The 144,179-nt window shown below is 43.5% G+C and overlaps 1 protein-coding gene across 2 annotated transcripts; it reads right to left on the minus strand.

Annotated features, from left to right (window-relative positions):
* Positions 1 to 19,602: 19,602 nt before the first annotated feature.
* Positions 19,603 to 116,013, minus strand: FXR1 (FMR1 autosomal homolog 1). Of its 2 annotated transcripts, XM_077487908.1 has the most exons (17): positions 115,861 to 116,013; positions 72,887 to 72,939; positions 72,710 to 72,803; positions 67,241 to 67,312; positions 62,505 to 62,653; positions 47,734 to 47,827; positions 43,881 to 43,997; positions 43,404 to 43,574; positions 41,559 to 41,637; positions 41,259 to 41,368; positions 41,050 to 41,136; positions 40,735 to 40,942; positions 39,128 to 39,331; positions 38,368 to 38,565; positions 30,912 to 30,992; positions 30,364 to 30,455; positions 19,603 to 20,159 (listed from the first exon to the last, which is right to left on the minus strand). In XM_077487908.1, exons 1-17 carry the CDS (start codon positions 115,909 to 115,911, stop codon positions 20,007 to 20,009), a joined length of 2,013 nt encoding a protein of 670 aa, XP_077344034.1. In that variant the 5' UTR covers positions 115,912 to 116,013; the 3' UTR covers positions 19,603 to 20,006. The 2 variants fall into 2 exon arrangements, with proteins under 2 accessions (XP_077344034.1, XP_077344035.1); XM_077487909.1 differs by lacking the exon at positions 30,912 to 30,992 and having other exon boundaries at positions 115,861 to 116,012.
* Positions 116,014 to 144,179: the final 28,166 nt, after the last annotated feature.

Here is a 144,179-nt window from a genome sequence, read left to right on the forward strand (position 1 = left end):
AGACATATGTTGACCTGCCATGCAGCTCGTTGGCAAGCGTACCTCAAAGACCCACACCAAAGAACAAAGCGGACCTCTCCTTGCTCCTCATCAGCTGGCATCTCCAACCCCACTAGACCTTCAGTCCTCTCTGAAACCTGCTCTGAGAGGAATGAAGGTGTAGAATTAGGTGTGTCACAGCCAAGTGCTTCCGGGAACTCTGCTAGCGGTACACCCACGTCCGATTATAGCAGGCAAATGTCCCTGCCCCAGCTGCTGGACCGGCGAAAGAAGTTCACTCCCAGCCATCCACATGCCCAGCTGTTGAATGCTAGCTTGGCTAAATTGCTAGCACTTCAACTGCTGCCTTTTCAGTTGGTAGACTCGGCCCCCTTCCGTGAGTTTGTACAATGTGCGGTTCCTCAGTGGCAGGTCCCCAAACGCCACTTTTTCTCACGGAAGGCGATTCCGGCTCTCTACCGGCATGTGGAAGGCAATGTCCTTGCCTCGCTGGACAGGGCGGTCAGCGGTAAGGTGCATATTACCGCTGACTCATGGTCCAGCAGGCATGGACAGGGACGTTACCTGTCTTTCACGGCCCATTGGGTCACTCTTCTGGCAGCTGGGAAGGATGCAGGACAAGGTGCAGTAGTGTTGGAGGTTGTTCCGCCACCACGCCTCCAAAATGCTACTATTGGTTGTAACACACCTCTCTCCTCCACCCCCTCCTCTTCTTCTTCCTCCATGGCCTCTTCCAGTGCTCTGTCCTCAGAACCAGCGGTGCTTCGTAGGCGTTCCAGGGGCTACGCAAGTACGCAGGCAAAACGATGCCATGCCGTGCTTGCGCTGGTTTGTTTGGGGGACAGGAGCCACACTGGGGCAGATGTTTTGTCAGCTCTGCAGGGGCAGGCCGAGAGGTGGTTGACGCCACGCCAGCTTAAGCCAGGAATGGTGGTTTGTGACAATGGCACCAACCTCCTCTCCACCCTCCGACAGGGACAACTGACCCATGTGCCCTGTGTAGCTCACGTCCTTAACCTGGTGGTGCAGCGGTTCTTGGGCAGGTACCCCGGCTTACAGGATGTCCTGAAGCAGGCCAGGAAAGTCTGTGTGCATTTCCGCCAATCATTTAATGCCTCTGCTCAGCTGGCTGAGCTCCAAAAGGAGTTGAACCTGCCCAAGAACCGCCTTATATGTGACATGCCCACCAGATGGAACTCAACATTGGCCATGCTGCAGCGGCTGCACACGCAGCAGAGGGCCATCAATGAGTACCTGTGCGACTACGGCACCAGGACAGGGTCAGGGGAGCTCAGTTTTTTTTCTCACCACGCCAGTGGGGCATGATCAGGGATGCATGCACTGTCCTGTCACCGTTTGAGGAGGCCACAAGGATGGTGAGCAGTGACAGTGCATGCATCAGTGACACTGTACCTCTTGTCCACCTCTTGGAGCATACGCTGCGTGGAATAATGGACAGGGCACTTGAGGCAGAACAGAGGCAGGAAGAGGAGGACTTCCTTGCCTCTCAAGGCCCCCTTTATCCAGACAGTGTTCCTGCTGTGCCACCCATCACACAGAAAGAGGATGAGGAGGAGGATGATTGTGTCAGCATGGAGGTGGAGGCTGGCACTCAGCAGCAGCAGTCTTGTAGGGATGATTTACAGTTCCAAGAAACACGTGGACTTGTACGTGGCTGGGAGGAGGTAGCTGCGGATCATGTTGTCCTTAGTGACCCAGAGGACTCCCGACCGAATGCCTCAGCTAACCTACGCTGCATGGCCTCCCTGATCCTGCAAAGCCTGCGGAAGGATCCTCGTATTCTTCGGATCAAGTAAAGGGACCATTACTGGCTGGCCACTCTCCTTGATCCACGGTACAAGGGTAAGGTTGCCGACCTTATCTTGCCATTGCAGAGTGAGCAGAGGATGAGACATCTCCGGGAGGCCTTGCAGAAAGGTCTGTGCAACGCCTTCCCAGAGAGTGGGAGGTTACAAACTCCTGGTCCTGGACAACGTGTTGCTGAGGCATCGGTCAGAAGGAGCAGTGGAGAAGGTGGCCGTCTGACTGATGCTTTCAGACAATTTTTTAGTCCGCAGCCCCAAGGTATGATCGGTTCCAGCACCCATCGCCAGCGTCTGATTTACATGGTGCAGGAATACCTAGGGGCAAGGTCAGACTTGGACACCTTTCCCACCGAAAATCCTCTGGCTTACTGGTTCTTGAGGATGGATCACTGGCCAGAGCTTGCACAGTATGCAATTGAGCTACTGGCCTGTCCTGCATCCAGCGTTCTTTCAGAACGCACCTTCAGTGCTGCTGGTGGCTTTGTTACCGATCACAGGGTGCGCCTGTCCACCGAATCAGTTGATCGACTGACCTTCATCAAGATGAATCAGTCTTGGATCACCCACAGCTACCAAGCACCTGAAGCTGATGTAACAGAATAATTTTTTTTGAAATATCACATCCCTTCAAGACTGCCTATGCTGATGCTGTCCTGTTATGTTGATTGTCTATCCTCTTCCTCCACTGCTGATATGTTGGAAGAACATTTCTGGTTCTGGGTGATGCCTAAGGCCCAATTTTTCTGTTTAACAGGAGCGTTTAATTACAATTACAATTTTTAATGCAATGCTTTGCAGCAGGGCTAATTCCTGAAATCAAACTAGAGTATATGGCAGAGGTTGCAGTGTGGTGGCACCAGCAGCAGTGCCTAAGGCCAAATTTTTCTGCCCCTGTTTAACAGGGACATGTAATTACAATTCTTGATATAATATTTCACAGGAGGGCCCCTTCCTGTGCCCACCCAGAGTAACGGTGAGGACTTATAGTGTTGTGGCACCAGCACCACAACCACCAAAGGTCAATTTTTCTACCACTGTTCAACAATGGCATGCAATTACAATTCTTGATATAATCGTTCACAGCAGGGCGCTCCAGGGCCCACCAAGAGTCACTTTGAGGGCTTACAATGTTGTGGCAAAACCAACACCTTGTTCCGCCATTTCTGCAGAGCATATAGGGCAGGCCCCTACTTTCAAACATCCAATTTACAAACATCTCCTACTTGCAAACGGAAGGAGACAACAGCAAGTGAGATGAAAAAAGATGGACGACAAAACAAATTATACAGGGGTGATAACCCTTCCCTATGTTTTCCAAAAAGCTTAAAAATAGTTTTTTTGACTGGAGCTACACTTTAAAAATGTACCAGTTGAAAATTACAAACAGATTCAACTTAACACAACAAACCTACACAGTCCCTGTCTTGTTTGCACCGCCTGTATACTGCTGTTCTGAGTATATAGGGCCTGGGGGCCACACGCATTTTATTTTTTTTAATATGGGTACAGGGTTCCCCTTAATATGCGTACAAGACCCAAATAGGCTGGTAATGGGCAGGGAGGGCTACCCATGCCATTTTTCTCAATGATTTTCAACCATATTGCAGGAACCAGATATAACATTAAAACCGCAAGCAGTTTTAAATGGTGTTATTTCCGTTTAATGTCATTTTGTGCAGGGACTGTTCTAAACACGGGAAACACGTGGCACTTCACAGGCATACTACAGACACCCCCCAGGCACCATATTTAAAGGAATATTTCACTTTAATCGTCATTAAAATCAGTGCTCCCGCCAAAACGGCCATTTTTAAAAACATTTTATGCATTGACCCATGTCCCCTGGGGCAGGAGCCAGGTCCCCAAACCCTTTTTAGGACAGTATCTTGCATATTAGCCGTTAAAATTAGCACTTTTAATTTCGAACGTTCGAGTCCCATAGACTTCAATGGGGTTCTAAAGTTCGTTCGAATTTGGGGTCCGTTCGAAAGTTCTGGTGCGAACCGAACCGGGGGTGTTCGGCTCATCCCTAGCGCTGATGAAGTGGCACTGATAGGCTGCACTGGTGGGCACTAATAGGCACAGTTAAGGCGGCACTTATGTGCAGCAGCACTGTCCAAGCACTGATTGTGGGCACTGAGGATCTGGGCACATCGCAGTGATCGGGACTGATGTCTCGCTCACTGCCGCCAGTGAGACAATTACCGGCTGTGTTGACATCACGTGATCAACTGTCATTAGCTGACAGCTGATCACGTGGTAAGGGGTCGTGAACGACCCCTTACTCCGATCTGTGATTCAGCTAGTCTCATAGACTCGCTGTTCGCAGGCCGCTTGTGCACGGGATGACGTCAATAGATGACGGCCCAGAAATGCAGGTCCGTGCTGTAGTCATCATTCGGCTATAGCACGAATATCTAGAGGTTAAAGGAATATTTCATTTTTATGGTTTCACTTTAAGAATCATTAAAATCACTGCTCCTGAAAAAAAAACGGCCGTTTAAAAACTTTTTTTTGCATTGAGATGTCCCCTGGGGCAGTACCCGGGTCCCCATACACTTTTTATGGCAATAACTTGCATATAAGCCTTTAAAATTAGCACTTTTTGATTTTTCATGTTTGTGTCTATGACTATGATAGAGATTTGACCAGATGGCACCACGCCCGGGTTCCCAGATGTAAACAAAGCGATTGTGGCTGTCAGCATGAGATCGGTGAATTTTTTTTTCACGATCTCATGCTTTCCAGCCTGGAGGAGAGGTGTGGGGTCTTATTGACCCCGTATCTCTCCATAAAGAGGACCTGTCACATAGATTCCTATTACAAAGGATGTTTACATTCCTTGTAATAGGAATAAAATTGATCAAAAAAAAAAAAAAATGTCAAAAAAGAAAGTGTAAAATAAAAAAATAAAAAAGGAACAAAAATAAAATGTTTTTTTTTTTTTTTAAATGCCCCTTTCCCCAGTAGCTCGCTCTCAGAAGCGAACGCATATGTCCCACCCACATATGTAAACGCTGTTCAAACCACACATGAGAGGTATCGCCACGTGCGTTAGAGCGTGTACAACATTTCTAGCACTAGACCTCCTCTGTAACTCCAAACTGGTAACCTGTAAAAAAAATTAGAGTCGCCTATGGAGATTTGATTTCCCAGGGTGTCTGCTAAAATGTATAATGTTTGGGGGTTCCGAGTGATTTTCTAGCAAAAAAAATTATGATTTTTACATGTAGGAGAGAAGTGCCAGAATAGGCCCGATATTGAATAAACAAGCCCAAGCTTTACCAGTTATGGTGAACATACCCTCAGGGGAGTCTTCAGAGTCTGGGAAACCATAGGCATTAGAAATGGGCCATGGCCCTGTATAAAACCCTGCAGCTAAATTACACTTGCAACCAATGTCAAGGTGAGTTCCTAAACAGAATCCAGTGCCCGAAGCAACATTACAGGCCACCCCCGCAATGTGGGGACCAGGTGAAGTTACCAAGGTATTATTGATGTGGTGTGCCCAGCAAATCCAACTTCCAGTGTCCAATCACAAAGTAGTAACAGCCTATAACCTAGGAGTCTATGAATATCCAACCTGTGTTTAATACTGTATGATTAAGATTCTGAACTTCTGGAATACCACTACCTTGCAAATCAAGGGAAGACAGTGTACTTAACTAAGAAACAACAAAAACAGGTTGCAACAAGATCCAGTTATTAAACAAAGGTTTAAGCAATATTTTTTTTATAGAGGATTTATATAGCCCCAACAGTTTGCTCAGCACTTTACAATATAAAGGGAGACAATACAGCAACAATACAAAAGGTTAGGAGGGCCCTGCTCCTGCGAGCTTACAATCTAATAGGGAGGGGTGCTGGTGAAACAAAAAAGGTAACTGAGGGATGAACTGATGGAAGAAATACAAGATTTGGTTTGCAGAAAGGATAGGCTTCCCGGAAGAGATGAGACCTCAGGGATCGCCTAAAAGTAGACAGCGTAGGAGATAGCCAGACAGATTGGGGTAATGAGTTCCCAGCGGATGAGGAGACAAGGGAGCTAGAGAGCAAAAAAGAGGCATTAGCTTACAATTTATCATTAGGACAATGGAGAAAAGGCCATTTTAAAATGGGACTTTGCAGTTACAAGTGAATAAAACTTAAATTTTAAGCATTTATACCCATTAGCATTACTTTATTATGCGTCACATAGTACTTTTTTACCTAGCGGGGCTAAAATTGTTAAATAATTTATATACTACAATCTCCCACCTCATTGATTCCTTTTCAACTTAGACTTAAAAAAAAAATAGACAAATAAGTGTTGGAACCACCAGAGTTAGTTTACATTTTCTGTCTGCTACAGAAATACCTGACCATGTGAAGAAAACATGTCTTGGCAAAGTTTAAAGCTGAAATCCAACTTTCTTTCCACTAGAAATGAATGGAATGATCAAGCCCTGCATAGATCATACCACTCTACCATGTAGCTCTGTTGTCTGCAGATCTCCTGATATTTTGGGTTTAGCTGTTGCTTTTTATACTTTGACACTGTACATCCTTCTGAAAAACTCAGTCCCTTCCACAGCAGCTAGAGTCTATCACACCTCTTTGTAGTCTTTCAGACTCTGCAAATAATGTAACTTCCTTCAGAGCTCTAATGGAGGGTGGGATTGAATGCATCCTAATTGACAATCATTCCCACCCAGTCACACCTACAGGAAGAGTATCCCACCTCACAGATCACAGCATTATTCAAGGAGTAAACCCCTTCAAACACACATACACAGCCTGTTCTGAAAGCTAGCTGTGCTGCTGCTGGGCAAGATTGAATGCATCACATAATTCAATGCTGCCCAGTTAAGTAAGTCAACCAGAATGAACAGGGAAAGTCCCACCCCTCAGATCTCACTCTCTGAACGGATTTGTTTACATATGAAGGAAACACTTTCATAATAACCTCCCATAGCCCTTCCTCTGTAGTCTTGCAGGAAGCCATTATTCGTGGGCATGCTGCAAGACATTAATGACACAGGAGGAGGTGTGACACATTTACACCTTTCACCACCCACATGAAGGCCCGGAAACACCCACAGTAATCCTAAGACCCACTCACATTAACTCCCAGTACTGGTACTAGTGACCCCATGGCTCACCTTGAAGCTAGAGGCTAAAAGGATCACGGGACATGTAGTATCAGGAATGAAAAAAAGGAAGTGGGGGAACTTTATCCTGGAGGAGTGACATCAAAGACACAGAAATCTGCTAAAGGAGGTATCTTGCACACAAACTGACAGTATGGATGTAATTAATTTACATGCACAATGAACCGCCCTGGAGATGTGACCTGGCTCCATAGAGAGCCGGTCACATTCTTCTGCTATGCAAATTGAATAAAAAACCCAAAATCTAGCCCTTCCTAAAACCAAGTGCTTGATGGAAAATGAGAAATAAATGAAAATAAATCCACATAAAAATGCGAAAATCTACAATACACCTCATTCTCACCATTAAGAAACAAGTGCCAGTTTAACCCCTTCCCGCCGAGCGTATGCAGATGTGCGTACTCTGCTTCCGGGGGTTACACCGGGATGATGCCCGCACCTGCAGGCATCATCCCGGTACCGTTTTTTACAGTGGGCGATTGGCTATCCAGCCATAACAACCGATGCGGCTAAAAGCCGCTCAGCTGTTATGCCGGAGGAGTGGTAGCGGGCGTCCCCCCTCCCACCGCTGTTACCGGTGCACCCGCTCAATCGGGAGCACCAATTCACGATCCGCCGCTTCTGGCTGCTGGGCAGGGACTGGAATGAAGCATTAAGTGGCTTCACTCCAGTCTCCTAATAGTAAACAAGGAAGCAACGTCATGACGTCCCTTCCCATTTACTCGGCTGCCAATGGCGCCGGTTTTAAAAAAATATACACTATTCAGAATCGCCATTTTCGGTGATCTGAATACATTGAAGTGTAAAGGAGGGAGCAGGGGGTCTTTCAGACCCCCGATCCCTCCATAAAGAGTACCTGTCACCACCTATTACTGTCACAAGGGATGTTTACATTCCTTGTGACAGCAATAAAAGTGATCAATTTAAAAAATAAAAAAAATGTATTCATTTTAAAATAAATAAAAAACAAAAACATTTTTTTTTAAAGCGCCCGCCGTCCCCGCGAGCTTGAGAAGCAAAGAAAACGCATACGGAAGTCGCGCCCGCATATGTAAACGGTGTTCAAATCACACATGTGAGGTATCGCCGCGATCGTCAGAGCGAGAGCAATAATTCTAGCAATAGACCTCCTCTAACGCTAACCTGGTAACCGTAAAAAAAAAAATGTAAAGCGTCGCCTATTGAGATTTTTAGGTACCGTACTTTGTCGTCATTCCACGAGTGCGTGCAATTATAAAGCGTGACATGTTTGGTATCTATTTACTCGGTGTAACATTCTTTCACATTATGCAAAAAAAATTGGGCTAATTTTACTGTTTCGTTTTTTTTTTAATTCATAAAAGTGTCCCTTTTCCCAAAAAGTTGTGTTTAAAACACCACTGCGCAAATACCGTGTGACATAAAATATTGCAACAATCGGCATTTTATTCTCTAGAGTCTCTGCTAAAAAAAATATATATAATGTTTGGGGGTTCCAAGTAATTTTCTAGCAAAAAATATGGATTTTAACTTGTAAACACCAAATGCCAAAATAGGCTTAGTCATGAAAGGGTTAAGGCAAAAGCTGCTACTGTTCACCTATCAGCTGATAGGTATATCTAAAACATCAATACACAACCAAGGCAGCGCTTTCTATTGTTTTAGCGCTGCCTTGGTTGTGTATTGATGTATGCAAATTGAATGCAGGGAAACCCACATCGAATCTGAGTCAAATACAAATTAGTGCTATGGTTCCAAGTTCACAGGTTTAAGATCTCTAAATTCTTCATTTCATCCCACATTCCAGAGAAGCAGGAATGTACTTAAAAAAAAAAAAAAAAAAAAAAACACTTCTTAACCACTTGACAACTGGGCACTTAAAACCCCCTCGTGACCAGACCAATTTTCAGCTCTCACACTTTGAATGACAATTACTCAGTCATGCAAAACTACCCAAATGAATTTGTTGTCCTTTTTTTCATACAAATAGAGCTTTCTTTTGGTGGTATTTGATCACCTCTGGGTATTTTATTTTTTGCGCTATAAATGAAAAAGACCGAAAATTGAGAAAAAAAAAAAACATTTTTGTTTCTGTGATAAAAAATTTGGCCACAATTTATACTGTTACATATCTTTGGTAAAAAAAAATAACCCAAATTAATGGATATTATTTGGTCTTTGTGAAAGTTATAGAGTCCACAAGCTGTGGTGCAAATCATAAAAAATTGATCACACCTGATGTACTGGTGGCCTTAATTTGTGCGACCCAAACAAGCCAGGAAAGTACAAATACCTCCCAAATGACCCCTTTTTTGGAAAGTAGACATACCAAGGTATTTAGTAAGAGGCATGGTGAGGTTTTTGATGTTGTTATTTTTTTCCACAATTCTTTGCAAAATTAAGATTTTTTTCCCCCCACAAAATTGTCATTGTAATAGGTTATTTCTCTCACATGGCATGTGTATACCACAGATGACACCCCAAAATAAATTCTGCTACTCCTTCTGGTTCTGATACCACGTGTGGGACTTTTTCACAGCCTAGTCACATAGAGAGGTCCAACATGCAGGGAGCGCCATCACGTGTTCTAGGAGCATAAATTACATATCCAACTTGTTGACTACTTATTGCACTTTTGAATGCCCTGGAGCACCAGGACAATGACACATGGCACTGATGATAGATGGCAGTAACATGTATTGTGGGCACTTTATTTTCTTTTTTACTCACTGCCGCTGCAGCTGTTCATCTCTCCCTCCTCACACGCTGTCTGGGTGTGGAGGGAGAGCCGGCGATGAGATCATCTCTCATTGGACACACCGATCGCGCTGTAAACGATTGGCCATTTACAGCGATCTGTGACTGGCTGTGGCCAAGGGACAAGCGCGCATCGCAGAAGTTAACAGGACGACGTCCTCCTAGCAACTGGCATCTGCGCTGCAGGCATCTTTCGGCTATAGCACAGATGCCTAGTGGTTAAACCCCCCCCCATGTAAACACAGAATATATGCCCTGGAATTCATATAGAATATCACCGATCCTTTAGAATTTTGCTGCCTGCAAAAATGTATTGTATCTGTAAATGACAGGTACATGAAATTTGTTGCATGGAAGTAGGTGGGACTGAGGCCAGAGTGCCCTTCCCTAATGGACACGTTCAGGCCTTTGGACTCTCCCAGCCAGCAGCTTAACAAGGCCAGAGATGAGTGATTGGTTGCTAAACTGGCTTTATTGTAACCAGGGAAAATGGTGCAGAAAGCCGTCATTAACTACTTGCCGACCAGCCGTTACCGTTATATGGTGGCAGGTTGGCTGCCCTGCGCGAATCATGGTAGCTGTGCGGCAGCCGCTTTAAGGGCTATAGGGGGCGACCCTAGATCCTACCTCAGAGAGCCAGAATGGGGATCTATGTAAACAGACAGATCCCCATTCTGTCAGGAAAGTAGAGAGCGCTCTGCTGTTCCAAGTGATCAGAAAACAGCAATCTCTCTACTACCAGCCAGTACACAACCCCCCCCAGGTAGAAATACCTCCCTAGGAAACACTTAACCCCTTCCCTACCAGTGACATTTATACAGTAATCAGTGGCTATTTTTTTATCTCTGATCATTGTATAAATGTCAATGGTCTCAAAAAAAAAAAAAAAAAGTAGTGTCAAATGTGTCCGATCTGTCTGCTGCTATGTCGCAGTCCTGCTAAAAAAAAAAAAATAGCTGATCACCGCCATTACTAGTGAAAAAATAAAAAGAATGCCATAAATTTATCCCCTGTATAGCAGACACTAACTTTTGCGCAAACCAAACTTTTTTTTTTTACCAAAAATATGTCGAAGAATACATGTTGGCCTAAACTGATGGAGTTTTTTTTTGCGGGATATTATAGCAAAAATTTCCAAAATTGACGCTTTTTTGTTTATAGCACAAAAAATAATAATTCATAATTGATTAGTTGGCCGATTATATTTTTGATTAATCAATTAATAACCTTAAAAAAAAAGTGTGGTGTATAAAATGTAGTTAATATGTAAAAAAAAAAAAAAAACACAATTTATTCTTAAATATCTCTATGCAGTGGTAAATATAAATAACCAACTATATGGTTAGAGAGCAAAATCTCTAATCCACTCTGAGAATAACAGACAGAAGAGATATACTGTATATACTATTATAGGAGATCTTCCCTCAAAAAAAAATTTAATTTTAAGAACGTTCATTCGATTTTCTAATCATTAGTGGTGTCAAATCAATGTTCATTTTCAACCACAGCGACGGGAAAATTTGGAAATAGAAAACTGCTTGGTGAAAGGAATTTTCAGACAGTGGATGTGGATTTCCATCAGAAATTACATTCCTTTTGCTAAAAACAAGTGAACATTTCAAACAACATTCTTTCATTCAGCGAATGTACAAAGATTTTTCGTCTGAAAATTGATCCGTGTGACCAGCATAAGGCTCGGTACACACCTATGCAGTTTGCTTTCGATCCGTTTTTGCAGCGAGTTTTGATTTTTGCCCACGTGATTTTGCTGCGATTTGAGTTTTTGCATTTTTTTTTGGTCAATTTGTTGTTGGGCAGATTAAAAAACACAAATTGTTGCAAAAATGCATTACATGTTTTTCGGCAGCTTCTCCATTGAAGTATATTGAACCAAAAAGTTCCTGACCGTTACCAAATACACAGCGGCTGAAAAAAAAAAAGCATAGATGTGAACGTGTCCTATAGGAAACTATGTAAATGAACTGTAGTGCCTTTCTACAAGAAGCAACAAAAAAACACCAAAAAATACATAGATGTGAACCAGGTCTAAGAGGTTTAGTTACATAATGGGGTTAAGAAAAACATTAGCCCTTTATAGTACAAAAAAAAAAAAAAAAAAAAAAAAAAGCAGATAATCACTGCTGTAAGGGGTTCATTTTTTTACTGTAGAACTATGAAAGTAATATTTACAGTAGAGATTTGCCCTTTTTGTACTATAAAGGGCTAATTTTTTTTTTTTTTAACCCCATTATATTACTGGCTGATTAACCACTTAAGCCCCAGACCAATTTGCTGGCCAAACACCAGAGCACTTTTTGTGATTCGGCACTGCTTTAACTGACAATTGCGCGGTTATGCGACATGGTTCCCAAACAAAATTTACGTCTCCCCCCCCCCCCCCCCATAGAGCTCTCTTTTGGTGGTATTTGATCACCCCTTCGGTTTTAATTTTTTCCCTCAGTTTAGGCAGATATGTATTCTTCTACATATTTTTGGTAAAAAAAAAAAAAAAACGTTTGATTGGTTTGTGCAAAAGTTATAGTGTTTACAAAATAGGGGATAGTTTTATGGCATTTTTATTAATTTTTTTTTACTAGTAATGGCGATGATCAGCGATTTTTATTGCGGCTGTGACATTATGGTGGCCACATCGGACATTTTTGGGACCATTGTCATTTATACAGCAATCCGTGCTATACAAATGCACTGATTCCTGTGTAAATGACACTGCCAGTGAAGGGGTTTAACACTAGGGAGCAGTGTAGGGGTTAAGTATGTCCTGGGGAGTGATTCTAAAGGGGGGGGGGGGGGGAGACACTGTCACTAGGCAGAATGGGGAGATGCTTCTTTACATTGATTAGTTGTCAATGAATCGCTTAGTTGTTTCAGCCCTAGAGGTGATCAAATCTTACCAAAAGAAAGCTCTATTTGTGTGGGGGGGAAACGTAATTTTTTTGCGCGCACAACGTTGCACGACCACACAATTGTCAGTTAAAGCAATGCAGTGCCATATCGCAAAAAATGGCCTGGTCATCAAGGTGACAAATCTTCTGGTCCCTAAGTGGTTAAAGACCACTTCTCAGCACAAAATGCTCCAACTCTGAGCATTGGTATTGGTCTTATTCTCAGTTTACTTACCTTCAAATTTGCGGTAATTCTTTTTCACTCCAGTACTAACACCAACTGCAACCACTTAACCCAACTGCCTTCTTGAAAAATGCTTTCATAGTACTATCTTAAAAATTACAATACAACACATTGTGCAGGCAACATGCAAACCTCACGGATTTGAATGAGCATACTCTTCCTACTTTAAATCCAAATGTCATATTTGAAACTGCTAAAATAATGGGCCAACATATCTCCCTTGGATGTTGTAAGGATGCCCATAGTGAACAGATTCATTTCCATTGTTTTCTAACGTAGACTTTGAAATTGTACTAAAGGCTATGTACACCAACTTCACTTTTAAAAACAACTCCTGACACCTTTTCCCTACAGGGAGAATTTAAAGTGGTTATTCAGGCTTATATATATACCCAGTAAGGTGACAGGCCTCAAGTGATACACAGAGGAAATAAATTCTCCTACATAAGTTGTGTCTGTTCATTTGCAGTTGTCTTCTCTACATCTGTCCAAAATGTATAAAGCTTGTCGGTAAGAAAAAAAAAAAAAGAAAAGGGGGACAGAGAACAAATTACACACTGCAGAGCTTAGTGATGAGAGCTACAGTGAAGAAAAAAAAAAAATATTCGATCTCCTGCCGATTTTGTACGTTTGCCCACTAACAAAAATGATCAGTCTAGAATTTTAAATTTTATTTTACCAGTGAGACGGAACAAAAATACCCAGAAAAACACATTTAAAAACGTTATATATTGATTTGCATTGAAATGAGTGAAATAAGTATTTGATCCCCTATCAGCAAGATTCCTGGCTCCCAGGTGTCTTCTATACAGGTAATGAGCTGAAATTAGGAGCACGCTATTAAAAGGGAATGCTCCTAATCTCAGCTTGTTACCTGTATAAAAGACACCTATCCACATAAGCAACCAGATTCCAATTTCTCCACCATGGCCAAGACCAAGGATGTCAGGGACAAGAGATTGTAGACCTACAGAAGACTGGAATGGGCTACAAGACCATCACCAAGCAGCTTGGTGAGAGGGTGACAACAGTTGGTGCGATTATTTGCAAATGAAAGAAAAAACACAAAATAACTGTCAGTCTTCCTCGGTCTGGGGCTCCATGCAAGATCTCACCTCATGGAGTTTCAATGATCATGAGAACTGTGAGGAATCAGCCCAGAACATGGGAGAATCTTGTCAGTGATCTCAATTGGTAACACACTACGTCATGAAGGACTTAAATCCTGCAGCGCCCACAAGGTCCCCCTGCTCAAGAAAGGGAAGATGGAAAGTCGGAGGGGCTTTTATACTAGGTGTTGGGGGGGGGGGGGGGGGAACCAGCAAAAGCGATAGCTGACAGGGAGCGGGTGACAGAGGGTAAAAGGAGTCACTAGTAATAAGTGAAAATTACTAACTAAAAACAACTAATCACGGCATAAGCAAGTCTAGCTAACAAAATAGTGGATCTGGAGCTGCTATTACAAGAGGAGGATTTAGACTTTGTGGGAATAACTGAAACTTGGTTTGACAGCTCACGGGATTGGCTGGCCAACATACAGGGGTATTCCTTGTATCAAAAGGATAGGGACTGTAGAAGAGGGGGAGGGGTGTGCCTTTATGTCAAAAGTGATGCAAGGGTGGTAGAGAGGAGCGACATTATCCACTTCCCGACCAGCGCACGACGATGTACGTCGACAGAATGGCACGGGCAGGCATATTGGCGTACAGGTACGTCCAATATTCGATGCCGCCCTGCCATCGGGAGCGCGCCGCCGGCGGCGCGCTCCCGCGCTGGTCGGGACCCCCGTGAGTCCGGTCGTGGGACCCGCGGACTCGATCGCCGCGGGCATTCCCGCGATCGTCTCACGGAGCGACCGAATGGAGGAAATGCTGTGTAAACAACATTTTTCCATTCTGCCTAGCAACTAGTGACGCTGATCTCTGCTCCATGTGATTGGAGCAGAGATCAGTGTACACTAAATGAAAGCCCAACCCCCCCACAGTTAGTAACACACCCCTAGGAACACTTAACCCCTACACTGCCACCCACTGGTTAACCCTTTTACTGCCAGTGTCATTTACACAGGAATCACTGCATTTATATAGCAGTGATTACTGTATAAATGACAATGGTCCCAAAAATGTGTCAAAAATGTCCGATGGGTCCCCCACAATGTCGCAGTCACAATAAAAATTGCAGATCACCGCCATTACTAGTAAAAAAAAAAAAAAGAATAAAAAATTATTAATAAAAATGCTATAAAACTATCCCTATTTTGTAAACGCTATAACTTTTGCGCAAACCAATCAATAATCGCTTATTGCGATTTTTTTTACCAAAAATATGTAGAAGAATACGTATCGGCCTAAACTGAGGGAAAAAAATGTTTTTTTATATATTTTTGGGGGATATTATAACAAAAAGTAAAAAATAATGCATTTTTTTCAAAATTGTCGCTCTATTTTTGTTTATAGCGCAAAAAATAAAAACCGCAGGGGTCCATTTGTGGGGAAAAAAAAGGACGTCAATTTTGTTTGGGAGCCACGTCGCACGACCGCGCAATTGTCAGTTAAAGCGACGCAGTGCCGAATCGTAAAAAGTGGTCTGGTCTTTGACCAGCAAATTGGTCCGGTCTGAAAGTGGTTAAGTATTGGACTAGGGGGAGGTGGAATCAGTATGGGTAGAACTTCAAAGAGGAGGTGCGTGGGAAATTAATAGTGGGGGTATGCTATAGGCCACTCAACTTGGAGGAGGAACTGGAATTACTGTCTCTGTTAGAAATGGCAGGGAAACAGGGTAATGTAATCATAATGGGGAACTTCAATTATCCCAATATCGACGGGGTAGAGGGAACAGCTCACTCACTAAAGGCCCATCACTTCATGATTTACTTCATGTCCCAAATGGTGGCTTCTCCAACTAGAAAAAATGCCCTGTCAGATCTATTAATTACAAACAATCCAAGTCTGATCTCAGATGTGGAGATACACGATAACTTGGGATCTAGCGTTTACCATTAAATCACAGGAAAAAGAGGGATATGGGTAGTATAAAAAAAACATTTCAAACAAGCCACATTTTCCTGAGCTACAGGACATTAATTGGGATCAAATTCTGGAATCATTGAACACAGAAGAAAAAAGGGAATGCTTTAGGTAAATATTAAACAAAGGTATCAATCATCCCAATGCACAATGAATATAGTAAAGTGAAAATTAGACCTGGGTGGTTAAACCGTAATGCGAGTAGTCTCATAAAAGGAAAAAAGTATGGCTTTTAAAAAAAAAATATTTTTATATATATATATATATATATATATACACACATACACATATATATATACATATATATATATATACACACACACACATATATATATATATATATATATATATATATATATATATATATATAGGTAATGGGTCACCACCAGCATTCCTGCACTACAAGAAATGCAATAAGATGTAAAATTGCAATCAGGGTGGCTAAAAATTATTACGAGAGAGACACATAGCAGAAGTAAAAAGAACTAAATTTTTTATTTTTAGATACATGAACAGTAAAAAGACAAAATTGGAGCAAATTGCACACTTAAAAGATGAAGATGGGAGGATGGTTTACAGATGACACAAAAGAAGGCAACTTTTTCTCCACAGTTTTTACTATTAGGAAAAAGAATAGTTTACCTACAGTGACTGTAGTATTCGTTACATACCCTTGTGGCTAACAGAGGCCGGAGTCAAAGAAAGACTCAATAAAAACCTAAGACCAATAAATCACCAGGACCAGATGGCTTAAACTTGACTGAGTTCTGAGGGACTCGCAAGTTATAGCCAGGCCATTGCTCCTAATCTTTGTCGACAGCATAATGACAGGATTGGTACCAGCTGATTGGAGAAAAGCCAACTTGGTACCAATATTCAAAAAAGGGCAGAGACATATTCCTGGGAATTATAGGCCAGTCAGCCTAACATCAATAGTGGGCAAATTATTGGAGGGGATGATATCCAAAGCTTTACTGAGGAGAAGAGTATCAGTAGTGATCATCATGGGTTTATGAGGACATTCTTGCCGGACCAATCTGCTAACATTCTACGAGGAAGTAAGCTGCCATCTAGATAGAGGGAGGCCTGCGGATGTGGTATATCTGGACTGCTAAAGCATATGATACAGTTCCCAAAAACAATAAATTTACAAGCTGAGGTCTGCAGGCTTGGATCATAGGGTTTGTGCTCAAGTAAAAAACTGGCTACAGGGAAAGGTCCAAAGGGTAGTGATAAATAACATGTACTCAGACTGGTCTGGAGTGGTGAGTGGGTAACCCTGAGGTTCTGTCTTGGGACCAATTCTATTCAACATATTCATAAATGATATAGAGTATGAGAGAACTAGTTCAGTCTCAGTCTTGGGACCAATACTCTGGTTATCTTTGCAGATGACACAAAGATAAGCAGAGTAATAAACTCACATCAGGAAATGTTAAAAGTTTAATGTGGAGAAATGCAGTTTTGCACTTGGGGGCAAAAAACATTTGAATGAAAAATATTCACTGGGTGGAGAAGGATCTAGGGGCGCTAATAGATGACAGATTGAGCAACAGCATGCAGTGCCAAGCTGCAGCTACCAAATGCACAAACACACAGCCAAGGCAACAAAGGAGTGGCTCATTAAGGTCCTGGGGTGGCTTAGCCAGTCTCCAGACCTTAATCCCATAGAAAATATGTGGAGGGAGCTGAAGGTTCGAGTTACCAAATGTTACCCTCAAAACCTTAATGACTTGGTGAGGATCTGCAAAGAGAAGCAGGACAAAATCCCTTCTGAGATGTATGCAAACCTGGTGGCCAACTACAAGAAACGTCTGATCTCTGATTGCCAACAAGGGTTTTGCCACCAAATAATAAGTCATGTTTTGCAAAGAGGTCAAATATTTTATTTCACTCATTAAAATGCAAATCCATTTATAACATTTTTGAAAAGGGTTATTCGGGATTTTTTGTTGTTGTTATTCTGTCCATTACAATTATAGACTGATCATTTCTTTGCCAGTGGGCAAACATACAAAATCAGCAGGGGATCAAATATTTTTTTTCCTCATCACTGTAAGAGCTGAATGGAGGGAAGACTGGAAGAATGGAGGGGGACACACCCCCTTCACATAACACACAGGAAAAGGGCTGATGCTGTCAATCAGCTGGAGATCCCTCCCCCGTCACCATTTTTATCGGTGTCGGGAAAACTTGTCAGAAGTGATTCATGCTGATAGCAGAGGAACGAGGCAACAAGAAGAATTGACACTTAGTTCTCTTGAGACAAGTAAACACTATAGAAGGATATGCTTTGTTCATATTTCATGTCTGAAGTGTACAATCACTAAGCTTTTCTGAACCACAAATCACAAAAAAGCAAGAAAAGGAAAAGTCACAAAGCACTGATGAAAGATAAAAAGGCTGTATGCGGAAGTGTGAGAAATGAAAAAGAAGCAGACAAGATATGCTTGAAAAGTATGTGCTGGAAAGATGTTTATTTCTTGGATTTCTGTCCAGTTATGTATTTGGGCCCTCAGTATTTGTGGCCAACATCAGCAGAACCAAAAACCATGGTTAATTATGACACGTGATGTAAAATCAAGGAAATCTGTATAGTACAAAAAAGGAATCATAATTTGTCATTACTTCTTGCAAATTTTATCAAGTACTTAAAATCTCAAAACTGGTCAACTGTGATCACATTTTTTCAATCAGAGGTCATTATGTATACACACATTTTTAACCTTCCCTTTGCTGGATGTCTACGTAACTGAGGGGGTTAAAGCTGAACTCCTGGTAGGCAGCTAAATACACGATTAACATTCTGGAACAGATTTAACTGCCAAAGGAACAGTAATTTTCTGCAGCCTGTTTTGTGAGCCAGGCACCCCTACCAGGCAGCATAGCCAAGCCTTCGGAACAGCACTGCAGAAGATTTTGGCCAAGTACATACAACCAGCCTGCAGATTGTACATTAAAATAGCAGCACATTGAAGAGACCACACTGCGCATTTTTGTTAAAAGGTTCTCTGTCAGCAGAGAGACCAACAAGATCCTACTACTGGCCCTTCCATGCCCAAGCGCTCCTAGGCAGGGGATTAAAAGTGGCTTAAAAGAGGAAAAAAAGGCAAATACTAATTTTCTTTACACCTGTTGCATTCAAAAATACATTGACATTTTACACATAATTTTTTTAATATATATATATGCCTGGAGTTCAGCTTTAAGAATTTATCATATCATCCCCATAGGAAACTAGGCAGATAATCAAAAATGGAAGATCAAAGTTTATTTTTTTTTTTCTTTTACTACCTGCATACAAAAACATATTGCACATCAAACAACCAAAACAAAAATAAAAATACCATACTAAGGACTAACATATGCAGTTTTATACAGGAGAAACATTCTGGAAATTGATCTTTTCATCAGTAGTTAGGATTATACCTTTGTGGACATGACTACGTTCGGTTTAGTGTTTATAGCAATGTTTGATTTTTAAATACTGTACAGTTTAATAAATAAACCAAACAAAGCCCCAATGAAGAACAGTCACTGCCAATAGCTGCAGATGAGTATTTGTCTGTTCCAGTGGTCTGCAGTTTCCTCCATACAGCTTTTTTTTTTTAATAAAAAATAAAGAAAAAAAAAAAATAAACATGTATTAAAACGACCAGTTTCCAGACCTAACCAATGGAGAAGTTACAGTTCAGTGCAAAATACGTTTAGACTGCATTTTCTAGTTTTTCCTCAGGTGAAGAAGTGGTTGCATATTATTAAAAATGTAACAAAAGCAGCTAATGCTTTCAGAACAAATATTATGCAGGATCTCCCCAATTCAATGCTATATTTGAAAACAAAACATTTCCTTTAGCCAGCACTTTTTTTTTTTTTTTACTTTTTTTTTCTTTAATGTTTTGTATACTATCTCAAGGCACATCTGATGATGTATTTAGAACACAGTAGGTATCAACTTATGTTTAACATGTGTATCAGGATCCCTCCCCTTTCTTTATTCCAAATGGAGGAACTGAAAGTGTGGTGTAAAGACTGGCGATCCTTAATCTATCTTTGGCAAGCTTGTACAAGCACTATTGTAAAATGTAATGTAAAGGAACTGTAAACTAGGAAACTCCATTTTAGGACACCCCGTTCAGTATGGCTTCTTGGTTGCTTCCATCTTTTCTTTCTGGGGCTGGTGTCTGAGACTTTGAAGCACTGTCGCCAGAGGACCCTCGAGGGCCATTTGTAACCTTTTCTGCAGGACTGTGTTCTTCAATTACATCTTTTACCTGGAAAATTTAAAAAAACGTAATCAGAGCAAGCAAGAGAAGTAAAATTCAGGAATAAATAATTCTATGCATTAAGATAAAAAAAAAAAAAAAAAACTTGTGTGTAGCAGCAGCCCCCAACACTTACCCTGAGCCCCTTCTCTATCAAGTGATGTCTACGATTCCCTCGGCTGTCTGGGATGGGACACACCCCCCCGATTGGCTGGGGCACAGCCGTGGCGCCATGGGCTCCCACGGCTGTCAAAGTTAGTTAGACAATCAGGGGGGAGAGGGGGCAGGGCTGAATGGCAGATTTGTGTCTGAATGGACACACAGGGCTGCCACTGGGCTTGAGTGCCCACCATGGCAAGCTTCTGGTCTATGGGGGTACTCGTCAGGAGGGAGGGACGCCAAAAGAGGATCAGGGCTGCTCTGTGCAAAAATGAACTACACAGAGGAGGAGGTAAGCATAACATGTTTGTTATTTTATTTTATTTTTTAAAGGGAGACTTTACAATCACTTTAAAGCAGAACTAAACTCAACGATTCAAATTTTTTCAAAACCGTTACCTTCAAGAAATGTCTTCAATGATAACTGCTAGGCCTCACACATTGGGCTTAAAAAGACACAATTTTTACCGGTGTCTGGCGTGGGTTTATTTTTCCCCCATCCTCTAAAAGCACCTCTATGTTTGCTCATGTGTCCATGCACACAGAAGCAATAACAGGCTAAATGAAAAAAATAATAAAAATGCAAAAGGCATTCAGGTAGGCTAAGCAGATGCCCTGTGTACATGGGGCTGTACAGTTTACTTAAGAGCTAACGTAGGCACACTAGTAAGTGTCATGTCATCAAATGGCTTTTGTTATCGCTGATGATGTGCAGCACAATGACAATTGCCGCTCAAATAGAGGCTACAGTTTCCTTGGCTGGAAGAATTTAGCTCTACTTTAACTACAAGAGCATCTGGTGGAAAGAGATATTTCTTTCGCTTACTCCCATGAAGCTACTTCAGTATTAATTTCCCCTCTGTGAACCCAGCAGTGTGTATTAATGTGATTATTAAACGAGTGCTAAATATTAGGTCAGTTTTTTTTTGCAGGATAGAGCAACCAAACTGTGCCTCTTTCCTCTGTTGTGTCACAACCAAGTACAGTATCTCACCAAAGTGAGTACACCCCTCAAATTTTTGTAATTTTATTGCATCTTTTAATGTGACAACTTTGCTACAATGTAAAGTAGTGAGTGTACAGCTTGTATAACAGTGTAAATTTGCTGTCCCCTCAAAATAACTCACCACAGCCATTAATGTCTAAACTGCTGGCAAAAAAAGCAAGTACACCCCTAAATTAGAAATAAAAAGGCCAAGTTGGGCCCAATAAGCCATTTTCCCTCCCCGGTGTCATGTGATACAAGGTCCCAGGTGTGAATGGGGAGCAGGTGTGTTACATTTGGTGTTATCGCTCTCTCTCAAACAGGTCACTGGAAGTGCTACATGGCAAAAAAACTCAGAATCTGAAAAATGAAGAGTTTCTCTACATAAAGATGGCATAGGCTATAAGAAGATTGCCAAGACCCTGAAACTGAGCTGCAGCACGGTGGCCAAGACCATATAGTGGTTTAACAGGACAGGTTCCACTCCGAGCAGGCCTCGCCTTGGTCGACCAAAGAAGTTGAGTGCATGTGCTCAGTGTCATATCCAGAGGTTGTCTTTGGGAATTAGATGTATGAGTGCTGCCAGCATTGCTGCAGAGGTTGAAGGGGTGGGGGGGGATCAGCCTGTCAGTGCTCAGACCGTACACTGCATCAAATTGGTCTGCATGACTGTTGTGCCAGAAGGAAGGAAGATAACGCACAAGAAAGCCCGCAAACAGTTTGCTGAAGACAAGCAGACAAAGGACATGGAATACTGGAACCAGGTCCTGTGCTCTGATGAGGCCAAGATAAACTTATTTGATTCAGATAGTGTTAACTGTGTGGCGGCAACCAGGTGGGGAGTACAAGGGTGTCTTTTCTACAGTCAACCATGGCAGTTGGAGTGTCATGGTCTGGGGCTGCATTAGTGCTGCAGGCACAGGGGAGCTACAGTTCATTGAGGTAACCATGAATGCCAACATGTACTGTGACATACTGAAGCAGAGCATGATCCCCCTTCCCTTAGGAGACTGGGCCACAGGGCAGTATTCCAACATGATAATGACTCCAAACACACCCCCAAGACGACCACTGCCTTGCTGAAGAAGCTGAGGGTAAAAGGTGGTGGACTGGCCAAGCATGTCTCCAGAAACTATTGAGCATCTGTGGGGCATCCTCAAATGGAAGGTGGAGGAGCTCAAAGTCTCTAACATCCACCAGCTCCGTGACGTCATCATGGAGGAGTGGAAGAGGAATCCAGTAGCAACCTGTGAAGCTCTGGTGAACTCCATGCCCAAGCGGGTTAGGGCAGTGCTGGAAAATAATGGTGGCGACACAATTTGACTTTTTGCCAGTGGTTTAGACATTAATAGCTGTGTGTGAAGTTATTTTGAAGGGATAGCAAATTTACACTGTTATACAAGTTGTACTCTCACTACTTTACATTGTAGCAAAGTATAATTTCTTCAGTGTCGTCACACCAAAAGATATAATATTTTTATAAAAATGTGAGGGGTGTACTACTCACTTTTGTGAGATACTGTACTTTGTGATGAAATTCAACTGCTCAGGATTTTAAAGAGGAATTTTGACTTTCCTGTAAAACACAGGCCAAGAATACAAAAAAGTCCCAGTATAGAACACCAGGAAGGCATAGGGGTTACTTTTGGTAACAAAAATATCATACTAGACAAGAAGTCCACTCCCTATATAACCTCTCCCACTAATGGGAGTGCTTCAGTTGTTGTAGCAAAGCAATATACGTGTATTAGAAGAGGGGAGGGACCTCTGTGTCCTGTGATGTACTCCAAAAAAAGGATTTTACACGTAAGCCATTATAAAAATCCTATTTTCTTTATCGTACTTCACGGGACACAAAGCCATAGTAGTTACTATGTGGGATGTCCCAGGGCAATGCCAACTGAGGGGAGAGAGACACAAACAAAAGTAGGGCACCATGAGACTAGAAGACTTATACTGCTGCTTGCAACACATTTCGCCCAAAGGTAATATATCACGCCTTTTTACATCCACCTGATAGAATCTGGTAAATGTATGGACTGAAGACCAAGTTGTGGCCTTGCAGATTTGAGCCATGGAGGCTTGGTGATGCACTGCCCACGAAGCACTAACAGCCCTAGTGGAGTGTGCGCTTTGATTTGAGCAGGTGGAATCTTCCTCTTCAAACTATAAGCTTGAACAATTACTTGCCGAATCCATTTAGAAATAGTAGATATCGATGCTGCCTGTCCTCTTTCAGGACCTTCAGGCAACACAAACAAAACATCAGTTCTTCGAATCTGAGCAGTCGCCTTCAAGTAGACTGACTGCTCTCACCACATAGAATAATATCCTGGTTTAAATAAAAACCTGACACTACCTTCGGTAGAAAATTAGGATGAGGACGTGAATTATATATATATATATATATATATATATATATATATATATATATATATATATATATATATATATATGTTTCTGCAACGCCAACAGAACTAAATTCAAGTCCCAAGAGTTCAGAGGTGACCTAACTGGAGGATTAAGCTGCGTTACCCCCTGAATAAAACTACAAACCAAAGAATGCGAAGCAAGAGGTCATTGAAACAATACCGATAAGGCCGAGACCTGGCCTTTGATAGTACTCAAGGCCAGCTTCATCTCTAACCCCATCTGCAAAAAGTCAAGGATTCTACATACTTCCTGAGGTGCCAACCCCTGGATTCACACCAGGAGACATATACCTTCCAGATTCTATAATATATGATTTCCTTGCATTAATCAAGGTAGATACCACAGAACCTGAAAGCCCATGCGTATTCAGAATGCGGGCCTCAATAGGCAAACGGTTAAATTTAGCGTTTGTAAGGTAGAGTGGAATACCGGACCTTGAGAGAAGGTCTGGATGTGGTGGTCGGGTCCATGGTTCCCCTTCCGCCATTCTCATGTCTGCATAACAGGTTCTTCTGGGCCACAAGAACTGAGGCTCCGGCACACCCTTGGAGGCAGACACATTGGGAAAGCTAGCGCTTGGACCTTCTTGTTCCAAGCCGATAGGATACCACTTTGCAGCAGGCTCGAATGAAACTGAGCATAAGGAACAGCCTCGAACAAAGTCACTATCTTTCCCAACAACCTCATGCAGTCGAATGGAAGGATTCTTATTTGCCTCGACCACCTGAATCAGTTCCTTTATGGCACTGATCTTTGCCTGGGGAAAGAATACCCTTTTTTGGGCTGTATCTATAACCAGACCCAAGTATTCTAATCTCCTTGATGGTTTTAAGGAGGATTTCTCTAGGATGAGAATCCAACCTAGGCATTCAAGGTAGTTGACTGTGATCATACTTTGGTCTAAGCGGGCTACCGGCTGGTCTATCAAGACTAGATTGTCTAGGTACGCTATAATCATTATACCTTGGGCCCTTAATCTGGCCAGAGGAGGGACCAGGACCTTTGTAAACACTCGAGCTGCTAACTGAAAATTAAGATTTTCTACCTCGAAGCGTAGATATTTCTGGCCAGTGGGGAAATTCAGCGCATTGAGGTATGCATCCTTGATGTCGATTGACGCCAGAAGTTCTCCTCCTTGTAGGATGGAGACTACTGATTGGATTGAGTCCATACGGAAACAGCAGATATTCAGGAACCGGTTTAGATCTTTGAGATCCAGAATGGGTCTGACATCTCCATTTGGTTTTGGCACTGTGTTAAGGTTTGAATAATAAAACCCAAATCCCTGCTCTTGCATGGGGACCACCGTCTATACACTTCTCAGTGTTGACCTTTAGGCATGACATTTACTTTTTAAAAAGGGAGACAATTCAAAAGAGCATTTAAAATTCCTTAGACATCTCCACTTGCCTTTCCCACTGCAGGGATTCTGTGGTAAAACCAACAGACCCAATCTTCACACCTCACGGTGGGCTCCGTTTAACTTCAGGAATCAGGGCCTCTATCAGGGGACCACACTCTTGGACCCAAAAAGCACCCTGCCAGGAAAACTTTATGGCTGAAAAAAAACCAAAGCACTGAATCCTGGGGATCAGCTCTCTAAAAAGAGAAGCGTTAAGGGCTAAACCTTGTTTCTTCCACCACGAGAGTACCATTCAATTCAGCCTGAAAAGACCCTTTGAATGGATCCAATTGCATAGCCAACCCCAGCAAGGAATATTCCAGTCGAGCACAGCGCATCTTTTACACGTGACCAACACCTAAGACACTGGCGAAAAAAAACTGGAGGTACTCCCAGTAGTGGGAGGAGTTAAATAGGGAGTGGTCTTCTTGTCCTAGGGTGTGCCAGTGTCCATCACCTGAAGGTAGCCTATAACCCACATAGTAACTACTATTGGCTCTGTGTTCCATGATGCACAATAAAAGAAAAAAAAAAAGGTGCAAGTGTTGAGGGCTCTTCACCTGTGTAAACTATGTGCTCCACTGCCACACAGGTGCTTCCAAAACACGAAAAACAGCAATGAATTGAAAGTAGCACTCCCTCAAACTATGTGCTACAGTTCAAGGCAATTCACCCTTTTCAACTATGTACTCAATCGTTCTATAGGTAGGATTGTTGTCCTAAAAGCCGGTTTGATCTGCATTCATTTATAGATCCACCTGCAAGGTGAGCGAGCATTTTAGCTGGTGGAAGCACAACATTTATAACGGTGAAGGGCACTAAACAGCAACACGTTTTAATTGGAGCATAGCTTATGGGGGATTGCTACTTTCCGTTTTTTTTCACTTTTTGGATTTTTTTATGTCATTAAGTGTATAAGGGGATTATGTTGTATGAATATGATTTTGATGATAATAGAGATTTTCTATGTTTAACCAATTCAATACAGGGCACTTAAACACCTTCCTGCCCAGACCAATTTTGAGCTTTCAGCGCTGTCGCACTTTGAATGACAATTGCGCGGTCATGCTACACTGTACCCAAATGAAATTTTTATCAAAATTTTCCCACAAATAGAGCTTTCTTTTGGTGGTATTTGATAGAGGTCGACCGATATATCGGCCGATATTTGCCGTTTTTTAAATAATCGGCATCGGCCGATTGTGCTGATAAAAAGCCGATTTAGAACTACAGATTTAGAACTACAGCGGGACTTTGAGATGACTTCTGTATAGAAGTCAGTGCAAGTTGACTGAGTCATCATAGAAACGTCTTTCCTCCTCTCTGGGCAGCCTGCCAAGAAAAGAACAAAATGATACAATGTTTACACTTGAATGAATGAAGTCATCTCAGTGTGTAGAGTTCTCAGTTTAACCATTTAAAGACTAAATCTTTTCTGGCACTTGTTGCTTACAAGTAAAAATCCTGTATTTTCTGCCAGAAAATCACTTAGACCCCCCAAAAATGATATATATTTTTTTAGCAGAGATCCTAGGGAATAAAATAGCGGTTGTTGCAATATTTTATGTCACACGGCATTTGCACAGAGGTCTTTCAAATGCATTTTTTTGGGAAAAAAATACACCATTTAAAAAATAAAAAAATAAAAACAGTAAAGTTAGCCCATTTTTTTTTTTTTGTCCAAAAGTTTTGACTACCTGTTTTTATTTAATATATAGTTTTTTTTTTTTTTTTATCTAAATCATACATACAAGTAAACTGATTGGAGGTTTGTTTTGTTTAATAAATGTTTAAATGTAAGAAATTTTCTGTATCACTTATGAAGACTGCTTTCACACTGGAGCGGGCAGGCGTTGATGGTAAAACGCAAGTTTTAGCGGCTCTTTACCATCATTTTAGCGGTGCTATTTGGCTGCTAGTGGGGCACATATAACCCAGCTAGCGGCCAAGGAAGAGGTTAAATGCGCCCATGAAGCACCGCTGCCAAATCGCATTGCATGCGCTTCGGCAGTGGTGCCCATTCATATCAATGGGCAGGAGTGGTGGAGGAGTGGTATACACCACTCCAAACGTGCTGCTTGCAGGACTTTTTTTTTTTAAAGATCCTGCCAGCGCATCGCCTCAGTGTCAAAGCACTCCGTCTTTCACGCAGACTGCAGGGGAGCCATTTTGCAGGCACTTTACAGGCGCTATTTTTAGCCCAAAAGCACCTGAAAAACGCCCCAGTGGGAAAGGTGCGATAGATCAAGGGGGATTAAAAATAAATAAAATCGACCTAACATATCGGCCCAAAAAAAAAAAAAATAAAAAAAAAAAAAATAAAAAAATAAAAAAAAAATCGGCATCATATATCGGCCGCCATTTCTAAATATCGGCATCGGCCAGAGAAAAACCCATATCGGTCGACCTCTAGTATTTGATCCCCTCTACAGTTTTTATTTTTTGCTAAACAAATAAAATGATCAGCACAGACCCCCCCCTGTCAGAGGAGCAGCCGATCGGCTCTCCTCTACTCGCGTCTGACATTTACACTGATCAGCCGTGATTGGACACGGCTGATCACGTGGTAAAGAGTCTCCGTCTGAGACTCTTTACCGAGATCATAGTTGCAGGGTGTCAGACTGACACCCCGCAACAACGATCGCCGCGATGTGCGCCCAGCGGCTCAAAATCCTGATCATGTCATATGATGTCCGGTCAGGATTTTGAAACCACTTTGCAGCCGTCATTTACCTATAGGGCGGGCGGCAAGTGGTTAAGCACCTATGATTATGTTCACACAATACCAGAGGTTGGTCATATAATTAGGCAATCTGTTTTAAGCAGCGTAAATACACACCTTTATTCAATCAGGCTTTACACAGCTGTGTTAGAGGGTTGATGAAATGCTCAGGAAACTGGTGAAATGGGCATTTAATAGCGCAGGAGGAGAATGCAAGCTATAGCAATTTAGATTTCCTATTGATCTCCTGTCGGGTGGACTTTGAAGCAGGGTGTCCTTGAGGACAGAATAAAATAGGAATCAGTCTGTCTAATCAATCTGTAGGATTGAGGTAGACCAACTGAATAAGTCTACACAAATTTCCCTTGAATACCACCTTGGGAAGAAAGGATGGTTTTGATCTTAAAAACTTTGTCTTTGCAAAGTACGAGAACGGCTCCTTTACAGATGAAAGATGTCAACTCAAAGACATGTCTGGCAGACAGGATAGCAACCAAAATGTCTACTTTGCAGGAGAGGTTATATAAGGGAATATCCCTGATGGGTTCAAACAGTGGTGGCTGCAGGGCAGAGATAACCAAACAGATCGAAATAAAGCACAGGGGGCTTAATGAAAGATACACATTCCATTTTTCCACTGATGGAATGTGGACTGTTGGCGGATACACTAGCCAATTTGTTTTTTTTACATTAGACTAAAACCAATAGTGACAAAATACTTGCTTCCAAATTCTTAGACCATGATGATTGGACATGTTCCAGTCCTCGGTCATCTCTGCGATTAGCCGACAGAATCGCCAGCTTCAGTTCTGGGCTCCCCCCAGTGGGATGGCAGGAGGGGACCTACTTCTGCCACCTGTAAAAGCAATACAGCGGCTAATAAGCCACTACACCAATATGATGCCTGTAGCTGCCAGCATCATCTCGGTATTATCCCTTTAACCTGGAAATGTTGGAGGCTGAAGTGGTTAATGTATCTAAAGATTAGCTTACAACTCCCCAGACATCTTAAGACTAGGTTTCCACTATTTCGACCCAAAGTGGCACGATTAACATTGCGACTTTGCAATGCAACGTCATGTGACCTGTGAGAACAAGTCGGAGCAAAGTAGTGCAAAAACCTTTTTGGAGGCGCTGCAACTTGAGTCGCAACAGTTAGAACGGAGACCATTGAAATTCGTAGACTTTGACCTGTTACGTGACTTCACGTGTCAAGTCGCACAACTCACAGTAGTGTAAACAGGGCCTTAAATATTTTCCTTTCTAGAGCCTGCAAACACATACAATACGGAGACAACAAAAATTCATATTGCTTCTTCCCAAGTAACAGTGAGAGGTTGGGCAAGATCTGTGTTGGGCTGCATTTACATTATAGCGTTTGCTGAAAGCCTGTAAAATCATGCACGCATATATGTCTTTGGGCACTGTCGATCCATATGCATAGAGCAGCCCACTGCAAGCAAGCTCATGGGTTTACCTGCAGCTTTTTATTTTTTTTATTTGTACAAAAAACACGCATCTGTTCTGCTGCAAGTGTGACAAGTGGTTTTTGCATGTTCACAAAATCCTATATTGTGAATACAGCCTTACCGTGCGGTATAAGCGATCCAGACAGAAGTGGGAGTGAGTACTTGTCAAAACCAGGTACCCACTTCCCCACCTGATAAAAAGGGCAAATGTTAATGAGGTGTGGGGGAGGTTGCCTTAAAGCCAAATTTCCCCTTCTGGGTGAAGTTTCGCTTTAAATTGGTAGTAAACCGCTCACCGGTGAGAGGGCTTACATCTTCGCCCGACCTTTCTTCCGGGATTGCGGGCTAGCCGGCGAGGCGAGGGACCGGAGCCATGATGTCACGCGCGGGAGCCCTCGGTTCCGGCAAGAAGCTCTGAGGGTTGGACCTGAGTGCACATGCCGCTGACGTCACCGGCTACATGCAGGGTGAATATCTCCTAAACGGTGCACGTTTAAGAGATAGTCATTTTACCTACATGACGGCTAAGCAAGCTTTACAACCACTTTACAGCAGAAAATACACAGCACTGAAAGTAAATTGCTTATGTCTTACAGCATGTGATATTCCGACACTTGAAAGCAACCATAAAAAGGCATACAAGTGGTTGACTAAATATTTCAAAGGTTAGGTAGATGTCTGTAGAAATAAATTTAGAATGTTCCATTCACAAAGAAAAAGTATCCACCCGTTGATGATAGAAGTCAATCCAGGCAAACAAAAGCACATGTGCATAAGAGATCTCACCCAAAATACAAAGTGCCGGCTGTAACTGTCATTGGGGCAGTGGTTCACAGATAACACTAGAGAAGAGGGGGAAGTTGGAAAACCTCATGCAGATACCAGTCCCCCCCTATTCATCCACAGCCTTGCTCGGAGGGTAAGGCCTAGCCTGATTGCCTGAATTGACTTATAGCAACTAATTGCAAATGACTTCAGAATTCCGCGACTTGCCAGTAGTTGATCTCTAAAATGCATTCTTCACAGCAAGTTACACAGCCTACCTTTTCTTTTTTGCCCTTAGCCAATGCTTCTTTCGGGAGGTTTCTCTGTCGGCTCTGTGACTCAGCTCTGGAGATATAGTCTGCCACTGTAACTGTAAAGCAATTACAGTTTATAATATGTGTAAAAACAAAAAAAGTTAAACATTTAACTAACCAAGTATAATAAAAGTGACCACAGGCAAACAAACTGCACTAAAAATATCAGTACATTTAATAATGTGCAGGTTATGAGCAATCTATAAAAAACACACACATACGCATAATAGATTTGACTTACTTCATTTGTACTATTATCATGATATTAGTACTGTCCAATATAAAAACATACTGCAAAGCAGAGTGGTAACTAAGACAGAAATTTAAGTAATTCCACTTGTGAGTGGTAACAATTTTTAGTAATTAGGTCAGGAATTACAAGTTACTAATAAGGTTTTATTTTCATACAGCATGTTAAACTGTCCACTGCCACTTATTGCACAAATACCCGATGTAATAGCAGTGCATTTTCATGCAGATTAGTTACCAATGATTCCACCCACTTCAGTTACCTGGCTGTCTATCTTCTGACTGACCCCTGAAGCGACGCCTGCGGCTACGATTGCGTCGCTGGGGTTTTTGTTCACTATCATCTGCAACAGTAAAGTGCATCAAAAAACTTTACTATTTTTTTTAATAAAAAGTCAAATCCTCGGTCATAAGCAATTCATGAATAAAACACTCCAAAGTACAAAACACACTTGCCATTTTGTCATGCTTTACAGAAAGAACTAAAATGGATTAGCATGCATTACTCTAGGGTTCACATATATGCGCGTGTACACGTAAATTACACACATTCCCACAGCCACATACAAAATGTGGCACTGCATGTAGAAGTGCACTGAATGGAAATTTTGATGCTGAAACCGAAAATAAGTTTTTTAAAATATTTTTGTTTTGTTTTAATATCAATTTAAATGAATATATGTCGGCCATTATTGGTACCTTTTAGTGCAAGGAAAACTTATCACTTTAAATTCTAAGTATGTATTCACACTGGTCTGTTGCGCTTCCATTGTGTTAAAAATCCAGCTTTCTGCATTTGTGATCAGAAAAAAAACCCTAGTTAGACTTACCGGTAACGGTATTTCTACCAGTCTTTCAGGACAGCACCTGGAGAGAGCGCAGCTCCACCCACTTTCCCAGGAAACACTGCAGATCACTTTAAAGACCGGACACTTCCACCATGGCCTCAGTTGTTCACAGAGTACCTCCAGCCATGCTGAAATTAAATAAGCAGAACAATAACACCACATTTTTCAAATACAATCTAGGGTGGGTCATCGGCGCTGTCCTGAAAGACTCGTAGAAATACCATTACCGGTAAGTCTAACTAAGGTTTTCTCCCTTCGTCTTTCAGGACAGCACCTGGAGATAAGGGAGTACTTACTCTAGGGTGGGACCACCGCCTGCAGAACCTTTCTGCCAAACACTTGGTCTGAAGCTGAAAGCAGGTCCAACCTGTAGTGGCAGGTGAAGGTGGAGAAGCTTGTCCACGTAGCCGCTTTACAGATTCGATTCGGAGAGGCCCCTGCTCTTTTCGCCCAGGATGTTGCTACTGCCCGAGTGGAATGGGCGACAACCCCTGCGGGGGGGGCTCTACTCCGGATGCACTATAGGCTTCCCTAATAGCCATTCGTAGCCACCTAGCTATAGTATTTTTGGACGCACTATAGCCCTTCCGTGGTCCTGAGAATGCGATGAAAAGAGTTTGACTTCCTAAACTCACTTGTGATCTCTGCAATAGGCACCTTCTTACATCTAGGCTATGAAAAGATTGCTCTTTAGCGTTCGAAGGTGAAGGACAAAAGGTAGGTTTCCTGTGTCCTATGGAAGGCTGTTGAGACCTTTGGTAGGAAGCCCGGGTCAGTTTTAAGAACCACCCGGTCTAGGAATATGTAACAGAAAGGCTCCACTATTGATAAGGCTTGTAATTTGCTTACTCTTCTAGCAGATGTAATAGCCACTAAAAGGACTAACTTAAGCGACCACAACCTAATAGTCGCTGCTACTGGGGGTTCAAAAGGTTCCTTGGTCAATGCCTGTAGAACCAAGGACAGGTCCCATTTAGGGAAAAACTTAAATGGTACAGGCCTAGCTCTGGCCAATGCTTTAAAAAATCTAATAAGCAGTTCTTGAGATAATCGTCTCTCAAGGAAAACCGATAAAGCAGCCACCTGTGTCTTCAGAGTACTGGCTGCCAACCCTAGTTCCATGCACTCATGGAGAAATTCAAGAACCGAAAGAAGCTCCTGGGGAGGGAATTCCTTTGATAGGCACCAGGAGTTAAAATGTTTCCACGTTTTAAAATAAATTGACCTAGTAGTATCTTTTCTACTTCCTAAGAGGGTTGTGACGAGCTTATCAGATAACCCTTTTCTCTTTAAAATTTGCTCCTCAGTAACCACCCGGTTAAGTTGAGTTGCCCGATGTTCGGATGCTGAAGAGGTCCCTGGGTTAGGAGAGCCCTTCGAAGCGGAAGAACCCAGTGGGATCCCACCGCCATCCTCTGTATGGTAGCGAACCATGACCTTTTGGGCCAGAAGGGGGCCACTAAAATCAGACTTGTGGATTCCCCCTGCAATTTCTTTAGAACCAAAGGGATCATTTGAAAAGGGGGGAAAGCGTAGCACAGGCGGAAATCCCACGGGTGTGCTAGGGCATCCAGCCCCCTTGCCTGATCTTGCCTGTTTAAAGAGAAGAAGGCCCTCACTTTGGTGTTGCTCCGTGACGCAAATAGATCTGAGGCAGACCCCATCTCACTGTCAGATCCTGAAAAACTTTGGGGGTTCAGACTCCATTCTGATTCCCAAACTTTTTCCCTGCTCAGAAAATCCGCTACAACATTCAGGTCCCCTTTGAGGTGTACTGCTGATTTGGACCTCAGGTTTCCTTCTGCCCATGACAGAATCTGGCTGGCCAAGGATAGCAGCACCCTGCTCCTTGTGCTCCCCTGCCTTGTTATATAGGATACAGCTGTGGCATTGTCGGATAAGATCTGGATATGGAAACCTTGAACCAGCTCCTTGAAGGCCCATAATCCGAGCAGGATGGCCCTGAGTTCCCTCCAATTGGAGGATCTCCTGGACTCCCTGACTGTCCAGCTTCCCTGGGCCATCTGCCCTTCCAGGTGGGCACCCCACCCCCAGGAGCTTGCGTCTGTAGTCAGCCTCCGGTCTACCGGAAAACACCAAAGTAGACCCCTGTCTAGATTTGAGTGATTCCTCCACCACCAGAGCTTTCTCTGGACCCGAGGGGGCATCCTGAATTGTTTCTCCAGGGACTCCCCGTAGGACCAATTCGTCAATATTGCCTGTTGGAGCTCCCTTGCATGCAGGCGTGCCCACTGTACTGCAGGAATGGATGCTGTGAGGAGGCCCAAAACAGACATGGCTGCCCTGACAGAAATAGGCACGTTTGTCTGGGTCCTCTTCACAGCACTCTGAACTTTTTCTATTTTCTCTACTGGGAGAAAAATCTTTTCCTGTCTGGAGTCGATGGTGTACCCCAGGAACTTTATCGACTGGGATGCAATCATGCTTGATTTTTCCCTGTTTATCAGCCACCCGAGACCCTCTAAGTGTCTTACTGTCCTCCCCAGGTCTTTTTCCAATAGATGTTTAGTATTGGCAAAAATTAAAAGGTCGTCCAAGTATGGAACAATTGATATACCTTCTACCCTGAGGGGGGCTAGGGCCTCTGCTACAATCTTTGTAAATATCCTCGGGGATGAGGATAGACCGAACGGGAGAGCTCTGAACTGGAGATGTATCACCGAGCCTCCCGTCCTGAGCGCAAACCTCAGATATTTCTGTGAAGCTATGGCCATGGGCACATGGAGATATGCATCTCTTAAGTCTATGGATGCCATAAAACAGTTTGGCATCAGAAGACTTCACCGAGAAGATTGTATCCATCCTGAATCTTTTGTATTTGATCGATTTGTTTAAAATCTTCAGATTCAGGATCAATCTGAATTTGCCCGATTGTTTCCTTACGAGGAAAATGTGTGAGTAACAGCCCAGCCCCATCTCCTTGGGGGGAACGTACATCATCACCTTTTGCTGCATCAGTTCCTGCAGAATATAGAGATCATGGCTACAGATTATTCTGAGTCCTGAGGAGCCTGGGTTACATAAAACCGAGCGGGAGGGGGATGAGCGAATTCCAGCCTGTAACCCTCTATTGTTTTGAGGATGAACAGACTGTCTGTCACTGACTTCCACTGCGGAAGAAAGGCCTGTAACCTTGCTCCCACAGCTGGAAGACCGTCACTGGCTTTTTGGGTTCGGGGTAGGGGGGCGGAATAACACTCCCGACTTGCCCCTTCCCCTCCTCTGAGGCTTCCAGGGCCTCCTATATCCTGCCTCTTTGGTCTCTGAGGTTTTTCGAAAAGCACGAAAATTTTCAGTGCTCTGGGGAATCACCTTCTTTTTAACAGGAAAACCCTTCTTCTTGTCAGCCGTTCTGTCCAGAATGGCTTCAAGGTCAGGGCCGAACACCAAATCTCCCTCGAACGGAAGACTGCATAATTTGGCTTTTGAGGCAGTATCCCCTGTCCATGTCTTCACCCATAAGGCCCTACGGGCTGAGATTATCAGGGCTGAGGACCTGGTGGACATCTTAATTGACTCCGCCGAGGCATCCGCCATATACCCCACTGCTTTTAAGAGAACAGGCAAGGTATCAAGCAGGTCCTTTCTAGGTGTTCCTGCCTAAATATGGTCTTTTAACTGTTCTAGCCAGTGCTCCAAATTTCTGGCTACTACAGTTGAAGCCATTGCTGGCTTGAGGTTTGCCAATGTTGAGTCCCAGGCCTTCCTTAGGAGGGAATCAGCTCTTTTGTCCATAGGATCCTTGAGGATACCCATGTCCTCAAACGCAAGATCCGTATTCCTTGAGACCTGGGAAAAGGCTGCGTCGAGCTTAGGTTTCTTGTTCCACACCTGCGAGCTATCCTCCTCAAAGGGAAACCTGCGTTTGAGGGACCTGGAAAAGAAAGGAGGCCTCTCAGGGTCTCTCCATTCCTTTTTGACAGTTTCGGATAGAAACTTATGCACCGGGAAAACTCTGCGTTTCACCTCGCCCAAACCCTCAAACATTTTGTCATGTAGTGACAGTTGGGCCTTATCCTCTGTGATATTTAGAGTAGTGTGGATATTTTTAAGCAGGTCATCCACCTCCTCTAAGGATAATTTATACCGGGATGAAGAAGCAGAAGCCTCCTTTACTTCCTCTGCCTCCTCCTCTGAAACCGAGGACGTACCGTGTTCCTCCTCCTCCGAGTCACTGCCCCCCCGGATGCAGATGCTGGAGAGTGAGAACGGGACGCTGAGCCACTACCTGCAGCTGGGCGTCTGTCTAAATAAGACCGGAAAGATTCAAAGGTATCTGACAATTCTTTCCTGAATTAACTTAGTAGCTCTCCCTGCTGAGACGCAGGGGTATTGGAAGCTGCTTTTTTGACCAAGTCGCTTATGCAGGACCTGCATAACACCTTAGTCCAAGAATCTTAGTACGTTTCTACATGATGAGCACCTCCTCTTGTTGGGAGGGGACACATGTTTGGTCTTTTCTTTCGCTTTCTGAAATATACCAAGGAAAAAACCCCAAACCTGAGTTACAATACACATAAAATAGAAAAAAGATGATATGCTGCCAAATAGAACAGATTAACCATTTTCACATTCTATTTGCTCTTCAGCCAGTGAATCCCCCCACAGACTCACTAAACAACCATTGAAAGCATTATTCCTAAATAGCATCATAGGAAAACAATGCTGCAGGCTTCCCCATGCAAGGAAGGGAGAAAACAAACAATCAAGGCTCAAACAGTAATGACAGAGACCACTGCCCCTGCTTACCTGAGCCTGGCTGACAATCGTGGCTCCTGCTCCTGCCACCACCGATTGATCCTCCTCCATCGTTCAGCAAGGATCAATGGCGTCTGGGCGCTTTTATCTGTTTAAATTCCACGCCAATCCCGGAATTGATGTCAGCCGAAGAGACCGCCCCCTCTCCCTGCGTTGCAGCGGCCGGAACCGGAAGCCGCGTCGCACCGTCGGAAGTCCCGCCACCGGCCGGAAATGACGCACTCGTCATCCGGGCCCGGAAGGCATGAGCCTGAACGAACGGCGCGAGATAAGAATCTCGGCCGTGTCCGCAGACCCAGCCGCCGGTCTAGAGGAGGGAGGAACCTCCACGGCCTGACCCCCCTGGGTATGAAGGAGAGCGGACACCGGTGCGACCCCCGCACGTGAAGGGAGGAAGCTGGGCCAGGTCTGTCCAAACAGCAAACAACGGTATGCCTCCAACTCTCCCCACCTGGAGAGAGCGCAGCACCCCTTGGTTCCCTGCAGCGCTTCCACCATGGCCGGAGGAAACACTACAACTGAGGCCATGGTGGAAGTGTCCGGTCTTTAAAGTGATCTGCAGTGTTTCCTGGAGCTGCGCTCTCTCCAGGCGCTGTCCTGAAAGAGGAAGGGAGGAAAGGCACCTCCCAGTTTAACCACTTGCCGACCGGCTCCTGTACATATACGTCGGCACTTTGAAGATGGATATCTCGGTAATGGCAGCAGCTGCTGCCACAACAGAGATAGCCATCTTTTCAGGAGATGGTCTTATTCACAATAATGGTGGTCTCTGCAGCCGCTTATCAGAGCCGTCCGGGATCTGTCTGTGCACGGGTATAGAGACGAGTGAGGGGAAGATGGCCCCCACCTGTCTCCATACCAAGCAAGGTCAAAATGTCACTTCTGTCCATAGCTCTTAAAAAGGCACATTTTTAAAAAATGTTTTTTTTTTTTTGCATTTTAGTACAAATATGAGATCTGAGGACTTTTTGACCCCAGATCTCATATTTAAGAGAACCTGCCTTGCTTTTTTCTATTACAAGGGATGTTTAAATTCCTGGTAATAGGAATAAAAGTGACCCAATTTATAAATTCTTTTTAAAACAGTGAAAAAAATAAAATTAAGTAAAATAAAAAAAATTTAAAAGCACCCCATCCCGACGAGCTCGCACACAAAAACGAACGAATACGTGAGTAGCGTCCGCATATGAAAACGGTTGTCAAACCACACATGCAAGGTATTACCACAATCGTTAGAGCGAGAGCAATAATTCTAGCCCTAGACCTCCTCTGTCACTCAAAACATGCAACCTGTAGAATTTTTTAAATGTCGCCTATGGAGATTTTTAAGGGTAAAAGTTTGACGCCATTCCACAAGTGGGTGCAATTTTGAAGCGTGACATGTTGGGTAATTTACTCAGCGTAACATTATCTTTCACAATATAAAAAAAAATTAAAAAAATAAAATTGGGCTAACTTTACTGTTGTCTTTTTTTTTTTTTTTTTTTATTGTCTTAATTTCACAACTATTAAAAGAGGTTATACTGGTGCAAATGTTGTCTATTGTAAAAAAATAAAAAACACACAAACAGGATGATTTCCATATAAATTAGCCCTCCCTATATTTAAAAAAAGAAACATCTCTCATCAGGGCTGGAGAAAACACTACACCTGTTCTAGCCTATAAGAGCGGGGCCATATCCTAGAAATCGATCAAACTGCACGTGCTAACTATAAAGTTTGGTTGATACATTGAATGCCCTATATATGCCTTATTGCCAGTGACCAGGGCTACTTATTTGCAGGCAGCCAATCACATGAACAGACAACAGTTACATCGATAAAGGGTACTCCACCAAGTGGTGAGGTGAAATTTAGGCTTAGATTTGTTTTTCTGTATATTTCAAAAATCCAAAAGAACAAATACTGTAAGACCAAAAAAACATTGTTAAATGAATGTTAAACAAGAGATTACAGGATACAATTAATTGGGAATCACATGTACTGCATCACTCATACAAAAAAGCAAAAAAACAATTGTGTATCTGTACACTGGATTTAAAATTACGTAAGAAAAATAGTTAAAGAATACCATCACAACACAAAAACATACCCAAGCCATTTTCATTAACAGAGGCATCAGATTCAGTCATTCCATCCATCAAAGATGCATCTTCATCAGTCCTCCTCCTGCGTGATCGCCTACGGCGGCTAGTGCTGTGGTGAGACTCGCTTGCGTCAGTATCGGCTGTCTGGTCTGATTCGGTGTTGTCAAGTAAGCTGTATGGGTTGCTGTCAGGATCCTTGAGAACTGAGGATGAAAACAGCCTAGTCAGGTTTGGCATCATGGCTTTTGTACATTTTATTTATTTTTAAGAAAACCAACTTTTGTGCATTGAAGACATAAATGTACATGGCAGGTAGGGACAAAGGCTGCACATATAATTGTGAATATAAAAAAAAAAAATCTTTATTTACAAAAGCAATTTGTTAAAAGATGAAACTTAAAACATAATCCTTAAATAAAAGCCCCACAAAGAAGTCTAAAGCACCATGGAGGAGTGCGCCATAATTGCCATTGCAAAGTGCTTTGCTAGATATCATGGTTTGAAAATGAAGCAGTTAGCTGTAACCTTGGTTACCTGCGACTTCTGCTCCCTGCACTTGGGTCTGGTGGTATGAATTAATGCTGTAGTGCCCCATAGATTTCTGCTGGTTAGCCATGTAAACTCAAGCAACATGCACAGACTGCAAGCTGCTGCAGCAGGAGTAGGAGTCTTCAAAGCAAAATATCAAGAAAAAGACTCCACAGAAGTGGTAAACTGCACTGCATTTACCTTCTAGAGTGCAAAATAAAATGTAATAAATGGTACCAGAGCTAATAGAAGATTTGCCACCCCTAGATCCACCACGCCCCCGTCCAGCAGATCCACTTCGGCCTCTGCCTCCAGGGCGCCTTCGGCTGTCTCTCTGTTGGCGGCTCTCTCGATCATCTTCACCAGCTAGTGACCAGTCACTTAGCTCATCTTTTCTTTCGGACTCAGTCTCAGAAGGATTGGACAGCTCAGAGTTTGTACCTTGGAAAAAAAGATGAACCAAAAAAAATTGAATTTAAAAAAGGATCTGCAATGTTAAGGAAAGAATCCAAATAACTGAAAAACAATTTGTACATTTTTCCCACAAAAGGAAATGTCTCCGCGGGAAGAAGAGCGAGCACCACTGAATTACACAGAGCCGTGATCTCTTGTGTAGCCGATGCTCAGTCACTCACAGCTACGCCTCCAGGCCCTGCTCATGATAGACAGAACAGTGGCCCAATGTGGAGCCAGGAGGCATGGCTTTGCGTGACAGAGCACCAGGTACACAGGAGATTGTGGCTCTATGTAATTGAGCTGTGCGCTCTCCCCTTCCCTCAGAGACAGCAGGGATCGGCTTATAACACAAACACAATTTTCCCCGATTTTCAGAGCAGGAAGTGCATGTCATACGCCGATAAATACAGTAATTAACTCAGGGCGAGCTTAAAAGTGAAGTATGGGATTTTTTTTTATCCAAAATCACACTTACCTAGATGGATGCATCTGCCCACCTATCAACTCTTCAGTGAGAACTGAGTGATCGAACATCGCCGATAGCTTGGTTCTCACTGTTCCCCAAGCGGAGTGCTGCTGTCACTCAGCAGCGCTCCTGCTCTGCTCCTCTATGCTCACTGGAGCGCTGAGCTATGGAGGGGTGGGGAGCGGCTGTCTCAGCGGCTCACTGAGGCTAAGATGTTTATCAGTCCAGGCACCTGGCGGATCCAAACTTCGAGTCGGGATGACGCGGTGCATCGACTGATCTGTGTGACGTCAGCAGAGAGCAGACAAGAGACCATAGGAGAAGCCCAGCCGAATGAGCTCAGGCTGGACTTCCACTTTAAATGCAATCACAAAAATGTGAAAAGACACCAAGTATATAAAAAAAAAGTGATAATCCATGGATTTAGAAGGCACAAGGTAATGCTCACAGAAAAGGCAAAGAATTGATGTGTTTACCCTGTGGCTTTCTACGATGCTTCAGGAAACTCTTTGGATTCCGTACAGTCTTTCACCGCACTGGAGCCCAAAAATATCAGATCAATTGCAAGCAGGTTTTGGTATAGTGTATATTTTTATCTGAAAAAGCAACCAATAAGATTCCCCCTTTCAGTCTCCAATACGGACATGGAAACACAAAAATTGGGTATTTGATTGGCTACTATGGGCAATGAGAATTTATGTACCTTAAACACTTACTTGTAGCGCTTGAAGCGTGACCCTTGTACAGAAGCTACAGCCTACCGATTAAATTGAGCATAACCAGTGTATTCGGCCAGGGAAAGTAGCCAAGGCACAATTGTTGATTTTCTTAGTGCCTTTTACATAGTGAATCCTATTACTATGCTCAAACTATTCAAGGTGTAGGGGAAAAAAACCTTAATGCAAAGAAATAGAAGACAAACCATAGCCAGATGTGTAATTTGGGCCCCTACGTCCTCGACCCCTTCCACTGTAAGATCTGCTTCCACGGACCGAAGAGGCAGTGCTTTCATCAGTTGCGTAACCCTTTTCTTTTTCTGTTCCTCTGCTTGATGATGGACGGAAGCCCATACCAATTTGACGAAGTTGCTCGTCAATTTGAAGTCTTTCCAGTCTTAGCTGCTCTACCTCCTGTTTTATTTTTATTTTTTTTAAATAGCACAAGTAAAAAAACATTAGCATTTCTATCAAATCACCAAAGTTACTCTCAAGGCCATCAGCTAAGAGTTTGAACTTACCTTAAGGTAGGCAATGTGATACTCTAGAAGAACCTGAACATTTCCAATGCTCTCCTTTGTTCCTACAAATACAAATGGAACCATGCCCTGTAGAGATAAACACAAGCCAGGCCACAGAGAATAATTTGGTTGAATTAATTTAACAGACTGAAAAATAATAATAAAAAAAATTAAATAAAGTTTGTCATAAAAAATATTGCCAAACTCACATCTTCACGGGGTAGCTTTGTTTCATTGTCTCCTTCAATCCTCACCCGTACAACTCCAGATTTATCCACTATCTCTTGAATGACTTTACCATTTTTGCCAATGACCTTTCCTGAAAAATAATAATGCAAGCAAAAGAATTTGTAATCCAGTCCCAGAAACAACTCAGCAATGATTTACTCAATCCTTCTTAAGCAGGTGCACGTTACATTGTTTTATCATAAAACATGGAGAACATTTTATCGCTCAATTCCTAGGATTTAAAACTGTCAAAACATCTACCACAGACAAAACATTCTTACCAACAAGATTCCTGGGAACCTGAATAAAGTCCTCAACAAACTCCAAGTAACTTCGTGCTTTCTTTACTGCTTCTGCACTCTACAAAAAGCAAGCAAATGATTTAACTTACAATATATTCTAAAAACTGTGCTACCATGAAGTTTTTCTGACATGAAATATGAACAAAGCAAATCCTTTTATAGTGTATGCTTGTCCTAATCCAGAGCACCAAGCGTCATCAGTGCTGCTCCTGCCCCAATGCACCCCACTCCCCAATCTTGATGTCATGTGGCCTTTGGCTGTCGCCAGAACAAGAAGGTGATCGTATATGTTCTGCCAACAAGTGTCTAAGAGGGGATCAAAACTTACTTCGGCAAGGTTTCCTCTCAGTTCCTGTTATTTTAAGAGATAAGTAAAGGGACATGGAGAGCGAAAAAAAAAAAAATCACTGTAGATGCACTTTAATTGTGAAGTGAGGATGCTGTCTCGGCATCCTTTGCCTGAGCTTATTTAAAAGTGTTTGTATAGCAATGTGCCCAGGAGCAGCGGCTCATTCATCATTGGAGATGGAGGCAGGCATGAGAGCCAACTCCTCCTGCCGCTTTCAATCACAGACAGTGAGCAGAGAGTGGGGCCGAAATACACTGTCATTGGACAAACAGCATGGCTCAGGATCAGACCTGCATTAGAGTGTCCCCATAGTGCTTGCTATGGTAGCATTTGGCGGGGAGAGGAGCCAGCAGCACCAGAGGGTGACTCCACAGGAAGATCAGGGCCACTCTGCAAAACCACTGCACAGAGCAGGTAAGTATGCCATGTTTATTAACCACTTCTGGACCAGCCGCCGTAGTTTTACTTTTGGCCACTAGGGGAGCGTGCGCGCCTGAAGCCGATGAGAGTGCCCAGTGGGCGCAATGACCGCCGAGCACCTGCGATCTTGTGTGTGTGTAAACACACAAATCCCATTTCTTTGAGGGGAGTAGAGACAGATCGTGTGCGCATACCAAGTATGAACACCCATCTCTCTCTCTCTCTCTGACAGTCCCATCCCTCCTACAGTTAAAACACAGTTAACTCCTTGATCTCCCCCCAGTGTTAACACCTTCCCTACCAGTGACATTTATACAGTAATCAGTGCATTTTTATAGCACTGATCACTGTATAATTGTCAACGGTCCCAAAAATGTGTCAAGTGTCCAATTTGTCTGCCACAAAATTGCAGATCGCTGCCATTACTACTAACAAAAATGCCATAAATCTATCCCCTATTTTGTAGATGTTATAACTTTTGCACAAACCAATCAATATACGCATGTTGCTTTTTTTTTTACCCCCAAAAATGTGCAGAAGAATACATATCGGCCTAAACTGAGGAAGAAAAAAATGTTTTTTAAAATGTGGGATTTATTATAGCGAAAACGAAGTGTGTTTTTTTTCAAAATTGTCGCTCTTCTTTTGTGTGTAGTGCAAAAAATAAAAAAACCGCAGAGGTGAGCAAATACCACCAAAAGAAATCTCTATTTGTGTGTGTGTGTGTGTGTGTGTGTGTGTGTGTGTGTGTGTGTGTGTGTGTGTGTGTGTGTGTGTGTGTGTGTGTGTGTGTGTGTGTGGGCATCACTTTTGTTTGGGTACAGCGCACAACTGCACAATTGTTAAATTGAAGCAGTGCTGTATCTCAAAAATTGGCCTGGTCATTGAGCAGCTAAATCTTACTGGGCTGAAGTGGTAAAAAAAAAAAAAAAAAAAAAGTTAACAAAATCACGTTTAAAGTAGCAGTCTGAAATTTTTCCCAAAGGCCATTAAAAAAATAAAAAATAAAAGTTATGAAATTATTATAAAGGGACCAAAGAAAAAGAGATACTAACCTCACCATAGATTCGAAAAGTCCCACTGTCTTCTTCTAACTCGATAGCTGTAATACCTGGAACCTTCCTGGCTTGCTGAATGTTGTTTCCATGTGTACCTATTGCCAGTCCCATTAAATCTTCTCGGACAACAAATTCTTCGTGAAATGCAGCTGCAAGTTGCTTTGTACACTAGAAACAATAAAAGTTACTTAGCAACACACAATACAAACATGAATCTCACTGTTAAATGTTAAAACCTTAACATGGATCTTAATTTTTCCGCCTACTGGGTGGAGTTTCCCCCCCCCCCCCCCCCCGCCTACAGGGTGGGGTTTTCTGCACAGTTCAGATACTCACTCAGAGGACCTAGCTTTGTTCAGATACTACCCACTCAGAGGATCCAGGTAATGACAAGTGAGAAAATCATAGTGTGTTATATCAAAAGGCAAAAAAAAAAAAAAAAAAAAAAAAAAAAAAAAAAAAAAAAAAACTTACTTCTAAATGTTTGGTGGCTTCTTCATTTCTTGACATAAGCATCAGTTTTGTGCGAATACTGCGCAAGTGCATGTCACTTAGTATATTTACCCGCTTCACCGTTGATTCACTTGCAGACTTTAAATAAAATACAAATACTCAATGTGAGAAAGAAAATAAAAACACATAAGTGTCTTATGTTAGCTGCAAATGAGTAAAAACAGCAAGTTCATGTAACTACTTCTAGTAATAGTAATTTCCTAGAGACAGTGCAATACTGTGCAATTTTAAGTATTTTTTAAACACGTCAACTTTATGCAAACAATTGTATAAAACTATGTTAATGCTTTACAAAATGTAAATATACTGCATATGAACAATAAGCAGTTAAAATGTGCTTATTTGATATGCAGCCTGCTTACTGTCAAGTGCTTATAGGCAAACCCTTGTTTTTCCACTGCAGCCTTCATTCTAGAAGTCAGCCAACTTCCCTTCCTTTAAAACAGTGCACTACCTATGTGGCTGATCTCATATCACAGAGAGGAGTCACTATACTGAAAGCTCTGGAGTGGCCAAATCTGTAAATTTACTTTAATATATCAGACATATAACAGCATACTTGCAAAATATAAAAATTCACTTAAAGATAAACACTTCAATAATTCAAAATAAGTGCTCACCAAAATATACCATATTTACCTTTGTGTTTGCCTTTCATAAGTGTAATGTGTAGGTTGGAAAACTTGCAAAAAAGGTCAGTATTGGAGATTTCACTGAACCTCATACAATGGCAATGTAATCTTCTTCACCAATACTAAACCCTTTCTAACAAAGCGTATGCATATATGAAGCACCATGGAACTGGGTCTATTTGTGTGGCTGCATATATGCGCCACTGTGCCGATAAAACACTGTACAGCGCATTCCCAGCACAGGCACTCGCACCAATGCAAACCAGGAGGCCCAGCCCAAGATCACCCAATCACAGTTATTGCTTCTGATCACAGTGATCAGTCACTGCATACGCCACCGTGTAGTTTTTTCCTCTTAAAAAAAAATAAAAAATGGAGAAAAGGGTACATTGCATCTTTTCTCCTTGCTAGAGGAGAAAAGTAAAGAGCGCGTTAAAAAATAAAAAATAAAAATATAAATTATTTTTAAGATACAATAGCCAAGATCAGGGTATGATCTAGTTCAGTGTCAAAGTCAGAGGCTGGGATTTTAAGGTCAGGATCAGTATTTTAGGTAGGATTAAAAAAAAAAAAAAAAAAAAAAAAACGCGCACTATTGTTTCTGGGCCCTATTATGTTTACATACAACAAACATCAGGCGCAAGAAAATTTATTTTGGGTTCTTTGAAGGTACGCTATGGCAACAGCAAGCAATAAAGCCCAATTTGTACTGGGAGAAAAATAAAAAAACAAGGTACAGCAAGGAAAAAAGTATTCGATCCCCTGCCAATTTTGTACATTTGCCCACTGAAAAATAAATGACCAGTCTAATTTTAATGGAAGGTTTATTTTACCAATGAGAGACAGAACAAAAGTATCTGGAAAAACGCAAATTCAAAAAAGTTAGAAATTGATTTGCATTTTAATGAGTGAAATAAGTATTTGACCCCTTCGCAAAACATGACACAGTAATTGGTGGCAAAACCTTTGTTGGCAATCAGAGGTTTCTTGTAGTTGGCCACCAGGTTTGCACACATCTCAGGAAGGATTTTGCCCCACTCCTCTTTTCAGATCCTCTCCAAGTCATTAAGGTTTCAAGGCTTACATTTGGTAAAGCTGGGTTCACACTATGCAAATTGGATACGGGTTTCCCAGCATCCAATTCAGATGTCAGGAGATTGTGACCGACTCTCTATGGAGCCCGTTGACACATCCCCGGAGTGAATTGCACAGGAGTCCTGTGCATCTTCTGGTCCATTTCAGGTCCAAATTCAGCCAAATATTCGGGCTGAAATCAGACCTGAAAACTGTGATGCACCGGACCCCTGCTATGAGCTGCTCCGTGCTGTGGTGTGGACCCAGCCCAACTCAAATCTTCAGCTTCCTCCACAAATTTTCTATGGGATCAAGGTCTGGAGACTGGATAGGCCACTTCACTCTAGGACCTTCATGTGCTTCTTGAGCCACTCCTTTGTTGCCTTGGCCGCGGGTTTTCGTTAATTGTCCTGCTGGAATACCCATCCACGACCCATTTTCAATACCCTGGCTGATGGAAGGAGATGCTCATCCAAGATTTGACGGTACATGGCCTCGTCCATCACCCCTTGGACGCGGTGAAGTTGTCCTGACCCCTTAGCAGAAAAACACCCCCAAAGCACAATGATTCCACCTCCATGTTTGACAGCGGGGATGGCGTTCTTGGGGTCATAGGCAGCATTCCTCCTCCGTCAAACACAGCGAGTTGAGTTAATGCCAAAGAGCTTGATTTTGGTCTCATCTGACCACAACACTTTCACCCAGTTCTCCTCTGAATCATTCAGCTGTTCATTAGCAAACTTCAGATGGGCCTGTACATGTGATTTCTTAAGCAGGTGGACCTTGTGGGCACCGCAGTATTTCAGTCCTTCATGGCGTAGTGTGTTACCAATTGTTTTCTTGGTGACTTTGGTCTCAGCTGCCCTGAGATCATTGACAAGATTTCTTCTGTGTAGTTCTGGGCTGATTCCTCACTGTTTTCATGATTACTGAAACTCCACGAGGTGAGATCTTGCATGGAGCCCCAGGCCGAGGGAGATTGTCATTCATTTTGTGTTTCTTCCATTTGCAAATAATCGCCCCAGCTGTTGTCACCCTCTCACCAAGCTGCTTGGCGATGGTCTTGTAGCCCATTCCAGCCTTGTGGGTCTACAATCTTGTCCCTGACATCCTTGGACAGCTCTTTGGCCTTGGCCATGGTGGAGAGATTATAATCCGATTGCTTCTGTGGACAGGTGTCTTACACAGGTAACAAGCTGAGATTAGGAGCACTCCCTTTAAGAGAGTGCTCCTTATTTCAGCTTGTTACCTTATAGAAGACACCAGGGAGCCAGAATCTTGCTGATTGATAGGGGATCAAATACTTATACGTCACTGACCATCTTTCCCTATAACAGGGAACAGACGATCAGTGACAGCCTCAGTAGGAAGCACAAGGAGATGTTTGTTTACCTCTCCTCGTTCTTCAGCTCTGTGACCCGATCGTAGGACACTGGCGGCGATCGGGTCCGTGGGTCACACGGGCACAGTCACAGAGCTCAGGACTGGGTCGCGAGTGAGCCGCCTGCAGCGCGCTCACGACCCACGGCTAGGCACTTAAAGGGCAACGTACCTGTACGTGCTTGTGCCCAGCCGTGCCATTCTGCCGATGTACATCGGCGTGAGGCTGTCCTTAAGATGTTAAAATGAAAATCTATTTATAGAATCTTTAAATGCATTTTTTCTGGATACAAAATCAGCAAGGGATCAAATACTTTTTTCCATCACTATAACACACTTCGATACACAAGTAAATGCAATATGTACAGTTTTAGTAATACATGTCAAAGCTTCAAAATTGTGCTCAGGCTTTAGGATTTATTTTACCCTCCGGTATGAAAGGTTTAAAATACTATATAAAACATGGTCTCTGCCAACAGAGGACTAGAGTTTATGAAGAGCCTTCAAATGGCTAGCTCAAACTTAATTCCTTTAGGCTACCTTAGCAGAGACCAAAGCAATAATGCCATGTCAATAGCATGTAAGAGAGCCCAGAGGCCAACTTTCCCAAAAATAACTTAATTTCTTTAGTATACTTGAGCTAAATTTTTACAATATAGGTTTAAATGTTCAAGCATAGGTCCACTTCACATACTGGCTTCATAAAACAAGTAAACATGCATCCTTACCAAGATAATTAATTGATTAGATTCTGCATTAAAATACACACGGCATGCTCCTACAGCTTTCTTGAATTCTTTATGCACAGCCTCACTGGCACACCTGTGTAATTTAAAACAAAGGATGTTTAGGAAAACATGCAACTTTAAAGTATACCTGTAGTAAAGAATATGAACTACTGTGAAATTAATAATGCAGGCAACCCTGCTTGCACAAAGTTCAGGTATCGTCAAAGTTTAACAGGACCTCCTGAAGAGTTAATGTACAGAATACGCCAATACAAACACAGAAAAAGTCAGATCTTTGCCTAGCTCCCTCCCACACCTCATCACTGGTCAAGTGAAGCATCCAAACTTCGGACTAACAGTGCAGTGGTAGAAATGTGACCAAAGCGTTAACTTTTTAACCACTTCAGCTCCGGACCAATAAACACCTTAAGGACCAGAGGTCTTTTTGCAATTTCGCACTGCGCTGCTTTAACAGGTAATTGGGCGGTCATGCAATATTGCACCCAAACGAAATTTGCGTCCTTTTCTTCCCACAAATAGAGCTTTCTTTTGATGGTATTTGATTGACTCTGCGATTTTTTTTTTTGCGATATAAATGGAAAAAGAGCGAAAATTTTGAAAAAAAAAAAAGATATTTTCTTCTTTTTGTTATAAGAAAAATCGAATAAACAAAATTTTAGTCATACATTGAGGGCAAAATTTATTCAGCCTTCTTCAGTACTCAATCTTTAGTAAAAAAAAATGTCAATAAGCGTAGATTTTTTGGTTTGCGCAAAAGTTATAGCGTCTACAAACTAGAGTACATTTTCTGGAATTTACACAGCTTTTAATTTCTGACTGCCGATCTCATTTCTTGAGGTGCTAAAATGGCAGGGCAGTAAAAATCCCCCCCAAATGACCCCATTTTGGAAAGTAGACACCCCAAGGAAATTGCTGATGGGTATGTTGAGCCCATTGAATATTTATTTTTTTTGTCCTAAGGGATTGAATAATGACAACAAAAAAAAAGAAAACATTTTTTTACAAAAAGTTGTCACTAAATGATATATTGCTCACACATGCCATGGTTATATGTGGAATTGCACCCCAAAATATATTCCGCTACTTCTCCCGAGTATGGGGATACCACATGTGTGGGACTTTTTGGGAGTCTAGTCGCGCACGGCACCCCGAAAACCAATCACCACCTTCAGGATTTCTAAGGGTGCAAATTTTTGATTTAACTCCTCACTACCTATCACAGTTTCGAAGGCCATAAAATGCCAAAATAGCACAAACCCCCCCCAAATGACCCCATTTTGGAAAGTAGACACCCCAAGCTATTTACTGAGAGGCATGTTGAGTCCATGGAATATTTTATATTTTGCCAAAAGTTGCGGGAATATTACAAACTTTTTTTTTTTTGCACAAAGTTGTCACTAAATGATATATTGCTCACACATGCTATGGGCAGAAGTCACATTACACCCCAAAATAAATTCTGCTGCTTCTCCCGACTACGGGGATACCACATGTGGGGGACTTTTTGGGAGCCTAGCTACGTACGGGACCCCAAAAACCAAGCACTGCCTTCCGGATTTAAATATAAAATGCTACCACAAAACCTGTTAGCGATGGCAGGGATCAGGCCTGACTCTGCGATCGCTGCAGTTATGTGTTTAGTGTTTTGTAAGTGACAGTGATCGATCGATACTGCACTTAGGTGGGCTGGGCAGAGGGGCAAAACGCAGGTGCTAGCAGGTATCTGGGCTGATCCCGCTAACAATGCGTTTTTTTGGAACCCTAAACTGCTGGGGACGCTAGTATAGATCTGATCAGATATTGATCTGTTCAGATTCTATAGCACTACGGGAGGTGTATGCTTTGCGTGTGGGTGTTAGCGGTACTGGCACTAACCTAGCGCTGCCTGGGGCGACGCAGACCCTGACCCTAAAACCTAATTGATATCACCCGCCGGGTGATCAGGGGGTTAAACCTTTATTGGGTAATAAATGGTGGGTGCCCTGATGCTATAAAAAACAAACTAACCAGAGTCACCCGTAACACTTATACGGTGATCAGTGGTGAAAGGGTTAACTAGGGGCAATCAGGGGGTTCAAATTTTTATTAGGTAGTATATGGGGGTCCCTGGCGCTATATAAAAACCTGCCGGGGAACCTAAATAACTAACTGGCTAACCAGCGTCACCAGTGACACTTATACTGTGATCGCTGGTGAAAGGGGGTGAAAGGGTGGAGGGGGTGGCCGAAAACCAACGGCCATCCCCTCATCACGGAGCGCTCCTGGAGCGAACCGGACCGTCGTATCCAACGGGAGGGGGTCCGATCGGACCCCCCACCCGCTGGAAGGCAGGCACGTACATCTACGTGATTGTGCCTGCCTGTGCCATTGTGTTGACGTACATTGGCAATACGGGGGTCCTGAAGTGGTTAAACAAAGTTTGCATATACTGAGAGCAAAGAGTTGGTATCTCTGGTTGTTTGCATTAATCTTTGATAGTAGAGTATATAGTTTTTATCCACTTTAATGTAATATTGGTACCAGAACAGTAAATAAAATTGCTAGAAATCCAGTAACACATCTCAAAACAAGCTGTGGTAACACAAATATTCTACCTCAGTTTAGTAATGGTAGTGAAATGTGAATCACACTTTGGTCCACAATCTCCGGTATATTAAAAAAAACTTGATGTAGGAAAGATTTTTTTACGAATAGCAAACAATGACAGACAAACATAGTGAAAACATTTTACTTGAAATATCTTCGAGGTGCATTTGGATAAAATGCAGACATTCAATATTAAAAGCGAGCTACGGGCAGAAAAAAATAAAATATGTCAGCAGCTAAAAATACGGTAGCTGCTGACTTGCTAAAAGACACTTACTCGCCCAAGGATCCAGCAATGTTATTGCCTGAGCCATTTCTTCAACAGCCTCTGTCCACGGAACTGCCACTTTGCTTGTGAGAAACTGGCTGCGACTTCCTGTGGCTTCACAGCTAGTTACCAATTGCACAAGTTATGCATGCACTAAGTGGACCCACAGCCTCCTGGGACCTGTGACATGTCCCAGGAGGTTGCAGCCAGGGAGAGACGGACTGAACTTCCGTTCAGCTCATCTAAGTGGAACTCCCTTTTTGGTTAAAGCTTAAAGTTATTCTGAATATCCATGTGTGTCTGTGCATCTGTGCTTAATGGGTCTAATGGGAGTTGTTTCATAATTATCAGTCAGCTGTGCAGCTGCAGAGCATTAATGAGGAAATCTGCAGAGCTTGCACCCCTTTAGACGTGTTCCTATTAGAAGTATCTCACCAAGAATTACATTTTTGTTGCAGGGGATGCCTGAAATCTGACTAAATCTGAAAGTATCTTAACCACTACAATACAGGGCACTTTCGCCCCCTTCCTTCCCAGCCCAATTTTCAGCTTTCATCACTCTAGCGCTTTCAGTGACAATTGCGCGGTCATACTACACTGTACCCAAATGAAATTTTTATCATTTTGTTCGCACAAATAGAGCTTTATTTTGGTGGTATTTATTCACGACTCCATTTTTTATTTTTTGCGATATAAGCGCAAAATGCGGAAATTTGGAAAAAAAAACAATATTTTCTTTTTTCTATTTTAAAAGAAATCCAATAAAATCAAATTTTGTCATAAATTTAAGCCAAAATGTATTCTGCTACATGTTTTTGGTAAAAAAAATTCCGTTAAGTGTATAATAATTGGTTTGTGTGATCACGGACATATGTACGCAAATGATCATGTACATGTGTGCAGGTGATCACGTACATATGTGTGCAGATAATCATTGGGACAAGTGATTTTAGTGGGACATATGTGGGGGACATGTTTTTATTATTAGGGACATGTGTTTTTATTTTTTGGGGACATGTATGTTTTGGGGACATGTGTGTTATGGGGACATATGTGGGGACTGTGTTTACACTGTGTGGTGTGTTGTGTGTTTACACTAGACTGAAGATCAGTGAGTAAAAAGCTGTAAAAAACAGCTCATACTCACTGATCATCAGCCGGCTGCAGCAATCTGCTCTCCTCTCCTCAGCGATGACTTCTGTGTGAGGAGAGGAGGAGCCGATTGCCTAGCAACCGGCTGTTTGTTTACATCACATGACGGCCGTGATTGGACACGGCCGTCATGTGATCAGGAGGGCCAATCACAGAGCCCTCCTGCCGATCTGAGATGCGCCGTGTCCCGGTGACACGGGCGCATCGGGATTGCGCCGCTGCGCGGGCACGCACGCGCGCGATCCCGCTCCTCCTGATGGACGTTCCTGAACGTCCTATCAGGAGTAGACGGCTCCCACCCGGCCGTATATGTGCATTGGCCGGGTGGGAAGTGGTTAAGTAGACTATGGGGAAAATGTATGAGGAAAGTTAGCCACAAGCAGGAAATTAGGTTTCTGGAGCGTGGTCGTACACATTCTGAGTACAGAACTCCGTGTAGCCATATTGCTTTGCATTTATAGAAAATTATAGAGCTGCAGACTGAAAAGGAAAGGTGATTTTTAATAACATTCAAATGCAATACGACTTGTATCGCAATTGTACACGCTATAATTTGTGCATTAAGGCACAAAAGGCTCACCAGAGAGGCCAGTTCAAATATGGGCACAAGCAAAAAAAAGACAATGCTGGGAGTTATTTCCTGGTGGTGTAAAGCTTTGCTACGGCCCCTGTGTAATGACATGGAGATTAAACGTAACCTTAACTAGTTGCTGAACGTGGATGCACATCCTGATTTTGAGGACAGATATTGTTGCTATGGCAGCAGCTAGCTGCCATAACCCCGGTATCCCTGTGTTCGGTCGGCTACAAGATAAAAGTGGTCTCTGCGGTGGATTCGCTGCAAGGTCACTTATCAGTGACGTGAGAGGTCCCCCTCCCCCCTCGTTCCAGTGCCCTCAGCCGCTTACCGGAGCCCGTCGGCAGAAGCGACCCAGCCCTCTCGGTGGCTGTGCATGGAGATGAGTGAGGGAAAGATGGCCCCCCACCCGTCTTCCATGACACTGCAGGGCGGAAGCAACGTCAAAATTTCACTTCCGCCCATAGCTCTTAAAAGGGCCTTTTTTTTTTAAATTACATTTTTTTTTTGCGTTTTAGTGTAAATATGAGATCCGAAGTCTTTTTGACCCCAGATTTCATCTTTAAGAGGCCCTGTTATGCTTTTTTTCTATTACAAGGGATGTTTAAATTTCTTGTAATAAGAATAAAAATAAGAATTTATTTTTATTTTTTAAAACTGTAAAATTAAAAAAAGGTAAAAAACGTGCCCCATCCCTCCGAGCTCGTGTGCAGAAGCGAACGCATACATGAGTAGCAACCGCATATGAAAACTGTGTTCAAACCACACGAGGCATCGCCGCAATCAGAGCGAGAGCAATAATTCTAGCCCTAGACCTCTTCTGTAACTGAAAACATGCAACCTGTAGAATGTTTTTAAAAGTCACCTATGGAGATTTAAGGGTAAAAGTTTGTCACCATTCCATGAGCTGGTGCAATTTTGAAGCGCGACATGTCAGGTATCAATTTACTCGGTGAAGCATTATCTTTCACAATATAAAAAAAAAATTGGGCTAACTTTACCGTTGTCTTTTTTAATTTAAAAACTATCAGAAAGTATTGCAACAACCGCCATTTTATTCTCTAGGGTGTTAGGGAAAAAAAAGTGTTTCTAGAAAAAAAAAAAAAAAAAAAAAAAAAAAAAGTTTAAACACTGGGCACTTAAACACCCTTAACCACTTACAGACCGGACCATTTTGCTGTTCAAAGACCAGACCACTTTTTGCAATTCGGCACTGTGTCGCTTTAACTGACAATTGCGCGGTCGTGCAACGTGGCTCCCAAACAAAATTGACGTCTTTTTTTCCCACAAATAGAGCTTTCTTTTGGTGGTATTTGATCACCCCTGCGGTTTTTATTTTTTGCGCTATAAACAAAAGTAGAGCGACAATTTTGAAAAAAAAATGCATTATTTTTTACTTTGTTATAATAAATATCCCCCAAAAATATATAAAAAAACATTTTTTTCCCCTCAGTTTAGGCCGATACGTATTCTTCTACATATTTTTGGTAAAAAAAAATAAAAAATAAAAAAATCGCAATTAGCGATTGATTGGTTTGCGCAAAAGTTATAGCGTTTACAAAATAGGGATAGTTTTATAGCTTTTTTATTAATAATTTTTTATTAATAATTTTTTATTATTTTTTTTTTACTAGTAATGGCGGCGATCAGCGATTTTTATTGTGACTGCGACATTGTGGGGGACCCATCGGACATTTTTGACACATTTTTGGGACCATTGTCATTATACAGTAATCACTGCTATATAAATGCAGTGATTCCTGTGTAAATGACACTGGCAGTGAAGGGGTTAACCAGTGGGTGGCAGTGTAGGGGTTAAGTGTTCCTAGGGGTGTGTTACTAACTGTGGGGGGGTTGGGCTTTCATTTAGTGAACACTGATCTCTGCTCCAATCACATGGAGCAGAGATCAGCGTCACTAGTTGCTAGGCAGAATGGAGAAATGCTGTTTACACGGCATTTCCTCCATTCAGCCGTCCCGTGAGACGATCGCGGGTATGCCCGCGGCGATCGAGTCCGCGGGTCCCGCGACCGGACTCACGGGGGTCCCGACCAGCGCGGGAGTGCGCCGGCGCGCTCCCGATGGCAGGGCGGCATTGAAGATTGGACGTACATGTACGCCAATATGCCTGCCCGTGCCATTCTGTCGACGTACATCGTCGTGCGCTGGTCGGGAACCGGTTAATAACCAGACCAGCTTTCGGTGCTCTCGCACTTTGAATGACAATTACTCAGTCATGCAACACTGTACCCATATGAAATTTTTGTCCTTTTTTCCCCACACAAAAAAAAGCTTTTTGGTGGTATTTAATCAGCGCTGGGTTTTTATTTTTTGTGCTATAAAAGAAAAAAAAAAAAGACTGAAAATTCCGTAAAAAAAATAATTTTTCTTTGTTATAAAATTTAGCAGATTACTAATTTTTCTTCATAAATTTTGGGCAAAATTTATACTACTACATATCTTTGGTAAAAATAAGTACAAATTGGTGGATTTTATTTGGTCTTCGTGAAAGTTAGAGAGTCCACAAGCTATGGTGCCAATATCTGAAAATTGATCACACCTGAAGTACTGACAGCCTGTCTCATTTCTTGAGACCCCAACATGCCAGAAGAGTACAAATACCCCCCAAATGACCCCTTTTTGGAAAGGAGACATTCCAAGGTATTTAGTAAGAGGTGTTTTTTGAAGTTGTCATTTTTTCCCCACATTTCTTTGCAAATCAAGATTTTTTTTCCCCCATAAAATTGTCATATTATCAGGTTATTTCTCACACACAGCATATGCATACCACAAATTACACCCCAAAACACATTCTATTACTCCCGAGTCTGGCGATACCACATGTGTGAGACTTTTACACAAAATAAAAAATAAAAGCCAGTTCACGCATGTGCACATCACTGGCAAGGTTACCCAGATAAACTACTTTGGTTCACAAAAAGCTTCATTTTTTTTTAAAGAATATAAGGCTTTGTGAGAAAAAAAAAAAAAAAATAGGATTTTTTCGACATGCTTACCTGTAAAATCCTTTTCTTTGAGTACATCATGGGACACAGAGTTAGGCTTATATTCATTACCTACTGGGTTATATGCCATCTCCAGGTGAATGAACACTGGTAGACAAAGTCTTAGACAGGAAGTGATCCCCTATATAAACTCTCCCATACAGAAAAGTACATCAGTTTTGTAGCAAGCACTGAATCCTGAATAAAAAAAAAAATAAATAAATAAAAAAAGGGAGGGGAGAGCAATAGCCTTTTGTGAATGTATGCACCAAAGACCAGGTAGCAGCCTTACAAATCTGAGCCAGACACCTGATGGTGAAAAGCCCAGGAGGTTCCTACACCCCTGGTAGAATGAGCTCTCACCCCAAAGGGAGGAGCTTTAAGTTTCAGACCAGCCGAGGCGATGGCCATCAGGAATGCTAGCTTGCGTGACAGCAAGTCTAATAGAATATCCATGATAGGCTCAAATGGTTGTTTTTGTAACAGACCACACCAAGTTCAAGTTCCAAAGACACATAGGTGACCTAATGCGGGGAAGCAAATGAGTTGCCGCCTGCATAAAGGTTCGGACCAGCGAATGGGAGACTAAAGGCCTTTGGAAGAATACTGACAGGGCCAAAATCTGACATTTGATTGTACTCAAAGCCAAATCTGATTTCCACAGCTGACTGTAGAAGAGAGAATTCTCCCAATCACGTATTTCCAAGGATGCCATTTTCTGGCTTCACACCTAGCAATATAAAAAAGCCTTCCAGACCTCATGATTGATCTTCCTAGTGACAGCTTTTCTAGCATTCACTAGGCTAGACACCCCTGGTCCAGAGATGCCACGGTCCTTCAACACCCTGGCTTCAACAGCCTAGCCATGCCATCAAATTTACAGACTGTATATTGGGGTGGAATATAGGACCTTGAGACAGTAGATCGGGGTGACGTGGAAGCGTCCATGGCCCGTCTATTGTCAGTCTCACAATCTCTGGGAACCAAGGCCTTCTGGGCCAGGCTGGTGCCACCAGAATGACTAGAACCCCCTCTCTGAATCCTGCGTAACAAATATGGAAAGAGAGGGACCAGGGGGAAAAGCATAAACCAGGGAGTACTGGCTCCATGGAACTACCAAAGCATCTGCCCCGATTGCAAGAGGATCCCTTGTTCGGGACACAAACTGCTGTAGCTTGTTGTTGAACCTCAATGCCAATAGATCGACCCCTGGCTATCCCAAACGCTGGCAAATTTCCTGGAACACCCCCTGGGTGTAGGGACCATTTCACCCGGGCAGATCTGCTGGCTGCGGAGATAATCTGTTTTGCAGTTCTCTACTTCCAGGATATGAAATGTCGATAGAATCGGCACATGTTTCTCTGCCCAGGCTAGTATGCGATTCACTTCCTTCAGAGCTGAATGACCCCTGGTGGTTTATATAGGCCGCTGCATTGGCATTGTCGGACTGAACTCAGATAGGGCAGTCCTGAAGCTCCACTTTTCAGATGTACTGCCTGTAACTCCAGGACGTTGATGGGCAGGATCTGTTCTGTCCTTGACAGTTTCCCCTGAGCTCTGAGCCCCTCTAGGGTTGCTCCCCAGCTTGAGAGACTGGCATCTGTGGTCAGTACTCTCCAAGTTACCGGGAAGGATCAATCTTCCCTTTCGCAAAGTTCTGATCGAAGAACCACCAATTTAGGCTTAAGCGTGCCCCAGTAGATAAGAACATTGGATAATCCAGGGCTTGTACACTCCTGTTCCAAGCCAACAAGATATCTTGTTGTATAAGGCCTGGAATGGAACTGGGCATAGGGCACTGCCTCGAAAAGAGGACACCATCCTTCATAGAAGACTCATACAGAGCCGAATGGAGGGTGGTCTGGTTCCCCTTATCTGATGCATCTGATCCTTCAGGACAAAAATACCCTTGCTTGGACTGCATCTAGAATCAGACCTAAATACGTCAGACTTCGAGCTGGTCTTGAGGGGAGGCTTGGTGCCAGGTTTAGAAGAGCTTTGGACCCAGGGCTTTTTCTGGCCCTAGTTTTGCGGCTTGCTCCTGGCTCTTGTGCTTTGTTGGCGGCGGAACTGTCTTGGTGCCAAGACACCTGAGGAAGCAGTCTCTGAGGTTTTAAAACGGAGGACGCCGCCTGGTGCTTCTCTTCACCGGAAGTAGAGAACTCTTCCCTCTGGAAATCTTTTCAATATATTTGTCTAAATCATCAAAAGTTCCCCATGAAAAAGGGGAAACCTGCCAATAACTTTTTACCAATAAGCTCGGCTGACCAGTCCTTAAGCCAAAGGTCTGCGCATATGTAAAGACGAGAGCCAAATAAGAAACCTGCTGCATCAACAGAAAAAACATAGTGTTTGAGGAATATCTGTCTTATTTTCAGCAAGATCATCCTCATGGTTAGGCCTTTCAGGCCGTCTGACCTGATCCTTTATGTACTTGTCAGATACCAATTGCTGCAACAGCTGGTTGAATAGCTGAACTGGCCAAAGAAAAGGAAGCCTTTAATAATGACTCCGGTTTCTTGTCAACAGGGTCTTTCAAGCCCTGTGCATTATCCACCGGACAAGTTACATTTTTGTTCAAGGAAGAGACTGCTACATCTACGGCTGACATGCTCCACTTCTTAATGAACTATTTATTCATGGGCTATAAAAAAGGAAAAAACCTCTTCAGGAGGAACAAAAATCCTGTCAGGATGCTCCCAGTCAGCATACACCGCCTATTCCAACAGTGGGTGTAAAGGGATGCCTGTGCGGCCTGAAGAGGCCTTAGGGAACCCAAGAGCACAAGAGGGGCTCGGTAACCTCTGCAAGAGGCAACTTAAAAGGCAGAACAAACCATCTCCAAGAGTCGGGATCAAAAACCTCTGTGACTGAGGCAGACACCAACTGGATATCTTCTTGTCCAGATTGCTCAGAAGCAGACTCATCCAGGATCTGTCACACTTCTTGACACTCTGCGGGATGGAGGCAATCATGCCAGCAATCCTGCGCTCTCACTTGGCTAGGGTCGAGGACAGTTCATCTTTGGTGAATAAGGGAGAAGCAGCAGTGTTGATTGCAGGCACAATACCAGAAAGGCGCAGCGGCTCAGATTGCCTGGAAGCCTCTGGTCTTTTAGGGGATGCAACACTAGGGATACAATCAGGTTCATCAGGAGCCGACGACATAGGCACAATGTTAGTGTCCCTGTAGAGTTAGTACCGCTCCCCTTTTTTAAAGACATTTACAGGCCACAAAAAGGAGTACCAGAGTGTAGTATTAACACACCTCAGAAGGGAGACCCTTTAATGGGGCTCACCAAGCCCCTGTGCAACAATCCTGCCAAACACCTTAGCCTGTCAAGCAACACCTGGTGGCCCACGTGACCCGGGAAAGGAAAAATGAACCACTGCAAATGCCTGGTTCAGCATCCCACAGCTGCCTTCTGGAAGCACAGCATGCTTGGCTGTGCGCGGTCTGGCAAACAGGCCCGGCTGCATTTCGCATACGACGTGAATCTCCAGGCTCCCAGATTAGACTACGGCACATGCACACCTCCGAGCGCACAACGCCTAAGGCGAAGCCGTGTGCGCCATGGCCACCAAAACTGTTGAGCACAGCAGCGCTCTTGCGAATGCACATATGCCATGGCAAAACAATGCAAAACGTGCACCATAACTCAGGTAAAAAAACAGCCACACACAGGCAAAAAAGGTACACTTGCAAACACCCACAGCTAGCCCAAAACTCCCATGTATGGTCACCGCAAACAGGGGTCCAGCCTCTAGCTAGCTTGACTGCTTGTTACAATCACTGGACACCCCACAAAAACGTGCCCAGCCACCTTGCAGACACTGGTAAAAAACAAAAAAAAACAAACACCGATGTACTTCCTGTATGGGAGGGGTTATATAGGGGGATCACTTCCTGTCTAAGACTTTGTCCAATCACCTAGAGATGGTGTATAACCCAGTAGGCAATGAATATTAGCCTCACTCTGTGTCCCATGATGTATGAAAAATAAAAAAATAAAGTGTCAAAGTTTGTCACCATTCTATGAGCGGGCGCAATTTTGAAGCATGACATGTTGGGTATCAATTTACGCGGCACAAATCATCTTTCACAATGTTAAAAAAAAAAAAAAATGGGCTAACTTCAAATTTTGTGTTTTTTTTAATTAAAAAAATAAGGTAATTTCTCCCCCCCCCCCCCCCCCCAAAAAAAAATAAGTGTTTGTCACACCTTATTTGCACAGCGGTCTTGCAAAGTATTGCAACAACTGCTATATATATATATATAATGTTTGGGGCTCCAAGTAATTTTCTAGCAAAAAAATAAATAAAAAAAAAATAGGATTTTTAAAACAGCTTACCTGTAAAATCCTTTTCTTTGATGTACATCAGGGGACATGGAGCCATAGTAATAACTATGTGGGTTATATCGGCATATTAGGTGCTGGACACTGGCACGCCCCCTTAAGGTGTGAATTTCCCACATATAACCCCTCCCATTACTGGGAGTCCTCAGTTGTGTAGCCAAGCAAAGTGTATAAGAAGGGAGGGACCTCTGTGTCCCCTGATGTACAAAGAAAAGTATTTTACAGGTAAACCGTTTTAAAAATACTATTTTCTTTTCTTACATCGGGGGACACAGAGCCATAGTAATAACTATGTGGGATGTCCCATAGCAATGGCAACTGAAGGGGGGGGGGGGGGGGGGTTGACGGGACAGAATCAGGGAAACAGGAGGACACCGATAGACAGATCACCCGTCCCACGTGTGATCCGTCTATCAAAGTGCCTGGACAAGGGGGAGGGGCTGTATGTGACGGCGCGCGACGGGGAACACACAGCCATTGAAATTAAAAGGTGTGATGTTCCCAGCGCTCTAGTCAACCAGGCGGCTCTCCTCTCTTTTCCCTGCACTGGAGAGAACACACTGGCTGCACTTATCTCCTGCACCGTGTCGCCAGTCTCTGACCATCTCCTGTATACATTTATAAAGAGAGTCATTTTCGGTATCGGTTTGCGGCCTAGTGTATTTTTCATTTTCAGTGTGGTTTCGGCACCAAAAGACCCATTCGGTGCACCCCTAGAGCAGTCGTTTAAAGGGTTAATGGACTGAGCTACTCCAATTGCAGCCAAAACTGCAAAAGACATCTTGTCCTTAAAGGAAAATCCAACCTTAACTTGCTGGATCCTTTAACATCAGTGCATTATCCACTGTACATGTGAGGCTCTGCTCACTGAGGTGATTGCAGCATTAATAGCTGGAACCTCCCATTTCTTTCATAGAAATGTTCCCATTCAGAATACATAAGCCATGCATGAATAGGAAAAAACATCCCCAGGTGGGGGGAGGTTCAAATGAACCCTATTAGAGGTAGATATCTCAAGAATTGGCAGGCAACAAAAGGGTTAAGCAAGGGAGTAGACAAACACCAGACTTGTGCGGCTACTCCCGCCCTCTTAGGATCCTCTGAAGAGGAAAAATAAGCATCTTCCAATATTTGGGAAGATCTACCTGATCCCCAGCCTCCTGCACCTCAACAAAAGGGCCCAGTGGTAAATCCTCCTTTCAGCTAATGGCCGCGACTTGCCCACAACATTTTTTTTTCCCTTTTTAAAAGCACAAGAGGCAGCTGGCTGGCATTCAAATAGATAAAAATCGCCAATCTGGGGGCCCAGGAAGTGATCAGACCCCCCTTCATACCTGAGGGTCTGAGCTGGCTTGAACGGAGGGGAGAGTGGAGCTTCTGCTGTTTCAAGCGTCAGAATGGTGAGTGCTCAATACAGCCTCCAGTGGTGACACAGACATGACAATACATGGAAGGAGAGATTATCTCCCCTACCTTTCTTCGCAGCAGGGTTTGTCAAATAAAAACCCAATCTTCGCCCTTCACAGTAGGCTCCGAGACCTTGAAAGGAAACCTTCAGGAACAGGGGTACACTGAGGTAATCCCGCAATCCTGGACCTGCAAGAAGACCCTGCCAGTAAACTTTTATTGGCCTTACTACCAAAAAGTACTAGATCCCAGGGCCCAGCTCTAAAAGCATTCGCAAGCAAAACCTTGCATTTTCGGATGACGAGACCGGGATACCGTTCATTTAGTCCATTATGGAGACATCAGAACTGATCCGGTCAGAATGGCTGGCTCTCAAAGGATTACTGCCCGTGGAGCTCAGTACACACATCCTTACACGTGCCCAAAACCTTCGACACTGGCGAAAAAACTGAAGACTCCCAGTAATGGGAGGGGTTATATGGGGGAAGTTCATGCCTTAAGGGGCGTGCCAGTGTCCAGCACCTGATATGCCGATATAACCCACATAGTTATTACTATGGCTCTGTGTCCCCTGATGCAAGAAAAGAAAAGAAAAGAAAAGAAAAAAAAAAAAAAGATTTTAACTTTTAAAACAAAGTGTACAGCCACCTGAAGGTCCTAGCCTACAACCCAGAGTCTATAAATACTAAGCCTATATCCTGAACTGTATGATTAAAATACTAGAATTTATAATTAGATTACTGTTCTCTACAAAAGCCCATGTGCCAGTCCATACTAGTCTTCTCCCGGATGCAAGCTTCAGAGGACTACTGCTCTTTGCCCAAGTACAGTGATGTTTCAGCCACAGTCCATTATCCCCCCCATGACAACTAGAGCTCTGCAATCAGCAAAGCTTACCCTCCCTTTGTATTACAGAATTAAATCTGCCCCTCAGCAGAAGCATGTCAAAAAAACACTGAGTGATTGTTGTTCTCAAGTTTCTGTAAACAGCTTAATTCACACGTGGTAGTTTAGGTATATCAATAAAAAAACAATTGCCCCACTGGAACGTGTGACAAATTTCAAGAAACACAGTTAAAGGCCCCTTTCATACTACTGCAACTTAAAAGTCACACGATTTTGCCACGATTTCAGGGAATGCCTGCGCAAACATGAGGTATATGGACGTCAACTCGCATCAAAGTCAGACCAAAGTACAGTGACTACTTTGAAGTCGATGCGACTTGCAGTCACACAGATATGAATGGTTATCATTGGGAATCATGAGGTACGACTTGTCATCTGACCCCGATGTCCAAAGTTGCACAAGTGTGAAAGGGTTCTTATGCTACATTTAAGAAAAGATAAACAGAATACATAACTAAATAAATGGACAGTAGAAAGGCTGAGACAACTTACGCTTCTCTCAGGTCTTCTGGTACGTCCACCATGCATTTAAAAAAAGAATTCTTTGTGACAGGCTTGTTCTGATTCACAGGTCGAAGGCGCTCAAATGTGACAATTTCATTGTAGGTAGCATCACAAGCAGCATATTCGATAACATAAAACTAAAAATATAGAACAAAATGAAGCCATTTAAAAAAATAAAATTACAATCACCACTAAAAAAACATTTTCACACATTTACAATTTCAATTACAGTGGAAAATATCCAGTTTGCTATACAGACACAGTTGTGTACTGTATAATATATTTTTTAAATTTGCACAAACGACGTTTCTAAAGAAATATATATATTTTTTTAAATATCAAACATGTTATATTTACCTGCTCTGTGCAATGGTATTGCACAAAGTAGCCTCGAACAGGAGAGCTTCAGGGGTCCCCACCTGCACACTCCATTTCTAATCTGTGTCTGCCCCCAAAGCAAGCCGCTTGCTATGGGAGAAACCATACAGGCTCTATCCCAGGCTGGGCTGTGTGCGTCCACTGACATACACCGTGGCTCGCCCCCACCTCAACATTTGACTGACAGCCACAAGAGCCAAGTCCCGGTAAGTAGAGGCCAGAGAGAAGAGTAGCAGCAGTGCACAGAGCAGGATCAATGGACAGGTTAAGTATTTAAGGGGCACACAGCAAGCTGTAAAATGTTTTAGGGGTTTACCTCCTAGTTCAAGCAGTGCTGATGCACAAGGCAAAAAAGAAATCTGCTAGACAGTCCTAGGGAAAAAAGGGACACGCACCACACATACTTGGTAATACAAGTAAGAAGGTCCGCAGACTCTTGCGTCAAAGAGAATTTGGATTTTGGCATGCATTTTTTGGTGCTTGTTCCAAAAAACAGTTGTTTCTTGCAGGAAACTCAGCATTTCTAGTTAGCAGCTTTAGCAAAATCTTCTAAAAAGGCCTGAGATTTGTTCATTGAGTATTCATACCCACAATTGTCTATTTGCACAGTGTAAACAGGCCTTCACCCTCAATCACTTGCTTTTATTTTTCTCCTCCCTCCGTTACTCAATTTCACAATAAAAAAAAACTTTTTAGGGGTGGGGAGGTCAAATGGCCTTTCTACAGAACTCAGGTCTTGCAGCTTCTTTCTCGCAGAGAAATATGTCAGTCACCCAGCCAAAGCCTTCTAGGGTACCCACATTGCACAACCAAGGAGGGTTCAGGGCAATTGTGACCCACACAGCACATGCAGGTCAGAATGTATGTGGGTTGGTATTGTTTTAATGAGACCTTAGTTGAGTAAAATCATGAGTTGAGATCAGTTTTTAAAGCATAGTCTGCAAGACACCTTTTTGTCCTTGTGTATACAGGGGTTGGCCAAAAAATAGGATTTTTGTACTCGCCGTAAAATCCTTTTCTCTGAAGTTCATTGACGGACACAGCATCTTCATCTTGACCTTAGGGTTGTCCCCAAGCAGTGTCAAAAAAACAAGGGGTGGGAACAGCAAGACAATAACTCCACCCATAACAACCAGAGCTCCTCAACGGAGGAGTTGCAACCTTAAACAGCCACCTGTAAAACCTTGCGGCCAAAGCAAGCATCCAAAGATGCACTCACATCAACCTTGTAAAATTTTGTGAAAGTGTGAACGGACAACCAAGTCACCGCCTTACACACCTGGGAAGCAGGCGCTTGATGTTGGAAAGCCCAGGAGGCACCAATTGCCCTGGTTGTGCCGTGACAGCAAAGGGAGGTGGCCGCACCCTTATGGCATAAGCCTGAACCACAATCTGTCTGATCCACCAAGAAATGGTGTCCGATGAGACCGCCAGTGCCATCTTTGGACGAGCCACAGATACAAACAGCGAGCCCGAAAACAAGCCGTAGCAGACAGATACACCCGCAGAGCCCAGACCACGTCCAAGGAATGCAAAGTCAACTCTTTTGGGTGCCACGGCCGAGGACGTAAGGACAGAAGCACAATGTCCTCATGAAAATGGCCACGGGGGGGGGGGGGGGCGGCCTCCCCACATGTCAAACACAGCACAAACAACCCAAGAGGAGAAGCGGACTCCCAACACCCAGCGCAGGCCCCTGCCAGGACTCAGCGGCACCCTAGGTACGTGCAACCGCACCCCCATGTGCCCATTCACACAGCAGCCTATAGCATGGGGAGGGAGGAGGAAAGGGACAGGGAGAGAAGGGAGAGTGAGAGACCCCCTTAATCAACCTTCCAGGGAATGCCCAGCCGCTCCAACCTGCCGAGACAGGTGGAATCCTAATTTACCCCTCCTGCAGGGACTGCTGGATGCATTCCACAGACAGACCCAACATCCGAACAGTATGGGGTGGCTGTTGGCCATGGCACACTGACACAGGCAGCAGTAGCCTGGTCACACGGGTGCCCCAGAGCATATAGCTCCTTGGCCACCCCTGGACCAGACAGGGCATGAGGTCGTGGCCGACCCAACGCATAGCTAGGGCCTGCTCATGCTCAATGGCCAGGCTGGGGAGACTACCAGGATCTAGATTATCCAGCCTGTCACCAAGCCCGGCTGTCGAGTGTAGATCACAGGAATCAAAAAATGCAGAAAAGAGAAAAAAAATTCCCAGGACCAATGGTCCCACCGGGAGCCATGTCCTTCTACACTAGGCAGGGAAAAAAAACTGAGCTGCTGAATGCAGTGTGAGGGGCTATAGCCAGTAGGACCGCCCCCTGGGCAGTACTGTGCTAGTGGTGTTGTTTTTAAGACTTTCTGCCTAGTCCTCTCCTAAATGGGCGATATAACCCCAAGGTCAAGATGAAGATGTGTCTATCAATGAATGAAAGAGAAATATGGAAACACCAGGTAAAAAAAAAATAAAAAAAAAAAAATAAAAAAAAATGTAATTGTTACTAAATAGGATGTTGGACCACCCCGAATTCTCCTGGAAATTGATAAATATAAGTCTTGGATGTGGATAATGGAATGTGATACCAGTTGATCAGGCTTATGCTGATCAGATGACATTTTCCCAAAAACTGCATATGCAGTCATAACCCGATACTGTACCTCTCTACACCACAAATTGGCAACTTAAGTCGCAAAGGCACCAGCAACTTGCTCTCTATGAACCATCATGCCCGCTTTGAAACTCCATGAGATCTGACATGACTCCATATCACTAGCAGTGCACAGTGACTAATGAAAATGAGGCCTCCCACCTGTTAGGTGTCCCATCACACAGCAGAATGCAAAAGAATGTGAGAAAAGGGGGAATTTTAAGATTCCTCATGGGATTGTGGCGGGAGGTGTTTTAAGCACCCAATTCAACGGGAGGTTTTGTTCATCATACAAGGACAGCTGATTAGGAATGTTCTGGAAGTCCGGGGGGGGGGGGTCCTTTAGTTCATTTAGGGTTACCTGAAACAACACGCATCCCCCTCCCCCCTCAGAACATTCCAGAAATACCTGGGACCACTATTTAAGTGGCAGACTGAAAGGGGGGGGGTCTTTTCCAGTCACCAGAGGGATATTTGAAGAGCGCCCCACTGATTACGTTTCCAGTTTTAATGCATTTATTGTTTAAAAGCGTTACAGTGAATAGTTAATGGTTTATAGATTTGTGAAAACCAACAAAAAAGGCGCAGCTGTTATTAATCCAGTTTGGTGTGTCTAGTGTTCTTTGTATGTTTGATGTTCATGCCATCTACCATCCCATGGAACATCACTTCCGCTTTCAATGCTAAACATGTGGTCACTTTCACATCTGCAAATCATGCTGCGTTTCCGTATTTATTTCCAACCCCTGTATTTGTTTCATCACAAATACTGGACCTTGCTGGTTTAGTGGGGATAGCCTGTTTGTTGCACAACTCCTGTAATACCTTTTACTCCAGTGGTGAAAGATTGTACAGTTTTCTTTTGCTAGGGGGGTAGAACTTGCAGTCTGAAGTTAATATGTTTATCCAGTTATGTTCTGCTGGAGGTGTGGGTCCTTTTGTTGTGGTGATTTTATTATTACTTGAGCCCATCTTCCAAAGAAATCCTCCATATCTGGGAATAACTGCATACGATCCAGTTTGGTGCTTGGGCAGAATGTTATGACCTTTGGAGAGGACTGTTATTTCCGGTTCTGAAAATTTGTGATCTGACAAACTGATGCTTCTGTATTCTCCATTATATCCATATTTTCAGCACATTCATTAGATACCTTGGAATTCTGATTTAGCATTCAGGCCACAGATATTAGAAAGTGTAGATGTGTTGGTTGAGTTTTTTTTTTTTTTTTTTTTTTTTTGAGTAGTATCCAGAGTATTTTCTTGGTATAGTATCTGCAAATTATTCTACTTCTCATTCATAGCATGTCTTTGATGTCACCTTTGTAAAGCTTCAATTTTATTTTTCACTTAGTGTATGTTATTAGGAAACACTGTCTGTAGGGTTTCAATAACAGACCAAGCTTTCATTTCTCTATTGCAATTCTTTCACCATACAGTTTGTGTACAAAATGTTTCCTCAAACATATCAGAGTACTAATCCATAAGCAATAAATTCATCAGTGCAAGCATAAAATGCTTCCTTGAACCTGCACAAGTACTGCTTGGTCTTGAGGTGGTAAACCCCTCGAAAGCTTGCCCTGGAGTTGGGGGGGGGGGACTACAACATTTGCAATTAAACCAGTAGGATGTGAAGGTCAACAGATAACTACAGTGGATTAGTATACATAAAAAAAAAAAAATTGAAAAAATTTCAATAACTACCTCCCCTTTCATCATTCGAACTTTAGCAAGCCACCACCCACAAGGTTCTTGGTCATTGGCTCTGGAGTAAACCTGTAAAGAGACAAGAGTATGTTGAGATGTACATAATAGTTTTAGAATAACAATCCCCAGACATTTTGTGAAAAAAACATTAATATAACTAATATAACATTTAAAATACAAAAAATAAATGATTTAACATACTTTTTTTTTTAAATGAAACTTTATATAAATTAATCAGAAGGATGTATCCAACAATCATCACCAAGGGCACATATATTTGGTTGGAGATCAGTATATTGGGTTCCTTTACTCTGAGTACATGCCAGGACACAGGGCATCTTCCTCTTCATTATGATTAGAGTTATATGCTGCCACCTGGCCAAAAAGAAAAAAACACAGGAACCACACCCCACCCATGATCCCTGGCCATCAGGCAAGGCTTCAGTTTTTGAAGCTAGCCATAAACCAGAAAAGCATAGCAGTGGGAGCCCTGTGATGTAGTACAAAAAATAAATAAAAAAAATCTGCAGCTTTGCATTGAACCTGGATGCTAGAAAATTCACATCTGGGGTTCCCCAGCCTCGGCAGAACACTTTGAACACCTCTGGGTGAAGAGCCCACGCCCTAGGAGAGCATCCGCCTGCTAATTTTCCACGCCTGGAATGTGGACTGCAGACAGTGCAGGAACATGGAGTTCCACCCAAGGTATTCTCTTCTGGGCCGCCTGACTTCTCATGCCTACTTAATGATTTATGAACACTTCCAATTGAATAAACAAAGCTTTAAAAGTTGTTTTAAACCCACTTACAAAAAAAAAAAAAAACCTGCAAGACAAAAGGCATAATACGCTAGTATGCATACTAGCTCATTATGAATTACCTTAGATCGAAGCCTCCACAGCGGTCTTCGTACATCACTCCCAGAGTTCCTTCTGGGTATCTCGGTCTCTGGCACTATGATTGGCTGGAGCTGCGATGACATCACTCCTAAGTACTTGCGCGTGAGCAGCCAGTACAACACACTAACTGAAGCAAGGGCACGTACGTTACATTGCTTCAATGCACGTGTGCCAAGGACGTGGGCAGATACAGGGGTCATCTCCCAAACTGTTTAGGAGATATCTCCAGGTTTAGGCGATATCTGGGGTAGCTACAAGTAAGCCTCATTATAGGCTTATGGTCAAGCGATGCCCGCTCATCTCCCCCTCCTCTCTGCAGAGCCGGTATTGTAATTGGGCGCCTGCACCCACAGCACATGTGTGCACCGCGCTGTGTGACTGGCCGGGTAATCTTGGACCTGTGACATGTCCCAGATTGGCAAGGGGGAGAAGTGATGTCCATTCCGGTGCTGCAGTGCGCCGGGAAGAAGTGGGAGCATGTCAGGGGGTCACCTTCCCATAAAGCGGACGTTGCATTTTTGGGTGGAACTCTGCTTTAAATATCAGGATCTCATCCATTGGACACAAGGGTCTTACTGACATGAGGAACTAGTAGAATCCAAAGGCATGCTCTATTTCTTGGTGAACTTTCTATGGGATACTGCTGAGCAAACTTTTTGCCAGAAAGAGCACTAAGGCTGCTTTCACACTGGGGCGGTATTCAGGCGTTACAGCGCTAAAAATAGCGCCTGTGTAACGCCTGAAAAAAACCGGCCCCTTTAACTCCAGTGTGAAAGCCGGAGGGCTTTCACACTGGAGCGATGCGCTGGCAGGACGGTGAAAAAAGTCCTGTAAGCCGCATCTTTGCAGCGGTGAAGGAGCGGTGTATTCACCGCTCCTATACCGCTACTACCCATTGAAATCAATGGGACACCGCGGCAATACCGCCGGCAAAGCGCCGCTGCAGCGGCGCTTTGCGGGCGGGTTTAACCCCTTTTCGGCCGCTAGCGGGGGTTAAAACCACCCCGCTAGCGCCCGCACACCACCGCTAAAACGACGGTAAAGCGCCGCTAAAAATAGCGGCGCTTTACCGCCGACGCTGCTCCCGCCCCAGTGTGAAAGCAGCCTTAGAGCGAGCCCGGTCCGCATATAAAACATCCTTTAACCACTTTCAGACCGGACCATTTTGCTGGTAAATGACCAGAGGTCTTTTTACAATTTGGCACTGCGCTGCTTTAACTGGTAATTGCGCGGTCATGCAATGTTGTACCCAAACAAAATTTGAGTCCTTTTCTTCCCACAAATAGAGCTTTCTTTTGATGGTATTTGATTGCCTCTGCGATTTTTATTTTTTGCGATATAAATGGAAAAAAGACCGCAAATTTTGAAAAAAAAAATGATATTTTCTACTTTTTGTTATTAGAAAAATCCAATAAACTCAATTTTAGTCATACATTTAGGCCAAAATGTATTCAGCCACATGTCTTTGGTAAAAAAAAAAAGTCAATAACTGTATATTTATTGGTTTGCGCAAAAGTTGTCACATCTACAAACTAAGGTACGTTTTCTGGAATTTACGCAGCTTTTAGTTTACGACTGCCTATCTCATTTCTTGAGGTGCTAAAATGGCAGGGCAGTACAAAACCCCCCCAAATGACCCCATTTTGGAAAGTAGACCCCCTAAGGAAATTGATAAGTGGCATGTTGAGCCCATTGAATATTTTATTTTTTTGCCTCAAGCGATTGAATAATGACAAAAAAAAAAATTTTTTTTTTTTTTTTTTACACAAAGTTGTAACTAAATGATATATTGCCCACACATGCTATGGGCATATGTGAAATGGCACCCCAAAATAAATTCTGCTGCTTCTCCTGAGTACGGGGATACCACATGTGTGGGATTTTTTGGGAGCCTAGCCGCGTACGGGGCCCCGAAAAGCCAAGAACCGCCTTCAGGTTTTCTAAGGGCGTAAATATTTGACTTCACTCCTCACTACCTATTACAGTTTTGAAGGCCATAAAATGCAAAGATGGCACAAAACCCCCACAAATGACCCCATTTTAGAAAGTAGACACCCCAAGCTATTTGCTGAGAGGCATGTTGAGTCCATGGAATATTTTATATTTTGCCACAAGTTGCGGGAAAATTACAAACTTTTTTTTTTCACAAAGTTGTCACTAAATGATATATTGCTCACACATGCCATGGGCATATGTGAAATGACACCCCAAAATAAATTCTGCTGCTTCTCCTGAGTACGGGGATACCACATATGTGGGACTTTTTGGGAGCCTAGCCGCGTACGGGGCCCCGAAAACCAAGCACCGCCTTCAGGTTTTCTAAGGGCGTTACAGTTTTGAAGGCCATAAAATGCCAAGATGGCACAAACGCCCCCCAAATGACCCCATTTTGGAAAGTAGACACCCCTAAATTTAGGGGTACACTAGTGAGACTAGGTAATAAATGGCGGGTGCCCTGAAACTATAAAAAAATAACTAACCAACCAGAGTCACCTGTAACCGTTATATGGTGATCACTGGTGAAAGGGTTAACTAGGGGGCAATCAGGGGGCTTTATGCGGTAGTATATGGGGGTCCCTGGCGCTATAAAAAGCTGCGGCGAACCTAAATACCTACCTGCCTAACTAGCGTCACCTGTGACACTAATACAGCGATCAGAAAAACGATCGCTTATTAGGCTGGGTTCACACTGGAGCGATGCGGGAACGCCACGAATCCGCGGCGGGTTCCCGCATCGCATACCTCCCGGCGGCAGTTCACACTGCCCTATGCGAACTGCTGGGAGTGTCAGTGAAATGTTAATGACACCCCCAGATCAGTTCGCATATCGCAGTGCGATCTGCAAACTCGGATCGCATGGTGTGAACACCCATGCGATCCGATTCTGCTGCGGACCAAAAATAAAAGGGTCCCTGAACTCGAATCGCACAGAGATCGGATGTGATTTGCACTGCAGTGCGGTGCGAATCACATTCGTTCTCATAAACCGCTGCAATGTGAACCCAGCCTTAGTGACACTGGCGACGGGGGGTGATCACGGGGTTAAACCTTTATTGGGGGGGTTAGGGGTGCACATTAGAACTAAAGGGGGCTAACCCTAACTGCCCTAACAGTTATTAGTCACAAATGACACCAATGCAAAAAAAAAAAATGCAATTGGTGTCACTGTGACTGGGGGGGGGCAGGGGTAATTGGGGGGGTGATCGGGGGGTAAAGGGGGGGTGTGAGTGTGCCTGGCATGTTCTACTGTACGTGTGGTGTGTTGGTGCAACTCACCGATCCTCTCTCCTCGGTGCCGGAACGAAAAATACCGACACGGAGGAGAGATTACATCACTTCCTCTCCTGTGAGGAGAGGAAGTGATGTCAGGGAGCATTTCTATTCGTCGGGAGCGATCGCGAGGGGGTGGCCATGAATGAATGGTCGCCCCCTCATCCCGGATCGCTCCCGAACGAATGCCGACCGCCGCAGGCACCGGGGGGGGGGGGGGGGCGATCGGGCCCCCCACCCGCGGGAAGGCAGGGACTTATATATACGCCCATATGCCTGCCCGTGCCATTCTGCCGACGTATATCGTCGTGCGGCGGTCGGCAAGTGGTTAAAGAAGGATGTACAGGAAGAATATAGGCTGCTGTGGAAGATGCCAGAATCCAAATCCTGACCTTTGAAGTAGAGGAATTGGGAAGCAAAAACTTTAAATAAGTCCAGACAACCTCCACATGGAACAGCACAAAGGCCTTTTTGGGTCTGTGATAAAATCTGACCCTGGAGTTCTTCAGTAGATCCCTTGGAAGAGAAGTCTTCAGCATACTCTTCTACCAGAACATTCTAGTATTCCTTTAACTATTCCTGCACTGGTCCCACTTCTGCTAAAAAGGAGAGGGGGAATACTTTTGTTTGTAACCTATGGGGAGGGGTAGCAGCAGCGACTATCACAGTGCACTCACAAATCCATGCCACAGGACACCCCCCCCCCAAAGAGGTTACATAGACAGCCATTATGGCAGGCAATACCGCAAGGGCCTTTAGGGACTCTACTACCCAGTTGGAGATCATAGTCCTGGACCTGTACCGCACCCTACTGGTCTGCAAGGCAAATTTACAGTATGATTGTGCAGGATCCCGTTCAGGATCCCGTTCAGGATCCCGTTCCACAGGGTCCCATGTGTGACTTCCTGACATTTTTCCGTAGCATACATGTATGTGTTATTGTATATTTTTAGGTGCATAATCCCACTACAGTTTAGTTGGAATGCTATTTTTTTTTTCCAGATTTGTGTATGGGCGTTTTGAACCTGCAGCAAACCAAGTGCTCAAACTACTAGCTGCTTGCATACTATACAAATCACCTCAGTGGCTGCTCAGACTTTTTGGTGCACTGTAAATTTTATTTTGGAAACCTTTGAATGGGAAATCTCCTTTGCAAGTTATGGAACCACGATTGCATAAGTTACTGCACAGTGAGACCTAATCCGAGACGCAGCTTTTCAGTTTCCTTCACAAAAGTGGAAAAACCCCTTTGAACTTTGTTCATTATCAATGAAAAATGCTGACATTTTTAAACGTACCTCAACTTCATCCCCTTCGGTAATTTCTTTCTTGATATCTGGTAGGGGCGGCATTCTAACTTCATGGAATGGAACCTGACGTTCTGGCTGCCAGCTAAAGATTTCAGAGCAATTCTGTGTTAGTAAAAAACATTCACCAGAAGCACACATGCAGAAAGTAAAAATGAGCATACATACTTGTTTTCAAAAACAACCGTGAGCGAATCTTCATGGACATCTTTAATGAATCCCTATAAAGATAAGAAACAAGTGCACTAAAGTTAACCTATGAACAGTATGTAGACATTAGGCATGAGTTAACCCCTCCCACTTCAATAAAAGGCATGGTGATGCATTGTTACCACCTCTGAGGTTCAGTTCACACTAGTGCAGGCCGTGCTTTCCGCATGCGGGAATTGCATCAATTCCTTCACGCACAGCTGAATCGCGCTGCTCTTGCGAGATGTGCAGGGCTGCCATTCATGGTTTTTAAAAATGTGCATGCACCTTTTTTTTCCTGCAGTTTATGCAGTACAGCAGCCCATTCATTCACTAGTGTGAACCAAGCCTTACTTCGAATGCATATGTGATTACAAGTTCAAGAAGTTCCTCTATTGCACGGTGTTCTTTCCTGCAGACCCTGTGCTTCCATTAGTTATGATTAGAACCACAGAGCCCTCCTTCACTCAATCACCCTCCACTTATTTATTGATACTGTTTATGGTTTACTTGTAGTGCAAGGAATATTTGAAACTAGACTTCGAAGATTAAGAAACCATCATAAAAAAAAAAAAAAAAAAATTATATATATGGACACACACTTATTTTTTCATGGAGAAATGGACCAGGTCAGTGATGAATCCCCCCATGATACTATGTGCCAGCAGATCACTACAGTAGTGATCTATTGATAGGATTAGAATGTTAAAACATGGAGCTCTGAAGCAAGATCGGGAGTCTTGGCTCCTGGGACAACTTAGCAATTCTTCACTTTAGTTCAGGGTCCACTGAATGTCACATACCATATCACTAGACCAATATTTGAAATCAAAACATGGAGGATGCCATTGCGGAGTTCTCCTAAATATATTGGTTGCCCAATTATCATGCTAACCCCTCTGAATATATAGTTTGGGTTAATGAATCACAGTATGTCTAAATATTAGGGCTTCTGACTTTTCTCCAACTTTCCTGATCTGCAAACTCGTTCCTGGTCAGTCTCTCTGAAAGTACTAAGGCCAGTAGGTGAGCATATCAGCCACACAACTAGAGTATCAACAAGTCAGCAATGGAAGCCACTGTATTTTGCCCAGGACAAGTTTACTTTATAGAACACAAGGCACATATAAAAGATAATAAATTTAAACACACAATGAGAATAATATATATATATATATATATATATATATATATATATATATATATATGTGTATATATATATATATATATATATATATATATATATATATATATATATATATATATATATATATATATATATATATATATATATATATATACATACATACATACACACGAGCTGCGTGATTCTGGCTAAAATGAAAATCATGATTTTTTTTTTTCACTTAGAATATACACCACGAGAATCGTGATCGAACATCTTTCACATAAAAAAACAAAACAAAAAAAATTGGGTTAACTTTACTGTTTCTTTTTTTTTTTATTCATTGAAGTGTATTTTTTCACAAAAAGTTGCATTTGAAAGACCGCTGGGCAAATACAGAGTGACATTAAATATTGCAGCAATTGACATTTTACTCCCTAGGGTCTCTGCTAAAATATATAGAATGTTTGGGGTTCCAAGTAATTTTCTAGCAAAAAATATTGATTTTAACTTAAACAAGTGTCAGAAAAAGATTTAGACTTTAAGTGGTTAAACTTCCTGCATTTACAGGTTGTTAAAAATTTGGCAGTCTGCCTGAATTTTTTCTTTACACACAAGTTTATCCCTTTAATCCAAGAAGAGTTAGCTACAATGTTTCATGTTAAAAACTTGGCAGAAGTCTCTACACTTGTTATATGAAAGAAAACTATGCAATAGAGATGGTGGTGGGCAGGTGTTGAATCGAGATCACTGTTATTTAACGATTAATTGTGCAGCTCTAAAACACACAAAGTATTACCCCTTTCACGCCTAAGCCTATTTTATGACATTTGGTGTTTACAAGTTAAAATCCCTACTTTTTGCTAAAAAATTACTTGGAACCCCCTAACATACACACACTTTTTTTTTTAGCAGAGACCCTAGAGAATAAAATGGCGATTGTTGCGATATTTTATGTCACACAGTATTTGCGCAGCGGTGTTATAAATGCAACTTTTTGGGACACTTTCATGAAAAAAAATAAAAAAATAAAAATAAACAAAAAGACAGTAAAGTTAGCGCAATTTTTTTGTATAATGTGAAAGAGGATGTTACACTGAGTAAATCGATACCAAACAGGTCACGCTTTATAATTGCACGCACTCGTGGAATGGCATCAAACTACAGTACCTGAAAATCTCCATTAGGCAACGCTTTAAAAAAAAAAAATCCGGTTACCAGGTTAGAGTTACAAAGGAGGTCTAGTGCTAGAATTATTGTTCTCACTTTGGCGGTCGCGGCAATACCTTACATGTGTTACTTGAACAGCGGTTACATATGCGGGTGCGACATCCGTATGAGTTTCCTTTGCTGCACGAGCTCACAGGGGGCACTTTAACATTTTTTTCTTATTTTATTTATTTTTATATTAAATTGCGTTTAAAAAAAAATGTTCACTGTTATTGCCGTCACAAGAAATTTAAACATCCCTTTTGACAGTAATAAGTGGTGACAGGTACTCTTTATGGAGGAATCAGAGGTCTAAAAGACCTCCAATCCCTCCTTTGCACTTCAAAGTATTCAGATCGCTGTTTTCGGCGATTCTGAAAACTATATATATTATTTTTTAAAACTGGTACCATTGACAGCCGAGTAAACCGGAAGTGACGTTGCTTCCATGTTTACAATCAGGAGACTGGAACAAAGCCTTTTCTGGCTTCATGCCAGTCTGTCTCTAGCCGCCGGAAGTGGCGGATCGTGTCTCTCGGTGGGACGTCCCCTCCCGTTCCTCCGGGATAACAATAGAGCGGCTTTTAGTCGCATCGATTGTTACCCCTGGATAGCTGATCACCTGCTCTAAAAAAAAACAGTACAGGAATGATGCCTGCCGCAGGAAGGTGTGTGTGTGCGCAAAAATATATTATATATATATATATTTATTTATTTTTTTATTTATTTTTTTTTTTATTTTTTGCACACATACACTAAATGGGTCACTCTTCACTTTCTGTTATTCCATGTAATGCAATTAGCAGATAAGGAGAAAGGCAGCACTGTAAAACAAAAAGCCCCTGCTACATTACAAAATGCTGTCAACCTAAAGTGGTTGTAAACCCGATTCATGAAATTTGAACTAAGCACAACTGTAGCATTTACTGATCTCTCCTCAAACCTCTTAAGTGCCATTTTTCTCTGGTGTTTCATTCCTTTTATCAGCAGGAGTCGCTTCTAAGTTCTTTGACGCATGAGATAAGAGTAGCTGAAAATTTGTGTTGGGGAGGGAGCTCAGAGGGAGATGAGCAGAGAGCTTGTCTATTCAGACTACAGCTCTGCATGTTCCGTTGCTCCTCTTCCTATGTAGAAGGGGGTGTCCCTTTCCAATCAGCTGTCACACAGTGTAAGCCCAGACCCCCCCCCCCCCCCCCATGTGCTGCTGAAAGAGTTAGAAAGATTTCTAAAATGATCTGTTGAACTTCCAGTGACCAGTATAAGAGAGAGTGATAACACCAAATTTAACACACCCGCCCCCCATTCACACCTGAGACCTTGTAACACTAATGAGTCACATGACACCAGGGAGGGAAAATGGCTAATTGGGCCCAATTTGGACATTTTCACTTTTGTTGCCAGCAGTTTAGACATTAATAGCAAATAGAGAGCCTGCTATAGGCTAAAAAGAATGTCTTCTCACTGCCTGCTGTCAATCGCAAGGAGAAGCAGACCTGATGGAAAATGAGAGCTTCTGAATCCCCATCAGGCTCTGCCCACTATTCACTTCACTGGCTGATTTGCTCTGAATGGACTGACCAGACCTTTTGGCGACACCATGCTTGCCTTACTGGATGGTCACGTAAAAGGGAGGCCAGAAGTCTTGCAAGGAGCATCTTTGAAGCGCTTTAGGAGCGGTGTAGACACACTGCTCCTAAAGCGCCCCTGCCCATTGAATCAATGGGCAGCGCGGCCGAAACACCTGCAAATCACTTGGGCAGTGGCACTTTTAACTCTTTCAGTTGCTAGCGGGGGATAAAAGTGCCCCGCTAGTGGTCGAAAAGCACGCTAAAATGATGGTAAAGCAACACTATTTTTAGCTTTGCCACCAGGCCCCCAATGCTTATTTCTTCCTCCCCTCCGGTTCTCTCTTAAGGATTAGAACACCTGTCCGTTTTTTTTTATTGACGTCTATGTTGCCATTTGGCAAATTCATCCTTTCTATTGGTCCTGCTTATCAATACTATTGAAAGTAAAAGAAAATCTAATTTTGGGTTGTCCCAGAAAGGGGAAAAAAAAAATAAAAAAATAAAGGGGGGAAATCTTCCAATGTAGAATAAATTAAGGTATCCCCGCGCTATCATCAAGGGCATAGACCATCACTAAGAGTAGGTTGCAGCAGGCCACCGACAGGGGTATAAGCCCTACCCCCCCAAACAGCAATAAAAGTGAAAATCAAATAAAGGGCGCTACCTTCAGAGATTAAACTAAACGAAAGTGCCTTGTGCATAAGTGTGGAAAACATTGAGCAGTAAGAACTTTGTGGAAGTTATTGAGGTACAAAACACCAGCCGTGGGGGCCAGCACCTACCTGCCAGGAATAGGGATATAATCCCTGGATCTTGTCACTTGTTTGTTCTGCTGTTTACCTTACAGCAGTAAGGTAAGGGGCCACTCTACCTGGTGTGCTGTGAACAGTGGACATACCAGAGTTAAGACCCGGTTTTTGGCACCTTATCTGGAGAAGCACTGAATAAGTCACTTGTCACTTTATTAATTTAAGCCCACATAAAGCCTCTATTCTCCTGTTTTTTGCTTATTTTGCACTGTGTGTTTCACGTTTGAATAATAAGAAGTGTTTCATGTATTTTTCTTGATTTTATTACTTTTGAGATATTTGCTTGAATATTTAAAGCACAAAACAATTTACTATTTGTTTACTTTTGCTGCCATGTTTAAGCACTGGACACTTTATTCATGATTCAACTTGCTTGAGGCACCTTCTACATCTTGAAGCATTCTTTATATACCATGTATTATATAATTGCCTAGCTTAGGGTGACTCTGCTACACCTATGTAATAGGAGGAGGCATTATCCCTGCTAGCTTGTTATTTAGCACTATTTATAATATACACTTATGCACAAGGCACTTTAGTTTAGTTTAATCTCTGAAGGTAGCGCAACACCATTTATTTAATCTTCCAATGTAGACACCAGTTCTGGTGACCTGGGGTTCCCAAGAAATTGCCTTAATTTGCAGGGATTTCCTAACGGTTCCTGTTTGGCTATGGAACAGGAAGTGAAGGGAATTCTCTGCAATGGGACAAAGAAAGCAAAAAATAAACTCTTCCTTGCTCTATCCAACATTGAAAAAAAAAAAAAAAAAGTTTTGCCTATAGTTCTACTTTTATTCTCCTCCCCCCAGACAAACACCTCTTTAATACAGCATTTCCTTGATTCAATGTAACAAGTGCACAGCCTTCTCTGCTCAGAGCTGACAAATGAAAAAATAAATAAAAAAACTCAGCAGTGATAAAGAGAAACAATGCATCTCATGGTTCTTTTAGATCAAAGGGAAGAACTTGTCTGTAAAGGAGGTCAGTTTAACCACTTAAAGACTAAACCTTTTGACAGTATGTTTCTTACAATTTAAAATCAGTATTTTTTGCCAGAGAATTACTTTAAAAACACCCAAATATAGTGTGTGTGTGTGTACAGGACACTATGCTGTGTTTTTATTGGGGTGTTTACTAGAGCTGCACTCTGTCCATTCTTAACTGAGCATCATAAAATGCGTTTACGATGCTTCAGTTTATGAATGAACAGGAGCCTTGGTCTCTTGTCCATTCATCTTCAGTTTAGCTGAGGCCACAGAGAAAGATAGATCTGGGTCCTCATTCCCTTTACCTGTCTCAAAAGGGAGATGCTAGGGGTCGATTTAGACCCCTGATATCCCACCAAAGCCCCCCAACAGAGCTGAGAGATAGAGAGATAGATCTCTATCTTTTTGGTAAAATTATTCAATGCATCTTAAAGATCTACAAGCTGAGAACATGCATTAACACAATTTCACAGTAATCATGACATAAAACAAAGTTCAGGAATATTCCTTTATCCCAGGGGTTGACAAATTTGCTTTGAATTTAGGAGCCAGTTGAAAAAGTTAGGAGCCAGTTTTTTGTTTTTTTTTGAGTGGTATGGATTGTCAGCTCCTGGGATAAGGCCAGTCATTCTGGCTGACCAGAAAGAGTAAGGCTGGCAACAGATGAAACTGGTTGGCTTAGGCAGGTGGCACTGCTTGGCGGTGGCAGGTGGCACCGATTGTCAGTGGCACTGGTTGGTGGTTGCAGGTGGCATTGTTTGGCGGTGGCACTGGTTGGTGGTGGCACACTGAGCACTGTTACTGAAAAGTAACAGAGGAGCTGTCAGAATTGAGCTTAATGTCAGAATGGGCGGGACCCGGCCAGGGTGTGAAACTGACAAGTAACAGAGAGGCAGATCTGTCAGATTTGAGCTTGATGTCAGGGTGGGCGGGACTCAGCAGCTATCAAACATAAGCCAACGATTGGGCTGCTTAAGAAAAGGGGTGGGGTCACATAAGTAGTGGCCCGCCCAGATCCCATTGGCTGGTGTTTGATAGCTGCTGGGTCCCGCCCACCCCGACCGGGTCCCGCCCACCCCCCGACATCAAGCTGAAATCTGACAGATCCTCCTCTCTGTTTCACACACTGAGCGCGGCGCTTGATGCTTGCCAGAGCCACTGAGTGTGGAGGAGGGAGGAGGACAGCAGTCAGTGTTAATGCGCTGCATGTCTGGGGTATCAATAGTGAGTGGGCTGGTGGCAGCTTAGGCGCCAGGTTGCGATTTCTGGTCGCATTGGTGACCTGGCGTCTGGGGTTTGTCGAGCCCTGCTTTATCCCATTGTTTTGCAAATCTATGTACACTACAAAATGTATGATTTAATCGGTTCTGATCTCGCTGTTTTACTAACCTTACAGCTGCTTATTCTACATAGGAAACCTTAATTTTGTTTGCAACTATTAAAGATTCTAACTACCAGCAAGAATAAGTGCTTACAATTAAAGAGCATCTGTCATTTCAGATCCATCATGGCAGCGCCTGTTAGCGGGCATCTACTCAGCTGCTGCCACATCCCTTAGCTTGGCGTGTCACTGGCGCATCACCAGACGCCCCATTAGAGTGAATGGGACTGTCGGTGAGTCAACAGCGGGTCAGAGGAGGAGCCGCTGGGGAACAGAGAATACAGTTGCTATTTAAAAATTATGATTTAAATCTAGTTGATTTACATCAAGCCTTTTTACTAGTGATTTGAATCATAATTTAAATCAAATCCACCCTGACTATATCTAGTCTGTCAGAACACAATAGATTAGAAGGGGAGATTGCTGTACTGACATCAGGTTGTTAGTACAGTGGCTCTGACCTCAGCGGTCAGTTTTTTTTTCTCGTTTAGCTGAACGAAAAAAAAAAAAAAAAAACAACACACACACAAACACAAAGACTGTGTGCTAGGTCTAAGTCTGGCAATAAACACTTCACACCTGTCATTTCCTAGCAGTGGTTCCAGCCAAGAGTAAGCACACTGCCATACATTGGAATTCCTGTAATCCAACAAGCATTGTGCAAAGTTCTGCACTGTTTACAACAGAAAGCACATGAGAACTCTGGGAAATCAATCTAAAAATGTAAATCATTGCAGTAATACTGTAGAAGATATCCAATGTTTCTATGGATACCTGGTTATAGGAGTATACGAGTTTCCATTTAACATGTAAAAGAACATTAGTGTGGCAGGCCTAAATGCTCACGGCTGACCTTTTCTAATCCAGAGAAACTTTATCTAGCTACCTTCCTAGACCTATCCTCCAGCTACTGATCTGGCCCACCAACTTTTTGTTTCACTGCTTATCTGACATACAAGAATCTCCTTTAGGTCAACAACTCAGTCTTACCAACACAGTTATTACAAATTTTTTTTTCATTTTGTTATAAAATTTTAAAACAGGTAATTTTTGTCTGTCATTAATGAAAGCTGATGAGGCGGCACTGATGGGCACCACTTCTGGGCGGCACAGATTGGCACCACTGGTGGGCATTGATGGGTGGCACTGGCAGGTGGCATAGATGAGGCATAATTGCCTCTTCCTCTTCAGGACCGGCGTCCCTTTCAGATGAGCCGGTGATCAGCTTTTTTTCCTCCGCTGTCAGTGCGAGGATAAAAAAAAGCGATCACCCGAGCTTTTGTTTTAAAGTGATCAGCTGTCAATGGCCGACAGCTGATCACATGGTGAGGGGCCGGGATCGGCCCCCATACCCGGATCAGTGATCACAGCGTGCTCCACGCACGCAGGGAGCGTGCACAGGGTAGGCCGTCAAATGATGGCCTCCTGGAAGTTCAGGTCGCGCTGTGGCAGTCATTCAGCTACAGTGCCGATATCAAGAAGTTAAAATCAGATTATTTTGATTTAAAAATACATTTTTTTTCTTCATTTTTAGCAATTAATTTAGTTTATTCAGCATGAAATGGAGTTTAGTTTTGTAGCATGAGGCTGTATATTCTGCAATATTTACATTTTTGGTAAACTCATTCAATGAATCCAAGCTCTGCAAGTGGAGATAACATGCATTGCATTGATGCATTCACACAATTTCACAGTAACCATGAGATAAAACAAAGTTCTGGAATATTCCTTTTGTCCCGTTTTCTTTTCAGTCCGTCGGCGGAGCGAGAGAAGATGATGAATAGACTTCGTGGGACATTTTTATTTTTTAATAAAGGACTCCAGATTCCGATGAGCCCCCCCCCGCAGACCCCTACAACCACCGGGCAAGGGTTGTGGGGATGAGGCCCTTCTCCCCATCAACAAACATGGGGAAAGGTGCTTTGGGGGGCTATCCCAAAGCACCCTCCCCATGTTGAGGGCATGTGGCCTGGTACGTTTCGGGGGGGGGGGGGGCGCTATCCCATCCCCCCCTCTTTTCATACGGCCTGCCAGGTTGCGTGCTCGGATAAGGGTCTGGTATGGATTTTTGGGGGGACCGCCACACCTTTTTTTAATTTTGGCGCAGGGTTCCCCTTAAAATCCATACCAGACCTGAAGGGTCTAGTATGGAATTTGAGGGGAACCCCACATTTTTTTTTTGGAATTTGAGGGGAACCCCACATTTTTTTGCATTGATACATGTTCCCTGGGGCAGGACCCAGGCCCCTAAACACTTTCTATGACACTAACTTGCATAAGCCTTTTAAATGAGCACTTTTGATTATTCACGTTTGTGTCCCATAAACTAACGTTCGTGTGTTCTACTGCGAACCAAACCGGGGGGTGTTCGGTCCATCCCTACTGCCCAATTGCCCCCGCTGTCCGAACTGCAGTTCCAGGATCAGCACTGCAGGTGTCAGTGGGTGAAACAGTGAAAGACAAATGAACAACCGTTTGCTGATCTCGCCTTCAGTGAATGAACAGAGAAATTATAATTGTGTCACTTCCAGGTTTAGCTGTCACTTTCCCTGACTGCTGTGGCTGGTAAAGAAGCAAATGGAGCTCAAATAGCCTCAGTGGAAGACATTTCAGTGAAGAAACCATAACATAGCAGTATGCTATGCTAGGGCGGCACAGTGGTGTAGTGGTTAGCACTCTCACTTAGCAGTAAAAAAAGGTTCGCTGGTTCAAATCCCAACCACGACACTACCTGCCTGAAGTTTGCATGTTCTCCCTGTGCCGGGTTCCTCCAGGTACTCTGGTTTCTTCCCACACCCCAAAGACATGGAGGTAGGTTAATTGGCTTCTGTCCAAAATAGGCCCTAGTATATGAATGGGGACCTTGGATTGTGGGCTCCTATAGCAGCTAGTCCATCAACCCTTTAGAGCTGCCACGATGAGTCGACGTAATAGATTATGTCAACTACAAAAATACGCCGACGTGCGTGCAGGACGTCGTTGCCTCACACTGCTCCGTGTCTCCCGAACTCCTCTGTGCTGCTGCCCCCCTCCATGCTGCCATCCCCAGTCCCTTTCCCTGTCTCAAATGGGAGATGTCAGAGGTCTGTTAAGACCCCCGATATCTCTCACCATACACACCCCCCCAACAGGGCTGATAAACAAAGCATTGCAATAAAAAAAAAAATAATAATAATCCACACACCCCCTCCCTCTTAAAAAAAAAAGAAAGCATTGTAAAAAATAAATTATAAACATTCATGAACTTCTGAACAGAAAATAAAAAGCTAAGATAAAAGAAACACACACACACACACACACACACACACACTTAAGTACATAAAAAAAAAAGTTAAGATAAAAGAATACAAGTTCATACATATATAATATATATGCAAGTACTAGTTATTATTTTAGCTTTTTTTATGTACTTATTTTTTGTAAGGTTATCCAAAGGATTAATTAGCTAATCAAAAAAAAAAAAAAATAATCATATAGTCGATGACTAATCGAAAAAATAATCGATAGATTAGTCGACAGGCAAACTAATCGCTAGTTGCAGCTCTACAACCCGTTGTTGCTCCATTCTGCGTTAACCACTTTTTTTCTTTTGTTACACACATTATAAATTCACATTTTAGGCCTGAAGATTAGTTAAATCTCCCTTGACAGCGGGCAGGGATTCCTCTTCCCACACCCACTTTCACATGTTGAAAAACAGTGTGGCTGTGCATGTGTCTGCCCACAAAGCCACATAATTTATTCATTGCAAACTGTAAATGTGAAAACTGAATGTCCCGTCAGGAGCGAACAGCTTATAGGTCTCAGTGGATGGCAAAAAAAATAAAAAAAATTGCATTCATTATTTTTACCTACAGAAGCCTGTAAAGCATTGCACCCGCAATCAGTGGATTGTGGGTGCGAGGTCAGGTGTCTGTACACGCTGCCTCTAGCTTTCTGCCCATACCGCCGTAGGATTTTAAAAACGCGACATCGGCTGCCCAATGTCTTCCAAAAATAGTCACCAAGAAACAAAATATTTTGCAATTGATGCTATATAAAGTTTGAACTAATGTACAGCTTTGCTGCAGCTTCAGGAATGTCCCAGCCCCTTAAAGCCTTAGTATGAGGCATGACTTATCTAGGCAACTAGCGAATATACAGTCTAATATAGATGCTTGGATTGTGTCTGGGCTATACGGATTCTACAATTCAATTTGAGCCTCATGGCACAATATGTAATTAAAGTGGTTGTAAAGGCCACACACACACACACACACACACACACACACACACACACACACACACACACACACACACACACACACAAATACTCAGAAGAGCCCCCTCTCCACCTCCCGGCTGTCCCAGGACTCCCTTTCCTCATTGGCAAAAACAGCAGTGGGAGCCATTGGCTCCCACTGCTGTCAATCACAGCCAGTGAGCAGATGAGGAGAGAGCGTGGCCGGGCTCTGGCCGAACGTTTCTGTGTGTCTCATGAACGCATAGAGCGGGTCTCAGGAGCAAGCATGCACCAGTGCCCCTATATCAAGCAGGCACTGGTAGGGACCAGGAGCGGCAGCGGAGGACCCAAGAAGAGGGTCAGGGCTGCTCTGAGCAAAACCAGCCAAAATTTATAGTGAATCTAAAAAGGCAGGTTTTTTTTTATCTTAATGCATTCTATGCATTAGGAGGAAAACCCTTCTGTGTTCAGCAGCCCATCCGAAGGACGCAGAGATTACAGATCACTGCCAATGCACACCGCAGGGGACAAGCAAGCAGTTCGAGTACAGGACGTCATACGATGGCCTCCTGGCAAAGAGCAGCCATATTATAGCCGTCTTTTGGCCCAAAGGGTTTACATTTTTTTTTTTTAAAAGACAAGACTTTAACATTGCTTTAATACCACTTTAAAGTGATAATGAACTTTTTTTTTTTTGTGCAACAAACCTGCTATACTTAAATGCTCCGTGTAGTCATTTTACATAGAGCAGCCTGGATCCTCCTCTTCAGAAGTCCCACAAAGGCACTCCTGGCTCCTCCCTCCTGCCGGGTGCCCCCACAGCAATCAGCTTGCTCTGGGGGCACCCAAGCAGGTGCACTTCCGACCTGCAGCTCTGTGTCCATTCACTCGGAGCCATGACTTTGCCCTGCCCTCTCCATCTCCTGATTGGCTCACTGGCTGTGACTGGCAGGAGCCAATGGCTCCTGCTGCTGCCAAAAGCAAATCAGGAGGGCAAGTCCCCGGGGCGGCAAGGCTCTCGTGAACATGGCTGGATCGAGAGGGGCCTCAGGTAAGTATTGGGGGGGGGGGCTGCTACACACGGGTTTTTTACCCATGTGCAGGGATTGTGCTTTTACAACCACTTTAACCAGAGTGCCTTATCATACAGACACATGGATGTAACATGGACTATGGGACTAGTGAGATCACCTACAGTGCATCCAGAAAGTATTCACAGCGCTTCACTTTTGGCACATTTTGTTATGTTACAGCCTTATTCCAAAGTAGCTTAAATTCATGTTTTCCTAAATTCTACAAACAATACCCCATAATGACAATGTGAAAGACGTTTGAAATCTTTACAAATGCAAAAATCACATTGTACATAAGTATTTACAGCCTTTGCCTTGACACTCAAAATTTTGCTCAGGTGCATCCTGTTTCCACTAATCATCCTGGAGATGTGTTTACAACCTAATTGGAGGCCGCTTGTGGATAATTCAGTTGATTGGACAGGCACACACCCGTCTATATAAGGTCCCACAGTTAACAGTGCATGTCAGAGCACAAACCAAGCCATGAAGTCCAAGGAATTGTCTGTAGACAGGATTGTATCGAGGCACAGAGTACAGAAAGTTACTGCAGCATTGAAGGTTCCAGCGAGCACAGTGGCCTCCATCATCCATAAATGGGGCCTTGACGGTGACGTCATCACGTTGGTTGTGAGTCGGTGAATGGACATACAAACCAGGAAGTAGAGTGAGATGAATGGCGATATCTCATCTGATGTTCATCTACTCCGTTTTACTATTCGGATATTAGATGACTGCTATCTTGTAAGTGTAAATTTCGCTTATTAAAAACAATGATTTTACATACTACACTATGGAAGTTCTTTCTGCTTTGTATTTTTGAGTATTCCATACGGGAGTTACGGCGTATCCATAGGGTTGAGGGAGACCTTACTTCCTGAGGCTGGGCGAGACTGCTTTTGCAGTCATCGCCTTTTGGTAAGCATGCAATTCATACACTTTTGGTGGTGATGTGGATGCACTCTGCATGTTTCTGAAGTTATATCACGGTTTTCACCATTATTTCTTCACTGATCTTTGTGGACACTGAGTTTTCATGTATATCATTCCCTTTTGATGGGATTCTGCTTTCTTGTTATTAGCGCTGCATCTGTTATGTTAATGTATATTGTGTGTAGAATGTTGAGGAAAACAATACGTGGAAAAAGTGAAGCGCTGTGAATACTTTCAGGATGCACTGTATTACCCGCTTTGACTACCAAGTTTTGCTAATGGTGCTTGCCAAGCATTGCTAATTTGCTGGCTTACTTCCATCTCTTCATGACTTTCTTTACAAGGTCAAAAAGGGTCTACATACATTCTCCAAAATATATTTTGTACTGCTTTTCAGAGGGCGATTGACAGGCGGCTGGAAGGCACCCTCACTACCTGTTTTAACTGTAAAAAGCTGTGTTAGATCATCCACAGGGGAAAGAAATATGTTCAAAATGAACTAAATGACCTCTGACAGTTGTCACAAGAACAAGTGTTTCTGTTGCAAATGTTTTAGGGCTAAACATTCTGCTCCAGTGATAATGGTCAATAGTACAAATAGACAGGATAAATCTTCCCATCACAGAGAAGACAACGGGTAGGGCATTTCCATATGTATGTACAGTTGTGCTCATAAGTTCACATACCCTGGCAGAATTTATGATTCCTTGGCCATTTTTGAGAGAATGTGAATAAGAATACAAAAACATTTTTCACTCATGGTTAGTGTTTGGCTGAAGCCATTTATTGTCAATCAACTCTGTTTACTCTTTTTAAAATCATAAATCACAACAGAAACTACCCAATTGACCCTGATCAAAAAAGTTTACATACCCCAGTACTTAAAGGGATTGTAAAGGGAATTTTTTTATTTATTTAAAATAACAAACATGTTATACTTACCTCCACTGTGCAGCTCGTTTTGCACAGAGTGGCCCCGAACCTGCTCTTCAGGGGTCCCTCGGCGGCTGTCTCTGCTTCGTCCAGCAGGTACTTCTCACGTTCATGCGAGCTCCCTCGCATGGTGAGAAGCACCTGCGGGCGCTCCCGTGATACAGTCGGCGGCTATAGCCGCTCGCTGTATCACACGGCCCTGCCCCCGGCGATCCGCGTCAGTGGATGTGATTGACAGCAGCACGAGCCAATGGCTGCGCTGCTTTCCATCCATCCACTCCAGCCAATCAGTGGCCAGGCTGAACGGTGGAAAGGACGCCGGGGGACGAGCGCGGGACATTCGAGGGGTCAGGTTAGTAAAACAGAGGGGCTGGGGGCGCCGGGACTTTCAGATGTTTTTTCACCTTAATGCATAGAATGCATTAAGGTGAAAAAACATTTACCTTTACAACCCCTTTAATATCATGTATTGCCCCCTTTAACGTCAATGACAGCTTGAAGTCTTTTGTGGTATTTGTGGATGAGGCTCTTTATCTTCTCAGATGGTAAAGCTACCCATTCCTATGGGAAAAAAAAAAAAGTCTGCAGTTCCTGTAAATTGTTGGGCTGTCTTGCATGAACTGCACATTTGAGATCTTCCCAGAGTTGCTCAATGATATTGAGGTCAGAATACTGAGATGGCCACTCCAGAACCTTCACTTTATTCTGCTCCAGCCAAGGACAGGTCGGCTTGGTCTTCTATTTTAGATCATGTGCAGCTTCCTGGCTGATTAACTGATGCAACTGTCCTCCAGTATTTTTTGATAACATACTGCATTCATCCTACCATCGATTTTGACCAAATTTCTTGTGCCTTTGTAGCTCACACATCCCCAAAACATCAGCGATCCACCTCCGTGTTTTACAGTAGGAATGGTGCACCTTTCATTATAGGCCTTGTTGACTCCTCTCCAAATGTAGCATTTATGGTTGTGGCCAAAAAGCTCAATTTTGGTCTCATCACTCCAAATGACTTTGAGCCAGAAGGTTTGAGACTTATTTCTGTGCTGTTTGCCATATTGTAAGCAGGATACTTTGTGGCATTTGTGTGGCAATGGCTTTCTTCTGGCAACTCGACCATGCAGCCCTTCAAGTTCAAGTGCCTCCTTATTGTGCATCTTGAAACAGACACACCACATGTTCTTAGAGAGTCTCCTGTATTTCACCTGAAGTTATTTGTGGGTTTTTTCTTTGCATCCCAAACAATTTTCCTGGCAGTTGTGGCTGAAATTTTAGTTAGTCTACCTGATCATAGTTTGGTTTCAACAGAACCCACCATTTTCCACTTCTTGATTAGAGTTTAAACACTGCCCATTGGCATTCTCAATTCCTTGGATATCTTTTTATATACCTTTCCTGCTTTAGGCTGGGTTCACATTGCAGCGATGCGGGAACGTTGCAAATCCGCTGCGGGGTCCTGCATCACATGCCTCCCGGCGGCAGTTCACACTGCCCTATGCGGACTGCTGGGAGTGTCAGTGAAACATTAATGACACCCCCAGATCAGTTCGCATATCGCAGTGCGATCTGCAAACTCGGACAGGAATCAGATTGCATGGTGTGAACACCCATGCAATCCGATTCTGCTGCGGACCAAAAAAAGGGTCCTGTGCGAGTATGGGCCGGGTGCGATGCAAATTCAGCCATGCTATCTGTATGGCTGAACTCGCATCGCACAGAGATCGGATGTGATTTGCACTGCAGTCTTATACCCAGCCTTATACTGTTCAATTACCTTTTCCCGCAGATCCTTTGACAATTCTTTTGCTTCCCCATGACTTAGAATCCAGAAAAGTCAGTGCAGCACTGGATGAAAGGTGCAAGGGTTGGTCAAGAGTCCAGAAACTCACTGACCTTTTATACACACACTAATTACAAGCAACTGGATCATAGGCGAGGATGGTTACCTTTAATGGCCTTTCAAACCCCTTTGTGTCAACGTTGTCAGGCCAAAATCACCAGGGTATGTAAACTTTTGATCAGGGTAATTTGGTTAGTTTCTGTTGCAGATACGATTTCAAAAGAGTAAACACAGTTAACGGTTAATAAATGGCTTCAGCCAAACACTAAGAGTGAAAGAAAAGTTTTTGTGCGTGAAAAATGGCACGTACATATATATAGCTCTCACAAGCCAACAGGTCTGTTGCAAGAGCAATCAAGCAGCACTAAACCAGTGTGCCAATACCATGCGACATAAAAAATTGGAACTACTGCTGTATGCCCATTCAGGGTCTAAACCTCCATAAACACGGGCAGAATGTCAGAAGATATGTCCGTTTTTTGTTTTGTGTTTTTAAAAAAGGAAAGCCCACCCAACATCCTGCCCATGTGTATGTTGGTATGATAGAAGCCGGCCTTTTGACCATCTTCTGCCAGACATGTATGCTGGAAAACCAGCAGCCGACTGACTCCAGATCGGCGCTATAAGCCAATGACAGAGTGCTGATCAGAGTGTTTGCTGGACTAAACTCGCATGGTTAGTACAGTGTCTTCGATCAGAGGTGTCAGTTTTTACACTGTTGGGGTATACCAAGCTTAACTCAATGTCCTGAGGTAGCCGGGCAACTTGCTTTGCAATAAGTAGGCCCCATTTCTCTCAGCACAGGCTATGTAAGCCACAACAATTAACCTTTGCTCCCATGGTCTATTAAAAGTAAGGCCCTTTGTTATAACTGTTTAGTGAAAAAAATACCTGCTGATCCCGACCATGGAGTGCGGATAAGAATTAAGCAAGGTGAATAACAGTCATCACCCAAGTACAGAATTGCTACTGGCAGGATCATCAGGAAGAGAGTAGAAAAATGGGAACAAGAGGAGTGGGATCCCTGTGTCCTTTGATATACTCAAAGAAAAGTGTTTTTTTTTTTTTACAGTTTGCTCCCTTTCACGCTGGTGCGCATTTGCAACACTAAAACACACCTTTCCAGCATGACAAACATTGCTGTGTCAAATTTTAAAAAGTCCTCCATAATGCATGTGTGCTTGTCAAGAACACATCTTCTATTGCTTTCTATAAGATAACATACAAAAAAAAACAAAAAAAAAAAAACACCTGCACTGCATTTTTGGTGCTTTTTTTTATTTTATTTTATTTTTTGAGTCGCATGCCCAAGATTCACAGGTGCATGCTGGGAGATAGAAATCCAGAGCACCAAACCCACATACTGAAAGCACATTAACCACTTAAAGCCCACCCATATACTGCAGCATGGCAGCTCTAGTGCGGGCAACGACGTACCTGTATGTCATTTCATTCAATAGATACTGTGGGTGTGCGGCAGGAGCCACCCGATCGCTGCACAGAGGCACAACGGGGATCTGCCTATGTAAACAAGGCAGATTCCCATTCTGACAGGGGACAGCTTGGAGATCTGCTGTTCTTCACGATCAAGAACAGCGTTCTCTGTGTTGTCCCAGTGAGCCCATTTCCCCGCACAGTTAGAACACACCCAGGGAACACAGTTAACCCCTTCAAAGTCCCCTAGCGTTAACCCCTTCCCTGCCACTGTCATTTACCGTATAACACGCACCTTTTCCCCTTAAAATCAGGGGGAAGCGTGGGTGCGTGCTATACGCCAATCCCCCACCGTTAATAACCTTCTCTGCGGCTTTCGGCTATTTTCGACCGCACTCGCCGCTTTCGGAAAGCCGCCAAGAACGGCCGAGAGCTATTGAGTGCGGCTGAGATACACAGTACATCCGCTCTGTATCTTGGCGGTGCCATTTTTAAATGGCAAAGACACTGACAAGGGCTGCAATGGAAGGCTACAAATGACACCGACAAGGCTGCATTAATGGGCATTTAAATAAGTTTTTTTCCTTAAACTTCCCTCCTAAAAGTTTTTTTTCCTTTTAAATTCCCTCCTAAACTTGGGGTGTGTGTTATACGCCGATAAATATGGTATACATTGATCAGTGCATTTTTTTTAAAGCACTGATCACTGTAATGATATCACTGGTCCACAAAAAGGTCACCTGGGTCCAGATTTGTTTGCTGCAATTTCACAGTCCTTCTAAAAATCGCAGATCGCCGCCATTACCAATAGAAACAAAAAAGAAAGCGATTTGTTGGGGGGGGGGGGGGGGGCGACATCAATTGTCAGTTAAATCGATGCAGTGGCGGATCACAAAAAATGACCTGGTCATTAAGGGGGTAAATCTTTCCCTGGCTGAAGTGGCTAAAAACACAATATTCATTTTTTCAAACTGCACACTAGAGCTGCAACTAACGATTAATTTGTCTGTCGACTAATCTATCGATTATTTCTTCGATTAGTCAACGACTATCCGATTATTTTTTTTATTTTTATTTTTTAATGAATCTAGTGTTTTTTTTGGATTAGCTATGCATTGCAGGGCAGGGCAGAGTATTGGCGGGCATTGCAGGGCAGGGCAGAGTATAGCATAGCGCATAGTAGGGCAGGGCATGGCAGAGTATGGCAGGGCAGGGCATGGCAGAGTATGGCAGGGCAGGGCAGGGCAGAGTATGTCAGGGCAGGGCAGGGCAGAGTATGTCAGGGCAGGTCAGGGCAGGGCAGGGCAGAGTATGGCAGGGCAGGGCAGAGTATGGCAGGGCAGGGCAGAGTATGGCAGGGCAGGGCAGAGTATGGCAGGGCAGGGCAGAGTATGGCAGGGCAGGGCAGAGTATGGCAGGGCAGGGCAGAGTATGGCAGGGCAGGGCAGAGTATGGCAGGGCAGGGCAGAGTATGGCAGGGCAGGGCAGGGCAGAGTATGGCAGGGCAGGGCAGGGCAGAGTATGGCAGGGCAGGGCAGGGCAGAGTATGGCAGGGCAGGGCAGGGCAGAGTATGGCAGGGCAGGGCAGAGTATGGCAGGGCAGGGCAGGGCAGAGTATGGCAGGGCAGGGCAGGGTATGGCAGAGTAGAGTATGGCAGGGCAGAGTAGAGTATGGCATGGCAGGGCAGGGCAGAGTAGAGTATGGCATGGCAGGGCAGGGCAGAGTAGAGTATGGCATGGCAGGGCAGGGCAGAGTAGAGTATGGCATGGCAGGGCAGAGTAGAGTATGGCATGGCAGGGCAGAGTAGAGTATGGCATGGCAGGGCAGGGCAGAGTAGAGTATGGCATGGCAGGGCAGGGCAGAGTAGAGTATGGCATGGCAGGGCAGGGCAGAGTAGAGTATGGCATGGCAGGGCAGGGCAGAGTAGAGTATGGCATGGCAGGGCAGAGTAGAGTATGGCATGGCAGGGCAGGGCAGAGTAGAGTATGGCATGGCAGGGCAGGGCAGAGTAGAGTATGGCATGGCAGGGCAGGGCAGAGTAGAGTATGGCATGGCAGGGCAGGGCAGAGTAGAGTATGGCATGGCAGGGCAGGGCAGAGTAGAGTATGGCATGGCAGGGCAGGGCAGAGTAGAGTATGGCATGGCAGGGCAGGGCAGAGTAGAGTATGGCATGGCAGGGCAGGGCAGAGTAGAGTATGGCATGGCAGGGCAGGGCAGAGTAGAGTATGGCATGGCAGGGCAGAGTAGAGTATGGCATGGCAGGGCAGGGCAGAGTAGAGTATGGCATGGCAGGGCAGGGCAGAGTAGAGTATGGCATGGCAGGGCAGGGCAGAGTAGAGTATGGCATGGCAGGGCAGGGCAGAGTAGAGTATGGCAGGGCAGGGCAGAGTAGAGTATGGCAGGGCAGGGCAGAGTAGAGTATGGCAGGGCAGGGCAGAGTAGAGTATGGCAGGGCAGGGCAGAGTAGAGTATGGCAGGGCAGGGCAGAGTAGAGTATGGCAGGGCAGGGCAGAGTAGAGTATGGCAGGGCAGAGTAGAGTATTGCATTGGCAGGGTATGGAGGGATGGCTGCATCCATCCGACCTCTCCCCTCCACTGCACAGATCAGTACAGAGAGGGGAGAGAGAAACCGCCGGTTTGTTTACAAGTGATCGCTCCATCGGAGCGATCACATTGTAAACACCTGGGTGTAGAAAGATGGCCGCCGCTTCGGAGCTAGGCCGAAGCCGCGGCCTCTCCTAAGGCCGAGACCGCGGAGCGCTCCGCGGATCGCGGCATGTGCGCACAGATCGGTGACGATCCGTTGCACCCCTAGGGACGGCGGCATGGAGGGGGAGAAGAGAGGGGGACGGCGGCACGGAGGGGAGCGGTAAATGCTAAGCACTGCCCCCACTGTGACGCATCGACGCCCTGCACGCACGTCGACGTATTTTCTTAGTCGACGTAGTCGATTACGTCGACGCGTCGTGGCAGCTCTACTGCACACCAAATTTTTAAGTGCACAATTATGAAGGGCCTGTAAACCAAAAAAAAAAAAAAAAACTTTTTTTATTGTACATTCCAGGACACAGGGATTGTACAGCATTATAGTGTCAAATCAGGCAATGAGAAGCTGACATAATGTCTCAAATACCTTCTAAAAAGTGTTCCAAATGCAGCTCTATCTTCAGTGGGTACTTTGATCAATCAAGGTGGGCTAAAATCAGTTATAGGTTATGGGGGAAAAAAATAAAAAAATCAAATCAAAATAAGGATATCATTATCCTTGTAGTTGATCGAAACCACTAATGTCTACAGTTAATCACTCAAGATTTTGATTCTACTTTGATCGAAAGTGGTAGAAATTGCCAGAAAGATACCAACTGTATGGCCAGCTTAAAGTAAGGAAAAGTCCCCTAAGGTAAATCATGCTAAAACAACGCCTGTTTTACCAGCTGCATTTAAATAACTAAAATACTTCTATTCAAGTGTGCTACTTGCACCTGTGCCCATTCATCTAAAACTCAGACCATCATATGTCTTATTTATAACCTTAGCGTTCTGCTTCGTTACAAGATACGTTTCAATGAAAGGTATCACTTGAGTACACAGCAGGGACAACCCCAAAGATCTCAAAACTTTACAAGGATGGATTTAAATGAAATAAAACTTGATTTAAAACTTAACTTTTAAAGAGCAACCATCATCCCTGTCCCACAGTGGCTCCTCATCTGACCCGATGTCAACTCACCGACAGTCCCATTCACTTTTATAGGACAGTTAGTGATGCGGCAGTGACACAACAAGATGAGGGACATGGCAGCAGCTGGTGAGTGGATGCCCATACAATGGATCTGAAATTCACAGGTGCCCTTTAATTGTAAGCACTCATTGTTGCTGGTAGTTAGAATCTTTAAAGCGGGAGTCCACCGGGACTCCGCGATTTATTTATTTTTTTTAAAAGCCAGCAGCTACAAATACTGCAGCTGCTGACTTTTAAATAGTGACACTTACCTGTCCAGCGCGCCCGCGATGTCGGCACCCGAAGCCGATCGCTCGCTCGGCTGCCGGGTCCCGCCGCCATCTTGGGTATGGGAATCAGGAAATGGAGCCTTTCGGCTTCATTTCCCGGTTCCCTACTGCGCATGCGCGAGCCGCGCGGCGCAATCCGGACGGTCCCCGCTGCCTCTGGGAGCTGTGTGTTTCCCAGCAGGCAGCGGGGCACTTGCTGAAGGGGGCGGGCGCTTGCGGAACGGAGGCGTAACCTACGCTCGTTCCGCAGAGCGCTAGCCCGGAAGTGGGTGCAGTTACCTGGATTATCCAGGTAACTGCACCCCCCTCCCCCCTGAAAGGTGCCGATTGTGGCGCCGGAGGGGGGGGGGATTCCGATGAGCGGAGGTCCATTTTAGGGTGGACCTCCGCTTTAATATTTGCAAACAAAATGAAGGTTTCCCATTTATAATAAGCTGTCAGGTTAGTAAAACAGCAATAGCAGAACTGATTCAATCAGTTTGTAGTGTAACATGGATTTGCAAAACAATGGGATAAAGGAATATTCCTGAACTTTGTTTTTATCTCATGGTTTACGATGACGTTGTGTAAATGCATCAATGCAGTGCATGTTATCTCAGCTTGCATTCATTGAATGAGTTTACCAAAAATGTAACTATTGCAGAATATACAGCCTCCTGCTACAAAACTAAGCTCCATTTCATTCTGAATAAACTAAAATGACTATCTTATCGTAACCACTTTGGCTCGGTTCACACAGGGGCGACACGACTTCAGGACGACTTTGTGAGGCAACTTGGAGACGACTTGAACACGACTTTTAGACACGACCTGGGGCAACTTACAAGTCGCCCCAGGCCAGGCGACTTTTGCCGTGGCCAATCAGAGAATGAGCTCTGAAGGGGGAACTCCACGCCAAATTTCTGAAAAAAAAATTTGGCGTGGGTTCCCCCTCCGAGAGCATACCAGGCCCTTAGGTCTGGTATGGATTCCAAGGGGAACCCCCTACGCCGAAAAAACGGCATGGGGGTCCCCCCCAGACCCTTATCCGAGCACGCTACCCGGCCGGCCAGGAAAGTGGGTGGGGACGAGCGGGCGCCCCCCCCCCCCCTCCTGAGCCGTACCAGGCCGCGTGCCCTCAACATGGGGGGTGCCTTGGGGGAGGGGGGCGTGCGGCCCCCCCCACCCCAAACCACCTTGTCCCCACATTGATGAGGACAAGGGCCTCTTCCCGACAACCCTGGCCGTTGGTTGTCGGGGTCTGCGGGCGGGGGGCTTATCGGAATCCAGGAGCCCCCTTTAATAAGGGGGCCCCCGGATACCGGCCCCCCACCCTATGTGAATGAGTATGGAGTACAATGTACCCCTACCCATTCACCTGTAAAATAAAGTACGAAAAAAAAAAAAAAAAACAACACACAAGATAAAATAATTTATTGCACAGCTCCGGGGGTCTTCTCGCCGGACTCCTCCGCTATCTTCTTGTAGCTCTTTTACTAGCGGAGGAGCCCGGCATTCTTCTTCGTCGCCGCGGCCTCTTCCGACTTCGGGGGTCTTGTCCCCCTCTTCGGTTCTTCTGCCGGGCCACCGCGCCTTCTTATAGCTCTTTTACAGGCGGTGGCCCGGTCTTCTGTCGCCACCGCCACCTTCCGTTCTTCTTCTTCTCCTGGAGATGTTGACTCGACGTTCTCTCCGGCCGCAATGCCAGGGACGCGCTGCGCTGCCACTTATATAGGGACAAGGGGCAGTGTCACATGGGTTGATGTCACATGCCGACAGTCCCAGCATCCTCCGGGACTGTGGCATCGTAAGGGGGCGGGGTCGCCATGTGACATCCACCCATGTGACATCCACCCATGACCCCGCCCCTTGTCCCTATATAAGTCGCCGCGCAGCGCGTCCCTGGCATTGCGGCCGGAGAGAGCGTTGAGTCAACATCTCCTGGAGAAGAACGGAAGGCGGCGGCGGCGGCGACAGAAGACCGGGCCACCGCCTGTAAAAGAGCTATAAGAAGGCGCGGTGGTCCGGCAGAAGAACCGAAGAGGGGGACAAGACCCCCGAAGTCGGAAGAAGAGGCCGAGGCGTCGAAGAAGAATTACTAGCGGAGGAGCCCGGCAAAGAGCTACAAGAAGATAGCGGAGGAGTCCGGCGAGAAGACCCCCGAAGCTGTGCAATAAATTTTATTTTATTAAAGGGGGCTCCCGGATTCCGATAAGCCCCCCGCCCGCAGACCCCGACAACCAACGGCCAGGGTTGTCGGGAAGAGGCCCTTGTCCTCATCAACATGGGGACAAGGTGCCTTGGGGTGGGGGGGCCGCACGCACTAGTAAAAACTATTTTATTTGGGTACAGCATTGCATGACCATGAAAAATGGCCTGGCGATTAAGGGGGTAACCCTTCCGGGGTTGAAGTGGTTAAATAGATTTTTACTCCAAAAGCATTAAAATAAAATGAGAAAACTCAAATCAAATTTGTTAAAAAAAAAAAAAAAAAAAAATACGATTTTTATCCACCCCGTCCCAGTAGGAACAACGATTAGTCTCCTCCTCTAAACAGCCACATTCCCCCCAAGTTAGAAAACACACATAGGGAACACAGTTAACCCCTGACAGCCCCCTAGTGGTAACCCCTTCCCTGCCAGCGACATTTATACAGTAATTAGTGGCAATTTTTAGCTCTGATCGCTGTATAAAATGTCAATGGTCTCAAAAAAAGTGTCCGATGTGTCTTCTGCAGTCCTGAAAATAAATAAATAAATTTGCTATAAATCTATCCCCTAGAACGTTTGAGCAAACCAAACGCTTATTGCAATTATTTTTTAACCAAAAATATGTAGCAGAATACATATCGCCCTAAACAGATGAAGAAAGTAGTTTACATTTTTTAGGGGATATTATAGCAGAAAGTACAAAATATTGTGTCATTTTCAAAATTGTCACTCTGTTGGGACACTCAGGTCTCCCAGTGGGACGGGAGCCCTGAGCAGGGGAATGATGTCCCCTCCCGCTGCTTGTGATAACAGTCGATCGGCTCCTTAACCCGATTGGTTATCACTTAAAAGCCAGCCGCCAGCCCTAAAAACCGATACCAGGGTGATGCCTCTGGCTGCAGTACAACCACTTGAACAAAATGACACAGGTACATGATTTTGCGTAAAGTGGTTAAAAGAACAGAACACTGCTCCCAATGTAACAGGTCTACAGTATCCATAAAAAAAAAAAATAAAAAAAAATAGAAAGTACCCAAATAGCGCAATATATCCACAAGTATTTTATTTAAAAGCAACTTCACAATAAAATCCAGCTTTCAAAACCACCGCTACCTGTGTGACTCCGCATACGTCATGCATATTGTGAGTAACACAGGTAGTGCGGGTAATTGCTAGCTGGGCAAATAGGTTCGAATAACTGAAGCCGTAGACAGCCTGCCATTGCAGTAGCAGGAATCAGTAGACTTCTACCACTGTGATTAACCCTTTTGCTGCCAGGACCGTATGTCGTATGGACCTAACGGCGGAGGGGGTGGGGTGTTTGGGGGGGGGGGGTCTCTTAAAATTAGTTTGGGGGTTTCAAGTAATTTTCTAGCAAAAAAAGACAGATTTTAACTTGTAAGCAACAAGTGTCAAAAAAATAAAGGTTGTCTGAGTGGTTAAACTGACTTAATTTAAAGACGCAAGTTAATTCCTTTGATCCAATAGAACCGAGGGATTCATTGTAAACTACAGTATGATGGCGCGCTTCACACAAAAAAACAAAAATTATTAGAGACATGATACATTTTAGCAAACAATAGTACCAAGTCAAGTTCCCAGAAGAGTTGAAGCGCTTATAGCTGCAAAGGATAGGCCATCTCAATATTGAACTCTACTAAGATGTCATTAAAGTTCATCTGCGTGTAAAAGGAAGGCATCAAAATATTTCTGGTAATATAGTGTAGAACTTTATATGTAACTTACATTAGGCAGGGGAAAAAAAAAACTTGCCAAATACACTTTAGGGACTGTTTTTTTTTTTTTTTTTAAGTTCATGCCACCCAAGTATTGAGATCTAGAACTTCAGGTTTACTCGCACTTCAAAATAGTTTGTTTGGGCCAAGCTGTTTCAAACATACAACCGAAATTCCAAAAAAGCTGGGAAGTTGTGTAAAATCTACATGAAAAACAAAATGCAATGGATTTACAAATCTCATAAACCCAAATTTTATTCACAACATACATACAGGAAGGTCCCACTCTTTAGGCTGTGTTTCACACTGATGCAGATTTCCCCACATCCAAATTGCATGACAGGAGAGTGTGATCGGCTATCAATAGGGCTGGTTCACCCATCTCTGTGGTCTGCATTGCAGAAGGGTTCCGTTTGTCTTCTGGTCTGTTTCAGGTGTGAATTCAGCCAGAAAATTCTGAATTGATTCGCACCTGAAACAGTGAACAGACATGCACCGGAACCCCTGCTGTGAGTTGTGGCCCGTAGCTAGTGTAAACCCAGCTTTAGTCAGGAGAACATGGTGCCCATGGTTTTCAAAAAAGAAAAGTCAAATATCTTTCTGACCACAGAACAGTTTTGCACAAGACTATTTTAACCACTTCAGGACCGCCGTATTGCCAATGTACGTCAGCACAATGGCACAGGCAGGCACAATCACGTAGATGTACGTGATTGCCTTCCAGCGGGTGGGGGGTCCAATCGGACCCCCTCCCGTTGGATACGACGGTCCGGTTCCCTCCAGGAGCGCTCCGTGATGAGGGGATGGCCGTTCGTTTTCGGCCACCCCCTCTGGATTGCTCCTGGCCAATGAGAAGCTTCCTCCCACTGTGTATTGTTTACACAGGAAGGAGGAAGTGATGTCATTCTCCTCGGGGCGGTCTTTTTGACCGGACTACGAGGAGAAGACTAATAGTAAGTGTGCACCAACACTACACTGACATGTAGGTACACACAGGCACACAACCCCCCCCCCCCGATCGCCCCCCGCCCCCCCTCCCCCCCCCAGTCACAGTGTCACTGATTGCATTGATCATTTCTTTACTGATCAATGCATTCAGTGTCAGTTGTGACAGTAAAAACTGTCAGGACAGTTAGTGTTAGGTCCAGGGTAGCCCCCTATCACCCCCCAATAAAGATTTAACCCCCTGATTGCCCCTAGAGTTAACCCTTTCACCCCCTTTTGCCAGTGTCACTAAGCGATCATTTTTCTGATCGCTGCATGTGTCGCTAGTGTCGCTAGGTAGCTAGTTATTTTTTTAGGTTCACCGCCAGGTTTTTATATCGCTAGGTACCCCGATATACTACCCAATAATGTTTTTAACCCCCTGATTGCCGCTAGTTAACCCTTTCACCCCCTTTTGCCAGTGTCACTAAGCGATCATTTTTCTGATCGCTGCATGTGTCGCTAGGTAGCTAGTTATTTTTTTAGGTTCACCGCCAGGTTTTTATAGCGCTAGGTACCCCGATATACTACCCAATAATGGTTTTAACCCCGATTGCAGCTAGTTAACCCTTTCACCCCCTTTTGCCAGTGTCACTAAGCGATCATTTTTCTGATCGCTGCATCAGTGTCGCTAGGTAGCTAGTTATTTTTTTAGGTTCACCGCCAGGTTTTTATAGCGCTAGGTACCCAGATATACTACCCAATAATGGTTTTAACCCCCTGATTGCCGCTAGTTAACCCTTTCACCCCCTTTTGCCATTGTCACTAAGCGATCATTTTTCTGATCGCTGCATGTGTCGCTAGGTAGCTAGTTATTTTTTTAGGTTCACCGCCAGGTTTTTATAGCGCTAGGTACCCCGATATACTACCCAATAATGGTTTTAACCCCCCGATTGTCGCTAGTTAACCCTTTCACCCCCTTTTGCCAGTGTCACTAAGCGATCATTTTTCTGATCGCTGCATCAGTGTCGCTAGGTAGCTAGTTATTTTTTTAGGTTCACCGCCAGGTTTTTATAGCGCTAGGTACCCCGATATACTACCCAATAATGGTTTTAACCCCCTGATTGCTGCTAGTTAACCCTTTCACCCCCTTTCACCAGCGATCACAGTATAAGTGTCACTGGTGACGCTGGTTAGCCAGTTAGTTATTTAGGTTCCCCGTCAGGTTTTTATATAGCACCAGGGACCCCCATATACTAATAAAAATTTGAACCCCCTGATTGCCCCTAGTTAACCCTTTCACCACTGATCACCGTATAAGTGTTACGGGTGACTCTGGTTAGTTTGTTTTTTATAGCATCAGGGCACCCACCATTTATTACCCAATAAAGGTTTAACCCCCTGATCACCCGGCGGGTGATATCAATTAGGTTTTAGGGTCAGGGTCTGCGTCGCCCCAGGCAGCGCTAGGTTAGTGCCAGTACCGCTAACACCCACACGCAAAGCATACACCTCCCGTAGTGCTATAGAATCTGAACAGATCAATATCTGATCTGATCTATACTAGCGTCCCCAGCAGTTTAGGGTTCCAAAAAAACGCATTGTTAGCGGGATCAGCCCAGATACCTGCTAGCACCTGCGTTTTGCCCCTCTGCCCAGCCCACCCAAGTGCAGTATCGATCGATCACTGTCACTTACAAAACACAACGCATAACTGCAGCGATCGCAGAGTCAGGCCTGATCCCTGCCATCGCTAACAGTTTTTTTGGTAGCATTTTATATTTAAATCCGGAAGGCAGTGCTTGGTTTTCGGGGTCCCGTACGTGGCTAGGCTCCCAAAAAGTCCCCCACATGCGGTATCCCCGTACTCGGGAGAAGCAGCAGAATTTATTTTGGGGTGTAATTTGACTTCTGCCCATAGCATGTGTGAGCAATATATCATTTAGTGACAACTTTGTGCAAAAAAAAAAAAAGTTTGTAATCTTCCCGCAACTTTTGGCAAAATATAAAATATTCCATGGACTCAACATGCCTCTCAGTAAATAGCTTGGGGTGTCTACTTTCCAAAATGGGGTCATTTGGGGGGGTTTTGTGCTATTTTGGCATGTTATGGCCTTCGAAACTGTGATAGGTAGTGAGGAGTTAAATCAAAAATTTGCACCCTTAGAAATCCTGAAGGTGGTGATTGGTTTTCGGGGTGCCGTGCGCGACTAGACTCCCAAAAAGTCCCACACATGTGGTATCCCCATACTCGGGAGAAGTAGCGGAATATATTTTGGGGTGCAATTCCACATATAACCATGGCATGTGTGAGCAATATATCATTTAGTGACAACTTTTTGTAAAAAAAATATTTTTTTTTTTTTGTCATTATTCAATCCCTTAGGACAAAAAAAATAAATATTCAATGGGCTCAACATACCCATCAGCAATTTCCTTGGGGTGTCTACTTTCCAAAATGGGGTCATTTGGGGGGGATTTGTACTGCCCTGCCATTTTAGCACCTCAAGAAATGAGATCGGCAGTCATAAATTAAAAGCTGTGTAAATTCCAGAAAATGTACTCTAGTTTGTAGACGCTATAACTTTTGCGCAAACCAAAAAATATACGCTTATTGACATTTTTTTTACTAAAGACGTGTGGCTGAATAAATTTTGCCCTCAATGTATGACTAAAATTTAGTTTATTCGATTTTTCTTATAACAAAAAGAAAATATCTTTTTTTTTCAAAATTTTCGCTCTTTTTCCATTTATATCGCAAAAAAAAATAATCGCAGAGGCAATCAAATACCATCAAAAGAAAGCTCTATTTGTGGGAAGAAAAGGACGCAAATTTCGTTTGGGTGCAATATTGCATGACCGCGCAATTACCAGTTAAAGCAGCGCAGTGCGAAATTGGAAAAAGACCTCTGGTCCTTAAGGTGTTTATTGGTCCGAGGCTGAAGTGGTTAAATAAGCTTTGGCCTAGAAGACAGCTGTGTTTCTGGATCATGTTTAGATATGGCTGCTTTTTGTATGATAGAGCATTAACTTGCATTTTTGAATGGCACAGTGACAGGTCTTCACAGTGATTTGTGGAAGTATTATTGAGCCCATGCAATGATGTCCATCACATAATCATGCCCTTTTTTAATGCATTGGTTTGAGGGCTTAAAGATCAAGGGCATCTGATATTGTGTTTCAGCCTTGTTTGTTCTGCAGAGATTTCTCCAGATTCTCAGAATCTTGATATTATGTACTGTAGAAGATGATGATATATTTAAAGTGGTTGTAAACTCTCCCCCACAACTTTGTCCCATGTAAATCAGCATAAAAAACCCTAATGAACACTGCTTGTAGATATCTCCTTACTTGCTTAGTATGGTTGTAATCCTTTTTGTTCTTTAGAATGACATCACTGAGCATGCCCAGGTCTCCCATGATTTACGGCACACACTATGTGCTTGTCTATCTGTTATCAGGACTTCCTATGGCACAGCACTGATATCCCAGGAGGCTACAGAATCATTCAGAGCTTGCTCCTACACCCCATGTGACCTCAGATGCAGTGTAAGCCTGGCCATTACTGCAGTCTTATCAGATGAAGCTGAGAAAATGGAGTACTGTCAGTGATACAATTTTTCAGGACAAGCTTTCGGGGTATGTCCCCTTCTTCAAGGTCCAAGCACTGCAGAAGGGGACATACCCCGAAAGCTTGTCCTGAAAAATTGTATGTTAGTGCAAATAAAAAAAGTCTCACGGACAGTACTCCATTTTCTGTCACAATTGCACTAATACGGCTACAATCACATCAGTTGAAGCCGATAAGACTGACAAAGGCAAACATTAGACAATCAGCATAAATACTATGAAATAAAACAAGTCAGCTATGAACAGGGAAGCAGGGTTGCCATAGAAACATTGGATTGGGAAGGAGGCTTGGTTAACAGTACAGGAAGTGCTCAATGTAAGGGCGGAAATACACTCCACTGTGGACTCAGAAAACAATACTTAAGATGGTGCTGCCTAACTCCTGTAAACAAGTTTTTTAAAGTTTCATTAATCAGTAAGTAATATGCGATTTGGGCTGGATTACAGTGGCTATAGTTTGATAATTACTTAATATAATGGACTAAATGAAAAGAAGCATCAGAGTGGGAAAGTTTCCTCTTCAAAATCTTTGCAATTTTACACGGAGGAACACAATACTGAAATTGTTCAACAATTTTTAGATGCAGCTTTTAACAGATTGGTGAACCTCCTGCCCATCTTAACTTGAGGCACTCTCGAAGATGCCCTTTTTATAATCAATCATGTTACTGACCTGTTTCCAATTAACCTCAGTTGTAAATTGTTCTTCCAGCTCTTCCTTGTTAGTACCACTTTACCAGTTTTTGTTGTCCCAACATTTTTGAGATGTGTTGCTGCCATCAATATAAAAATTACCCTATTTTTTCCCCCTAAAATTTTACATTTTTCCAGTTTAAACATTTGATATGTTCTCTACTGTGAATAAAACATGGGTATTATGAGTTTTGCAAATCATTGTATTCTGTTCATATGTAGATTTTTCACAGAGTACCAAGTTTTTTGGAATTGTGATTATATATAACGATGCAGCCAACGTGTGTGCCACATTGGACTGCATTGTAGTAGCATTAGCTACATACAGGAAGGCTAGGTCCACATCTCAGTAACTGGTGAACACATGCAAAATCATGCATGTTGCCGACCTGCAGAGAAATGCACAAGAGTGCTATTATTTGTGAATTGCACTTGACACATTTAAGCACACACCACAGCAACATGCGGTTTGGTGCTTTTTTCAAAAGGGTCTGGGACTTTTTCCACTGCGTTGCTCACTGGTAGGGCAGCTCATTGATCTGAATGGGCTGCTCTACCCATGATTTGTGTGCAAACACATACACTATATTGTCAAAATTATTGGAACACCTGCCTTTACACGCATACATGAACTTTAATGGTATCCCAGTCTTAGTCCGTAGGGTTCAGTATTGAGATGGCCCAACTTTTGCAGCTTTAACAGCTTCAACTCTTCTGGGAAGGTTGGCCATCAGGTTTAGGAGTGTGTCTAAGGGAATGTTTGACCATTCTTCTAAAAGCACATTTGTGAGGTCAGGCACAGATGTTCGACGAGAAGGCCTGGCTATCAGTCTTCTCTCTAATTCATACCAACTGTGTTCTATTGGGTTGAAGGACCCAAGGACTCTTTGCAGGCCAGTCAAGTTCCTCCACCCTAAACACGCTCATTCATGCTATTATGGACCTTATGTTTGTTCACTAGTGGTCGGTCATGTTGGAACAGGAAGGGGCCATCCCCAAACTGTTCCCAAAATATCGGGAGCATGAAATTCTCCAAAATGTCTTGGTATGCTGACGCCTTAAGAGTTTCCTTCACTGGAACTAAGGGGCCAAGCACAACCCCTGAAAAACAACCCCACATTATAATCCCCCCCTCTAACAAATGGTTTGGACCAGTGCACAAAGTAAGGTCTATAAAGACATGGATGAGCGAGTTTGGGATGGATGAGCTTGACTGGCCTGCACAGAGTTCTGACCTCAACCCGACAGAACACCTTTTGGATTATAGTGGAGGCTGCGAGACAGGGCTTCTTGTCCAACATCAGTTCAACCGCACAAATGTGCTTCTGGAAGAATAGTCAAATATTCCCAGACAGTCTTCTAAACCTTGAAGACAGCCTTCTCAGAAGAGTTGAAGCTATTATAGCTGCAAAGGTTGGGCCAACTCAAAATTGAACCCTACGGACTAAGACTGGGATTCCATTAAAGTTCATGTGTGTAAAGGCAGAAGTCCCAATACTTTTGACAATATAGTGTATGTGAACTGGGCCTAAAGCCCCAAACACACGGGGCGAATTTCAGGAGACATCGGCCAGTTCAATATAAGACGGTTGGCATTCGGCCTGTGAGTGTGAGTCAGACAGAAGCCAGCCAGCTGACAGACTCCCGATCTGATTGGAGTATTCTGGCAAGGGGGCCCATCGCACTGTCAGAACACATCAGTTCAGTGGGGGAGATTGCTGTACTAAGGTTGGATCATTAGTACAGCGGCTCCGACTGGAGCAGTCAGTTTTCTTTCCTTCAACCCACTGGGATGGATGAAAGAAAAAAACGTAATGTGTAGTAGGTTTAAGTAGCACGGTTCTTCAGCAGGTCAGGTAACTTCCTGTCTGCTGCAAAAGTTAAAGAGACACCAAGTGCTTCCACCTTTCAGAATTCTAGTATTTTTTTTTAATCAATGAACACATGGCTTCCTCTGATTGGCCGAAGAATCTGACCGTACAGTCTTAGTGAGGATACTTATCAGGTACTGGGAAAACAAATTCACTATCAAGTTTGACAAAATTAAAGAAATACTTTTCTATATAGACCACCACATGAAGGAAGCCAGTTTATAAATAGAAAGGCTAACATGCTTCAAATAGCTGACAATGCGCCTGTGATAGGAGAGTGACAGGAACAGCTGAAATACTCTTGAACTGGAAGTGTCAACTCCTTGGCAACATATTTTAGGTCCTTTTCTGACTATATAGCATTACTGACCATCCCTTAATTACTGCATCCTCTATTGTACACACAGAATTAAATTACATTATTCAAATGGCAATGCATAGAGATACATTTATATTGCATGTTGATACATTTTAAAGTGGCCATTGCCATTTAAAAAGACTAAAAACAGATTTAGTCTGCACAGGCACGGCTTAGTGCAGGTTCACACTACAACAACTAGGTATCCGACTTGTAAGTCCTCAAGTAGCTGGATGTAAGAAATGCCATAGAAGTGAATGAGAGCAGTCTTAATGTACAATACTGAAGTTGCTCTGATTTCAGAAAGTTCCTGTACTACTTCAAGGCGACTTCTAAGCGACTTGTACCCATAGATTTCAATGGAAGTCACCTCCAAGTCGGATATCCATCTATATTGAAGCGACTTTACAGGAAAAAGAAAAAAATGTACCCGGGTATTCCCCACATTTACCCAGGCAACCTCCTCCCTCCCACAGAGCCGATTATGCCGAGATTGACCACAGCCAAAGGCGCCTGGTCTGGAAGCGACTGTAAGTTGCACTGAAGTCACGCTGTAAATCGGGTTGCCCCTGTGTGAACCTGCACTAAGTACTTGCCTATTGTGCGCCACCCCAGCACCAAATCACTTAAACACAAATCAAAAGCTTTAAAAGAGCCCACTTCTTAAAATGCTGACAATTAAAGTGGTTGTAAACCCTTACAAACCACTTTGATCTACAGGTAAGCCTAGATTAAGGCTTACCTGTAGGTCCAAGAAATATCTCCCAAACCTATATGGTTTAGGAGATATTTGCCCGAAGACGGGCACCGCTGTCTACGGCGCATGCGCCGTAGACAGCAGCGCGCAGGCGCACTGAGCGTGGCATAGTCAATGACGAAGATGCCGCGCGTCTTGGCTCCCGTGCACATGCGGGAGTGACGTCATCGCTGCTCTGGCGAATCACAGCGCCGGAGCAGCGAGACCCACCAAGAAGATGGACGCTCGGAACTACAGGGGACAGCAGTGACTTCGCTGGCTCCCGTGTCAGGTAAGTGACACATAATGGGCTACTATGCGATGCATAGTAGTCCATTATGCTTTGCCTTTGCAGGGAATGAAAGAGGAAGTAAACTCATCAGGGTTTACTTCCTCTTTCAGACCTCATAGGCATGGGATTCTGGCATTTTTGTGTGTGCAGAAGGCATAGGGCACACTGCCAGCCGCTTGTAAAACTCTATGAGGGGCTGAAAGCTGCTGCAGCTTGACGGAACAGTGTGGTACCAACATTTAGGGCCAGTTAACACCAGTGTGTTTTAGTGTAGTTGTAAAATGCCAAGCAAGGGAAAAACAACTGAAAATCAATAATTTCCAATGTGTCCTAGTCACACGATAACATTGTGTAGCACTAAAATGCAGCACGCTTTAAAACACAACTAAAATCGGTGTAAATGTACATGCATTTTAGTGCAAGTCAGTGTGAATTGGCCCTTAAAGCGGTTGTATCCCCATTTGGTAATTTTTACCTACAGGTAAGCCTACCTGTAGGTAAAATTAATATCTTCTAAATGTGCACTGTTTAGGAGATATGCACCCTGGATTCAGCCAGTTATGTCATTGGCACATGCACTCTGAAGGTCCAACATACATTGCTGGACCCTCAGAGCATTGTGGTAGAACTCTGCGGGAGTGACGTCACCGTGGCTCCGGCCAATCACTTAGCCAGAGCACGTGAAGCTGGAAGAAAGACTGGTGGAAGATGCCAGTCCAGCACTGGAGGGCTTTGTTCCAAGGTGAGCATTTCCAAGGTGAGCAGGCTTTAGGGCAGTATGCACCCAGAGTCGAATGTCGACTATGCAAATTTCTCAAGTTATACTGCCCTAAACATAGTATCATTTGGTGCACCATCTAGTGACAGTAGTTTTCAGCCTTTCAGTTTTACAGGCTGCTGCCAGCATACACCTGTTCCCCTCTGCATGCACAAATACGATGGAATGTTATACGGAGAGGCTAAACGCCCAGTGCGCATGAGGCCTAAGGCTGCATTCACACCATAGCAATTTGAACCATGGGCTGATGCGTTGCGAATCAGTCCACAAATTGACAGTGCCGATGTGTGAATGGCAAATCACGGGGCTTGCATTTGAGATTTGAATGACACCTCAAATCGTAGTGCGGGTCTGCCGCAATTGTCACGCGATAATTTGTGCTCCAATTGCAGCATGTCGCCCAAAAAAAGTTCAGGAGCTACTTTGGGGAGACATGCTTCCCGTGATGTGGATTTCTGTGATTGCAGCGCAAATTATCATATTTATTGGCCCATAAATGTGGTGTATCTGGAATTTGCAAAAGCATTTGGCACAGTTCCCCATAAACGTTTACTGTACAAAATAAGGTGCGTTGGCATGGACCATAGGGTGAGTACATGGATTGAAAACTGGCTACAAAGGCGCGTTCAGAGGGTGGTGATAAATGGGGAATACTCTGAATGATCAGGGGTGGGTATTGGGGTCCCGCAGGTGGAGAATGGGGTAAATAGTTCAATCTCTGCATTTGCAAACAATATCAAGCTAAGTAGGGCAATAACTTCTCCGCAGGATGTGCAAACCTTGCAAGATGATCTGAACAATTTAAAGAGGAACGTAAACCCTGATGGGGTTACTTCCTCTTTGTCTCCCTGCAAAGGTAAAGCATAATGGGCTACTATGCCATTATGTGCCACTTACCTGACACAGGAGCCAACGATGTCACCGCTGTCCATGTTCTTCCGGGTATCGCTGCTCTGGCCACTCACAGCGCCGGAGTAGCGATGACATGGCTCCCGCGCATGGGAGCCGCCACTAACGGCGATAGTGTGACTGTCTGCTGCAACTGTCTTTTAGTAAATATCTCCTAAACCGTGTAGGTTTAGGAGATATTTATTGGACCTACAGGTAAGCCTTAATCTAGGCTTACCTGTAGGTCAAAGTGGTTTGAAGGGCTTACAACCACTTTAATGTGGTGGGCAACTACATGGCAAATGAGGCTCAATGTAAGAAAATGTAAAATAATGCATTTGGGTGGCAAAAATCTGAACGTTATCTATACACTGGGGGGAGAACCTCTGGGGGGAATGTAGGATGGAAAAAATACCTGGGGGTCCTAGTAGATGATAGGCTCAGCAATGGCATGCAATGCCAAGCTGCTCCTAACAAAGCAAACAAAATATTGGCATGCATTAAAAAGGGGATCAACTCCGGAGATAAAACGATAATTCTCCCACCCCACAAGACTGGTTCTGCCACACCTGGAGCATGCTGTCCAGTTCTGGGCACCAGTTCTCAGGAAGGATGTACTGGAAATGGAGCGAGTACAAAGAAGGGCAACTAAGCTAATAAAAGGGTCTGGAGGATATTAGTTATGAGGAAAGATTGCGAGAACTGAACTTATTCTCTCTGGAGAAGAGACCCTTGAGAAGGGATACGATTTCAGTTTACAAATACCGTACTGGTGACCCCACAAGGGATAAAACTTTTTCGCAGAAGGGAGTTTAACAAGACCCGTGGCCACTCATTAAAATTGGAAGAAAAGAGGTTTATGCTTAAACTACGTAGAGGGTTCTTTACTATAAGAGCGGCAAGGATGTGGAATTCCCTTCCACAGGTGGTGGTCTCAGCGGAGGGGCATTGATAGTTTAAAAAAACTATTAGATAAGCACCTGAACGTTCACAACATACAGGGATATAAAAAGGTAATATGGACATAATCACACACATAGGTTGGACTTGGACTTGTGTCTTTTCAACCTCACCTACTATGTAACTATATCTATTCATATGAATGACATCTCAAATGCGAATCATGCGATTTGTCACACATCGGTACTGTTAAATCGCAGGCAGATTTGCAGCAAATCTAACCGCGATTCAAAACGCTGTAGTGTGAATGCAACCTTACTGCTCTCCAGCCACTGAAGGTATGCGACCAGTCAGATAAGTTGAATACCTGCTCCCACTGCCACACGCAACGGTTCCTTTTGCCGGTACGTGTGTCCCTACAAGGCGTATGAACTGGCAAGCTAAACCACTGAGTGCAAAAGAAACATGTTTTTAGGGTGCAGAAGGGTGCAAGAATAGATGGGCTTTTACAGGGCTGGTCTTTTTTTTTTTTTTTTTTTATTAAAGTAACCCAATGAAAATTGTGTAAAATTTGAAATAAAGGGACACAGGGACTACTAGCAGAAGATACCATAGTGCGCAATAGGTGACCAGGCATCCAACACACCCAGAGGTGTTTCTGATGCTTAAGGCTCCATGCACACTGAAGCTCAAAAAAGCTATTTCTGGACGCCAGATTGCTGGCAGAAAACGCTGGTTGAAAAACCTGCTTTTAACAGCGTTTTATACTAGCGTTAATGAGCGTTAATGAGCGTTTTACAGCGTTAGCGTTAATGGGCGTTTTTTATAAAAATACACAGAGGACACTCCCAAAATCCCACAATGCATTGAAAAATAGAATGCCGAACACTAATGAGCGTTAATGAGCGTTAATGAGCGTTAATGAGCGTTAATGAGCGTTAATGAGCGTTAATGAGCGTTAATGAGCGTTAATGAGCGTTAATGAGCGTTTGTCGTTTTTTGCCGCTGAAAAACGGCACTTTGAACGCGAATTTCTGGCGTTCAGAAAAAAGCCCATAAACTCCACTGCTCATTAAAGCTGAAAAACGTCCATGTGTGCATGGACACATAGGCTAACATAGAGTGGAGTTTATGGGCTTTTACAAAAAACGCCCAAACGCCAATAAACTGCAGTTTATCAGCTTCAGTGTGCATGGAGCCTTAGAGTCTTCAGCAAGATTATCTCCTATAGACAACTTCGGCAACCAAGGTGGTAGGACAGGTATGTAAACAAATCTTTTCTTTGCAGGCTAGCACTTCTTGCAAGTGTGTCTGTAAAAAGACAAAATACAAAACATAACCATCCATTTAAAGTGGTTCTAAAGGCTCAAAGTTTTTTTACCTTTGTGCATTCTATGCATAAAGGTAAACACATTCTGTGTGCAGCACCCACCCCCCCCCCCAATATTTACCTGAGCCCCCTCTTAATCTAGCATTGTGCTGGAGAACCCCAGCTCTCTGGCGACTCTTCTGCCTCAATGGAGGAGGCAGCAGCGGGAGCCACTGGTGTCAATCACAGCCAGTGATAAAAATCAAGAGAGGGAAGGGCAGGGCTGAGCCGGGCTTGCCCTGGAGGCACTTGGCAGGAGGGAGGGGCCAGGAGCACTCGCAGGGGACCCAAAAAGAGGCGGATCCGGGTTGCTCTGTGCAAAACCATCGGACAGAGCAGGTTATATATATATATATATATATATATATATATATATATATATATATATATATATATATATATATATATATATATATATATATATATATATATATCTCTCTCTCTCTCAACACACACACAAACTTTAATATCACTTTATAGCCCTTTACCCTATCTAATCAATCAGGTCTGCCTGTCCGTTTTTCAGGCAGCCACCTATTGTCAAAATCCGCAAAAAAAAAAAAAAAAAAAAGATAGATGCCGATATGTCCAGCGGGTCGGAAGTGAACAGATGAAAACGGACAGGCTGTCTTTATTTTTCCGATCACCCCATACAGGAGAACGGGGACTCTGACAGATCTGTCTCTGCCCAGTGAGCAGAGATGGACCTGTCACCCGCCTGCTTAGCGGAGCGATCTCTGCTGAGCAAGCAGAGTTCCCATCAAAATGGATCCGCCCCAATGCGAAAGGTGTTCATCAATGTTTCTCAACTCCAGTCCTCAAGGCGCCCCAAGTCGTCATGTTTTCAGGCTTTCCCTCAGATGAGGCAGGCAGGCCTATGCGCTACATAGTTGAAGGTAAAGGAAATTTAACAACAAAAGTTGTATAATGTGTATCCAGCTTAAGGCAGTGAAAATTAACAAATTACTGGTGTAAAATAATGGTGAGCCTAAAAACATGATCTGTTGGGGTGCCTTGAGGACTGGAGTTAAGAAACACTGCCTTAGATGAATAGTTTTGACAGCAAATTATCCCCCCTAGCGGTAATCCCGAGTCTGGCTCGGGGTAGGAATATACTGATAGGAGCGGTAACCCCGAGCCAGACTCGGGATGGCTTCGCTCGATGCAGGGGAGGACACAGGGAGAGTTACTTACCTTGTCCCCTGGATCCAGCGATGTCCTCCGCGCTGTGTGATCAAGCTGTCCTCCGCTCGATTCACACAGTGCCGAATGCCGCCGAGCTCCGTTCCCTGCAGCGTTACGGCGCACGGGAGCGGAGAACGGCGGCAAATTCAAAAAAGTAAAAACACACAAAACACACACAGCACTGTAATCTTACAGATTACAGTGCTGTATTAAAAAATACACACCCCCTTTGTCCCTAGTGGTCTGTGCAATGCCCTGCATGCACTTTTATATTATAAATACTGTTTTTTACTGCCTGGAACTTGGAGATTGTCCATAGCAACCAAAAAGTGTCAATTTTTCAGTGTTTTAGGATTTGATTACATTATTGAATAATTTTTATTATTCTTTATTATATTATAAACTTTATCATACCCGGGATGTCCGCTAGACTCTGGTTTGAACAGATTTAAGAGCGTTATTCCTAAGAATTTCAGGACTACAAAATAAAAGCCAGATTTCCGTGCAAAATAATTGTACCGCTTTCAGCACCTAATTCCAGACTGAATCATACCGCCAGGGAGGTTAAACAATGCATGCCAATGCCTAAGCAACAAATATATTTAAAATGGAGTTTAAGCCACAAAAGGTTTTTTATTTATTTTTTAAGTCAGCAGCTACAAGTACAGTAGCTGATGACAACTTTTAATAAGGACACTTACCAGACCAGGGAGCCCGCAAATGTCGCCCCCAAAGCCGATTCGTCCACAGGCCTGGGTGCTGCCATTCCAATCAAGGGAAACCGACAGTAGCGCCCTCATGCTTCACAGCCAGTTTCCTACTGTGCATGCGCGATTTGCGTGGCTTTTGAATGGCCGGCTCATTTTCGGGGACACACACGGGTCCCAGAAGGCAGCGGGGGAGGAGAAGGGCTCAGTGCAGAAGAGTACGTAACGTACTGCACCATAGCTGGGCTAGGATGGAAGTAAATTTATTCTTTCTAAAAAGGCAGGTAAAAAAAAAAAAAAAACACACACACAAACACATGAGAAAAATAAAAAGAAAGGGATATCCAAAAAGCGAGGGATGGTCTTTAGTTTAAGACCACCTTTACGAAAGTGGGTGGAACTCTGCTTTAAAATACCAGGAGGTAGTGTCACTAAAATATTTGATGCTAGATTAAAAATAAAACTGATTAAATCCTATAATAAAGCAGAAGGCATCAGCCAATCTGCTGCAGATATAAAGAAACAAGTTTTACCTATACTTTGACAGCAGTTATTGTAAAACAGGATTGAAAACCCTACTGTTTACAGCCATTGAATGGTTTCCTAGCAAGGCTACATCAACTAACAGAGTACCTATTAACATGCTCAGAAGTTCCACAGAAAATCTATGGGGCCAACAGACAACTGGATTCCTTGGTCCAATTACAATGGTACACCAAAATAAACTCACATAAAGTTATTTGGGGCTGGCCACATACAGGCAGTTATGAGTAAACCATGTGTGCCTCATCCCTTTTATATCCTGCCTCTCAAGAATCATTGCTAGATTGTAAGCTCATGGACAGGGCCCTCCTACCCCTCATCTTAAAAAAAAATTTATTCTAACTGTATGGTCTCCTTTTATTCTGAAAAGAGCTGTGCAAAACTGTTGCCATTATAAAAAAAATAATAATAACCTGGGAGCCACAAGCACTTTCCCATTGCTCTAGACCAGGGGTCTCCAAACTTTCTAAGCAAAGGGTTAGTTTACTGTTCTTCAGGCTTTAGGGGAGACAGACTGTGACCAGTGGGAGTAGAAAATGCCCCAGCTTTAGTGCCCTGTTCTTGGTTTTAATGGGAGGAATAATGCCCCGTTGATGGTATTTGTAGGGTGAATGGTGCCTCATAATTGTTGTTAATGTAATAGTTCCCCAAGGGCCACAGTTTTGTCTAGAATAGTGGTGGTCACTTCACTTGATACAGTGGGCCTCAAATGCAGCCGCTAACATTGCACAAAGGCCACACATGAAAACCAGTGATATAATCCTACAGAAAGCGGTTAGGAGACTGCAACGTGCTTCATAAAAGTTGCAAACTAGATACACATATCTGACTGCAAAAGATTGGTATAACAGTCTTTCTACAAATCAAGGCATCCACATTTGTGCTACCTATGCCATACATATCTCAGCAAGATCCACTTTAAAATCAGAGAAAAGGGATGGGCAACATAGAAAAATTAACATAAGGCCACACATAAGTGCCAACAAGCTACATGTGGCCCCAGGGCTTTAGAATCGAAACCGGTTACTCCAAATGTAGTGCATATAACCAGAGAGTAAAGTTCAGCAACTCCGTTTTGAATCCGAGTTTTGTTTATTATTTGCTGAAGACTTGCATTAGAAAATCATTTTGGGAAGACGAGTAACATTTGGCTCTGTGCAGAAAGGAATACAAACACTGCTACAATATGTGAAAAAGACATGAAAATAGGCAAATCTCTTCCAGATTCTAGAGCAGTAGTTGTCAATGTGTGAGCTAAATGGGGCCTCAGATGCAGCCCGACAGCACCAAAGGGCCACATATAATGTTCAATAGAAGTAATGTCAGAAACTGCAGACCTAACAGAAGGAAAGGAGGTTCAGAGAACGTGGATAGGTTACATTTTTAGCTGGGGGGTATACAGCAGAAGACAATACGAAACCATGAACCATGTTACATGAGGCTGGTAGAGATCAATATTCCGACTACAGACTGCTGAGGTCCGAGGGCCTCAGGTTGGGCACCAGGGTTCTAGAGGCACAGACCATTTACATTAGGTCAGGTGCCCATGCAGAACCACAAGTCAATTTTTAGGCTCCCCAGATTGTGTAATGCGACATTTTACTGGGGTCTTGAAATCAGGGAAGGTTTAGAAAAAGCTTAATGGATTGGGCATATCAGATTTAAAAAAAAAAAAAAAAAAAAAAAAAAGACTGGACAAATCTAACTTCAAGGAAAGTGTGTGGTTATCGCCAGACATGGTACCCATGCAGAAACCTCCGCCAGACATGCGCTCATCCAAAAGCCTCCTTGCTTCAGAATCCCATTAGACAGAAGAGTTCATGATCCATAATGGAGATAATAGAAAAGTTGTAGCTTTTAAGAATACTGAAGCATTCACATACATGGCTATTATTATAATGTCTGATCACATACATGGCGCCTATTATATCTGATCACATACATGGTCCCCGTTATTATATCTGATATATAATGTGTGATCACATACGTGGCCCCCCCTTATAGCTGATCACATACCTCCGTTATTATATCCAATCGCACATGGTCCCCGTTATTATATCCATTCACATAAATGGTCCCTGTTATATCTGATCATATACATGGTACCCATTATATATATATATATATATATATATATATATATACACACACACACTTATTTTTTATTATATCTGATCCCATAAATGGCTTCTATTATTTATATCTGATCACATACATGGTCCCCCATTATTATTATTATCATTATATCTGATCACATACATGGTCCCTCATTACTATTATATCTGATCACATACATGGTGCCCCATTATTATATCTGATCACATACATGTCTATTATTATAGGAGGACTCCACGTAGATATTAGAAGCTCTCCTCGGGCTGGGCCCCCCAGGAATAATGATCCATGACAAGCTGAGCCCCATCCCAGTAGTCTGTACAGTGCCCCCCAGACATGGCACCACAATGCTCTCCATACGCTGCAAAGCCGCGGCCTCCACCGCTCGCTGTAGCTACCCTGAGAGCGCCGCCAAGCCCGGGCCTCCGCTCCTTCCTGCATTGCACTTAGGCCCGAGCGCACGAGCCCCCCGCTCCCAGTCACACCGAGGACACGCCCGCTCTCCCCGCTTACCTTGTAGAAAGCTCCGTTAGAGCCGCGCACTTCCACCGTCAGGTCCTCCATGTTGGAAACGCAAAGGGCGATGGGAAGGATTTCTAGAAAGTTTCTGCGTCACCCAAGGAGGGAGGGAGTGAAGGGAGGAGACGGAGAGGAAGGGGAGGAGACTGAAGCGCGCCGGAGATGGTGGGCGCCACAGGGGAGAGGGAGAGGGAGGCAGAGGACATGCGGGGTGTGAGGGGAGGAGGGGGACATTCACTCACTCGGGTTTGTAGTGTTTAGCCGTGAAAGGGAAAGGAAGGCGGGGATCCCACCCACATATAGTATGGGGCATGTGTTATGTGCTAATTATAGAGCGCTGGTATCCCAGCCCGGAATAGAAGCAGCATCACCTCTCTGGGAATTCTCACACCGGCCGACCCGTACAGGTGCCGTCTGAGCGGGAAGTCTCCGGAGCGCCTCCTCAGCTCCTCGTGTGTGATATACAAAGCACACTCGTTTCTTTTTACTGTTGAATAGAGGGGTGTGAGCTTGTTCTATTCCTCTCCATGTGCACCACTAGGGTCTATTTATTTGTCCTCCAAATGCCTGGTCTACAGCCGACTAAGCGACCACCCCATTATCAGCAACCTTGGTCCCCTCAGTCTGGATTTCCTCCTCAAAACTCCACAGAACCTGCTCTCTTAAAGTGCTTGTAAACCCTTACACCCCATGTTTGCCTACAGGTAAGCCTATAATAAGGCGTATCTGTAGGTACTGGAAATATCTTCTAAACCTGCACGATATGTACCATATATGCTTGTGCCAATGTCATTGGCGCACTGAAGAAAGGGCACGATGGTGATTTTTCTAAAGGGCCTGTGCCATCAGCTCCCGCCACTCCAGACAGTCACAGAACTGGAGTCCACGGCCCGGAAGGAAGAAGGAGGGGTGAAGATGCACGCGGGCCTTGTTTGCAGGCAAGTGGCACATAATGGGCTAGTTTGAGATGCATACTAGCCCATTAAGCTTTTACTTTGCAGGGAACAAAAGAGGAAGCAAAACCCATCAGGGTTTACTTACTCTTTAAAACTCAAACAACTTACTAGGCGTTTTAGCAATTATAAATAGTCCCTAAATAAGGCCTGAAATCTGCCTCCCATTCATTTCAGTGTGTCTTTACACACTGGGGCGGTGCGCTTGTGGGATATTAGCAAAAGTCCTGCAAACAGCATCTTGGGGGGGGGGTGCGAGCAAAACGCCCTGCCCATTGACGTGAAACAACATGGGCATTTTTAACCTCTTCAGACGCAGGGGTTAAATGTGCCCCGCTAAGAGCCGAAAAGCGCAGCGCTTTAGCTCTAACGTTTGGCAGCACCAGGGTGACAGTATCCTTTATCCAATGGACACTATTCTGTACTCCTACTACTGGACCTTTCCACTGCCCCTCATCAAAAACATTTCTCCTTTGGTCTCCATTACTATACTCTTTATTGGTTCTCATCCTACCTATCCCACCGTACCTTCAGTGTTGCTTACATTTCTACTTCCACTCCTCTTCCTTTCTCAATCAGGGTCCCCCAAGGTTCTGTTCTCTCTTATTCTCGATCTACACCTCCTTTCTTGATCAGCTGATACGCTTTACACTATACCATTTCTACACCAATGACTCCCAAATGTTATTTCTCTGCCCCTCACTCCATCAGTCTCCTCGCCTATAACCAATTTGCTAACAGACATAGCCTGGATTTCATACCGCTTCTTCAAACTCAATCTATCCAAAACTGAGCTCATAATATTTTCTTCCCCTGATCTCTCTGTCAAGAGCAATGGCTCAATCATCAACCGTTTCCTGAATTATCCTCTCTGCCCCATGTCCAATCCCTGCCACCTCTGTTGCATCTCCAAAATACACCCCTTTCTAACCAATGACACCACAAAGCTTCTGACTCATTCACTGGTCATCTCCCCTTAAAGTAGACCTTCAGTCATTTTTTTTCAACTTTCCATCTAATAAATCTTCTGCCCTTGTTTTAACTTTGGCTAGTAAAACATTTTTATTTCTGCAAGTAAATTCCTTATACAGCCCACTTCCTGTTTCTTGTCTGGTAAAAAGACTAGGCTTATGACCTCATGCACAGCTCTCTAACTCTCATAAAGGTTTGCCAGGAAGGGAGGGTGGGATGAGTCATAAGAGGGCCAATGAGAGCTAGAGGCGTGCCTCTGTTTGTGTAAATCCAGGAAGTGAACAGCCAGCAGCTTTAGCTGCTCACGGTTCAAAATGGATGTAGCCAGACTTAGTGGAGAGAGATTTCTGCAGCAATTTGACAAGTACAGAATCACAGTATATATAAAATAATATCCAAAGTGGTTGGAGGGAAGCTTCAGAATGGCAAAGATGTTTTATTAAAAATTGAGATCAGACTGCAGTTCCTTTTTAACTGCAGCAACTCCTTCCTTTATTGGATTACCTCTACATAGGCCCCCTTAAGTCCAACATAAATGTTACCAAGCTCATCCACCTTACCAACTGCTCAGTGTCTTCTACCACCCTCTTCCAATCCCTCCACTGGTTCCTGCTCACCCAACAAATCAAATTACCAACTAATAACTTACAAAGCTTTCCATAGGTTGGCCCACAGCTACATCACTAACCCAGTCTCAGAATATCAACCAAAACATTCCTTTTGTTCCTCCCAAGACCTCCTGCTCTCTAGTTCCCTTGTCACCTCATCACATGCTCCTCTGGAAATCCCTTCCCAGTTTAGGCGATCCCTGAAAACCCTTCTCTTCAGAGAAACTTCTCCTTAACCTATCCTGCTCCCCACCTAACAGCTGTGCTTTTATTTTCTCCATCAGCTCATCCCCCACATTTATTGCCTTTTGTATAATTTGACCCTCCCCTTTAGATTGTAAGCTCTAACGAGCAGGGCGCCCTCATTCCTCCTGTATAGAATTGTAACTGCACTGTCTGCTGTCGTGTTGTAAAGTGCTGCGCAAACTGTTGGCGCTATATAAATCCTGTGTAATGATTTAAGGTGGTGGCCACTAACACTGGGGTGGAAAGTGAGGGAGAATGCAACATGGTAAGTCGTCACCAGAATGGGAATTGATCGAAAGCCTTCTAAAGGGGTGCTGGTTCTGGTGACATGTCTAGAAGGGAGTTCTTTGGCCATACACACTTCAACAAATTATCAATTTCTATTTCAGTTGATGGATAGTTAAAGGACATCTATATGACACACACTGGAAAGTGAAATTCAATCAACAGCACTTTCACACTGCGCTTTGGCCACAGCACTGTGTACCTGCGATTTTCATGTGGGTTAGCTGCACTTTCCACAGACTACTATTATGTTCTGTAGTTTTTGTGCACTCGCTTCTCAGTGCGCAACCTTAGGAAGCTGCTTCCTATGGGAACACACCTGCAGGCTGTGTGTGTCTATTGACGCACACACAGCTTGGCTCAGCCCCACCACTATTCACTGGATTTGATTGTCAACAACATGAGCCAGTGCCTCCAGCTGCTGCCTTTGCAAGCAGAGCCTCAGACCCAGTTCTGGATTGAGATAGGGTAATACAATGAAGGTAAAAAAAAAAAAATGTCCCAGTAAAGTGGAAGTAAATCCTATTTTCTCAAGTCATCTTCCAGGACAGCACACCTTAAAGGTGAGAGGCTCCTCCCTACAGGAAATACAATCAATTGACAGCTGTTTTAAGTCCACACCCTTCCTCTTGATCCTTAGATTTTGATTGTGTTTCTCCCTACACAGCGAAACTATTTTGTTTTTTTCCAAATGACCCAAAGCCTGGGGCTGGTGGTCTCCCCCTGGGAACCAGACCACAAGCTTGGGAAGCCTCTGGGTCTGGTGGAATATTCTTATCCTTCCTAGGGGGTTCCCCTATCCTTTCCTCAGGGGGGCAGCAGAAATTGGAAGAGCTCCCCTTAGAGCTGAAGGCCCCTGGGTACAGTGGTGTACCCAGAACTTCAGGGGCCATTATCCTGTCTCCCCTCCTTACTAGGGATGAGCCGAACACCCCCCGGTTCGGTTCGCACCAGAACTTGCGAACGGCCCCCGCGTTTGTTACGAACGTTAGAACCCCATTGAAGTCTATGGGACTTGAACGTTCGAAATGGAAAGTGCTAATTTTAACGGCTAATATGCAAGATACTGTCCTAAAAAGGGTTTGGGGACCTGACTCCTGCCTCAGGGGACATGGGTCAATGCAAAAAAAAGTTTTAAAAACGGCCGTTTTGGCGGGAGCACTGATTTTAATGACGATTAAAGTGAAAAAAAAAGTGAAATATTACTTTAAATATGGTGCCTGGGGGGTGTCTGTAGTATGCCTGTGAAATGCCACATGTTTCCCGTGTTTAGAACAGTCCCTGCACAAAATGACATTTAACGGAAATAACACCATTTTATATCTGGTTCCTGCAATATGGTTGAAAATCATTCAGAAAAATGGCATGGGTAGCCCTCCCTGCCCATTACCAGCCTATTTGGGTCTTGTACGCATATTAAGGGGAACCCTGTACCCATATTAAAAAAAGGAAATGCGTGTGGCCCCCAGGCCCTATATACTCAGAACAGCAGTATACAGGCGGTGCAAACAAGACAGGGACTGTGTAGGTTTGTTGTGTTAAGTTGAATCTGTTTGTAATTTTCAACTGGTACATTTTTAAAGTGTAGCTCCAGTCAAAAAAACGATTTTTAAGCTTTTTGGAAAACATAGGGAAGGGCTATCACCCCTGTATAATTTGTTTTGCCATCCGTCTTTTTTCATCTCACTTGCTGTTGTCTCCTTGCGTTTGCAAGTAGGAGATGTTTGTAAGTTGGATGTTTGAAAGTAGGGGCCTGCCCTATATTATAGCGGTATGTACTGGGTACAGAGCACGCAGACAGCACGCACTATCTCCTAACACTACTGACTGCAAGCTCTATTATTAACCACTTGACCACTGGGCACTTAAACACCCTTAATAACCAGACCAATTTTCAGCTTTTGGTGCTCTCACATTTTGAATGACAATTACTCAGTCATGCAACACTGGACCTATATGAAATGTTTGTCCTTTTTTTCACACAAATAGAGCTTTCTTTTGGTGGTATTTAATCACCTCTCAGTTTTATTTTTTGTGCTATAAAAGAAAAAAGACCGGAAATTCTGCGAAAAAATGAATTTTTCTTTGTTTCTGTTATAAAATTTTGCAGATTAGTAATTTTTTCTTCATAAATTTTTTTTTTTACTGGTTACATGTTTTGAGTTGCAGAGGAGGTCTAGGACTAGAATTATTGCTCTCGCTCTAATGTTCTCGGCAATACCTCACGTGTGGTTTGAACACCGTTTTCATATGTGGGCGGGGCTTACGCATGCGTTCGCTTCTGCATGCGAGCACATGGGGACATGGGCGCTTTAATTTTTTATTTTTTTTATTGTTCATTTTACTTTATTTATTTTAGTTTGACATTTTTTTCCCCAAAAATATATTTTTGATCACTTTTATTCCTATTACAAGGAATGTAAACATCCCTTGTAATAGGAATATGGGGTGACAGGTCCTCTTTACAGTGAAATCTGGGGGTCAATATGACCCCACATCTCACCTCTAGGCTGGGAAGCCTGAAATAAAAAATAAAAAAAAGATTCTGGCTTTGATCGTACTGGCGAGTTGGTAGAAGCACCGGAGGGCGGTGAGGGGTGGGGGGCGTCTATGGCTGGGTATTTCAGGGTATCACCGAGTATGGCTGGGTATCTCCGAGTATGGCTGGGTATGGCAATTTATGGCAGGGTATTGCAGAGTATTGGCGGGGTACTACAGAGTAATAGCAGGGTACTGCAGAGTAAAGGCAGGGTACTGCAGAGTAAAGGCAGGGTACTGCAGAGTAAAGGCAGGGTACTGCAGAGTAAAGGCAGGGTACTGCAGAGTAAAGGCAGGGTACTGCAGAGTAAAGGCAGGGTACTGCAGAGTAAAGGCAGGGTACTGCAGAGTAATGGCAGGGTACTGCAGAGTATGCACTGGTATTGCAGGGTATTGGCGGGGTACTACAGAGTAATAGAAGGGTACTGCAGAGTAATGGCAGGGTACTGCAGAGTAATGGCAGGGTACTGCACTGCAGAGTAATGGCGGGGTACTGCAGAGTAATGGCGGGGTACTGCAGAGTAATGGCGGGGTACTGCAGAGTAATGGCGGGGTACTGCAGAGTAATGGCGGGGTACTGCAGAGTAATGGCGGGGTACTGCAGAGTAATGGCAGGGTACTGCAGAGTAATGGCAGGGTACTGCAGAGTAATGGCAGGGTACTGCAGAGTAATGGCAGGGTACTGCAGAGTAATGGCAGGGTACTGCAGAGTATGCACTGGTATTGCAGAGTATTGGCAGGGAATTGAGGGGTTAAATTCGGTGAGCAGCGATGTGGGCACTGCAGATGCAGCCCACATCGCTGCTGACACCGATCTCTTTCCCCTCCGCTGTACTGATCGGTACAGAGAGGGGAGGGAGGAACCGGCGTCATAACATGACGCCGGTTTGTTTACAAGTGATCACTCCGTCATTTGACGGAGCGATCATGTGATAAACGGCCGCGACGAGCGGCCGTTTACCGTGATCCGTGATGCGCCGGGTCCTGTGGACCCGGCGGTCACGGATGCTCTCGAGTGCGCGCCCGAGAGCAGAGTTCTGGGAGGCCGTTAATTAACGGCCTCTCAGAGTTAAACAACCGCCCTGAAGCCGTTAATCGGCAATGGGCGGTTGTTAAGTGGTTAAAGATAGATCACTAGCTAGCTATATAGGTGAGGTGAATATAGTGTAGTGGTGTATACTGCGGTCAGGGCACAGACAATAACCACTACACAAGAGCAAGATAGGAAATCAGCCAAAAACGATTGGTGTGTAACTGTGTTGAAGGTACACAGAACACCCACTGCTTCAGATTCCAACACACTACACGAGGCCGCCTCAAAGGCGGCCTTATATAGTGTGGGGCGTGCACTACACAGCCTGAGCTATGATTGGCCACAGGCAGGATGCCTGTGGCCAATCATGGCTCTCCTCGCTGCTGGCGCTGCGATTGGCCAAGCATGCGGGGTCACAGTGCATGCTTGGCCAATCATGAGCCAGCAATGCACTGCGCCATCGCAGTGCATTGTGGTCCGCGCGCGCCATACGAATTTTGACGCGAACGGACCAAGAGTTCGGATTTCGCCGAACGCCCGAACAGCCAATGTTCGAGTCGAACGTACGTTCGACTCGAACACGAAGCTCATCCCTACTCCTTACCTGTCCAGATGGGTGTGCTGGCCATCGGTTCTTTCCAGGGGGAGCATGTCCCCAACTCCTGGGCCCCCGGTAGCTCGCATAGGCTGCTGGAGAGGGCACAGTGACAAGCACCCGTGTCATTTTAAAACTTCGGGAAAATGGCGGCGGCATTCTTACCTAGGAGGGAAGGCTGAGAGTCGGCAGGAGCAGACGCACACATCCTCTTTTTGCTAGAGCAAGGAGGCACCAGTTCACTAGGGTGGATGTCTGCCTAAACCACCTCAGATGGGCATGAGGAACGTAAGGCACTCCCCCCCACATGTGTATATACTGATTGTTACAGTGCAGGACACAGCCTAACCATGCACCTCCCTATGGGGACAGCAGTTGGGAGGGGGGGCACTTTGGCGGCTATCCTCCTTACGTGTGGACCATAAGGATGGAAAAGCAAGCCCGGTGGCTGTGGCAAAAGAGGAAGACAACGGTGAGTACTTTCCTTTGCCTTGGGAATTTAGCTGCAAAATCCCCAATTCCAGCCAGATGGTTTCTGGGCAGTTGAGATGATCTCCCCTGAGGTCTGGATTCAAATAGCCCAGAATCTTCTGCTAAAAACACCAGCCGCAGCTCCCTCTTACATCAGGGACGCTGTATGGTGGACAGGTGGCGCAGAGGAACGAGTGTGCATAAACCACCTCAGATGGGAAAGAGGTAGGTAAGGCATTGCTTCCCCCTTCCCTGTGTATATACTGACTGGGGCAGTGCAGAACCTGGGGTTGGGATACAAATAGCCCAGAGGCTACTGCTTAAGCCACCAGCCACAGCTCCTTCTTACAAAAGAGACACTGTGGTTAGTAGGTTGCCAGCCTCTCTCTACATGCCTAGTTGTGGTACATTAGTAGGGATGAATATAGCGAACAGAGGGGACCTGGTAGATACAAAAAGTTACTTACAGGCCAGGTATACCACTGAACAAGTTATTAACTGTGCAGTGGTTGGTGAATTCAGAAGCTCCGCTGGTCAGTAGCTGCACTAGGTTACCGGCCCTATTAGCCCAGCTGCTAGGAATCTGAAGTTGCTTCAAGATGCTTAAAAGCTGACCTAACATTCAATGATGGGCAGGGACCAAGCTTCTGTGGGGCACAGTAGGGGTTCCCTTGTGACAGATCCTCCTTTTGGGGGTTGCTTGCTATAGGTAACTTTCATAAGCTCCAAACTCCCACTCCACCTTTACACTGTGGTTATATTATAGTGTAGGAAAACCTTTTTTGTTGGTTTGGGCTGCAATCCACTCAGTGGCAGATCTAAAGGTGATTTACCATAAATCTTTTCCTACATTCTTTTAATTGAGGATTTTCTGTGCAAACCTATGCAAGAGCTACATGATTGCTTGTTTAAAGCCTGCAAGTAGCTATTTACCTCCAGGCTAAATTGGTAACCACCTCTTCCAGAGGCTGTCTTAAATTGGTCTCTAGGGCTGGGCTCATTGAGACTTTAGTTGCTGATCAGCCCAACCTGGGTATGAGCTGGCTAGCGTTTGCTCCGTCTATGGAGTTAAGGTAGGACAACAACTACTATAGTAGGGTGTCCAACCAATTTAGGATTTCTTCCTTCACTGATGGTGAAGGGTTAGTATCTACAGCCCAGGCTATGCCTATGAAATTGCCCCTGTTGGTTATTTCATAAAGGGATACACCATGACTCTTCCTTGGCTGCACACCAGTAGACCTCAGTAGTGAAGGTTTGTCCTTGCTGGGATGTTTTGTGGCACAGCAGAAATACACATTGAGATTTGTGACATCTCTGCTCATAAGGGCTATATTGCTGTACATCAGAAATGCACTGCACTGAAGCTTGTTTGGTGTCCTTTATATCCTAAAGGTACTGCTTTGCTTGGCTACAGATCAGAAAAATACAATACACAATATAAAGATAAGTAAACGGGAAGAACAGAACCTGCAAAAGGAATGTCAATTCTCATGGAGGAACGTGGTAAAATATTTGGGGATAAGGCTAACGTCGTTCCTGGGGAAAATATATAGAGCAAAATTTATACCCTTATTAGACGAAATAAAAAAAAATTGCAATAAGTCCTCTTTCCTGGATAGGGCGTATGAACACCGTAAAGATGGTAATATTACCTAAAATGATGTATAAGTATCAAATGCTGCCTATATCATTACCGCAATATTATTTTAAAGTATTAAAAGCTATGATAACTAAATATATCTGGTAAAATAAAAAACCCAGAATTTCGTTTTCCATATTAAGCCAAGGAAAAAACAAGGGGGCTCAGGGGTCCCTGACCTTAAAAAGTATTATAATGGGTAGTTAGATGGGCAAAAGACAAAAAAATAAGAGGTGGGTTAAATTAGAGAATATTATGTGTAGTGCACAATTAAGTATAATATGGAACCCCCCACAATCCAGGGCACTGGGTATGAACACGCACAAAATGACATGTAATGCACTTAAAATTTGGGATTTGATTCACAAACAAAATAAGTGAAAATACAATTCACCGTTAATTTTGTTGAAGGAAAATGATTATTTTAAACCGGGAAAAAGGACAATATGAGGGAATTGGATGCAATATATCACTGACTTAATGGTGATAAACGAAGGGCACTACCTGCAGTTGAAGCAATTTGTAGAGTTTGCCTCAACCAATAACAGGAGATGAATTAATGCTGCTGGAACGGTTATGTACAGCGGTTAATAAAATAAATAATATATCTAAGATTTATAAAATATTAATAGAAGCTGAAGAACTGGAGGTCCCGTCACAAAATTGGAAAGATTTTGAAACTAACACATAGCTCCGCTGTAGATATAAAGGCGGTTGAAATTAATTATGCCTGACAAGGTGGTATGCAACCCCAGATAAAACATGTAAATGTCAGTGTTGGCGAGAATGTAAGGCAGCAGGAACAATGGCCCACCTTTGATGGGAGTGCCCTAAGATCAAAAAATATTGGAAAGAGGTCTTACAACTAATAATGGAAATTACTAAAAAAGTAATACCGGGAAGAACCGTGGATATGTTTATTCCACGGATTGGAAGGTTCAGTAAAACAATACAAAGAGTCAATAATTCCCTACTTGTTGAATGCCACGACAAGCCTTATACCCAAAAAGTGGCAAGTAGAAGGCCCTAAGATCTGGGAAGATACACATAATATGGAGCGTTTGAGATGTAGCAGGGAGGAAAAATGTGAAGAGATGATCGACAGATGGGAAAGTTGGAAAGCGTTTAAAAAGACGTGGAGATATGCCGAGTTAATAAGTTGGGGAGAAGGGGAAAATAAATATTAGGTCAGTGAGTGGGGTTAGGGGGGACGGGATGGGAAGGTGGAGGGGGGTAGGGGCAAGGTAACTTATAACATTTTGATGTAAAACAGTTGTTTATCCACTTAAGCCCCAAACCTTTTGGCTGCCAATTTGGCACTGTGCTGCTTTAACTGGTAATTGTGCGATCATATAATGATAGTAGGGGCGCTGAGCAAATATAAATATCACAAAATGTGAAACTTTGATAATCATATAACATCTAAAGTGATGAACAACCTATCACCAAAAACGGTGAAAAAACTAAAAATTACAAACAAATATATGATAAGAACAATAATAAATAAAGTCCCAATTGGATACTGAAACCAAAAAAAAGAAGAATATATAAATATTAATTCAAAGTCCAAAACAGTGATTCTTTCAGTAAAAAACTCCTTCTGAATCCATATATCAGAAAAAAAGGCTGGAATCTTCTACAACGTAGTAACACGTCCCTTCACCAAAACTTATGGACATAGAAAACACCCCAACTGTGAAGATAAAGTTGTCTTCTTACCAGATGCTGTTGACTACTTTATTTAAAAATATAGTCAAATAGGCTTATGCAGGTGAATTCCCTGCTCACATGGAATAAGGTGGACCTCGTATGGACAGAAGCTTCTCCTCATAGACTCAGACAGGTCATACAAAAAAAGCCAAACAAAAATCCATAGCGTGACACCGTTTAATAATAAAAGTAAATTTTTAAAAAACACGTACGCTTCCTGATGACGTGTCAAACGAAACGTACGTCGAGGCGGTATCCAGTCACGTTCGTACACGCACAGTTCCGGTCGTCTTTGGTTGTCGGCTGTTTCTTGGTGGAACGCACGCCCTACACCACGAGGAACTACGTATCCATTAAGAAACGATTGTTTTAAGCGAGCAGCCCCAGTGCCAGGTCGGGCACCGGCATATGTAAGCAGCCATTTGGCGCTCCCACGCTGGTCGGGACCCCCGTGAGTCCGGTCGCGGGACCCGCGGACTCGATCGCCGCGGGCATCCCCGCGATCGTCTCACGGAGCGGCCGAATGGAGGAAATGCCGTGTAAACAGCATTTCTCCATTCTGCCTAGCAACTAGTGACGCTGATCTCTGCTCCATGTGATTGGAGCAGAGATCAGTGTTCACTAAATGAAAGCCCAACCCCCCCACAGTTAGTAACACACCCCTAGGAACACTTAACCCCTACACTGCCACCCCCTGGGTAACCCCCTTCACTGCCAGTGTCATTTACACAGGAATCACTGCATTTATATAGCAGTGATTACTGTATAAATGACAATGGTCCCAAAAATGTGTCAAAAATGTCCGATGGGTCCCCCACAATGTCGCAGTCACAATAAAAATCGCTGATCGCCGCCATTACTAGTAAAAAAATAATAATAAAAAATTATTAATAAAAATGCTATAAAACTATCCCTATTTTGTAAACGCTATAACTTTTGCGCAAACCAATCAATAATCGCTTATTGCGATTTTTTTTTACCAAAAATATGTAAAAGAATACGTATCAGCCTAAACTGAGGGAAAAAAATGTTTTTTTATATATTTTTGGGGGATATTTATTATAACAAAAAGTAAAAAATAATGCGTTTTTTTCAAAATTGTCGCTCTATTTTTGTTTATAGCGCAAAAAATAAAAACCGCAGGGGTGATCAAATACCACCAAAAGAAAGCTCTATTTGTGGGAAAAAAAGGACGTCAATTTTGTTTGGGAGCCACGTCGCACGACGGCGCAATTGTCAGTTAAAGCGACGCAGTGCCGAATCGCAAAAAGTGGTCTGGTCTTTGACCAGCAAAATGGTCTGGTCTGCAAGAGGTTAACATGTACCCTCCCACATTCACTACAATCCCAAGGATTTATGGGAAATGTAGTTAGAGAGAGAGGGGAGAATATGATGTGATCACTGTTGTAACAGCTCCTCCTTAGCAGAATACATGCTGAACATTGAACTCTTTGCTCCTCCCATAGACTTCCTGATTCAAGCCATGTCTCTGCACTTCCTGTTTGCCAGATTATTGTGCTCCCTCCAGTCAATATTTTGCTCTTGTCTTCCCTGCTGCTGTCCATATTTTTGCTACCACTCGTTACCGACCTTTGGCTTGTTCCTTGACTATGCTTCTGCTTGATCCCAAACTACAACCAATTGTTACCAACCCTTGGCTTTTTACTGACTATGCTTCTGTTTGATCCTTACCTGCTTTATCCACTACTGCACTCCAGCCTGCTCACCTTCTGGTGGGGCGATCTCGAGGACTGCAACCTGTTACTGACACGCAGCAAAATCCATCTCCACAATCAGGAGCTCCCTCCCTAACAGGTGAACACCAGTTAGTACTTAGACTCCACACCTCAGGTAAGCCAGTGTCATCTGCCAGAGTGACCTGCTTGTATACCTATCCTGCTGGTCAGTGGGAGTCCCCCTACTGCTATAGCTACTGGTCTCAGGTCTGTCAGATTCCTCCATCCACACATCCACTGTGGCATTATATTCTGACAGCTGCACCCTGCATGATAAGCCCCACATCTGAGAACTGCATGAAAAAGTTCTAAGGCTTATTATGCACATGCCCTAATTCCTAAGGAAATTACAGTACTACAGTACAGTTCTTAGAAAATTCTTGTTTTCCCACCATTGTTAGATAGAAAATTACAATATGCAAATATGTTTTCCTGTATAAGATATTTAGGTCATCTGTTATACAGTATTTGTCTAGTAAGAGCATCACAAAAAAGTGTGCAGTTTTCTACTTAAAATATATATCTAAATAGAACCTACATATCCTGTTGTCTAAATCCTGTTTAACAATTAGAGCAGGAGCATTAACAGAGAAAGGAAGGAACACTGCTCACTGACTCATGAATGTATGGATAAATGTGGCCTCAGCCAGTACTACTCCAGCCATGCCCTCTGACATGTTTCACCCGGCACTTTGGGGCTTGATCACAGAAGTTGACCTTTGTGAACTGGGCCAGTGACCAGTGTTCCTTCCTTTCTCAATTAGAAAAACTTTTTCATGACATACTTTTAATATTTTTATTTTTTGTGTGTGTGTAATTGTATAACAACAATTATTTTAAAAACGTCAAGAATGTTAAAATCATGATCTCTATACTGTTATCTATCACCCGCTCTGAGTTTAGACAATTTAGACCAGTATTTAGGTAATCCCATGAATAACATGCACAATTCTCTAGTAGCAGATATATACTATCTATCTATATAGTTATAGACTCTCACAAAGCTCAATATGTTTCTCAGATTTTGTTTATCAGGACAAAAGAAAGGGAACAGTAAACTACAAAAATGTTTAAACACACAAACATATGCTGTTGTTTAAAAGAGAAGTGAAGATATGTAAAAAAACATACATACTGAATTAGATGGCTGCAGTATCTATCTGATGCTGCAGATGCCCAACCCACTGGCTCCACACTGAAACTTAGCAATCAAAGACTGCTGGTTGCTCAGTTCTTGGGTTTGCTCTGATCACAAAGGGGTGACTGTCAGTCACTGTTCCCTGTTTTGCTCCTCCATTGCTCACTGGAGTACTGGACTGTAGAGGGGGCAGGAGCAGCTGGGTCAGCCTCTCAGCGGCACTCTGAGAGTCTAAGCCAGCTTCCAGTCAGGCATCTGGGTGCATCCTGACATTTTTGTCAAGATCCCTGCAGATCCTGGCTGGACCGGCTCTTTGACATCAGCCAGCAATGGACTTTAGCCCGCTGATGGCTGGATCTGGGTCACAGAAGTGCAGAACTAAATGCACTCCTGTCACCCACAGCTTTTGTTGCTACAATAGGCCTGAATTAAATGTTTAGCTTTAAACATATATAAACTTGCTAATTAGCTTGGCTTACACAGGATATACCACCCAAAATAGATATACAGTATATGTGTAATATGTCAAATATCTGCAATTGAAAGCTTTCAATAAACTTTGATTGTGGAAAAAAAAATTTGGAAAGTTATTTTTCTTTTTGATTGTACAATTTCATATGCTTTGCAGTTGTAATTCATAGCTCTGCAAAGAGTCCTGAAACATTAGGATTTTTCATTTAAATCACAAAGCAAGACAAGACAAGAAAAACAATTCTAAAGATTAAGTTTTTGCATTTGAGAAGAAAAAGAAACATACACATTAGCACCCATTCTGACTTATCTGTTTTGACTCTTGGCCCTTGTACACATGGTAGGACATTCCGATGGAAAATGTCTGATCGGGCCGCGTTGTCGGATAATCCGGCTGTGTGTGGGCTCCATCGGACTGTTTACGTTGGAATATCTGACGGACAAAGTTTTAGAGCTGGGCTATAAAACTTTCCGACAACATGATCCGATCGGACTTTGTCCGATTGTGTGTAGAGAATTCCGATCGGACAAAGTGCCACGCATGCTCAGATCAAATTCCTAGACCAAAGCTATTAGCTACTAGCCTGAATGTAGTCCCGTCGTAAGGAAATAACGTCGTCACGTTAAGTACTATCGGATTTTCCGACAATTTTGTCTGACTCTGTGTATGCAACACAAGTTTCGGACAAAATTAATCGGACAAAATCCGATGGATTTTGTTGTTGGAATGTCCGACCGTGTGTACAAAGGCTTACACTTTGCTGAATGAAAATGAAATCCCATTGTTTCCTGTGGTACTGATCACATAGGTTACAATCTCCTTTAGATCTACCAATAATTATGTGCAAGGACCTACTTGGTTGAGAAGTTAAAGTGATACTAAATAGAGAAGTGTTAATTGCCATATTTCATTCACATACTGTAAATCATATATATCACACCACTGTCGTTTTTTTTAATTTATTTTTTATTTTAACCCTCTTTATTCCTTTATTCCTGGAGCGCTGTTGTGTGGTCACATGATCTTTTCCTGTTCTTTGTCATCTACAGGGAAAGATCTTTGGGAGGGGCTTCTATTACTTTGTTAATGTATGCTTTCTACAGTGTGAGTCTGTGTCTGGCCAGTAGACATGTGCATTCGTTTTCGTCCGAATGCATTTTCGTCCGAATTTCAGCTATTTCCGTTTTCGTTTTGACAAACGATAACGAAAGCACAGAATCCGAAAAACGAAAGATCCGACATAAATAAATGCTTTATTTTCGTTTTCATTGTTACAACAGTTCGATATAGAATAGGAGATTCGACATGACTCTGACAATAACAATCTGTCTATAGAACCTGTGGTCGAATGTGCCTAACCTTACCTCTATTAGTCCAAGATTATAGTGAAACAGAATGGTGTTGCGCTCCACACGAAATTAATTAAGTCTAGTAACAATAAATAAATAATCGCATACAAAATCTAAAAGACGCACCTATGCGATTAAAATTAATTTAAATTATATCTATGACCTATGTGCATAAAATCATTCAAAGTGATTAGTGGGGTATTCAGAATATACACATATTCCTAGTGTTATTCATACTACAATCAAATAAATATAGATAATCTATGCAATCGTAATAAAGTGCAAGTGAAGTAATAAAAGCAAAAACGCAGATCCTAATAGTATCAATCCAGAAAATTGTGAAATCAAAAAAATGTGTCTCAATCCATAAAAGTGCATCCAAGTGCCAACGTGTATATCAAAAATTGTGTAAGGGTAAAATCCAGCAAGTAAATAAACGAAGAAGTGTGTGTAAAAATATATCAAAAATTATATAAATAAACCTAAATAAAAAAACAAACAGTCCAAGGAGTTTCTTAAAGTGTCTCTAATTGATGTAAAAAACTAGCAATCCATATCAGTTCATGCAAAATAAAGTGAATCCACACTGTGCTGTGTAAAGAGTTAATTCTGTGAATGAACACGGGGTAGTTCCACCAGTGATCTTACAGTTCCTCAAAGTGGGTGCTCACACACTGAGTGCAGTGGGTACCTTACCTCACTGCTGTCAGTTAGACAGCAATATTCTCCAATATTTAAGGTGTATATCCTCAATTAGGGTGTATATCCTCAGTTGATATAGGTACAACAGTATACTCCAATGGTTCACGGTGTATATCCTCAGTTTGTACAGGCACCCTAGATAATTCCCTCCAGGTACTCCGCAATGGATCACAGATCAAACCCGGAAAAGAGAAAAGGGGCTCCAATAGTGAAGTAATGTCACACAAATTCTTTATTATAAAAAGGACCAAGTCCTGGGTACTCACATTTAAGTAATATAATTAAAACATTACAGCTAAAACAACGAACGGCCTCCTCGTTCGTACGCCGGACGTCGCTTCCGGTATCCTCCTAGGCAAATCCTACGCGTATCGTCATTGATCACGTGACTTCATCAGGGAGAAAATATTCGACAGAGAGAAAAAATTCTGCAAGTTACTGTCCTAAAAAGTGTTTGGGGACCCGGGTCCTGTCCCAGGGGACATGTATCAATGCAAAAAAAAGTTTTAAAAAAGGACGTTTTTTCGGGAGCAGTGATTTCAATAATGATTAAAGTGAAACAATAAAAGTGTAATATTCCTTTAAATTTCGTAGGGGGGGGGGGGGTTGTCTATAGCATGCCTGTGAAGGGACGCATGTTTCTGGTGCTTAGAACTGTCCCTGCACACAGTGTCATTTATGCAGGAAAAAAAGTCCTTTAAAATCACTCGCAGCTATTATGAATTGTCGGCTCTGTAATACAGAGAACACTCATTGAAAGTCATTGATAAAAAAAAAAAAAAAAATAATAAAAAAAAAAAGTGTGGGGGTCCCCCAAATTCAATTACCAGGCCCTTCAGGTCTGGTATGGATATTAAGGGGAACCCTGCCTCAAATTTAAGAAAAAATTTGACGTGGGGTTCCCCCTAAATATCCATAACCAGACCCTTCAGGTCTGGTATGGATATTAAGGGGAACTCCGCGTCAAATTTTAAAAAAAATTGACGTGGGGGTCCCCCTAAAAATCCATACCAGACCCTTTATCCGAGCACGCAACCTGGCAGGCCGCAGGAAAAGAGGGGGGGACGAGAGAACGCCCCCCCTCCCTCCTGAACCGTACCAGGCCACATGCCCTCAACATTGGGAGGATGCTTTGGGGGTCTGTGACCCCTCAAAGCACCTTCTCCCCATGTTGATGAGGACAAGGGCCTCATCCCCACAACCGTGGCCGGTGGTTGTGGAGGTCTGCGGGCGGGGGGCTTATCAGAATCTGGAAGCCCCCTTTAACAAGGGGACCCCCAGATCCCGCCCCCCCTGTTTGAAATGGTAAGGGGGTACAAAAGTACCCCTACCATTTCACAAAGAAAGTGTAAAAAATAGTTAAATAAGACAAACACACTTTTGAAAAATTCCTTTATTAAAAAATAAAAAAAAATAACAAAAGATTCCAGCGGTGGTAATCCACTCTTGCTATCCAGCGACGGACGGTCATCTCTCCAGCGATGGCTCATCTCATCCAGCGCAGCGAATCCATCCTTCTTCTGTCTCCGCGGAGGAGACACTGCAGGGATTTGCGGCGGCCTGACGTTTCTTATATACGGAGGGCGGGGCCACCCGTCACCTGACCCCGCCCCCCTCTGACGCAAGGGGAAACCCGGGGTTCCCTGTGACGTATGGGTGACCCCGCACCCCTCTGATGTAACACAGGCAGGTTGAGATGAGCCATCGCTGGAGAGATGACCGTCTGTCGCTGGATAGCAAGAGTGGATTACCACCGCTGGAATCTTTTTTTATTTTTTTTTATTTTTAATAAAGGAATTTTTCAAAAGTGTGTTTGTCTTATTTAACTATTTTTTACACTTTCTTTGTGAAATGGTAGGGGTACTTTTGTACCCCCTTACCATTTCAAACAGGGGGGGGGCAGGATCTGGGGGTCCCCTTGTTAAAGGGGGCTTCCAGATTCTGATAAGCCCCCCGCCCGCAGACCTTCACAACCACCGGCCACGGTTGTGGGGATGAGGCCCTTGTCCTCATCAACATGGGGACAAGGTGCTTTGAGGGGTCACAGACCTCCAAAGCATCCTCCCAATGTTGAGGGCATGTGGCCTGGTACGGTTCAGGAGGGAGGGGGGGGGCTCTCTCGTCCCCCCCCTCTTTTCCTGCGGCCTGCCAGGTTGCGTGCTCGGATAAAGGGTCTGGTATGGATTTTTAGGGGGACCCCCACGTCAATTTTTTTTTAATTGGACGCGGGGTTCCCCTTAATATCCATACCAGACCTGAAGGGTCTGGTTATGGATATTTAGGGGGAACCCCACGTCAAATTTTTTCTTAAATTTGAGGCAGGGTTCCCCTTAATATCCATACCAGACCTGAAGGGCCTGGTAATTGAATTTGGGGGACCCCCACGCTTTTTTATTTTATTTATTTATTTATTTTTTTTATCAATGACTTTCAATGAGTGTTCTCTGTATTACGGAGCCGACAATTCATAATAGCTGCGAGTGATTTTAAAGGACTTTTTTTCCTGCATAAATGACACTTTGTGCAGGGACAATTCTAAGCACCAGAAACATGCGCCCCTTCACAGGCATACTGTAGACACCCCCCCCCCCCCCTACGAAATTTAAAGGAATATTACACTTTTATTGTTTCACTTTAATCATTATTAAAATCACTGCTCCCGAAAAAACGGCCGTTTTTAAAACAGTTTTTTGCATTGATGCATGTCCCCTGGGACAGGACCCGGGTCCCCAAACACTTTTTAGGACAGTAACTTGCAAATTAGTCTTTAAAATTAGCACTTTAGATTTTGAACGTTGGAGTCCCATAGACTTTAACAGGGGTTCTAAAGTATGCTATATACTAGCTCCGTCGAATCTTCTTTATACATTCGACAGACACCATAAGCCTTCAAAGACAGATTCGACCGTAATTCATGTGGATTTTCGGACGAATGCAATTTTTGAACGAAAAACGAAATAAATAAAAACGAATTTCGGGAGTAACTAAATAAATTAAATTAAGTTTTCGGACGAAAACGAAATTCCGAAACGAAATATTTTACTCTGCACATGTCTACTGGCCAGTTCTGATTGGTGCTGTGCCGGTCACAAGACTAAAAAAATACCAGTTTCAGAAGAGCAATTAAAATTAGATTATAAATGTCAAATAACTGTAATGCAGGTCCCTATAAATCTTTATTGAAAATTTTATGTGCATTAATATGGTGTATAATAGAAGAAATCACCAGCAACCCAAAGCTTCTTCTTATAAAAATGTTATTAGGCACAATAACAATGTACAATCCACATAAAGCTAACAAAGCCTTCCTCATAGCATTTAATATGGTGTAGGCAGAGTCAAAGATGATTAACACTTTCCTTTTGTTCAGAAGGCATCTGCATCCAAGGCGCTTTTAACTTTACAGGTATTAGCAATTACATTAGATATATTATTGATTTTTAAAACTAAGTGCTTTTGTGAGTTTATTTGCAAATGTATTCAATCAGCATACTATATCCCACCCCCTAGTTTTTAGCAATATGATGACATGGAGGAGAAGGAAGTGAGGGGAGTGTCGATTACCACTGTGTCTCTTTTGGGTTAGCCTGGACTCCTCTCTTGGGACTGAGCATCTGAAGTGATTTTTGGTTGAAATGCGTAGATATCAAGATTAACAACAGGATTCTGTACTACCTGACCCAGTACAATTTGTTTGAAATCTGTTACTTACATGCAGTTATGCCGTATTTATTTCTGAGTTAGATTTGTATGGGTTATATGTACTGTCACCCCCACTTGGGATTTGGGGATTTTAATAGACCTCTGGTATGGATGTATGAAGCTTTTATTCTGATTTTAGAATTATGAATACACGTTGTATACTTTTATACACAATGCTCTCATACTCATTTCCTTTATTTAAGGGTTATATGTGGCAACCTATAATAACGTCCTCTCTTTTCTTTTGTTTTTGTTTGAGTTTACCACTGTGTATATGCCCACATGTGTGACTTTTTAGTCATATGGGCTGCGCGGATAATAAAAAGGAGGAAATGAAGAACTTAGAAGGAAACTGAAACTAGGAGCATGCTCAATTATGGTCTACACAATCTCAGGATGCCGTGGGGACACAGAGAAAATGGAAGGAACAGACAGGATCAACCAGGTATATTTCACTCTACACAAGACAAATGCTTTAGTGGCTTCGTAAGTATGAACACTCTGTTATATAGCATGTAATGAGAGTTTTTCATAGTCTAGATTTAATGACATTTTAACCACTTTCAGACCGGACCAATTTGCTGGTCAAAGACCAGACCACTTTTTGCGATTCGGCACTGCGTCGCTTTAACTGACAATTGCGCGGTTGTGCGACGTGGCTCCCAAACAAAATTGACGCCCTTTTTTTCCCACAAATAGAGCTTTCTTTTGGTGGTATTTGATCACCCCTGCGGTTTTTATTTTTTGCGCTATAAACAAAAATAGAGCGACAATTTTGAAAAAAACGCATTATTTTTTACTTTTTGTTATAATAAATATCCCCCAAAAATATATAAAAAAACATTTTTTTCCCTCAGTTTAGGCCGATACGTATTCTTCTACATATTTTTGGTAAAAAAAATCGCAATAAGCGCTTGATTGATTTGCGCAAAAGTTATAGCGTTTACAAAATAGGGATAGTTTTATAGCATTTTTATTAATAATTTTTTAGTATTTTTTTTTACTAGTAATGGCGGCGATCAGCGATTTTTATTGTGACTGCGACATTGTGGGGGACCCAACGGACATTTTTGACACATTTTTGGGACCATTGTCATTTATACAGTAATCACTGCTATATAAATGCAGTGATTCCTGTGTAAATGACGCTGGCAGTGAAGGGGTTAACCAGTGGGTGGCAGTGTAGGGGTTAAGTGTTCCTAGGGGCGTGTTACTAACTGTGGGGGGGTTGGGCTTTCATTTAGTGAACACTGATCTCTGCTCCAATCACATGGAGCAGAGATCAGCGTCACTAGTTGCTAGGCAGAATGGAGAAATGTTGTTTACAACGGCACTTCTCCATTCGGCTGTTCCGTGAGACGATCGCGGGGATGCCCACGGTGATCAAGTCCGCGGGTCCCGCGACGGGACTCACGGGGGTCCCGACCAGAGCGGGAGCGCGCCGCCGGCGGCGCGCTCCCGATGGCAGGGCGGCAAATTTAAAGGGACGTACATGTACGCCCATTTGCCTGCCCGTGCCATTCTGTCGTTGTGCGCTGGTCGGCAAGTGGTTAAGTAGATACTCATATTACAATTCTGTTTTGGTAAATCTAAAGAAGATTGTACAAAGATTGTAACATGCATGCTGGGCTTACAACTGGCCACAAATCAATCTAATTGCATGGACATAATCAGTCTCTCCATCAGACAAGCCTCTTCTTATAAAATCACAACTTGCTGGCTCACAGGATATTACCTGTGTGCAAATAGCTCTCGCAGTGTAGAAAGTGAATAATTATATATTCATATAATCCATGTTGTTAAACAAGAAGGGGAACCCCTAAATGGATTCCAATGTGCAATTAATAAAAAACCATAAAGATGAACCAAGAGTTCTAAAATTCATATACATAAGAACAAAATCAATACTGTGTTAAAACGTGCTCAGTTCCAGTAAATAGTGCAAATTGTGCAATCTTCCATTTTGATAAAGTGTCTTTGTGCTTTTCTTCATATATTGCTTCTCATTTCAGTGCCATCACTACACCACGTGTATGATAAAGGTCCCTACTCACCAGATGTCGTTGACCCTCTTGTATTATGACAAAGAGGAGTCAAAAATCGCTTTTGGTGGTCTCTTACAGACCCATAGTGGTATCCGGGAATCAACGTTATGGGAATCCCAATGTTCAGCATAAGCCGTGGGCTATCTTGACTCCAGCTGCGCGAGGGTTTATGCACTGTGCGTTCCAACTTGATGCATTTCGTCACCACAAAACGTCTTTTGGCCAGCTTCTGTTGGACCGGCTGCTGTACACACGGGCTCAATGTTGGAAGGTTTCTATTGAACTGGCCGATACAGCCCAATAATTGGCCCGGGTCTACGCCCCTTAATTCTTTTAGAAAGAAAGCTGCAGATGTCTATCAGTCTGATTTTTTTTAAAGATTGGCAAATTATTTGAAATGGATAATTCCACTGTAAAGACAAAAAAAATCTACAAGTGGCTTACATTTCAAACTAATGTTAATTTGTCCAAGACTGGACAACCAAGCAAATTGAGCCCAAGAGCTAATTGTTTAATGCTAGAAGAAATCTCTAAGAACTTTGCTGCTTCAGGGAAGGGGCAGTTTGCAGTCTTTGAGTCAACTACACATTTGCATCATATCAAAGTGTGCTTGATGAGAAACTAAGGTCTCCTGTACAAAACTGGAAATAGATCAACTGAAGGAATTTCTGCAGTATGTAATTTCTGCTATGGGTGAAATACCAGCTTCTGATGCCAAGGGTGTGCTTACTTTTCCCACAGTACACCAATACATTTATTAATATTTTGTGTTGATTAAATAAATGAAAAGGCATGTTTATTCAAGTATATCAAGTATACAGTATCTATCTGTAGACACTGTTTGAATAAAGATCGAATGTTTGCTTGTTTCAAATATTTTCAAAGGTCAACAATTTCTATGAGGTGTACCAACTTTTTAACATGACAATGTCTGGATACAATGATATAAAATGATCTCCACATTATTGCCGATGGGACAATAGCTGAGATTGTCAATTACTTCTGTACCTGCCCTAGTCAAACTAAAGTTAGTTTTGGCTCTGCTGTACTAAGTTTAGTAGTAACCTGTTTTTTGGTCTGGCCAGGTTTCCCTAAGCTTAGTGGTTGATCACTCCTACCTTCTCTGGAAGCTTCCAGAGAATGGAGTAGGAGGGTCAGCTACTGAAGTTATGAATATTTACTATATCTGCTCTCAGACAATCCCGGGGGGAAGCACACGAAAGGAGGAGATAAATGTTTGGGAAGGTTGATCAGTGTTGTTGGGGCCGCTACCCCTGGGATGCAGCTTGTGTACTGGGTTGCTGTTTGGGCCTCAACATGTGCTGGGCTGAGGGCCTGAAGGAGGTCTGATTGAAAGACATTTTTCTGGAGGGTATCACCTGTGGAGGTCTGTGTGGTCTGGAGAAGGACCCTTTCTTCCTCACTGAAGAATGTTGCATGGGGGCTGGGTGCTTGGGGATATAAGGGCCACAGGTTGCTGTAAGGACTGGGACTGCTTGCATAGAGTTCCAGGTTAGCTGGCCTCTTCCTTCTACCCCCAGCAAAGGCTGTTACAAAAGCATTTTGGCTAAAGTTTGTCCTGCTGATTTCTTAATTGACAATCGACTAATTTATTAATTGACTCCTGTTCAAAGACATCCCCTATCCTGGATGCTCAACCTGTGGCCCTCCAGCTGTTGCAGAACTACAAGTTCCATCATGCCTCTGCCTTTGGGAGTCATGCATGTAAATGTCAGCCTTGCAATGTATCATGGGGCTTGTAGTTGCGCAACAGCTGGAAGGCCACAGGTTCAGCATGCAGCCTATATTTCTCGGTTTGCTTGGAACTGTGTCTGTGCTAGCAAGGGAGGTTTGGGTGAATTCACAGCAGCCACTTTGGGGGAGAGCACTACATTTCTATAAGTTGGTGGAGATACTGTATGTAGAATGTTTTTAAGCCTTCCAAATTCAAGAGACACAGAGAGAGAAGGTGCATTTAGTCACAGTACACAGACCAGAGAGAGAACATACTTATGTTGGCCATACATGTCTCAAATTCAAAATCTGACCTATGGGTGGCCACCTGACTTGTCAAATTTCAATCTGCAAATCAGCACCTGTAGACGGAGAACACACAAACGGTTCCAACATGGAGACAGCTAGCGCACACAGGCAGACCACCAACCAATAGGCACAGTGCACACAGGAGGAAAAAAACAAACAGTCAAAGCATACAAATGGCATTTGCATACTTTACAATAACACATTAATTTGCAACAATTGTTTTTAGAAGAAAGTTGGGGCAGCATGGTGTAATTACTATATCTGCCTATATTATAGCATTGATGTATGCATGTGAGAGATATCATGTTATATGTCTTCAAGACTGCAATGGTTTCTCTAGTAAAATATGGTGGGAAATGTGGGAAACACTGACAAAATGTCTTCACAAAGATGGCAGTGGCATCCCATGCCCCCACTAACACTGACGCTGTCATCCCTATCCATGAGCATGTCCCCTTTCAGGGTGCTGGGCGCATGAATTACAATTGCGGGGATAGGCGGGGGGGGGGGGGGTGTCTCTTGAAGTACCTAATTAGAGCCAGAGGCTCTAATAGGCTTCAAAATAGGGTGGGCTCGGGGCACAGAGAGTGCGCCTTGATCCCACCCAGTTGTGTGACATTAGTGAATGAATACTTCTGGGTTCCTTCTCTTTGCCTCCGTGTATCCTCCGTGCCTCCACTAGGTAAGGTGATCGCCGCTGCCTGTGTCTCCTGTGGGGGGGGGGGGTGTTGGTGCATATCCCCTGCATAATCCCTCACATAAATAGGTCATGAGAAAAGTCTTTGACAAGAGCATGATATAGGTATTTGGTCTTGTAAATTTGGAGACTATTAGCACAGGTCACACAATGCATTAACAACAAGCAAAATTAGGTTACAGCTGTGCATAGTTGTTAAGGTTGAATAAAGATACCAGTCAATCGAGTCCATCCTGTGGTGTGTGTGTGTGAGTTTACGACAATTTTAATTCCCACATCCCTGTATGTTGCAATCATTAAGATGTCCATTTGAAGGTTTTTTGAAACTAGCGACACTCCCTGCTGATACCACCGCTCTGGGCAGTAAAGAACCCTCCATGCTGTTTAAGGTTAAGGTTCTCCTCCAGTTTCAAAGAATGGCCACACCCTATTAGACTCCTTCCCACTGAAAAGTTATTTTTTTATGCTAGGGTCACCAGTAAGGTATTTGTATATCACTATCATATCCCCTCTCACGTGTCTCTTTTCCAGTGAGCATACATTTAGTGCTCTTAGTCTTTCCCCATAATTGGGTCCAGTCCCTTTATTAGCTTAGTTGCCTTCTCTGTACTCTCTCCAGTTCCAGCACATCCCTCCTGAGGACTGGTGTCCAGAACAGGAGGGCATATTTAAAGGGGTTGTAAACCCTCGTGTTTTTTCACCTTGCTCCTTTGCATTAGCCACTTAAGCCCCGGAAGAATTTACCCCCTTCCTGACCAGAGCACTTTTTGCGATTCGGCACTGCATTACTTTAACTGGCAATTGTGCGGTCGTGCGACGTTGTACCCAAACAAAATTGACGTCCTTTTTTTCCTCAGTTTAGGCCAATATGTATTCTTAATATGCTGTGTATACTAGCATAACCCAACTGGGGGCCCCTAAAAAAAATATTATATAGTAGAGTTAACTACTGCTTAATGTTAGCAATATTTGAGATTCATTGCAAACTGAACCCAAGCACATTTGTTCATGCCTAAAACCTGGCCAAAAATTAAAATTTGACTTCTTTGCAATAATACAACAATGAAATTGCATTTGAATATTTCATACGTACCACTTGCAACTGGCAGGTAGCAAGTGTTAGCCAAGTACTTGAGGCTTTTAGAAGGCTCATCTGCTACTATGCTGTGAATAAACTTTGTTTTGAATAGACCTGAATAGCAGGTTATCATTACACAAAAAGAAAGAAATACAGGCACCAATAGGAGTCTTGCTCAAGACCCTCTATTATTCAGACATAAACAGAAGGCAGAACCTGCCCCCGACCCTTCCATATTGGTCACTTGGGGTGATGAGTGATCTCACTAATTAACCGCTTCAGCCCCAGAAGATTTTACCCCCTTCCTGACCAGAGCACTTTTTGCAATACGGCACTGACAATTGAGCGGTCGTGCAACGTTGCACCCAATCAAAATTGACATCTTTTTTTTCCCCCCACAAATAGTGCTTTCTTTTGGTGGCATTTGATCACCTCTGCAGTTTTTATTTTTTGCGCTATAAACAAAAAGAGAGCGACAATTTTGAAAAAAAAACACAATATTATTGTTTTGCTATAATAAATATCCCCCCCCCAAAAAAATAAATAAATAATATATATATATATATATATATATATATATATATATATATATATATATATATATAATGTTTTTCCAAAAGTTATAGCGTCTACAAAATAGGGAATAGATTTATAGCATTTTTATTATTATTATTTTTTTACTATTTTTTACTTCCAGAAGCGCATTTGTGAGGTCATACACAATGTTGGACGAGAAGGTCTGGCTTGTAGTCTCCGCTCTAATTAATCCCAAAGGTATTCTATCAGGTTGAGGTCAGTACTCTGTGCAGGCCAGTCAGGTTCTTCCACCCCAAACTCGCTCACCCATGTCTCTATGGACCTTACTTTTTGCACTGGTGCGCAGTCATTTTGGAACAGGAAGAGGCCATCCCCAAACTGTTCCCACAAAGTTGGGAGCATGAAATTGTCCAAAATGTCTTGGTATGCTGACACCTTAAGTGTTCTCTTCACTGGAACTAAGGAGCCAAGCCCAACCCCTGAAAAAGAACCCTACACTATAATCCACTCTCCACCAAATAATTTGGAGGGGTGGCCCAAAACTTTTGACAATATAGCGTGGATGAGTGTGTTTAAGGGGGAGAAACTTGACTGGCCTGCCCAGAGTCCTGACCTCATCCTGATAGAACATCTTTGGGATGAATTAAAGCGGAGACTGTGAGCCATGCCTTCTTATCCAACATCAGTGCCTGACCCCACAAATGTGCTTCTGGAAGAATGGTCAAACATTCCCATAGACACACTCACCTTGGGGACAGCTTCCAAGAAGAGTAGGCTGTTATGGCTGAAAAGGGTGGGCCAACTCATTATTGAATCCTATGGACTAATACTGGGATGATATTAAAGTTCATGTTGTTGTAAAGGCAGGCATCTCAATACTTTTGGTAATATAGTGTATGTATCTCATCCTCTATATCATTTATAAATAAACAGAATTGGTCCCAGGACAGATCATTGGGGGACCCCACTTACCACCCCAGCCCATTCTGAGTGCTAGCTATTTATAGCCGCCCTTTGGACACGCCCCTGTAACCAGTTTTCTATCCAGGTACGTAGTCTATAGTCCATGATGACAGACCTCAGTTTGTAAAGTACGTTTTATGGGGAAACTGTATCAAATGCCTTTGCAAAATCCAGATATACCACATCCACAAGCCTACTTTTATCTAGATTGCAGCTCACTTCCTCATAGAATGTTAAAAGATTGGTCTGACAAGAATGATCCTTAATGAATCCATGCTGATTACTAATAATGATACTTTTTTCCTCAGCGTATTCTTGGATATAATTCCTTATTATTCCCTCTAATAATTTACAAACTATTGATGTTAGACTGACTAGCCTGTAGTATCCAGGTATGTTTCAGGTAATCCCTGTGAGATGTCTGGTGCGCAGATATTAGCAGGCGCACACTTGCACGCAAGAATTTGCACCCTGTTGGTGCCAGATGGACTATTTAAAGCAGGGGTCTCAAACTGGTGGCCCTCCAGCTGTTGCAAAACTACAAGTCCCATCATGCCTCTGCCTGTGGGAGTCAGGCTTGTAACTGTCAGCCTTGCAATGCCTCATGGGACTTGTAGTTTCACAACAGCTGGAGGGCCGCCAGTTTGAGACTCCTGATTTAAAGGATGCTCATACACATGTTCTATGCTGACTGACTTGACCTAATACTGGATTCTTCTTCTGACTTGTTGTTAATTCCTGACCTGGCTCCATCAACATCCACAGGCACACTTGTCCCCCCTGTCCGTCGGTACCCTC

Source organism: Lithobates pipiens, unplaced genomic scaffold (assembly GCF_037356315.1).
Source record: "Lithobates pipiens isolate NorthernLeopardFrog02 unplaced genomic scaffold, aLitPip1_a1.2 Scaffold_18, whole genome shotgun sequence".
NCBI classification, from domain to species: Eukaryota; Metazoa; Chordata; class Amphibia; order Anura; family Ranidae; genus Lithobates; species Lithobates pipiens.

Excerpts from the sequence above, each read along its gene's own strand:
- FXR1 (XM_077487908.1), bottom strand. The coding sequence starts at position 115,911 with ATGGAGGACCTGACGGTGGAAGTGCGCGGCTCTAACGGAGCTTTCTAC. Across the intron at positions 41,369-41,558 it reads GGTTCCCAGGAATCTTGTTG|GAAAGGTCATTGGCAAAAAT; the intron begins GTAAGAATGTTT and ends ATTATTTTTCAG. Across the intron at positions 41,137-41,258 it reads CAAAGCTACCCCGTGAAGAT|GGCATGGTTCCATTTGTATT; the intron begins GTGAGTTTGGCA and ends TTATCTCTACAG.